Source organism: Diorhabda sublineata, chromosome 6 (assembly GCF_026230105.1).
Source record: "Diorhabda sublineata isolate icDioSubl1.1 chromosome 6, icDioSubl1.1, whole genome shotgun sequence".
Classification (NCBI taxonomy): Eukaryota; Metazoa; Arthropoda; class Insecta; order Coleoptera; family Chrysomelidae; genus Diorhabda; species Diorhabda sublineata.
Window position 1 is genome coordinate 335972 of NC_079479.1, and position 144179 is coordinate 480150.

A 144179-nucleotide genomic window follows, 5' to 3' on the forward strand; every position below is an offset into this window, starting at 1 on the left:
TCTAGATTTTGTACTATGGATAATTTTTCTTTTTTCATATTCTTATCACAATTACCAACATAAATTAATACAAAAAAAACATTAATTTGTAAAAAAAGGGTTTTCAAACAGTCATTTAGTGTCTAACATTATTTTATGACATCGAAAGTGATTCAATTTTATTCTTTTGCTAATATCTTCCAAACTATTAGTCCTAAAGCTTTTTTAGTCCCATTTATCGATTCAGGATAGATCATTTTATCAAATATGTCAGTTTTACATTCTCATTGTTAATATTTTACGAAATACAGGGCTTCAAAGTTGGTCATTTTTTATTTATTGTAGTTTTTCGAAACCTTCACTTTTTTCTATTGAATCGCCATAGTATCATCGTTTAGGGCCTTTATGATTTTTTTCCTCAAAGTTTGAACCTTTGTTGATATTCATTCGAAATTTTAGCTCGATTTATAAGTTATTTTTAAAGATATGATTTTTTACATCCAACTATGTTTTTCGAAAATTCTAACCACATTTTTTGATGACTCGATTCTTCTAGATTTTGTACTATGGATAATTTTTCTTTTTTCATATTCTTATCACAATTACCAACATAAATTAATAAAAAAAAAACATTAATTTGTAAAAAAAGGGTTTTCAAACAGTCATTTAGTGTCTAACATTATTTTATGACATCGAAAGTGATTCAATTTTATTCTTTTGCTAATATCTTCCAAACTATTAGTCCTAAAGCTTTTTTAGTCCCATTTATCGATTCAGGATAGATCATTTTATCAAATATGTCAGTTTTACATTCTCATTGTTAATATTTTACGAAATACAGGGCTTCAAAGTTGGTCATTTTTTATTTATTGTAGTTTTTCGAAACCTTCACTTTTTTCTATTGAATCGCCATAGTATCATCGTTTAGGGCCTTTATGATTTTTTTCCTCAAAGTTTGAACCTTTGTTGATATTCATTCGAAATTTTAGCTCGATTTATAAGTTATTTTTAAAGATATGATTTTTTACATCCAACTATGTTTTTCGAAAATTCTAACCACATTTTTTGATGACTCGATTCTTCTAGATTTTGTACTATGGATAATTTTTCTTTTTTCATATTCTTATCACAATTACCAACATAAATTAATAAAAAAAAAACATTAATTTGTAAAAAAAGGGTTTTCAAACAGTCATTTAGTGTCTAACATTATTTTATGACATCGAAAGTGATTCAATTTTATTCTTTTGCTAATATCTTCCAAACTATTAGTCCTAAAGCTTTTTTAGTCCCATTTATCGATTCAGGATAGATCATTTTATCAAATATGTCAGTTTTACATTCTCATTGTTAATATTTTACGAAATGCAGGGCTTCAAAGTTGGTCATTTTTTATTTATTGTAGTTTTTCGAAACCTTCACTTTTTTCAATTAAATCGCCATAGTATCATCGTTTAGAACTTTTATGATTTTTTTCCTCAAAGTTTGAACCTTTGTTGATATTCATTCGAAATTTTAGCTCGATTTATAAGTTATTTTTAAAGATATGATTTTTTACATCCAACTATGTTTTTCGAAAATTCTAACCACATTTTTTGATGACTCGATTCTTCTAGATTTTGTACTATGGATAATTTTTCTTTTTTCATATTCTTATCACAATTACCAACATAAATTAATACAAAAAAAACATTAATTTGTAAAAAAAGGGTTTTCAAACAGTCATTTAGTGTCTAACATTATTTTATGACATCGAAAGTGATTCAATTTTATTCTTTTGCTAATATCTTCCAAACTATTAGTCCTAAAGCTTTTTTAGTCCCATTTATCGATTCAGGATAGATCATTTTATCAAATATGTCAGTTTTACATTCTCATTGTTAATATTTTACGAAATACAGGGCTTCAAAGTTGGTCATTTTTTATTTATTGTAGTTTTTCGAAACCTTCACTTTTTTCTATTGAATCGCCATAGTATCATCGTTTAGGGCCTTTATGATTTTTTTCCTCAAAGTTTGAACCTTTGTTGATATTCATTCGAAATTTTAGCTCGATTTATAAGTTATTTTTAAAGATATGATTTTTTACATCCAACTATGTTTTTCGAAAATTCTAACCACATTTTTTGATGACTCGATTCTTCTAGATTTTGTACTATGGATAATTTTTCTTTTTTCATATTCTTATCACAATTACCAACATAAATTAATAAAAAAAAAACATTAATTTGTAAAAAAAGGGTTTTCAAACAGTCATTTAGTGTCTAACATTATTTTATGACATCGAAAGTGATTCAATTTTATTCTTTTGCTAATATCTTCCAAACTATTAGTCCTAAAGCTTTTTTAGTCCCATTTATCGATTCAGGATAGATCATTTTATCAAATATGTCAGTTTTACATTCTCATTGTTAATATTTTACGAAATACAGGGCTTCAAAGTTGGTCATTTTTTATTTATTGTAGTTTTTCGAAACCTTCACTTTTTTCTATTGAATCGCCATAGTATCATCGTTTAGGGCCTTTATGATTTTTTTCCTCAAAGTTTGAACCTTTGTTGATATTCATTCGAAATTTTAGCTCGATTTATAAGTTATTTTTAAAGATATGATTTTTTACATCCAACTATGTTTTTCGAAAATTCTAACCACATTTTTTGATGACTCGATTCTTCTAGATTTTGTACTATGGATAATTTTTCTTTTTTCATATTCTTATCACAATTACCAACATAAATTAATAAAAAAAAAACATTAATTTGTAAAAAAAGGGTTTTCAAACAGTCATTTAGTGTCTAACATTATTTTATGACATCGAAAGTGATTCAATTTTATTCTTTTGCTAATATCTTCCAAACTATTAGTCCTAAAGCTTTTTTAGTCCCATTTATCGATTCAGGATAGATCATTTTATCAAATATGTCAGTTTTACATTCTCATTGTTAATATTTTACGAAATACAGGGCTTCAAAGTTGGTCATTTTTTATTTATTGTAGTTTTTCGAAACCTTCACTTTTTTCAATTAAATCGCCATAGTATCATCGTTTAGAACTTTTATGATTTTTTTCCTCAAAGTTTGAACCTTTGTTGATATTCATTCGAAATTTTAGCTCGATTTATAAGTTATTTTTAAAGATATGATTTTTTACATCCAACTATGTTTTTCGAAAATTCTAACCACATTTTTTGATGACTCGATTCTTCTAGATTTTGTACTATGGATAATTTTTCTTTTTTCATATTCTTATCACAATTACCAACATAAATTAATACAAAAAAAACATTAATTTGTAAAAAAAGGGTTTTCAAACAGTCATTTAGTGTCTAACATTATTTTATGACATCGAAAGTGATTCAATTTTATTCTTTTGCTAATATCTTCCAAACTATTAGTCCTAAAGCTTTTTTAGTCCCATTTATCGATTCAGGATAGATCATTTTATCAAATATGTCAGTTTTACATTCTCATTGTTAATATTTTACGAAATACAGGGCTTCAAAGTTGGTCATTTTTTATTTATTGTAGTTTTTCGAAACCTTCACTTTTTTCTATTGAATCGCCATAGTATCATCGTTTAGGGCCTTTATGATTTTTTTCCTCAAAGTTTGAACCTTTGTTGATATTCATTCGAAATTTTAGCTCGATTTATAAGTTATTTTTAAAGATATGATTTTTTACATCCAACTATGTTTTTCGAAAATTCTAACCACATTTTTTGATGACTCGATTCTTCTAGATTTTGTACTATGGATAATTTTTCTTTTTTCATATTCTTATCACAATTACCAACATAAATTAATAAAAAAAAAACATTAATTTGTAAAAAAAGGGTTTTCAAACAGTCATTTAGTGTCTAACATTATTTTATGACATCGAAAGTGATTCAATTTTATTCTTTTGCTAATATCTTCCAAACTATTAGTCCTAAAGCTTTTTTAGTCCCATTTATCGATTCAGGATAGATCATTTTATCAAATATGTCAGTTTTACATTCTCATTGTTAATATTTTACGAAATACAGGGCTTCAAAGTTGGTCATTTTTTATTTATTGTAGTTTTTCGAAACCTTCACTTTTTTCTATTGAATCGCCATAGTATCATCGTTTAGGGCCTTTATGATTTTTTTCCTCAAAGTTTGAACCTTTGTTGATATTCATTCGAAATTTTAGCTCGATTTATAAGTTATTTTTAAAGATATGATTTTTTACATCCAACTATGTTTTTCGAAAATTCTAACCACATTTTTTGATGACTCGATTCTTCTAGATTTTGTACTATGGATAATTTTTCTTTTTTCATATTCTTATCACAATTACCAACATAAATTAATAAAAAAAAAACATTAATTTGTAAAAAAAGGGTTTTCAAACAGTCATTTAGTGTCTAACATTATTTTATGACATCGAAAGTGATTCAATTTTATTCTTTTGCTAATATCTTCCAAACTATTAGTCCTAAAGCTTTTTTAGTCCCATTTATCGATTCAGGATAGATCATTTTATTAAATATGTCAGTTTTACATTCTCATTGTTAATTTTTTAAGAAATACAAGGCTTCAAAGTTGGTCATTTTTTATTTATTGTACTTTTTCGAAACCTTCACTTTTTTCAATTGAATCGCCATAGTATCATCGTTTAGTATCTTTATGATTTTTTTCCTTAAAGTTTGATCCTTTGTCGATATTCATTCGAAATTTTAGCTCGATTTATACTCAATTTTCGAAGATATGATTTTTTAAGTAAAACAATGTTTTTCGAAAATTCCAATCTTTGATTCGATTTTTCGCACTCACAAGTCTCAATTTTTCATCTTGTGATCTTTTCCTACAGAAAATTTTCATCCTGAGCTGTAGTACGCAAAAACAACAGTTTTTTGAATTCATTAATCAGCGTACAAATCACATTAAAATATATTCAATGAAGTCATTATATGTAAAATTTTCTTTTTTAAGCTTCAATAAATTTCTAAATCTCAATTTTTTTAATCCCACCACCTTTAAACTAAAACTACTAAATTCTTTAATTCAATTTCACTTTATAACGAAATCACGATTATTTAATAACTTATTCGAAACAATCGCCCATCTCTAAATGACGTCACGTTGTGTATGCGCACTACACTCAGTCATAGAAGTATAGAGTTGGGAACTAAATATTTGGAACAGTAAATAAATGTGGTGATTCAACAATTTCGTTATTATTGATGTTTTTCTTTCCAAATTTATTGAAATTATATTAATTCATCATTTATTTAAGATACCAATGCAAATGGGATAATTCGAAAACGAAAATAAAATTACCGAATAATTTAAAAACATTTTTATTATAACAATATTATTTTATATCTAAATATTTTAATGAATGTATTATGAAAATTACACTAATATTCAATAAAAAATTGTAAAAACATCAAATCATTCACTAAACCTCGAATTGTGCAAAAAGTTTATTCAAAATCGATTTAATCGACAATTAAGAAAAAAATAGACGACGAAAATAATAATAAATTCGAATTATTTCTCAACAAACGTATCTCAAAATGATTTAGCTTCAACCAATATTAAATTATCAAAAACTGAGACTAAAAATCAATTTTCGAGGAAAATCTAGTGGATAAAAGCTTTACATAAACTATAACCGAATTAAAACTTGAAAAAATTCTTAAAATATTGCACCAAAAGAACGAAAGCGACCCCGCATGTAAATGTTAACAATCGCGACATAAACCTACCCCTAATATCCATCCCCGGCGTCAACATCAATTGCAAATATCTAAGTTTACCTTGCGTGTACGGTGGATATTTAGGAGAACCCAATAACTCACCAATCTGACTCAAATTCTTCTGCAAAACGCTCTTTTTATGAACGAACGTTTCGAAACTATATTTCCCGTGATATTTACCCATTCCGCTGTTACCCACACCCCCGAACGGTAACCCCAACGGTACGATATGCATTATCGTATCATTAATGCAAACACCACCCGAAGACGTATTCTTCAATATCTGATCGATATCTTTCTTATTATTCGAAAATATGTAAAGGGCGAGCGGTTTTTCTCTAGAATTGATAAATTCGATGGCTTCGTAAGCGTTTTGGACGTTAACGATCGGCAATATTGGACCGAATATTTCTTCTAGCATAACGGGATCCGTAGACTTCACCCCGGTTAATATAGTTGGCGATATAAACTTTTCACTGGGATCCACGTCCCCGCCGCAACCTACATTGGCACCTAAAAGAGAAACCAAACTTATAACCTAACAAAAATACAAACGTGTCTCAAAATAAAGTTCACACGAACGTACTGAAAGAATCGAAAAGTTTAAAGACACCAAATAAACACTGTATAGACCAAAAACCATGCGTCCAACATCTTCCAGAGCTTAAATAGAGTTACTGTTCGTAACGAGCCTGATTTTTCTATTGGAAATCATGCTGTTACTTCAAACGTGCTCAGATTATCATTATACACAAATATTTAGGGCTGCACCCTTATAAAATTCAAAGAATTAAAACCTTAAAATGCTGGTTTAGACACTTAACGACATGATTAAGTTGTTTCCAACGTTTACCGATATCTTGTTTTAAAAATGACAGTTACAGTGATTTCAAATCATTACTTGGAGATGTTGGACAAGTCTGAATTGCGAAACGTGGTTCCAGTAGGACGTAACAACTTCACACACGTCCAATAGTCCCGATTTAGTTTATTTTAGAGCTCGATTAAATAAACGCGGTTCACATTTGGACCAAGAAATTCGTTTCACTTTCACTTTTCACTTTTATTGAAATATTATTTCGATTTTATGTGAACTTTCTTTTGAGACGTCTCGTATTTTATTATTTACCTTTAATTAACGCTGCGAGTCGTTGGAAGTGTCTATCGTTTACTATTCGTCCATAAAACGGCGAATCTTTTGGATTTTCGCCGAAGAAATCTTTAATAACGTTTTTAGCAATGGGGATTATTTTTTCTTCTAATTCCTTTGAACATAATAGATAATCGGGGGCGACGCAAGTTTGACCTGAATTAGCACATTTCCCCCACAATATTCGCCTTATAGCGACGTCCAACTCAGCAGATTTGTCCAAATACACTGGACTTTTACCTAAACAAAAAGGAAACGATATTGAAAGTTGCACGAAATCAACAAACTTAACCTAAACATATTCAATATAAAACAGCGTTGCCAGATTTTTTTTATGAATATCCTTGAACGGAATTGATTAATAATATGAATAAAAACAAACGAAATATTCATTTATAACAATGCGTATTCTTCAATTCTTCATATAAAATAATTATATTTGTAATTTAGAAATTTGAGAAAAAAAATTTCAATTTTATATATTTCGTTGACGATCCTATATCTTAAAGTAAATCCTTCAATTCTGGCAACAGTGTTCTACAAGATATGTTTGGAATTGACGTATTATTTAATATCGATTCTTATAATCGAAATATCGGAAAATATTCGAAGTTTCGACATTTAATTTTTCTATTAGATATAATATTTTTGTGATTAGAAATGGAATTAAAACATTTTTAATATATAATAAAACATTTCTATCAACTACTAATTTTTATTTTCCTTTGTTTACTCATTCCATTACTAGATACAGAGACATTTTCTTTAAATGGTCATATATTATTATGTTATTTGACAGGTCGGCCATGTTGTTGTGCTTAACATTGATTTATGTAAAAAAAAATTATTTCGACAGCTATTATCCTTGAAACATATCTTTTGTTGAACAAATAAAAATAAAACACTAATAATAATAATAATTTTAATGTAAATAACATAATATTTATCCACAAGACAATATAGCGGATCGTTGAAACGTCATACCGAAATGACCTATATAGAAACGTTTGTTAGTAAGTCTAAGCAACGACGTTGCCAAATTTAATATCGATATTTTTCATTTCTTACAAAATATTTAATTTTTAATAGTTCATTTATTTTTATATAATAATAATTGACATTCTAGTGTATTATTTTTTCGACATTCCCTCGAATTCTTCCCCAACAAATGAATTTCAAAAACATTTAGCTGTAAATGACGTAAAAATCATAGAAATAACAAGTTTTACAAAAATTATTGTGCTATATAGAAACAAAATCAAATATCAAATTCAGTAGTGAAGTTTTTTAATTTTGTTGTAAATAATTAACCATTTTGTATGTTCACGAATAAAAAATAAATATTTCAAACCTCCGAGACAAAAGGTAACATTTGGCAACGTCGACGCTGCTTACAAATAGATGCTCCAGAATGATACGTTCCTAACCTAACTTTATTTATCGACAATGACTGATTAAATAATTCAAAATACGTTTTTTTTTTATATGAAAATAGTTATTTAATTTTTTTTTATTCAAAATTAAATCACTATTAAAAATGACTCAAAACAAGGTACAAGTTGTAAATAAATTTATAATAAATTAATTTCAAGTTAACCTTGAGGAACTCGTTTCAAATAGGTTTTGTTGTTATTTTGAGTGTTAATTATGTATTGAATAAATCAATTTCTAAAAACTATAAATATACCTGGTTTAATTTATAATTTCAAGTTTATAAATTGAAAAAACTAAACAAAACTAAACAAAAAGATATCGAATAAAACTTACCGCCCAATTCTAAAGTGACAGGAGTCAAAAACTCGCTAGCAGCTTTCAGAATTATTTTCCCAACTCCAGGTGAACCAGTGTAAAATATATAATCAAATCTTTGTTTTAACAATTCTGTAGTTTCTGGCACGCCTCCCTCGTACACTTTATAAGAATCACTATCTAAATATTTAGGTATATACTCTGCCAAAAATTTCGAAGTAGCCGAAGATACTTCAGAAGGTTTAAGTAGAACACAATTTCCAGCACAAATAGCTCCTGTAAAATGTAAGGGAATTATAAAATTCGAATAAAACCACTTTTATTTACCGGCGAACGGTGATACGGCAAGTTGTAAAGGATAATTCCAAGCTCCCAATACAAGTACAACACCATAAGGATCATTTAATATATATACAGAATCCAATACGTTAGCTAAACCTTTAGTGGGTTTTTCAGGTCTCGTCCAGTCGTGAATATGCATCAAATAATATTTAATTTCATTTTTCACAACGTCTATTTCCATTAGAATAGATTCGATTTTGTTTTTTCGTAAATCTTTTTCTAAAGCATCCGCAATTAAATCCGTATTTTCATCCAATAAATTTAAAAGTGCTTTTAATTGTTTTATCCTGTAATTAACAGATTTGGTTTTACCGCTATTGAATGTATTGCGAAGTTCGTTAACAACATGTTCGGGATTTTTTACAGACATGTTGATTTTTCTACAATGCACAAGTACACTAAACAAATGTTTTACTGTATCACTACGTTTTAAATATTTATTATCAATTACACACTCAAATCTCGAAATAAAATTTGAATACAATCACTTCTTATCGCATTTTTTTATAAACAAAGTGTAAGAATTTATTTTTAAACAGTATTAATTATGAATAACAACTCTACAACAATATGTACACAACAACTTTTACTAATCATGTCTGACGTTTAGATAGAAGTGACTACTGATCCTCCAGCCGGTCGTAAAAGTTTTGATTTTTCATGAAACTCAATTTCAAGGAGAGTAAATTATCTTAAAGATCTACCCTCAAACTTATTTAGAGTACGTAAAATAAAAAATAAAAAAGTTTAAATCCTACGATTGATTATTTTTTTTTCTGGAATTGATATATTTGTTTGAATAATCCAATAATACGATAACGCGTTATCTCATTGAGAAAGAATTCCTACGACAACTATTTGAGAAAATTATTGAATAACTACCTTTTTTTCTTGATAAATATGGCCTTTAATTAATTTTTTAAGTTATTATCTGCTCGCAGTTTTTTTTAACGGTTGAAATAGAAAATTTGCGTCGATAATTGAAAAGAGTATGCGTATAAAATATTGCTTTGAATAGAAAAATGAATCGTTCTTTATAACAAGTGATGTTTGTAAAAAATATAGCAACGCCCAATCGTTTTCATTGCTGATTAGCCACTTCCATTTCATAGATCTATTACATTCTGTGATTGTAATAATTGTCAAGGCAACTTAGCATACAGTGATGTATAAAGAGTTGCCTATAAGTACCAACAGTTTTTAATGTTTTAGATAAATCCAAAATATTTGTTATGTTTAATAAAAAGTGTTTCTATATTAAAAGGAATAAATATCTTATCTTTCGACATTAATTAGTTGAAACTTTCTATTAAACATTATTTAATAATATCGAATAATTTATCGTATTTTTTGTGCGTGGATTTATAATGACATCTATTAGATTTAATAAATACTATATCAATTATTATTTTTAATTAATATTACATTTATGTGGAAAATAATGTTTAATTAAATCGAATTTCATTAATTTTAGTTTTGTCGTTCACAATGTACAGCAGGAAGTAGTAATTTGATAAATGAATTAAATAGATAATTTTGTATCATTTGACGTCTATGTCGTATAAGAGGCGGTATTGTGTTTTGAGTGATGTTACAAATAAAACAAAATGACCTATAAAAAAAAGCATAACATTAAACGAAAGGCGTAAAGATAAGGTACTTTTATTTAAAAATTGAGAAAAAATATAGAAAAAATTAATATTTACAAGTTATTTAAAGTTTTCTTAACGTTTATATTTATTTTATGATAATTTAAGCAAAATTTATAGTATTTAGTACAAATTAATTGATTAATATCAATTATCAATAGGTTTCTAACGTATTTGAATCAGTACTATAATGTGGATTATATTCATAATCATATGTATTAAATTTGAGGTTATGTCATTAATCAAATATAAATGTCAAAATAATATTTATTTTCTACTATTTTTTTGTATTATTTACGCGAAAATAAAGATATAATTAAATCAAAACGACCAACAAGATGATGGGAAAGAAATAAATGTTTAAAAATATCGCAAGTACGTAATACATTTTGTATAGTTTCGATCATTCGCATTTTAGTAGATTCATTATATCTCGGAAATATGAAGAGATACGAGAAAAAGTTTCCAATGAAAAATGTAGGTATTAAAATTTGCCACAAAATTGTTATAATTCATTTTCGATGTACGCGCAACACAAATTGAGATATTCGCTATAAACTGTCCAGATTCTAACTCATTTCTGTGAAATATGTAAAATACAAATCTTTACCGCATTATAAATTTGATAACGAATAAGTTAGGGCATAAAATTTTTAATAGTCCGCTTCCTTTAACATTTAATTAACTTTAAAATAATAAATTGATTATAATTCGCGTCCAATTAAATTAAGGACGTTGATATTTGATAGAACCTACGCGCATGATCGTGGAAATCGATGTCAAAAGTTCGGATCCGGCTCGTATTGCAGAGACGGAATAGTCGTTAATATTTCATCTTCATCCTGTTACATACCTACGAACTTTGTATCTGTATAAGTCCCAAATGTAAACGAAACTGTAAAAACACCTCATAACCTCTCGAATTATTTCAAACTATGCCTATCTGCATCGTTTTTAGTTTATAAATTAGAATGTTATTCGGTATCAATAAATGTTTGGTGGTAAAAGGCTGATGCGTCTCTGATTCGAATCATCCCTCCTTCGATTCGGTTTCCGTCCCAATCCTCCAACAATAATAATAGTCGATTCCGAAGGTTAACCTAACCTAACATTCTCATTGAAGATGACTTCAATTATCGTGATTAAAAATCCGCGTTGTATTTTCGTAATAAATGATAATTATTTTAATTCTCATTTTTGAATGAGGAAATTTGATACGATGATGATATCTTCGATGTTCATTTGGTGAGTAATAAGTTGTTTAATAATTTCGTGACTTTCGCTACACTGAAAAAAATGTTTTGTACTCGGATTTAATGGAAACTTCGATTTTGCCTTTTGATCTTAAAGAGATCGATAATTGTTCAACTTGTGGGATATTTCAATTGTAAATGACGTAATAAAAAAGGTTTATGTAAATAATTTCGAAAAAGTAAACAATTTTCGGATTACGAAGACATTTTGTCGAATAGATTTTCTCTGAAGTTATACGTGATGGAAACCTTTGTAATCTTACAAGTTTTAACGATCGTTTTTATATAAAATGTAATGAAGGATACAAAAAATGATTATTGTCGAATAGATAGCAATTAAAAGTGCAATTCTTTGGTGTTTAGGTACGTATTTCTATATAAATAATGTCAATTATTGTAAAAAATGAATTTTTTATGAAAAATTCAGTATTTAGATGCGTTTTATTAAGAAAATTATTCGTTTATTAAATTTTTTGTATGTTTAAATGAAATTACAAACTTTTTGACACAATTTTCCCCCGGGTTTATCGATTTTGTCACTATTCTAGCGAAAATTGATACTATGCTGTATAGGAACTGCGGAACGTCGACAACAGAGCCCGTTTTTAATAATTTCGAGTTTACGTAATAGGCTGAATAAGTTGACCGGTTTCGATTTTGATGGATCTCTTCAGAATAAGTTTCTCTCTTTGCTATTTCGATCTATTTGACATATCGATAGTCTCGAAAAGGTTTATGGGCATCACGTTTTATATTTATACTAATTTAGTATGAAATTAAAACGATTTTCGTTTAATAGATTTTCCGAGAAGATGCAAGATAGGTCTCTGCCTCACAAGACTTTATGTTTGTCGGTTTTTGGCGTTTGTTGCCTTATTCTAACCATATTCTATTATGACAATACCATTATGAATTATGCAGTACCATACGAAACTGAAGAATTAACTTTTTATGAAGGTAAGTCGTTTAAATATTACGATATCGACTTTACTATTTTAATTGAGGTTAGAAATTGTTCTTTATTTAGTAGATCGATGGTTTAACGATCACAGAACTAAGTTATAGTTCTGTGATCTACAACTAGGGTTATTTATTGTATTCTTATAGATTTATTTGTTGTTTTTAGTTAAAAATTTTTCTTTTATCGACAACAGTACAGTTTCTGCCACAACAATAAGAAGTACTTCATTTTCGGTAACGAAATCCAGTAAAAGTAGTACCACTAATATTAATACTAAAGCTAATATAAGTAAAAACGTGTTACAAAGTACTACTAGATTTTCGTTACCTCACGAAGGTAAAATTTAAATGATTTTGACGCTTTTTTATCGATGCTTTTTCTCGCTTTTAAATGCTTTCACGCGTACGGTAAATAAGCCGTTAAAAACGAATATGGAACGTTAAAAATTATTTACAAGTTCCCACCTCTATAATAACATCGATTACGTAACACTTTTTTTTACGGTTTTTTGTTTTTCGTTTCAGATGTCGAATATTTAGTTTCGAGTTCGAAATGTAAAATACCGAATTATAAACCGTTTAATCCAGACGCTAAACGATATTATAAGAAAGAAAAATATAAACCGTGTCGTTCTAAAAGACTCCTTACTTTTGTAACGGTTACAGATAACGTAGCGACACTTTATATCGATACGAAAGCCGCGCCGTCCTATACCAATAACGGAGTCACGTGTTGCTACTCAAATATTACGAGAGTGAATTATTCCAAGGATCCGGACAGTAAAATAAAGTAAGTTTTTATGAACATATTGGCAACGCTGTAACTTATTCTACAGATAATGACACGTCATACTTTTATTAATTATAATCGACTAAATAATCGGTAATTTATCTGGATTAGTCGAATTGTGAAATATATAATGCAGTATTTCAAATTTCTTAATTAATTATTAAATATATAAAGTTTTATATATTTCTTAATAAAGAATAAAATAAACTGTATACATACTTTGAATCGATTCGAATGTCAATCACCTTAACCGAATGACATTGATTTCGCAATCGCATTAAAACTAGACAGAGAAAGTAGTTTTGATAACTTTTTTACAGATTTTAAATAAAATGATGTTATATCAGTATATATTATTTATTTATAATTAACCTTATAGAACACGAAACGTATATTAATTATTTATTATTAAATAACAGATTAAAGTAGGTGATTTGACTTTTCGTTAAATCATTCAATGGGAATTTTTTATTTATGTAAAATGCTATGATGCCAAATTTAATTTAACTTCAGGGAAGCTGGTGTAGTATTGTGAATTTTTTTAAATGGTGAGTATTTTTGATAATTTTGTTACAGATTATCGACTTGTATGTATTTCGAGAACGCCACTACTATATCCAAGGATCCAGTATACGTGAAATGTTTGGATATTAAATCCAGACGACAAATTTTCGAAAACGTCCACGTCGCCATATTAATAGACGAGAAAATTCGAAGGAAAATCGACAATACAACAAATCCGTTCAGCGTCCTTTTCATAGGCATCGACAGTATATCGAGATTAAATTTTATAAGAAGCTTACCGAAAACTCACAACTTTGTCGAATCAAACAATTGGATATCCTTGAAAGGATACAACAAAATTGACGATAATACCTTCCCGAATCTAATGGCGATTCTAACGGGATTAAACAATAGTCGTAGTTACGATATATGTAATCCGAAAATAGTCGGAAAATTGGATAAATGTCCGATGATTTGGTACGATTTTCGAAAGTTAGGTTATGTCACCGCTTACGCCGAAGATTCCGGTTCCATCAACACGTTCAATTACAGAAAAAAAGGTTTCGCCGCGCAACCCGTCGATTATTATTTCAGACCGTACGTATTAGGTACCGAACGACTGTCTAAAACATCGAAGGACGGTATCGTATATTGCACGGGACCGGAAACGGCAGGCGAAAGAATAATGAATTTAGCCAAAGATTTTTCTACAACATTCAAAAATTACACGAATTTCGGATTCTTCTGGATGAATTCGTTCAGTCACAACGACGTAAATACCCCTTCGCTTATGGACGATAAACTGGTCGAATTTTTAAAAATTCTAACCGAACGAGGCGTTACAAATAACAGCATAATTATTTTCCTCAGTGATCACGGTATGCGTTTCGGCGATATAAGATTAACAGACACCGGTTGGTTAGAAGAAAGATTACCTTTTATATACGTATCGTTTCCCGATTGGTTCAAAAATAATTTTAAAAAAGAATACGAAAATTTCATCGACAATACCGATAAATTAACAACGCCGTACGACCTTCACGTGACTTTAAAACATTTATTGTTATTGTACGATCGTAATTATAAAACTAAAAATTCGAGCGAAGCTTGTCCGAAATGTAAATCGTTATTCCGAGCGATAGATTCCGAAAGATCTTGTTCGGACGCCGGAATCGATCAGCACTGGTGCACGTGCGCCGGTTATAAAAAGAGAAACATCGGTGGGAGTGTCAGTACGAAGTTGGGGGCGTTCCTATTGAACGTTATACACGATATAATACGATCGAGAACGAGCGATCGCCGATGCGTCAAATATTCCGTCGAGAAAATTTTAGATACGAGAATATCGGAACGTTTCACTTGGAAAAACGATTCTTATATATTATTTCAGATTAGGACGAGACCTAAAGCGATTTTCGAAACTACTATTAGATATTTCGGTGATATAAATACTTCTAATTATTCGATTTCAGGTGATATTAGTAGATTAGATTCTTACAGCGAACATAGTAAATGTGTAAGTGACGCGTATCTTAAGAAGTATTGTTATTGTTCTTCCAACGGCGAGAAAGTGTAAGACGAGTGAGTGCCTTAAATTACGTTTTTTCCAAATTTCCAAATTTATAAAGGGCGATCATTTGTAAATTCCATTTAAATTTGACGTACTTAAAATTTAAAAGTTTATATTTTGTTCAATTTATTGGATATCGCGAAGAATTACCCCATATATATTATATACGAGGCGTGTTCATTAAATTGTATTAAGATATTATGAGATTTTATCAATTATTTTCTCTCAATGTCATATATACGTGTAAAACTACGACCCTTTAAGACATTTTTTATATTTGGAAACACGAAAAAGTCACTCGGAACCAAAAACTTCAAATTTTATAAAAAAAAAATTATTTTTTGAACGTACCTCGTATAGTTAGTGCCAATAATTATGAGATGAGAATTATATCAATAAAACAACGCCAACGTAAACGAAAGTGTCAAATTTTTGAATAGAATTTAAAATAAGTCAAAAAAGTATAAATATATTGTGTTGACCTTGAAGGTTAACCATATTAACTTTCTCACAAAAACCATATCATTTCATAATAAAAAAACGATTTATTTAATAAATATTACGTATTTATACATATATAAATAAAATCAAATAATTATTAGAACTTTATTTTTTCATTTCCTCTTGTAAAACACTCGATTTAATCAATACTTCTTTCTTTTCAACAACAAATATTCTACAATAGAGTATATACATAGAAGATAACACATATAACTAAAAGTACCAGGCTACGATATGGTAAAAAAGAAGAGGAGTGAATACTACGAACCCATTTAATTTCCAAACATATTTTTAAACGATAAGTTTAAGAAATATTTATTCAATTATAATAATATCAAACGTACAATTACATCGTGAATAGTGTTTATAGTGAAGTCAAAGCGCTACTGGAATAACTTTTCCTATATCTGAATCCGTTAGCGCCGGTCAAATAGTTTATATTTATTCTCGAGTTGAAAATCAATTCCGAATCAGAACGATATCTACCGAAATTCTCTTCAGAACAACTGACGGTTTTTCTGGAACTTTTCAAGAAATTAACGGATTTACAGTGCCGGAAACCTTTTTTGATTTCGTTCAAAAATTGAGTCGAAATTTTTGGTATGTTATCGAAATATTTAGCTCTGTTATCAGTGGATATCGAAGGAACGTTTTCTTCTAGTTGATATACGGTTGTCTCGGATAAAAAAGATCGATCTGAAATAAATGTAAGTACCTGTAATTAAATTTATTTACGTAAAATAGTTTGATCATACCTGCTGAGGATACGTCTTCGTCTATAACGTCTTCAATTACAACATTATCTATTTCGTCTTCGATGGTAAATGTTGTCAGTTGTTCGTAGGCCGGTGGGGGTGAGTTCGGAACGGGAATTGAAGGAGTTTGTGTAGTACTGGTGCTGGCGTGAGATTGAAGACTTTCTCCGGGTATTAAGTTTGTTATATCTCGCGATATCGAACCGCATTTGTTATATTCGTTGCAATTCGGGCATCTGGAAGAAAACGAAACGAATAACGATTGTTTTAACGAGAGTTTAATACGAAAATACCTTTTTTGAAGGTTTCGCAATGACTTGAAATTTTTAAATGATTTCAGTTTTACGAGATCGTTATACTCAGGTGGCGGTTCGTAATCTGGGGGTTCGTCGGGTACGATGATTTCTTCTTCGACTTCCCCTACTCCTTCTTCTAAAAAAAATATCGATTTTCTCCAAAATAGGATTTTTTTTCATAAATCACTTAAATCTTAGGACACAAAAAACACAACCTTTCTTCATTTACTAGTAATATTTTATAATTTCCGAATTACGAGGATTCGAAATAAAAATTTATTTTCCAGTTTTCAATAATAACACTGTCATCTATTTGCTCAGTACAGAGTTTATATCATAAATTAGTGTTCATTATTTATTAACATTAATTTTGGTCTTCTTTTTTGCTGACATCTCCCGAACTAAAGAGTATAATATTTTCTACATGTAATAAATCGATTTCAGAACCATCGCTCCATATGCTAGTGAAATTTCACGTAATAATAATTTTTGATTACTGAGATACAGGGTCTTGAAGTTGAAATGACATGGTCCTCTTTCTTTGTTCACATCTCCCGAACTAATAAATATAGAGCTGTCTATATAAAATAAATCGTTTTCGGAAATATTACTTCATATACTAGTGAAATTTTAGGTTTTGATTATCTCTGGTTACCGAGTTACAGGGTCTTGAAGTTGAAATTAATTTTTCAGTTCCAGACAAAGTCATGTTCATATTTCTTTGTTCATATCTCCCGGACTAATAAATATAGAGTATTTTTTATGAAATGAATCGTTTTCGGAATTATTTTTTGATATACTATTGTAATTTAACGTAATAATAATCTCTGCTTACTGAGATACAGGGTCTTGAAGTTGAAATGACATGGTCCTCTTTCTTTGTTCACATCTCCCGAAGTAATAAATATAGAGCTGTCTATATAAAATAAATCGTTTTCGGAAATATTACTTCATATACTAGTGAAATTTTAGGTTTTGATTATCTCTGGTTACCGAGTTACAGGGTCTTGAAGTTGAAATTAATTTTTCAGTTCCAGACAAAGTCATGTTCATATTTCTTTGTTCATATCTCCCGGACTAATAAATATAGAGTATTTTTTATGAAATGAATCGTTTTCGGAATTATTTTTTGATATACTATTGTAATTTAACGTAATAATAATCTCTGCTTACTGAGATACAGGGTCTTGAAGTTGAAATGACATGGTCCTCTTTCTTTGTTCATATCTCCCGAACTAATAAATATAGAGCTGTCTATATAAAATAAATCGTTTTAGGAAATATTACTTCATATACTAGTGAAATTTCAGGTTTTGATTATCTTAGGTTAACGAAATACAGGATCTTGAAGTTGAAATTTATTTTACGGTTATAGACAAAGACATGGTCATATTTCTTTGTTCATATCTCCCGGACTAATAAATATAGAGCATTTTTTATAAAATGAATCGTTTTCGGAACTATTTTTTGATATACTACGGTAATTTCACGTAATAATAATCTCTGATTGCTGAGATACAGGGTCTTGAAGTTGAAATGACATGGTCCTCTTTCTTTGTTCATATCTCCCGAACTAATAAATATAGAGCTGTCTATATAAAATAAATCGTTTTAGGAAATATTACTTCATATACTAGTGAAATTTCAGGTTTTGATTATCTTAGGTTAACGAAATACAGGATCTTGAAGTTGAAATTTATTTTACGGTTATAGACAAAGACATGGTCATATTTCTTTGTTCATATCTCCCGGACTAATAAATATAGAGCATTTTTTATGAAATGAATCGTTTTCGGAACTATTTTTTGATATACTAGTGTAATTTAACGTAATAATAATCTCTGCTTACTGAGATACAGGGTCTTGAAGTTGAAATGACATGGTCCTCTTTCTTTGTTCATATCTCCCGAACTAATAAATATAGAGCTGTCTATATAAAATAAATCGTTTTAGGAAATATTACTTCATATACTAGTGAAATTTCAGGTTTTGATTATCTTAGGTTAACGAAATACAGGATCTTGAAGTTGAAATTTATTTTACGGTTATAGACAAAGACATGGTCATATTTCTTTGTTCATATCTCCCGGACTAATAAATATAGAGCATTTTTTATAAAATGAATCGTTTTCGGAACTATTTTTTGATATACTACGGTAATTTCACGTAATAATAATCTCTGATTGCTGAGATACAGGGTCTTGAAATTAAAATGACATGGTCCTATTTCTTTGTTCACATCTCCCGAACTAATAAATATAGAGCATTTTTTATAAAATTATTTGTTTTCGGAACTATTGCTTCATAAACTAGTGAAATTTCACGTTTTGATTATCTCTGATTACTGAGATACAGGATCTCAAAGTTGAAATTTATTTTACGGTTATAGACAATGACATGGTCCCCTTTTTTTGTTCACATCTCCCGAAATAATAAATATAGAGCTTTCTATAAAAAATAAATCAATTTCGGAACTATTGTTTTATATTGTACTGAAATTTCATGTAATAATAATGTCTGGTTAACGAGATACAGGATCTCAAAGTTGAAATTCATTTTTCAGTTCCAGACAATGACATGGTCCTCTTTATTCTTTCATATCTCCCGAACTAATAGATATAGAGATTTCTACGTAGAATAAATCGATTTCGGAACTATCGTTTTATATTGTAGTGAAATTTCACGTAATAATAATCTTTGGTTATCGAGATACAGGATCTCAAAGTTGAAATTCATTTTTCAGTTCCAGACAATGACATGGTCCTCTTTATTCTTTCATATCTCCCGAACTAATAGATATAGAGATTTCTACGTAGAATAAATCGATTTCGGAACTATCGTTTTATATTGTAGTGAAATTTCACGTAATAATAATCTTTGGTTATCGAGATACAGGATCTTGAAGTTGAAATTTATTTTACGGTTATAGACAATGACATGGTCCCCTTTTTTTGTTCACATCTCCCGAAATAATAAATATAGAGCTTTCTATATAAAATAAATCGATTTCGGAACTATTTTTTGATATACCAGTGTAATTTCACGTAATAATAATCTCTGATTGCTGAGATACAGGGTCTCAAAGTTGAAATTCATTTTTCAGTTCCAGACAATGACATGGTCCTCTTTATTCTTTCATATCTCCCGAACAAATAGATATAGAGGTTTCTACGTAAAATAAATCGATTTCGGAACTATCGTTTTATATTGTAGTGAAATTTCACGTAATAATAATCTTTGGTTATCGAGATACAGGATCTCAAAGTTGAAATTTATTTTACGGTTATAGACAATGACATGGTCCCCTTTTTTTGTTCACATCTCCCGAAATAATAAATATAGAGCTTTCTATAAAAAATAAATCAATTTCGGAACTATTGTTTTATATTGTACTGAAATTTCATGTAATAATAATGTCTGGTTAACGAGATACAGGATCTCAAAGTTGAAATTTATTTTTCAGTTCCAGACAATGACATGGTCCTCTTTATTCTTTCATATCTCCCGAACTAATAGATATAGAGATTTCTACGTAGAATAAATCGATTTCGGAACTATCGTTTTATATTGTAGTGAAATTTCACGTAATAATAATCTTTGGTTATCGAGATACAGGATCTCAAAGTTGAAATTTATTTTACGGTTATAGACAATGACATGGTCCCTTTTTTTTGTTCACATCTCCCGAACTAATAAATATAGAGCTGTCTATATAAAATAAATCGTTTTCGGAATGATTTCTTCATATACTAGTGAAATTTCACGTTTTAATAATATCTCGTTACCGAGATACGGAGTCTTGAAGTTGCATGTTTTCAAATTACGTTGTTTCAAAGGTGCCAACAAGTTTTTCGAGGGAAAAATCAAATGTTTTAGATTAAATTTCATACAGTATTATAAAAAAAAGTAATAAGGACAAAAATACAAAAATTTTACCTAAAATTGCATGTATGGTCTCGATATGATCTTGAATTTGTCGCTGATGTTGAGCCTTCACGTTCACTCTATACAAAAGTAAAGCCATAGCTAAAATAATACCGATTAAACCTATAAAAAAAACGGATATAAAGCGCCCCCTATTATCACAAATTATCTTAATCGCAGCTTACCAAAACTACAAGTTAAAAATACGAAAGTCGCAGTAGTCATATCCGAATAAGGCTCAATTTTCGGAAATAAAAAATTCGGAATCCTCGAATACTCCCTGCGGTCCTTCGCATCTGAAATTTCCGTATACAGGGTAACCCGAAATGAACGTAAATTCGCAAAAACGTACCTCGAACACAATTCAATTCGTCGCTGTTATCCCCGCAATGATCGAATCCGTCGCAGTTCAACAACATCGATATACACCTCATGTTGCGACACAAAAACTCCGAATTTCCGAAACAATCTGAAATATTTGCCACGTCCCATTACACTAAAAATATCGATTTGGGGGGCGGTTAAATAAATTCCCGTCACATACCTTTGTAGTTGAAAGCGGCGTATGTAATTCCCAGAGTAGATTTCGGCGTAAACATCCCTCTTAACCTTATGTAAAAACCTTGGTTGATGGGTACGACGTGCTCGGTTTGTTTGGAAGTACCATAACGCGCCATGGGATTCCGTAAGATCTCCACCGATTGTTGATTGGAAGTTACGCCTTGTTTTATAGTCAGTTCCGTCGTACCGGCTAAATATCGATAAAAACAAATATGAAACAAATTTAAAACGATGTCGAATATGATTTACCGAAATCCGAAAACGTGTCGACTTTAACGTATAAATGCGTTTTTCGATGTCGAAAACTTTCTGGAGGTTTAACGATCCAAACGCAATCGAAATAAGTCGTGCCTTCTACCACCATGTCCATCATCGTAATACCGCCGCCTAGATTATTTACGTAACCTCCGCATCCTATAAAGTAACGTATTTAAATATGTATGGGGTAGTCCGGACCTGGTCTTTGGAAAATTTTATTATTTGTTGTAGGTTTTTTTCGAACAAAATTGAATATTGGATATTTCTCTTTCGTTGTCACATCTCCCGAACTAATTGATTAAGGGGTTTCTAAGTAAAATAAATCGATTTCGGAACTATCGTTTTATATTGTAGTGAAATTTCACGTAATAATAATATCTCGTTAACGAGATACAGGGCTTCGAAGTTGACAATGACATGGTCTTGTTTATTTGCTCAAATCCCCCGAACTAATAGATATGGAGGTTTCTACGTACAATAAATCGATTTCGGAACTATCGTTTCATATTGTAGTGAAATTTCACGTGATAGTAATTTCTGGTTACCGAGATACAGGGTTTCGAAGTTGAAATTTATTTTTCAGTTCCAAACGATGACATGGTCCTCTTGTTTCTTTCATATATCCCGAACTAATAGATATAGAGGTTTCTACGTACAATAAATCGATTTCGGAACTATCGTTTCATATTGTAGTGGAATTTCACGTAATAATAATCTCTGGTTACCGAGATACAGGGTCTTGAAGTTGAAATTTATTTTTCAGTTCCAAACGATGACATGGTCCTCTTGTTTCTTTCATATATCCCGAACTAATAGATATAGAGGTTTCTACGTACAATAAATCGATTTCGGAACTATCGTTTCATATTGTAGTGAAATTTCACGTAATAGTAATTTCTGGTTACCGAGATACAGGGTTTCGAAGTTGACAATGACATGGTCTTGTTTATTTGCTCAAATCTCCCGAACTAATAGAACTAGAGGTTTATACATAAAATAAATCAATTTCGGAACTATCGTTTTATATTGTAGTGAAATTTCATGTAATAATAATGTCTCGTTAACGAGATACAGGGTCTCAAAGTTAAAATTTATTTTTCAGTTCCAAACAATGACATGGTCCTCTTGTTTCTTTCATATCTTCCGAACTAATAGATATAGAGGTTTCTGCGTAAAATAAATCGATTTCGGAACTATCGTTTTATATTGTAGTGAAATTTCACGTAATAATAATGTCTGGTTGACGTGATACAGGGTCTTGAAGTTGAAATTTATTTTTCAGTTCCAAACAATGACATGGTCCTCTTGTTTCTTTCATATCTTCCGAACTAATAGATATAGAGGTTTCTACGTACAATAAATCGATTTCCTAACTATCGTTTTATATTGTAGTGAAATTTCACGTAATAATAATGTCTGGTTGACGAGATACAGGGTCTTGAAGTTGAAATTTATTTTTCAGTTCCAAACAATGACATGGTCCTCTTGTTTCTTTCATATCTCCCGAACTAACAGATATAAAGGTTTCTGCGTAAAATAAATCGATTTCGGAACTATCGTTTTATATTGTAGTGAAATTTCACGTAATAATAATGTCTGGTTGACGTGATACAGGGTCTTGAAGTTGAAATTTATTTTTCAGTTCCAAACAATGACATGGTCCTCTTTATTCTTTCATATCTTCCGAACTAACAGTTATAAAGGTTTCTACGTACAATAAATCGATTTCGGAACTATCGTTTTATATTGTAGTGAAATTTCACGTAATAATAATCTCTGGTTACCGAGATACAGGGTCTTGAAGTTGAAATTTATTTTTCAGTCTCAAACAATGACATGGTCTTGTTTCTTTGCTCAAATCTCCCGAACTAATAGAACTAGAGGTTTATACATAAAATAAATCAATTTCGGAACTATCGTTTTATATTGTACTGAAATTTCATGTAATAATAATGTCTAGTTACCGAGATACAGGGCTTCGAAGTTGACAATGACATGGACTTGTTTCTTTGCTCAAATCTCCCGAACTAATAGAACTAGAGGTTTATACATAAAATAAATCAATTTCGGAACTATCGTTTTATATTGTACTGAAATTTCATGTAATAATAATGTCTCGTTAACGAGATACAGGGCTTCAAAGTTGCCAATGACATGGACTTGTTTCTTTGCTCAAATCTCCCGAACTAATAGAACTAGAGGTTTATACATAAAATAAATCAATTTCGGAACTATCGTTTTATATTGTACTGAAATTTCATGTAATAATAATGTCTAGTTACCGAGATACAGGGCTTCGAAGTTGACAATGACATGGACTTGTTTCTTTGCTCAAATCTCCCGAACTAATAGAACTAGAGGTTTATACATAAAATAAATCAATTTCGGAACTATCGTTTTATATTGTACTGAAATTTCATGTAATAATAATGTCTAGTTACCGAGATACAGGGCTTCGAAGTTGACAATGACATGGACTTGTTTCTTTGCTCAAATCTCCCGAACTAATAGAACTAGAGGTTTATACATAAAATAAATCAATTTCGGAACTATCGTTTTATATTGTACTGAAATTTCATGTAATAATAATGTCTAGTTACCGAGATACAGGGCTTCGAAGTTGACAATGACATGGACTTGTTTCTTTGCTCAAATCTCCCGAACTAATAGAACTAGAGGTTTATACATAAAATAAATCAATTTCGGAACTATCGTTTTATATTGTACTGAAATTTAATGTAATAATAATGTCTAGTTACCGAGATACAGGGCTTCGAAGTTGACAATGACATGGACTTGTTTCTTTGCTCAAATCTCCCGAACTAATAGAACTAGAGGTTTATACATAAAATAAATCAATTTCGGAACTATCGTTTTATATTGTACTGAAATTTCATGTAATAATAATGTCTAGTTACCGAGATACAGGGCTTCGAAGTTGACAATGACATGGACTTGTTTCTTTGCTCAAATCTCCCGAACTAATAGAACTAGAGGTTTATACATAAAATAAATCAATTTCGGAACTATCGTTTTATATTGTACTGAAATTTCATGTAATAATAATGTCTAGTTACCGAGATACAGGGCTTCGAAGTTGACAATGACATGGACTTGTTTCTTTGCTCAAATCTCCCGAACTAATAGAACTAGAGGTTTATACATAAAATAAATCAATTTCGGAACTATCGTTTTATATTGTACTGAAATTTCATGTAATAATAATGTCTAGTTACCGAGATACAGGGCTTCGAAGTTGACAATGACATGGACTTGTTTCTTTGCTCAAATCTCCCGAACTAATAGAACTAGAGGTTTATACATAAAATAAATCAATTTCGGAACTATCGTTTTATATTGTACTGAAATTTCATGTAATAATAATGTCTCGTTAACGAGATACAGGGCTTCAAAGTTGCCAATGACATGGACTTGTTTCTTTGCTCAAATCTCCCGAACTAATAGAACTAGAGGTTTATACATAAAATAAATCAATTTCGGAACTATCGTTTTATATTGTACTGAAATTTCATGTAATAATAATGTCTAGTTACCGAGATACAGGGCTTCGAAGTTGACAATGACATGGACTTGTTTCTTTGCTCAAATCTCCCGAACTAATAGAACTAGAGGTTTCTACTTAAAATAAATCAATTTCGGAACTATCGTTTTATATTGTACTGAAATTTCATGTAATAATAATGTCTGGTTACCGAGATACAGGGTCTTAAAGTTAAAATTTATTTTACCGTTATAGACAATGACATCACATCTCCCGTACTAATAAATAAAGCTTTCTACGCCATCTAGTTCACAAATTGAAAACCAAATTTTCATTTTATTACAGAATACTTTCTGATATAGTCATAAATATTGTTATATATACATTGTTTATAAAAAGTCTCTGATGGCAGATTTCAAAAATACGGTTGTGCAATTGAAAATTTCATTCGTAAATAGAGTAATTAATTCCAATTCGATCATTTTAATAAAAATAAAAGCATTATACAATCAGATTAATTACCTATATGCGGTTTGAACGCAGAATCTTGTAAGTTTCCTAATATGAACGAATAAGTAGCTTTAAATCCGAGATTTGAACCGCCATTTGCATAAAATCTGACAACCAAAGACGGACCATCGCTTATTATAACCGGCGGTCTGAAAGTATTACCGGATATTACGTATATCCTTTGACCGGTCCAATCGAAGAACTAAAAAAAAAAATTAATAACAACGAAAACAATACATAAAGTATTTGTATTTAATTAATTATATTAATAGAGATGAGGTTTTTAACGTCAGATGGCGTTAAAAACGTTCACAAGTATATCTGTACTTAATTTTATATCGAACGACGTACGTCGAATATTTCATCTTGTTACGGTAGTATAAAAAAGAAGAAGAACGTATGACAGTTCGGCGGGAATTTTTCCATTTCGAAATAAAAATAATTATTTTGTTAACGTACCTCCATAATAGAAGATGCGTCGACTAAAAAATCGGTAAACAGTAGACTTATTCTACAGGGTTCGATTGATTTACATTTTACCACGTATTCCACGTTTAAATCGACGGGATATAAATGCGGAAAAAACGGTGAGGTTATGATTTGACTGGCGTTGTTCATGTGACCCAATTTCGGAGTACCTTCGAAAATATGTACGTTCTCTAAAATAAAAACATAGACAAAATTTTCGAAATAAATAATCGGACGTAATATTACTTTTAGCGAAATAATCCAAAGTGAATGCGTGTCCGTATTCGTTATTATAAATAAAAGTAAAAGCGACCGTTCTAGTTTGACTTGAATACGTCAAATTTGACGCGTTACTTTTAATATATCTCCCGCAGAATTGCTCCCCCGATGCATCGTCAATCGGAGGTTCGTAAATCCATATGTAATCACAACCGCAAGTATCGAAAACCGAAGCTTTCCCACAATTCCTCGAAATATTCAATAATCTAAAAAAAATATTAGGTAAAAATACCTAGAGCCGCACCTGGATTACATAATCGTACGTAATAATCGACAAACATATCTTATTACCCCCGTATATATATCGTATGTAACTTACCTGAATTGTATATCGATTATACAAGAAGGACAAGTAATAAATTCAACCGTACATTTATTATACAACGTATTATTATTATTATTATTATCATAGTTATGTAATAAAATATTATTTTTAAATTCTGCCACCAGAGTACCGCTTTCCCCGGGTTCCAAATAAAAACGTTTACCGTTGTTACCGCCGCATATGTCGTTCAATGTACTATTTACAATCGAAATTAAATATAAAAAAATTAATAACGGAATAATATCTAAATACATCTATGTGGATGTATCTGTCCGAATACGAAACGTTCATTCGGTGTTTGTGACAAAACTGATATATAATAATGATGGGAGAAGCCCCAAAGTAACTTTTTAATCTTATTACTTCAGTAGGTGGGTAGGTATTAAAAATACGACGTCTGGTTTTCATTAATTCTAAAATTGAGGCGTTAAATAAGTCGAATGAAACACGTGATGTTTTTTCTTACATACAAAACATTTGTAGAAAAGAATTAAATGGAATGAAATATTTCATAGAACAAAGATGAACGATTTTAATCGGTGATCTGATAATATCAACTGATTGCTGATACTAACAAAGAACGAGATTTGGAACCATAGACGAATGAAACAAAACGTTAGCTGATCGCGTTTACACAAAGGATCATAACAAATAACTACGCGCCGATTTTCGAACAACAATGATCATGATTTGGATTAGTTTCAATTCTGTCATCAAAAAAAGTCACAATTTGATGACATTTCTTCTATAATTATATGTTGATTGGTTAATGTGTCATACATGACAACGTTAAGAAAAAAAGAAGAAGAGGTTGACGTTTGGATAACAACGTTTGGAATTATTCGTATATAAAATGAAAATTAAATTGTTATTATATAAAATATTTGTTTAAGATAATGTTGTTATAAAATCATTTGTTTATACTATTTGGCATCCAGTAATAAATAATTATAGTATTAAAAGATGTGGAAAGTCGTTTCTTAGGTACGTTTTTGTTGAAGATTAAAATTGCAATTATATATATTTGTTTATTTTTTGATTAATCTACTTGATTTTAGGTCTCTTTTGATAGAAAATTGGTTTAAAGAAAATCGATCTTTATCTGTTTATTTTTTTAAAATCAATTTTTCTATCAAACGAGACTTAGAATCAAGACGATTTATCAGAAAAAAACTAGTGAAAATTTGAAGTAATTTATGTTTTATAGACAGTGATTGCTTAGATTATTTAAGACTTTTGAATATTATTTCAGTTTTCCATTGTATTCTTAATAAAGGTTGGAATTACGTCATTTTTGGGTATTTTTTGTTGTTTTAATCAAAATAAGTCACAATTTTCCAAAGACTGATGTTTTTTTCATTATTTTTTGCAAAAATTCATGTTTGTAGGTGTATAAATAAAACAACTTGATACATTTTTGTCATATTTATTAAAATGTTTTTTTATTTCACATATAGCTAATATTTTTGGTGAAGATAAATACATTATATAATGATTTATAAAAAAATTGTATACATTTATTTGGGATTAATTCACAATAAAAATAATCTCCTGTCTTTTATTTTTCTTCAATTTAAAAATACCTGCAAAGTTTTGAAATCGATAAATTTATTATCTATATCACAAATATTTTCCCCAAAAATGGAATCCGCTGCAATTTTGATATTTTTAATAAAGCATACTTTCGAGGTTTTTTTATTTCATAAATAGTTTAAGCCCAAAAAAATCATTTATTTTTTCAAATAGCTCATACTTAAACTATTGGGATGCTCCTCATATTTATCGATACATTTTCTAAACAGATCTTAATAGCAATAAAATCTCAGTCGATATTTTTTGAAATAAAAAAAAGTAATAGTTGGTTGAAACCTATTGGAAAATGATGAGAATACATAAAAATTAAAAACGAAAAATTTGATTTTTTGAATTTTTCATATAAATTTTGAGGTTATGTGAAAAAAGTGCGAATACAAAAGTTGTAGATCTTCTTATTACCTACAACCTTGCTATTTGACTTTTATCCATAGGACTCATAGTTTTGCCAGAAATCGAGATGAATCTTTTTACCCTTAAAAACCCACCCCATTCCTCAGATCGCCCTTATATTATTTTTTCTACATTTTCATAATATTTTCTCCCTTCTTGCAATAGGTCTAATATTACTGATATTATTTTTAAATATGTTCATATATATATATATATATATATATATATATATATATATATATATATATACGGTGCAATAAAAGTGGAAAAAAATTTATAATATAAACAATAAACTATGATTTTTATTTATATTTGTGTTTAATAATGCAGCATACTTTATGGCACGAATAAATGATAAATAAAACATGTATATAATCGGTAAATATAAAAAAGGAGGGAAATACTAGTGAAAAGATTTTTTTTGAGGTTTTTGTATATCAAAATCGTACTTATATTCATTCAAATTGTTCCTAACCTCGAAATTTAGCATTTTAATAATAAAAAATTGAGTAAATATTGATTTTATGCTACAAGAATAAAAGAATAACTTTTTTTCCAATTATTATCCATATATTGCTGCCAATAATAATCTCGGTCAATATAATTATTAAATAAGCTGCTTCCCATAACAAAAAAAAACGATATTTTGATGGTTTTTTTTTATAATTTGATATTTGATACACGTTAAAGTATATTTTCTGCGATTACTACAACTTACTTTTCTGTTAACCCTCGTATTATCAAAAACGATAAAAATTCAAAATAATTACGAGACGTGATCAAATATTATTGATTAGGAACAATTTTAATGTAAATACTTTTCATATAACCCTCGTATAATAAAAAACAATCAGATAAAATAAAAGTGGAGTATATATATATATATATATATATATATATATATATAGGGTGGTTATAAAAATATATCTACTAACATAAAACATTGAAGATACAAATATATTCTAATTGTCGATTACCAAGGGGATTTAATTAAACTGATGGTATAGAATGATCCATGATATCTTTAATCAAGGATCCAGACATCCTGAAATAAAAAAAAATCAATTTCTAACGTATAAATCCGATAGTGATTACCTAGGGTGTCATATAAAAATTGTTTATTAAATACTTACGATTTTATCATGTGGTCATACAAGAAACACGGTATCACAGTTACGGTTACAACCGGTCCTGCTTTTTGAATAATATTAGCGATTTCTTTATCCTTCAATCCTACAACGTTCTGTCCGTCTATTTCCAATAGTTGATGGTCGATGAGAACGCCATTTCTGGCAGCAGATGAATCCTTAACGATCGTAGTGATTTTCCCATGCTTAAATTGGAACCCTAAACATCCCACGCTGTCTTTGTGTAGAGTTAAGGTCCTTTCAAATGGTCTATCTCTCACAGTAACTTTGATCCCGTTTACAGGACTATTTTTAAACAACGAATGAACCTATAAATTAATTTTTCGTTATTTTAAATAGTTAATTTGTTATTGTAGACGATTTACTTTATCCATTGAATATCCTGCTACGTTTTCGTCGTTTATTTGTAAAATTTGATCGCCGAATCTGAGTCCTGCTAGCGCCGCTGGGGATTTATCCACGACGATGCTGACGAATATACCTTTGTTTATGGCTTTAACGCGTACACCAACTTTCCCGTCTTTATCTTTACAAAGTATTAGTTGGCGAACGCCGTGGGTTATTTGTGCCCTTTTAAGCCCTACGGATTGTCCCGAAATCGGAGCTATCAAACCGGTTGACGTTGTTTGAGGAACGTTCTAAACGAACAAAAACGATTTATACATTAACCAAACCTAAATTGAATGTACTAATTGAAATAACATACCTGTTGTTGTAATGCAACTTGTGTATATTCAGGCATATTCTCCGCAATAACCGCTTCGCTTAATTCCAGCCCCATGTATTCTCCTAAATGCGGATATAACTGCTGCCCAGATGAATCGGGAGCGGCAATAGCGGGAATAGGCATTGAATTAAAATTAGGGTAGTTATACGGTGGTGGAGCACTAGCTGGTGCAGCCGCGATATTTCTTTGGATTTGATTGTATTGGGCATTGGCCATTTGATCAACTTTCATATCTTCCAAACTCGGATACAGCGACATATTTTTTATAAATTGCATTAATTAACAACTGAAAATAGATAACTAACCTGATTCTATTTTTTAAGTGCGTAAAAACTAAATGAAATATCAATTGACAAAAGGACTGATAAAGAATGACTCACTCGATAATAATTAGTTGTAAAAAACTCGCGCGATAAAGATTTTAGTTGTTATTCTACAACTGTCACTTATCTGTCAAACGTATAAATATTTATACATACATACAATTTCCGTTTCCGATAAATTAAACAAAAGGTAAATATTTTTGTGCTTTTAATGAAATAGAAATTATTATTAACTATTAATTTCAATATTATTTTATTATAAACAAGTACAAAAATTAACTTTCATACAAATTTTTTTACGTTGGTGATACTGTTATTATGTTCATTTCAATCCATCAAAAAACCTTCCTTGATATGGTGGCGATGCTGCGCAATAGAGATTACGTGTTCCAACCGGGCAGTTATCGTTATACTATTTTGTGTTCTAATCCTTCGTGAATCGTTTCTAGGATCGTTTTTTCGATACTTTGTTGATAGCACGTACTGTTATTAGAACCGTGCATAGCTGGAAGTTGCGCAAAACATATCATTTAAACGCTTCAAAGAACGGTCTGGATTAATAGGTTGGAACAAATCTATCAACTGTCAACGTCATGTGTCAGTACTCATTGTCATTTATGGCTTCCAATTTTTCTATGCCATTTTTTAATAATACTATGAAGTAAAAGATGATGGGAGATCAGTTTCGAAAAGTTGAACAATATTCTCCAAAATCATCTCCGAGGGGGGCACGGTCCCCCGTTGTATCACGACAAGATTCTTCAGGAACATTAAAAACAACAATTTTGCTAGGAAAGAATCCCTCCATAGTCCCTAGCGGACCTTTTTATTTAATGAAAGAACCACCTCGTAAGTACATTATATTTATTTATATATTAATTATTATAGGTGTCGTTCCTTATAGCGGAATCAGAATTAACTGGGGCTACAAATTTAATGACCTATTATGGTCTAGAACATTCCTATAGCAAATTTAGTGGTAAAAAGTTGAAGGAACAGTTATCGTCGTTTCTACCAACTTTACCTGGTGTTATAGATTCTCCAGGTCAACAGGACAATAGTTCTTTAAGATCTGTTATTGAAAAACCTCCTGTTGTGGGGAAAGAACTTTTACCTTTATCCAATATTCAATTAGATGGTTTCCGACTTCATCCTGGTCCGGTAAGTAATTTTGCTTATGTTATACGGACTTTCAAATTTTAATTTTCTTTATTAGATTTTAATTTATTGATTGTTTCTATTACGAAAAATTTTTACATGAAACTTTAAAAAAAATAATAACAAATTTAGGTCATAATCGATAATTTTGATTCAAGTAACGTTTCTATGAGAATTAATAGTTGAAAGACTTATTTTTGTTCATTATAACATTAGTTTTTTCTTTGCTATTACTGATTTGCACAATTTCTGTGATTTTTTTTAAATAATTTGGTTTTTTTCTGATCCTGTGTCCATGTTGCAAGTTTTCTATTGTTTTGTCAATATAAAGTGGGTTAAAATTGACGTGGTAACGTTACTTTCAGTTACCTGAACAGTATCGTTACGCGAACGCGACCCCAATAAAGAAACACAAAAATAAACACAAAAAACACAAACACAAGGAAACTGGTTTGCCTAGTCAAGAGACGACTGTATCGGATACGAATAGCGAAACCCACGAAAAGAAGCATAAAAAGCAGAAGAGGCACGACGAAGAGAAGAGGAAGCGGAAAAAGGAGAAGAAGAGGAAAAAACAGAAGCACAGCCCCGAACATAGCACGGGATTAACGCCCAATCAACACTCTATTTAATTGGGGAGAGTTGAATTGGAAACGGTACGGTTTTCGTATCGAAAGGATTATTTTAATTTATGAAATATAAGTTTTAAGATATATTTATATGGTTTAATTAATTCTTTAAAATATATCAATTGTTATTTTTTATTAAATGATTGTTTTGTTTTTTACTTATTTCCAATGCCGGATTTACCCCCTTTTGCCGGATTTTTTTTGGAATCCACCCCATTTTTACCAACATTTGTCACAAAAATAACGTTTTTTATCCAAACAACTTAATTTTAACAATAAAAACCCAAAATTTGACGTTTTTTCTATCTTGAACAAATAATTTGACCTAATAGTTATATTGAAACGGCTCATAACAATGGAAACCCAAAATTCGTCCCAAAACTGACGTATTCTATTGAAAAAACCTAATTTTAACCAAAGAAACCCAAAATTGGTCCCAAAACTGACGTATTCTATTGAAAAAAACCAAAATTCGTCCCAAAACTGACGTATTCTATTGAAAAAACCTAATTTTAACCAAAGAAACCCAAAATTGGTCCCAAAACTGACGTATTCTATTGAAAAAACCTAATTTTAACCAAAGAAACCCAAAATTGGTCCCAAAACTGACGTATTCTATTGAAAAAACCTAATTTTAACCAAAGAAACCCAAAATTGGTCCCAAAACTGACGTATTCTATTGAAAAAACCTAATTTTAACAAAAGAAACCCAAAATTGGTCCCAAAACTGACGTATTCTATTGAAAAAACCTAATTTTAACCAAAGAAACCCAAAATTGGTCCCAAAACTGACGTATTCTATTGAAAAAACCTAATTTTAACAAAAGAAACCCAAAATTGGTCCCAAAACTGACGTATTCTATTGAAAAAACCTAATTTTAACCAAAGAAACCCAAAATTGGTCCCAAAACTGACGTATTCTATTGAAAAAACCTAATTTTAACAAAAGAAACCCAAAATTGGTCCCAAAACTGACGTATTCTATTGAAAAAACCTAATTTTAACAAAAGAAACCCAAAATTGGTCCCAAAACTGACGTATTCTATTGAAAAAAACCTAATTTTAACCAAAGAAACCCAAAATTGGTCCCAAAACTGACGTATTCTATTGAAAAAAACCAAAATTCGTCCCAAAACTGACGTATTCTATTGAAAAAACCTAATTTTAACCAAAGAAACCCAAAATTGGTCCCAAAACTGACGTATTCTATTGAAAAAACCTAATTTTAACCAAAGAAACCCAAAATTGGTCCCAAAACTGACGTATTCTATTGAAAAAACCTAATTTTAACCAAAGAAACCCAAAATTGGTCCCAAAACTGACGTATTCTATTGAAAAAACCTAATTTTAACAAAAGAAACCCAAAATTGGTCCCAAAACTGACGTATTCTATTGAAAAAACCTAATTTTAACCAAAGAAACCCAAAATTGGTCCCAAAACTGACGTATTCTATTGAAAAAACCTAATTTTAACAAAAGAAACCCAAAATTGGTCCCAAAACTGACGTATTCTATTGAAAAAACCTAATTTTAACAAAAGAAACCCAAAATTGGTCCCAAAACTGACGTATTCTATTGAAAAAACCTAATTTTAACAAAAGAAACCCAAAATTGGTCCCAAAACTGACGTATTCTATTGAAAAAACCTAATTTTAACCAAAGAAACCCAAAATTGGTCCCAAAACTGACGTATTCTATTGAAAAAACCTAATTTTAACAAAAGAAACCCAAAATTGGTCCCAAAACTGACGTATTCTATTGAAAAAACCTAATTTTAACAAAAGAAACCCAAAATTGGTCCCAAAACTGACGTATTCTATTGAAAAAAACCTAATTTTAACCAAAGAAACCCAAAATTGGTTCCAAAACTGACGTATTCTATTGAAAAAACCTAATTTTAACAAAAGAAACCCAAAATTGGTCCCAAAACTGACGTATTCTATTGAAAAAAACCTAATTTTAACAAAAGAAACCCAAAATTGGTCCCAAAACTGACGTATTCTATTGAAAAAACCTAATTTTAACAAAAGAAACCCAAAATTGGTCCCAAAACTGACGTATTCTATTGAAAAAACCTAATTTTAACCAAAGAAACCCAAAATTTCTCCCGAAACTGACGTATTCTATCGAAAAAACCTAATTTTAACCAAAGAAACCCAAAATTGGTCCCAAAACTGACGTATTCCATCGAAAAAACCTAATTTTAACCAAAGAAACCCAAAATTGGTCCCAAAACTGACGTATTCTATCGAAAAAACCTAATTTTAACCAAAGAAACCCAAAATTGGTCCCAAAACTGACGTATTCCATCGAAAAAACCTAATTTTAACCAAAGAAACCCAAAATTGCTCCCAAAACTGACGTATTCCATCGAAAAAAACCTAATTTTAACCAAAGAAACCCAAAATTGGTCCCAAAACTGACATATTCTATCGAAAAAACCTAATTTTAACCAAAGAAACCCAAAATTGCTCCCAAAACTGACGTATTCCATCGAAAAAACCTAATTTTAACCAAAGAAACCCAAAATTGCTCCCAAAACTGACGTATTCCATCGAAAAAACCTAATTTTAACCAAAGAAACCCAAAATTGGTCCCAAAACTGACATATTCTATCGAAAAAACCTAATTTTAACCAAAGAAACCCAAAATTTGTCCCGAAACTGACGTATTCTATCGAAAAAACCTAATTTTAACCAAAGAAACCCAAAATTTGTCCCGAAACTGACGTATTCTATCGAAAAAACCTAATTTTAACCAAAGAAACCCAAAATTGGTCCCAAAACTGACATATTCTATCGAAAAAACCTAATTTTAACCAAAGAAACCCAAAATTTGTCCCGAAACTGACGTATTCTATCGAAAAAACCTAATTTTAACCAAAGAAACCCAAAATTTGTCCCGAAACTGACGTATTCTATCGAAAAAACCTAATTTTAACCAAAGAAACCCAAAATTTGTCCCGAAACTGACGTATTCTATCGAAAAAACCTAATTTTAACCAAAGAAACCCAAAATTTGTCCCGAAACTGACGTATTCTATCGAAAAAACCTAATTTTAACCAAAGAAACCCAAAATTTGTCCCGAAACTGACGTATTCTATCGAAAAAACCTAATTTTAACCAAAGAAACCCAAAATTTGTCCCGAAACTGACGTATTCTATCGAAAAAACCTAATTTTAACCAAAGAAACCCAAAATTGGTCCCAAAACTGACATATTCTATCGAAAAAACCTAATTTTAACCAAAGAAACCCAAAATTTGTCCCGAAACTGACGTATTCTATCGAAAAAACCTAATTTTAACCAAAGAAACCCAAAATTTGTCCCGAAACTGACGTATTCTATCGAAAAAACCTAATTTTAACCAAAGAAACCCAAAATTTGTCCCGAAACTGACGTATTCTATCGAAAAAACCTAATTTTAACCAAAGAAACCCAAAATTGGTCCCAAAACTGACATATTCTATCGAAAAAACCTAATTTTAACCAAAGAAACCCAAAATTGGTCCCAAAACTGACATATTCTATCGAAAAAACCTAATTTTAACCAAAGAAACCCAAAATTTGTCCCGAAACTGACGTATTCTATCGAAAAAACCTAATTTTAACCAAAGAAACCCAAAATTTGTCCCGAAACTGACGTATTCTATCGAAAAAACCTAATTTTAACCAAAGAAACCCAAAATTTGTCCCGAAACTGACGTATTCTATCGAAAAAACCTAATTTTAACAAAAGAAACCCAAAATTGGTCCCAAAACTGACGTATTCTATCGAAAAAACCTAATTTTAACAAAAGAAACCCAAAATTCGGTCCAAATAAAACAACTAAATTTCAATATTTTTCTCATTCTTTTTTTATTTTATTTACACGAAACAAAAAAAATTTCTTACACGTAATAAATACAAATAAAAATACAGTAATTACAACGAAAATAACGAACGCTACAACGTCCAACAGAAGATACTGTATCAACGTTAGATCCATAGCAGCCACTCTCAAATGGGGCGCCCCCTTGTGTCTAATTACATATTCCGTCCAATAAATTGCCAAATCCATCGGTTTCACTGGACGGTCTCGCGAAATAACCGACTTTGCTTTTGCGTTCTCACGGTATCTAAACAAAAATTTCCGATTACGAACCTCATTATCGTAATTATTCAAAACATTACCTTCGATTCGTTATTAATTCGTCGATAGTCGCGGTTAGACGTTCTTCGCTAATTTCTAAAAACGGAATGATCAAACCGTAACCGGCCGTTTCGGCTTTGGCTGCGTTTGTCTTTTGGTCGGCGAAAACCGGTAAAGCCAGCACTGGAACACCATATTGTATCGTTTCCAAAGTGCTCAACAATCCTCCGTGAGTGATAAACAATATCGTATTCGGATGCGCTGAATAACAAAACAAACGTCAACAACGATATTTTTTCTCATTTCCGACAACTCTCCATGTCAACTGTCAACTCCATTAAACCGATTCGATTGATATAATCGATTAATTCACTCTACATCTGTCAATATAAAGCGGAGTTGCCGTTGTTAATAAAATAAATTCGAAAATACTATTTTATTGCAACATAAAAAGAAAAAAAAAATCATCGAACTTACCTAAAATATCGGATTGCGGAAACCATTTACCAACTTTAAAATTCGACGGTACATCTTCCAGAACGTCGTTATGTTTAAACAGCACCATCTGTTTAAGTTTTCCCAAAGCTTGTAAAATATCCTTTTCCGTTTGTTTGTTTATTAGTGTCATATTGAGGTTAGAACCCATACTAAAATAAACAACGCCCTCTGCAGCTGCATCCATAAACTCCTTCAGATCTCCAGGTAGTTCCTTCGGAGGTTTTATGTGAAATCCCCCGACGTTTATCATGTTGGGTACCAGGGGAACGGGCTGGTTGTAACTTTCGTGAGCCGGTAAAAATACCAACGAAACGTTTTTCAAAATGTCGTCGCGGTTAGTACAGTGCGGGAAATATTGACGCATCAAACGTTTTTGACCGGGAATAAAATCAATGTAATTATAAATGTAATTAACTAATATCAATCCGGTATTGATTAATCGTTCCCAGAAATTCATACGGCTGGAATACCCGACGAATATATCGGGAATATAAGACGGCGGGGACGGATTACCTACTAACGGATTTACCCAAAAATTCGCTTCGCTTATCGCGAGCGTTACGAGGGGAGCGTCGAAATGACATTGAAGGACGTTCAAAGCGTCCGTTCTGAAATTTTGTACGATTATCAAGTCGAATTTTTGATTGGAATCGTCGATGAAATTTTGAAAATTCCGATGGGCGAATACGTCCCTTACGATTTTTTCACCAATAGAATTCATCATATTTATAAATTTGTACGGAGATATTGTTTCCAAATCCCATAAACGCGCAGAATTTTCTAAAAACAAAACAAATAAACGCCATCGATAAAATTTAATGCTAATAACGACATCTGTTGATGAATAGAAAAACTTTTCGATACTCAATCGAACGCTTCTAAGATCGGATCGAAACAAACGTATAAAAGTTGGTACTTCATAAACGTCATACGTCACACAACTTATCGAGTGATGTCACAAGTAATATTTACAACGTTGTCGGATTTTTTTTTTTTTTGTTTATCTGGATACTCACTTTCTTTAGCTTCGAGTAAACCGGTTAGAACAATATCCGTGTAGTTTTGAAGCGGTTTTGGATCTCTGAAAGGACTTATCATCGTTATTTCGTGTCCAACTTCGACTAATCCCCTTCCTAACGTATTCGCAAGTATAAAATGGCTTCGTGCCGCCATTGGACAAACGATCAAAATCCGATACGCTTGCGCGACGGCCAACAATTTAAAACAAATAAAAAGTTTCCATAACATTGCTACGATAAAAACAAATTATTTTGATAAATTGCAACGTTACGTTAATGATTATTCGATTTTTGTAAAAGCATCTTCCGAAAAGAAGAAGATAATATAATCATTTTATTGTTAACCTAACATGTTTGTTTATTCAAAAAAAAAGAAGATAATATAATCAGTCGATTGTTCGTAATTCAAAACTGGTATGTTTTTGATAAATAAACGCTTAATATTTAAATCAACAGTAAACATCAAACATAATTATCAATATAAGAATGATTAGAAGACAATAAATAATACCGAATAACAAAAAACAAACAGATAAAGATTTAAATAATATCAATAGTATTAAAATTTAACTCGGTAGTTGTCATTATTGACATTTGACATTTGATATAATGAATGAACTAAATCCCCAAAGAAATCGATTCATACGAAATTAAGTATGGATCGAGTGTATTAAAATTAATAAAAAAACGATTAGTTTTTTATTCCCTCTTGTATAATAATCACTAAATGGAGAACTTGTGTATTGACATTGAAAGAAATGGATTGACCTTGAAACAGCTGTCAGACATCAATGCACTATAATATTTTTAATATAGAATAAAGTCATTGAACTTAACTTATAATCGTCGAATCCTTTTTTCGGAATTGAAATATCGACGTACGGTTAATTAAATGTGAAAGTTGTTAACGTCTACCTCAAAATAAAATAATCATACTCACTGTAAAAATAAGTAAATAAACTGAAACCAAATCGCTAATATCGTACAAATAAACAAATTTCGTCGACACTGAAACGAGATTGTCGAAGATGTATATTAAACACTTGGAATTTACGATGGAAATAAATATTCTGAACAATAAGTAATTGAGTGTATTAAAATTAATAAAAAAACGATTAGTTTTTTATTCCCTCTTGTATAATAATCACTAAATGGAGAACTTGTGTATTGACATTGAAAGAAATAGATTGACCTTGAAACAGCTGTCAGACATCAATGCACTATAATATTTTTAATACAGAATAAAGTCATTGAACTTAACTTATAATCGTCGAATCCTTTTTTCGGAATTGAAATATCGACGTACGGTTAATTAAATGTGAAAGTTGTTAACGTCTACCTCAAAATAAAATAATCATACTCACTGTAAAAATAAGTAAATAAACTGAAACCAAATCGCTAATATCGTACAAATAAACAAATTTCGTCGACACTGAAACGAGATTGTCGAAGAATTTACGATGGAAATAAATATTCTGATATACGAACAATAAGTAAAAACCAAGTTAAACGGAATCATACAGGTATATACGATGGTAGGTCGATATGTTTCAGAAATTTATCGTGAAAAAAAAAATTAAATCACTTTGAAACGTTTTTATTTTTTCAATTGTATTTACGAGGTGTCAAAACTTATTTATTTTGATTACGTTTACCTTATAAAACTTTTTTTATATTCGAATTCTCGGGGGAATTGAAAATCTGTAACTTTTACGAGGGTTGCTACATAAGTTATGTTATATACGTCAAATCTGACATTGAAATATGACAGTTTTAATAGTGAACGTACTCAGAGCGCGTTGAGTGTTATTTGAAATACTCAAAACATTAATTTTGGCATTAGTTTTGTTTCTTTTTCCTTCTGGGTCTCTCAAGACGAACCAAATTTCATTAAAGCAACGTAGAACAGTCAATGGTACACCAGTACACAATTTATGAAACATTCGGTATAAAAATGTTTCCAAATTCTCGGTTTATAAATGAAAATTTGTCACCTCGGTATATTTATTTGCGTTGTAGAATTCCGAGAATAATAATTTGTTGATAAAAGTTTATATGATACATCGTATTTTCCATAAAATGAATTAATAACACGATATTAAAGTCCAATTATATTTCACCACAATTATTTTATTCTTAATAACACGTATTTACCAAACCGCCATATTGTAAGTTATTTTTACATTGTCGTGAATGTTTTCTGCTGTAAATAGTCATATATACGTATAATACGCTATCTTTCGGGAAAATTGTATACTTATCCGATTAAATCTTAACATTTCGGCACTGACATCAACATTAAATTAAAAAAAATTCACCAAATACGTCGTCCATTATAATTAGATGTATAAATAGTGTATGGACTCCTATACCAACAATAATTCAACACTAGACGGCACCAGCTGCGATAAAGATGATGGAAAATAATAACATAAATTCCAATCTGTTTTCTATCAATTTATTTTAATCTTTTCTTTTTTTAAAAACATTTTCAATACAAATTTTATTGATACAATAATAACTACGCAAATACCAATTATAATTACAGCTGTTAAAGCTATGACATCTAGTAAAAAGTATTGGTACCATTCGAGATCTAATGCAGCTACCTTTAAATGTGACGTATCTTTATATTTAGCCACAAATTCGGTCCAGTAAATAGCCACGTCTAACGGTTTCATCGGTCTGTCATGGAATAACTTTGATCGTTTTTTCATATTTTCTCGATATCTAAAAATAAGTGCGATATTATATGAATCAAATAGAAATATCTTAAACGTAGGCAACACATTATACAATTCATGCTATTGTTGCGTGGAAACAACTGTCAACTTAATGATGATTTATGTAACAAAAGATTTAAAAATTAGTGAAAAAGAAGATTATCTCTGTCACGAACAAAATTTTAAATATATTTTCTTGATATTTTTTTTACATTGTAGTAAAATAGAAATATCAAAGTTCCTGATTGTGAACAATCACATTATTCATTTTAGATAATAGTCGCGTTCCGTTGATACAAATGTTATGTTCATTATTATCGTTAATGAAAGATGTTGAGGTGAAGGCCAAAAACTGAACGAAAAAGAAGAATATAAATTTTTACGAAGTTTAGTTACGTGTTTTATTATTATTGAAATGTTAATTTTCGTATTTAAATTAGGAAATTTAATCGATTAATGATTCATATTACTCACTTTGGCACAGTAAGTATCCTATTTATGCTTTCTGATAAATTATCTTCATTTAAATCATGGAATAAAACACTCAATCCAAATTCGTATTGTTCTAAAGTGGCACCATTCATTTTTTGATCCGCAAAAACGGGTAACGCTAATACTGGAACACCGTTATATACCGCCTCCATAATACTTAATAATCCCCCGTGGGAAATGAATAATTTTACTTTGGGATGAGCTGGAATAATCATATTTTATAAACCCATACTAAATATATGGAGTTTTTATTATGAAAATTTTGTAACAGTTGATGTTTAGAACAATATCAATGTTACGAGGGTACTTTGAAATTTATTTGGTATTTAATTAATAAAATGAATGAATGAGATGTTTTTATTTAAATACTAACCTAAAACATCTTGTTGAGGAAACCATTTTTTTGCTATAATATTACTTAAATGAAGATCCTCGTCGCAAGTTAATAAGATTATTTCTTTTCGTTTTTTGAATGAATTAATTATGGATTTTTTGATGTGATTATCGAGTTGTGAAAATAATAAATTAGATCCTAAACTGAAGTATATAACTCCTTCAGTTGCACCATCTAGATACTCTTGAAGGTCATTTGGTAATTTATTAGAAGGTTTGATATGAAGACCACCGACTGGTATCATATTTGGTACCAACGGTACCGGATAATTAACGCTTTCGTGATAATTAACTAAAGTAAGAGAACTTTTGTAATATAAATCATCGGTGTAACATTGCGGGAAATGCTTTTTCACGCACTGCAATTGTTTCGGAAGGAAAACATAATCCCTGTTAAAAAATCGGAATAAGGTATACCAAGTGTTCAAAGTTCGTTGCCAGAAAGTCATTTTAGTGGAAAAAGGTTGAAAAAAATCGGGTATATAAGATAAAGGCGTGGGGTTTCCGTTTTGGGAATTGGTCCAAAAATTCGGACCCAACGTACTAAATAATATAAGAGGAGCGTTAAAATGACAAGATAATACTTTGAACGCGTCGTTTAGAAATAATTCTAAAATGATCACGTCGAATTTTTCATCGGGGGACCGGAGGAATTTCCGAAAATTCGGATGATTTAAAGTGAAATTAACAATAGCGGTGCCCGGATTCAATACTATGCTGTCCTGCATAAAAGGATTCATTCTTCCGATTTCGACCCACGTAGGAACTTTTAGATCTGGAAATAAAACGAACAGTTTCGACGTTTTCTGTATAACATCTACTTACCCATCATCATATCTGCGATTCCTGTCAAAACGACGCTCTTATAAGTCCCGTTTTTTGATTTGTAGTTTTGTTCATAAGGACTTATCATTGTTATATCATGTCCCGCATCTACTAATCCTTTTGCCAATGCGTTTCCAAGAAAAAAGTGACTCGGGATCGGAGCGGGGAAAACGAATAAAATTTTATAACTTTCAACATCACATACAGTCTTTAGTAAAATAAATATCCAGATAATTACTTTCATGTTTACGATGATACTAAAATATACGTTTCGTAAAACTAGTGAGACTGCTAATACTCGAAATCGAAATACAATTAACACTTTTGAATGTTTGGAAACGATTTTATTACACTTTAGACTTGGAATAGTGAATACAGGGGGCTAAAAATACAGTTGAAATGAAGAAGCTGTTGCATCGATAAGCGTTTGAATGAATTTTGCCATAATTGTTGGTTTTTACTAAATTTTTCGCTTCCATAAGTAAAATTAAAACTATTCTCACAAAATTTAACAACAATTAAATTAAATATGACTAATGTTTACTAACCTTCTTTATGAACTTTTTTTATGTAAATCGGTTTCAATATAAAACAATAAAACTTCGATTTATTATGTGAGTCTTTTTAATTAGTTGTACTATGGTCGTGATATACTTCCAAGGTTTATTTATACAATTTTTTTCTTTAATTTTAACATTTTTTAGACTTAGAACTCGTTTGGATAACAGAGACGGCTCCTGATGTAAAAATTAAATCCGGACGATGATTTTTGGTAATCGAATTTATTAAAATTAACACTCACCAAAGCCGATTATACGTAAAAATGCTGTCACTAACAATAACTGAATATTTATAGTTAGAATAATGTCAACGGGCAAATTTTCCAACTAAATCTTTATTATATGTGATTAACCATATAATTATCATTAATAGGTATAACGAAATGTTTGTTATTATTTGTTTACGAAAACGTTTTTAATACCTAAACACTAAACACAATCAATTTACTTTTATTAATATACATTTACATAATTACCAAGTCACGCGATATCTACATATTGTAAATCTCAATTTAGTGATGTCTGAAATCCTATCAAGTGACCTTAAGATATGGAAATTTTTACTGATCAACATTTCAAGGTTAAGTTTCGATCGAAAAATCCGATTTCCTCACTTTAATTCAATGATATTCCATTCTATAGGAACACTATCTGCGTACACCTCGTATATATGTGTTTAGCGAAATTAATCCCCACCAGAATCGAGTACGAGTCATAATAATAGAATGAAATGCAAATTTAAACGAAAATTAACCTCAAATTCCATGCAAATATTGAAAATAATTTTGTTTTTGTTATACTTTTTGATCACACCTCGTATACATGTGTCTAGCGAAATTAATCCCCACCAGAATCGAGTACGAGTCATAATCATCGAATTAAATGCAAATTTAAACGAAACACAACCTCAAATTCCATGCAAATATTGAAAATAATTTTGTTTTTGTTATACTTTTTGATCACACCTCGTAGATATAGTTTACAGCAAAATTATTCGCCGACGTAATCGAATAAAATGCAAATATACACGAAAATTATTATTAAATTTTATTCCAATTGAAAGATTTTGTTTTTTTTTATCGACTATACCTCGTAGACACGGAATGAAAAGTAAATTTATATGATAATGAAATTTGAAATAATTTTGTTTTATACTTTATCATAACACCTCGTAATTATAATCTCTCTAGCGGAATGAGTCATCAGGATGAAGGTGAGGTTTATTTTTATTATTGATAAATTATTTTTTACATTTATATCATAGTATAATAATCAAATTACTTCCGAATCGCGCGTTAAATTTCTAAAACTACACGAACTGCGTTTAGTTTGGTCAAAATTTCAATAATAAATTCACGGGAAACCACACCTGTATCGACGATATTAGGGTAATCAAATACTTCAAGGTTGTCACGACAATGTAAAGTTTTTATAACATCGATGAACAAATACTAGTTGTTTAAATAAACAAATATATATATATATATATACATTTAATAATTTATTAAAACTAAAGTTCTATACAGAATATGTTTGATTTCGAACTCATTCAGAAGGTGATTAACAACTGAATCGTTTTGATCCGTGAACACGGAACAGTAACTATTTCAGAATTGAACGACTCGCGAAAAACAATTTTGAAAGGCGTATCTATCTGAACTGATTCGGGATCAGACAAGCGAACAAAGCACATTAGTGGAAAAGTAAACGTTACCAAACAAGTTGGTATAAAGATTTGTATTGGTAATACTGGTTTGCACCATAATACTAAATACAGTACCATAAACAACGCTAAAAGTAATGTACGTTTATTTTGTGTTTTTTTTCAACATTTTTTGATGTTATTAAGAGTAAAAATGTGTATTTTTGGAAAATAAAAGTTTATTACTGCATGTGAACGTGTAATGTAATTTAAACGATTGAGAAAATATGCATAGTGAGGTAAGTAGGTAAATATTCGTATTTATGTTATGATAAACGATATAGTTTGGAACAGGGGATGATATTGAAGGGTTTTTAAATGATAAAAACTATATTGATTAAATATATATATTTATTTTGATGTATAAAGTAACTACAAAGAATAATAAATTATTTGAATAAAATCTCTTATAATTTATGATATCACTAATTGTTTTCAACTTTAACTTTGTAATTTATTATTTGATCCAAGCCGATGTAACAATCGCTCATTATCATCACCGAGTAGTTGTAAATTCCTAAAAGTGAGCAAAAAATCTGGTTTGTGAGTAAAAAAAACATATTTTCAAAATTAATTGTGAAACAAAATGTAAATTTAAGTTGAGAATCGACATATTTTGGAATTTTTGAGAAAATTACTGCGTGATTTTAATAATTTAATAGTATATTAATGATAAATAGTTAATTTTTAAAATGGAAATTGGTTAAATTCGAAAAATGTCTAAAATTAATGTTCTATTAATAATTTTCAAAATTAATTTAGAATTGTTACTTTATTTATAAAATTATTAATTAGTAAAAACGATTAAGTTTTGAAGGTTTGAAAAATTGTTTAACTATTTGAATATTTCAAGATTTAAATTGAGTTGATTGAAAAATAATGTTGAAATAATTTTTATCGATTAATCTCAAGGAATATTTTGAATAATTGTTTAAATCAAAATAATTCCAGAAAATAAACGAAAAATTTATGATATAAGCGATAAATTTGAAATAAAAATCGAAAAATTTGAGACAAAAATTTAGAAACTTCAAAATAATTATTAAAAGTCAAATTATTTAGAAAAAAATCGACAAATTCGACACAAACATGGCTAAATTTGAAAATAATGACTAAAATTAAACTTAATTAGGAAAAAATACAGAAATTTAAAATAAAATCGGAAAAATCGAGAACAAAAATTGATAAACTCTAAAATAATTATTGGAATTAAAATAATTTCGAAAAAATAAGTAAAATCCAGACAAAAGTTTAGAAATTCCATATTATTTAGAAAAATATTAATACACGAACTGCTAAATTTCAATATGTTCCTCAAAATTTGAATTAATCAGGAAAAATTCAAGAAAAAAAAATGATAAAATTCAAAATAATTATTGAAATACAAATAATTTCGAAAAAAATTGATCAATTGAAAACAAAAATCGATAAATCTCAAAATATTTATTAAAATTCAAATGAATTAGAAAAAAGTCAAAAAATTTAAGACAAAAATCAGTGGATTTGAAAAAAAAATCTATAAATTCCAAATAAAATCGATGTATTTCAAAATATTTATTAAAATTGGAATTAATCACCAAAAATTCAAGATAAAAACCGATAAATTTCAGAAAAAAATCGATAAATCTTAAAATAATTTTCAAAATTTAGATTATTTAATCCAAATTTGAAAAATTTAATATGAAAATCATTGAATTTGAAAAAAGGACATAAAATTCAAAATAATTAAAAAAATTTCGAAAAACTTAACAGAAAAATCGCAAAATTTCAGAATCGTTATCAAAATTTAGACCAAATTTGAAAAATTTAACATCGAATCACCGAATTTTAATAATTTTTTTTTCAAAATTACCTATTTTTCGAATTTTTCCTAATTAATTTTTATTTTTATAAATATTTCAAAATTTAACGATTTTTCTTTCAGGTTTATCCATTTTTGACTTATTTTTTTCAATTTTATTCTCAATAATTCAAGGCGCAAATCGTAAAATTTGAAAGAAAAATCGATGTTTCAAAAAATTTATCGAATCTTAAAATCTATAAATTCATAAAAAATAAAATTAAATGGAAAAAATTCGAAAAATTAAACAAAAATCTCAAAATTTCAAATAGTTCATTTAAATTTGAATTAATTTGAAAGAAAAAAGATAAATTTCAAAAAATTTATTAAAATTTAAAATCGATAAATTCATAAAAAATAAAATTAAATGGAAAAAATTCGAAAAATTAAACAAAAATCGCCGGAATTTCAAATAGTTCATTTAAATTTGAATTAATTTGAAAGAAAAAAGATAAATTTCAAAAAATTTAATGAAATTTAAAATCGATAAATTCATAAAAAATAAAATTAAATGGAAAAAATTCGAAAAATTAAACAAAAATCGCCGGAATTTCAAATAGTTCATTTAAATTTGAATTAATTTGAAAGAAAAAAGATAAATTTCAAAAAATTTAATGAAATTTAAAATCGATAAATTCATAAAAAATAAAATTAAATGGAAAAAATTCGAAAAATTAAATAAAAATCGCCAAATTTCAAATAGTTCATTTAAATTTGAATTAATTTGAAAGAAAAAAGATAAATTTCAAAAAATTTATTAAAATTTAAAATCGATAAATTCATAAAAAATAAAATTAAATGGAAAAAATTCGAAAAATTAAACAAAAATCGCCGGAATTTCAAATAGTTCATTTAAATTTGAATTAATTTGAAAGAAAAAAGATAAATTTCAAAAAATTTAATGAAATTTAAAATCGATAAATTCATAAAAAATAAAATTAAATGGAAAAAATTCGAAAAATCAAAGAAAAATCGATGAAAATGAATTAATTTGAAAAAAAATCTATAAATCACAACAAACATTCGACAAAATCCAAAAAATTAGAAAAAAAAAATTTAAAAAATCGAATGACTCACCCCTCCGTTCCGGTACCTGTACCGGTATAGAAATTTTCTTGAAATTCTTGGTAAACGAAAACTTCCTAAACGTCAATTCATTCCCACCGTCGACGAATATCAAAAACCAAAATTCCTCCTTCTGTTTATTCAATTTTTTACTATAAACGTTCATCTTACTCGAGCCCTTCCTGCTTATATTCAACTCGAATATACACTGACGCTTCGCCCCGACCCCGACTTTATAACAGCCACCCTCCAAATCGCACTCGATATCCACCCCATCGGTGATATTACGAATACGCGTCCTCACCGTCAATAAAGGCATATCCTTCAATATTTTCATCATTTCGGTAGCCGAATCGCGTCCGAACATACCCGATAAAACATCGTTTAATCGAAAATTGAAATTTTCGTCGTTCGACATCGAACAACGTAAACCGGGTATCGTTAAATTTTCCGCATTCAATTTTGTTTTTAATTCGTGGAAATTGTCGCGATTCATGTAGGGTAGCAGAAGGACGTTGGGGGCGTCGATGGTGTAACCTTGGATTAACATTTGGCAAAAATATATCAATTTTTCGGTGCAGTTTAACCAATTTCTGTTCGCCGCCAAATTCATCATCGCCTGGAACCGCCGAATTGAAAATTTACTTCCTCCCCTCGTATATAAATTTTTTTTAATTATGATAGTTGATAATCGAGAATTTTTTCTTTTTTTTTTTTTTCTTTTTCGAAATGATCGTTTTAAATCGAAAAAAATTTGACAATTCAACGTTTTAGGTTATAACTTTACCGTGACCTTGACCTTGAAATATGTAAATAAGGTCAAGGTCATGGGAAAGTTGTACCCTAAATCGTTGAATTGTCAAAAAATCGATACATAAACGATAGATCTCAAATTTTCGAAATAATTTAGGTGAAGATCGATAAATACCAAAGAATTTTTGAAATAATTGTTCGAATAAAAAAATTATGAGCAAATTACTAAATTTGTAATCGATAAAATTCGATTTTTTTTCCAAAATGATCATTTAAATAAAAAATTGGTTAATTTAAAATGAAAAAATATTGAATTAAAGATAAAAATCGGTACATTTTCGAAATAATTGTTTGAATAAAAATATTTTAATCAAAAGACTTGTGATAAAAATCGATTAATTTAAGTCAAAAATCGTTAAATGTTAAAGCATTTGAAAAAATTAAATAAATTTAAATCAAAAATCGATAAATAATAAAGAATTTTGGAAAAATTGATTAATTCACGACAAAAATCGATAAATATCAAAAAGTTTTGAAAAATACTTGTTTAAAAATAAAAAAAATCGCTAAAATTGAAAGAATTTTGAAAAAATCGAATAAATTCGAGTCAAAAATCGATTAGTTAACGATAAAAATCTATAAACATCAAAAAGTTTTGAAAAAATTGCCAAATTAATGATGAAAGTCAATAGATATCAAACAAGAATACAAAAAAATCGATAAATTTGTAAGAATTTTGAAAAAATTAAACCAATTTAAGTCAAAAATCGACTAAATCACGACAAAAATCAATACATTTGGAAAAAAAATACAAAAAATATCGATAAATTTGTAACAATTTTGAAAAAATTAAATAAATTTAAGTCAAAAATCGATAAATATAAATCTATAAATATCTAAAATTTTCCAAAATACTTGTTTAAATATAATAAAAATCGATAAATTTGTAAAAATTTTGAAAAAATCGAATAAACTCGAGTCAAAAATCGATTAGTTAACGATAAAAATCTATAAATATCAAAAAGTTTTGAAAAAATTGCCAAATTAATAATGAAAATCAATAGATATCAAACAAAAATACAAAAATATCGATAAATTTGTGAAAATTTTGAAAAAATTGAATATATTTAAGTCAAAAATCGATAAATATAAAGGAATTTTGAAAAAAATCAATTAACAAGTTAAAAATCGACTAAATCACGACAAAAATCAATACATTTGGGGAAAAAGTATCGATAAATTTGTAAGAATTTTGAAAAAATTAAATAAATTTAAGTCAAAAATCGATAAAAATCAGAGAATTTTGAAAAAATTGATTAATTCACGACAAAAATCTATAAATATCTAAAATTTTCCAAAATACTTGTTTAAATATAATAAAAATCGATAAATTTGTAAAAATTTTGAAAAAATCGAATAAACTCGAGTCAAAAATCGATTAGTTAACGATAAAAATCTATAAATATCAAAAAGTTTTGAAAAAATTGCCAAATTAATAATGAAAATCAATAGACATCAAACAAAAATACAAAAATATCGATAAATTTGTGAAAATTTTGAAAAAATTGAATATATTAAAGTCAAAAATCGATAAATATAAAGGAATTTTGAAAAAAATCAATTAACAAGTTAAAAATCGACTAAATCACGACAAAAATCAATACATTTGGAAAAAAAATACAAAAAATATCGATAAATTTGTAAGAATTTTGAAAAAATTAAATAAATTTAAGTCAAAAATCGATAAAAATCAGAGAATTTTGAAAAAATTGATTAATTCACGACAAAAATCTATAAATATCTAAAATTTTCCAAAATACTTGTTTAAATATAATAAAAATCGATAAATTTGTAAAAATTTTGAAAAAATCGAATAAACTCGAGTCAAAAATCGATTAGTTAACGATAAAAATCTATAAATATCAAAAAGTTTTGAAAAAATTGCCAAATTAATAATGAAAATCAATAGATATCAAACAAAAATACAAAAATATCGATAAATTTGTGAAAATTTTGAAAAAATTGAATATATTTAAGTCAAAAATCGATAAATATAAAGGAATTTTGAAAAAAATCAATTAACAAGTTAAAAATCGACTAAATCACGACAAAAATCAATACATTTGGGGAAAAAGTATCGATAAATTTGTAAGAATTTTGAAAAAATTAAATAAATTTAAGTCAAAAATCGATAAAAATCAGAGAATTTTGAAAAAATTGATTAATTCACGACAAAAATCTATAAATATCTAAAATTTTCCAAAATACTTGTTTAAATATAATAAAAATCGATAAATTTGTAAAAATTTTGAAAAAATCGAATAAACTCGAGTCAAAAATCGATTAGTTAACGATAAAAATCTATAAATATCAAAAAGTTTTAAAAAAATTGCCAAATTAATAATGAAAATCAATAGACATCAAACAAAAATACAAAAATATCGATAAATTTGTGAAAATTTTGAAAAAATTGAATATATTAAAGTCAAAAATCGATAAATATAAAGGAATTTTGAAAAAAATCAATTAACAAGTTAAAAATCGACTAAATCACGACAAAAATCAATACATTTGGAAAAAAAATACAAAAAATATCGATAAATTTGTAAGAATTTTGAAAAAAATTAAATAAATTTAAGTCAAAAATCGATAAAAATCAGAGAATTTTGAAAAAATTGATTAATTCACGACAAAAATCTATAAATATCTAAAATTTTCCAAAATACTTGTTTAAATATAATAAAAATCGATAAATTTGTAAAAATTTTGAAAAAATCGAATAAACTCGAGTCAAAAATCGATTAGTTAACGATAAAAATCTATAAATATCAAAAAGTTTTGAAAAAATTGCCAAATTAATAATGAAAATCAATAGATATCAAACAAAAATACAAAAATATCGATAAATTTGTGAAAATTTTGAAAAAATTGAATATATTTAAGTCAAAAATCGATAAATATAAAGGAATTTTGAAAAAAATCAATTAACAAGTTAAAAATCGACTAAATCACGACAAAAATCAATACATTTGGGGAAAAAGTATCGATAAATTTGTAAGAATTTTGAAAAAATTAAATAAATTTAAGTCAAAAATCGATAAAAATCAGAGAATTTTGAAAAAATTGATTAATTCACGACAAAAATCTATAAATATCTAAAATTTTCCAAAATACTTGTTTAAATATAATAAAAATCGATAAATTTGTAAAAATTTTGAAAAAATCGAATAAACTCGAGTCAAAAATCGATTAGTTAACGATAAAAATCTATAAATATCAAAAAGTTTTAAAAAAATTGCCAAATTAATAATGAAAATCAATAGACATCAAACAAAAATACAAAAATATCGATAAATTTGTGAAAATTTTGAAAAAATTGAATATATTAAAGTCAAAAATCGATAAATATAAAGGAATTTTGAAAAAAATCAATTAACAAGTTAAAAATCGACTAAATCACGACAAAAATCAATACATTTGGGGAAAAAGTATCGATAAATTTGTAAGAATTTTGAAAAAATTAAATAAATTTAAGTCAAAAATCGATAAAAATCAGAGAATTTTGAAAAAATTGATTAATTCACGACAAAAATCTATAAATATCTAAAATTTTCCAAAATACTTGTTTAAATATAATAAAAATCGATAAATTTGTAAAAATTTTGAAAAAATCGAATAAACTCGAGTCAAAAATCGATTAGTTAACGATAAAAATCTATAAATATCAAAAAGTTTTAAAAAAATTGCCAAATTAATAATGAAAATCAATAGACATCAAACAAAAATACAAAAATATCGATAAATTTGTGAAAATTTTGAAAAAATTGAATATATTAAAGTCAAAAATCGATAAATATAAAGGAATTTTGAAAAAAATCAATTAACAAGTTAAAAATCGACTAAATCACGACAAAAATCAATACATTTGGGGAAAAAGTATCGATAAATTTGTAAGAATTTTGAAAAAATTAAATAAATTTAAGTCAAAAATCGATAAAAATCAGAGAATTTTGAAAAAATTGATTAATTCACGACAAAAATCTATAAATATCTAAAATTTTCCAAAATACTTGTTTAAATATAATAAAAATCGATAAATTTGTAAAAATTTTGAAAAAATCGAATAAACTCGAGTCAAAAATCGATTAGTTAACGATAAAAATCTATAAATATCAAAAAGTTTTAAAAAAATTGCCAAATTAATAATGAAAATCAATAGATATCAAACAAGAATACAAAAAAATCGATAAATTTGTAAAAATTTTGAAAAAATTAAACCAATTAAGTCAAAATTCGATTAATATAGAAGAATTTTGAAAAAATTAAATAAATTTAAGTCAAAAATCGATAAAAATCAGAGAATTTTGAAAAAAATCGATTCGTTAACGATGAATATCTATAAATATCAAAAAAGAAACTGAAAAAATTGATAATACTTGTTTTAATACAAAAAAATCGATAAAATTGTTAAAATTTTGAAAAAATTGAAAAAAACCCCATAAATTTAGAATAATCAACGATAAATCTCAAAGAATTTTCGAAACAATTGTGTAAATCGAAATAATTTATAAAAAACTCCATTGAAATCGAAATAAAAATCGATAAATTTACAACGGAAATCAATAGACGCCAAAAATTTTGTAAATTGATTGTTTAAATAAAAATAAACTACAAAAAAACGATAAATTAAAAATAAAAAGACTAAAATCGACGAATTTGTATGAATTTTGAAAACAGTTATTCAAATATAAAAAAATCAATAAATTTGAATTTAGAATCGAAAAATCTTTTATCAAATTAAAATAATGTAGAAAAAAATCGATAAACTACAAAAAAATGTCTAAATAATAGAAAAAATTTTAAAAAAAATCAATAAAATTCAGAGAATATTGAAAACAAGTATTGTAAAGAAAAATTAAATAAGTTTCCCCCGTATTTTTACTTACGTGTATTATTCTGATGATTTGATCGAGGACGTTTTTTAAATCCAAAACATATTCTTGATTCGGTAGATTTAAATCGAGTAAATAATATTTGATCATAAGTAAAACTTTCAAAGCCGGAGAATCGTAACCGAAACTAGTCCGCAATTGTATATTACGAACTAAATCTCTGAAAATTTTCCATTTTATTTCCATTAATCAGTCGAAAATATCAACTACGAATATTGTAATCGATTATTACGAATGTAATTTTGAAAAAATCTTAAGGTTTTCGAATTAGATTCCGCACAAATATAAATTACACACACACGTCCTAATTTTCAACTTTAGAACCTTGTAATTCACTCATTTTTCCATATTTATCATCACATATCCTAATTTCGGTCTCCGAAACCTCCAATCACCCTTCAAATCGAAATTTTCGTGCACCAAAGTCCACAGATTTGTAAATCGTCCTACCACGTCCTGATATTCAACTTTAGAACCTTGTAATTCACTCATTTTCCCCAATTTATCATCATATATCCTAATTTTCCACTTTAGAACCTTGTAATTCACTCATTTTCCGCAATTTATCATCATATATCCTAATTTCGGTCTCCGAAACCTCCAATCACCCTTCAAATCGAAATTTTCGTGCACCAAAGTCCACAGATTTGTAAATCGTCCTACCACGTCCTGATTTTCAACTTTAGAACCTTGTAATTCACTCATTTTTCCAAATTTATCGTCATATATCCTAATTTCGGTCTCCGAAACCTCCAATCACCCTTCAAATCGAAATTTTCGTGCACCAAAGTCCACAGATTTGTAAATCGTCCTACCACGTCCTGATTTTCAACTTTAGAACCTTATAATTCACTCAGTTTTCCAAATTTATCGTCATATATCCTAATTTCGGTCTCCGAAACCTCCAATCACCCTTCAAATCGAAATTTTCGTGCACCAAAGTCCACAGATTTGTAAATCGTCCTACCACGTCCTGATATTCAACTTTAGAACCTTGTAATTCACTCATTTTCCGCAATTTATCATCATATATCCTAATTTTGGTCTCCGAAACCTCCAATCACCCTTCAAATCGAAATTTTCGTGCACCAAAGTCCACAGATTTGTAAATCGTCCTACCACGTCCTGATTTTCAACTTTAGAACCTTGTAATTCACTCATTTTCCCCAATTTATCATCACATATCCTAATTTCGGTCTCCGAAACCTCCAATCACCCTTCAAATCGAAATTTTCGTGCACCAAAGTCCACAGATTTGTAAATCGTCCTACCACGTCCTGATATTCAACTTTAGAACCTTGTAATTCACTCATTTTCCGCAATTTATCATCATATATCCTAATTTTGGTCTCCGAAACCTCCAATCACCCTTCAAATCGAAATTTTCGTGCACCAAAGTCCACAGATTTGTAAATCGTCCTACCACGTCCTGATTTTCAACTTTAGAACCTTGTAATTCACTCATTTTCCCCAATTTATCATCACATATCCTAATTTCGGTCTCCGAAACCTCCAATCACCCTTCAAATCGAAATTTTCGTGCACCAAAGTCCACAGATTTGTAAATCGTCCTACCACGTCCTGATTTTCAACTTTAGAACCTTGTAATTCACTCATTTTCCCCAATTTATCATCACATATCCTAATTTTGGTCTCCGAAACCTCCAATCACCCTTCAAATCGAAATTTTCGTGCACCAAAGTCCACAGATTTGTAAATCGTCCTGCCACGTCCTGATTTTCAACTTTAGAACCTTGTAATTCACTCATTTTCCCCAATTTATCATCACATATCCTAATTTCGGTCTCCGAAACCTCCAATCACCCTTCAAATCGAAATTTTCGTGCACCAAAGTCCACAGATTTGTAAATCGTCCTACCACGTCCTGATATTCAACTTTAGAACCTTGTAATTCACTCATTTTCCGCAATTTATCATCATATATCCTAATTTTCCACTTTAGAACCTTGTAATTCACTCATTTTCCGCAATTTATCATCATATATCCTAATTTTGGTCTCCGAAACCTCCAATCACCCTTCAAATCGAAATTTTCGTGCACCAAAGTCCACAGATTTGTAAATCGTCCTACCACGTCCTGATTTTCAACTTTAGAACCTTGTAATTCACTCATTTTTCCAAATTTATCGTCATATATCCTAATTTTCCACTTTAGAACTTCCAATTACCCCCATTAGTTACAAAATGGGGGACATTTCATGCAAATTTTTTTCTCCGAAGGTTAAGACATAAAAAAAATTGTAAACAAACTAATTAAATTTTTGCAAAAGCGTGTCGCTAATTTAAAATCGAAAAACAAATTTTTATGAATCGTTGACGAAATTACTAGACAATTAAAAATGCAAATCGACACAACAAACAACAAACTTTGTTTTTTTCAACATTAAACGAGATAAACAACAATGATTAATACACCGGGGCGACTCAAAATATTCATACCTGTTAATATTATCTTCGTTATGTCTAACAGGTATCAATTTGTATTCTTCTACTTGACAAATTAATTCCAACATTTCCTCTATGGAACTATTCTCCGACATATTTTCGCTCAAAAAATAAATAGTTTTATACGAGAGATAATACTGCGCAGCCAGTACACCCAAAATAGTAGATTCGTAAAATAACCTCATTTCCTATAAACAAATTCGTTTTTCCAAAACATCGATAATTATAATCGACCCCGTATAATACTTACCCCTTCTTCTTGTACTATACATTCGTGTTGTTGTAACGTCCCAACGACAGATGTCGCCAATTCATCGATAAATTGATCGTGAGTTTGATTATTATCCATTTGATAATACGATGGATTAGCTAATAATCTTCTATAAAAAAATGTCGATTGTATGAATTCTATGAGCTGGGCTTTGTTCGTTATGTTACCGTTGTATATTTCGGCGTTCACGTGATCCGGTAAAAATTCGAGTAGGTTCGATTCGACGGGAAACGGTTCGAACAGAAATTTCCTATAGAAATTCTTTTTGTTTTCCTGTACCATCACGCACGCTATACCCATAGTATCGAATTGAGGTCGACCTGAGAAATCGATTTCATTTAATCGAAATTTACACATTCCGAATGTGTTAAATCGAGGGGGAGAAGTCATCGATCTCTAAACTGTTTTACTGGATGTTGATTTGATCTTGATATTGGTAAGTATACAGTCAACTACGACGATTTTTAATCATAATTTCGTAGAAATGTCAAGTAGAACGAATAAGATACAATGAACGTGTTTGGAATTCGTTATTTTTGTGTTCTATGAGATTCTACACTATAATTTATTAGCACCGCGAACGCACAATATCAAACTGCGTAGTAATTTGATGACGGAACACGTTCGGGATATTAACCACGAACAAAGTTGTAGTTATTTCGCGATAAAAAAGAAGAGCTGTCATAATATAGGTTAAGTATGATATAAGAAGCGTTGTGATTATTTTAATTTTTCATTAAATTATGAATATCTTTTAATAAGAAAAGAACAACATAGTTTAATTAAAAATAAATAAGTAAATAAAGGAGAAAAATATAGTGAAATTCTTAAAGATTTACGAAACATGAGGTTAGGGGTTTTAGAATTGGGAAACGAGTTTTGAAACCAATTAATAGTGGAGATAAAACAGGGAAAAACGAGTTGAAGACACAAATTATTGTAGAAAAAATTTATAACTATTTTACTATAGTCTGTTTGGAAAGAAGATAAGATAATAAATTGTTAATTTGTCACGACAACTGTTATGAAAACTCGATTTTAATAAAATTGCTTTAAAAGTTATTTTTTGATAAAATGGAAAATCTAATTTCAACATATTTGGTGGTAAATATCTTTTAAATAGATTATTTATTAATGTTATAAATTTTTGTCATTTTATGTCAAACAAAATTGCAGTTTTGTTATGGTCTGTTTGGAAAGTATATTGAATAATAAACCAAAGATCTACGTCTACCAAATATAAGATTTGAATAAATATTTATGGGTTTTTAGATTTTTTGTATCAGATAAAATGAATCAACAAGTTATTGAACTTCTAATTTTAAAATTATATATATAAAGGTTGCTAAATATATGGTTTAATAACTTTTACTCCCTAGAGTCTTATATGTTTTCCCCTATAACTATTGTTTCAATGAACTATGAAATAGTTTATTTATTCCATAAATTGAATTTTTATTTCATTCTAGCCTATTTAGAAAGAATATGGATTGAAACAACAACTGATTCATACGATTAGAATCATTTCTAATAAAAACGAGCAAAATATTGACGAGACTTTGATTTATTTTTCAGTTTTTATGTCTATTAGAGATCTTCAACTCCCTAGAGACTTGAACATTCATCCCCAATTGGATTCTCTTTTCATTATAGTCTGTTTTGAAAGGAAATTGATCAAAACAACTGATTCATCATTTCTAATAAAAATGAGTAAAATTTTGACAAAATTTTGATTTGTTTTCAGGTTTTATATCTTTTAAGAGCTTTCACTCCCTCTAAACTTTCTTCCCCATGACTTAGATTGAATTTTCATCTCATTATGGTCTGTTTGGAAAGAAAATTGATCGATACATCAACCGATTCTTTTGATTAGAATCATATCTGTTAAAAATAAAAAGTATCGTCATAGATAAAAAACAAAGAAACATGATTATCAATGGTGCTAACCATGGAAAAACGACACTCCATTCACTTATAGAACCAGAAGACGGTTGAAGACTAAAAAGAAAGTGGCAATCAGATCTACAAAAGGGGTAAAAAGGACTTGTTGCTGAAGAATACCTCACTACAACTGTTTTTTTTTTTGGATAAAAAGTTTGTTGTTATTCAAAATTTTTATATTATTGTCCATTGAAAGAAATTTTGATTTCACTATAGTAAGTTTGGGAAGTTAATTAAATAAAAAGTGTGGAATTACTTTTAGTTTTAAGTAAATTGAACTAAATTTTTTATTTTTTCACTAGGATTTGGACATTTCAACCCTAATAAGACTCCAATGTTTTTTTTTACTAATAAAATCGAAATTTTAATAAAAGACATCAAAGAATGTTGATATAAGAATCAATTTAACATACCTGCTCTTCCTACCATCTGTATAACATCCGTAATGGGCATGTCAACGTAACGTTTAGTAGCACCATCAAAATATTCAGTACCTTTAACAATAACCAATCTAGCTGGAAAATTAACACCCCAAGCTAAAGTAGCAGTAGCTACCAGCACTTGAATCTTCCTATTCACGTAAAAATGTTCAACAATATTTCTGTCGTTATCCGTTAAAGCCGCATGGTGTATACCTATGCCGAAAGATAACAATTGGGCCAAATCTTGATCCACCAACCTAAGAAGATGAAAAGTTTTCGTGTTAAACGATTCGAAAACGTTATACGAGGGTAGGAATTTATCTAACGAACCTGTATTTGGCTTCCTCTATTTCATCCGGGTGACACCTTAACCATTTCTGTTGGTTACCTTCGGATAACAAAAGTTTCATCAATTCGTAACCTGTTATCCTGGTTTGTTTACGGGAGGCGACGAAAATTAAAGCGGAACTGTCGTTTGCGTATTGACATATAGCTTGATAACACGGTTTGTTCATAGCTGCCATACGGGGGCAAAAATGTTTAACGTTGAATCCTTGTAAGTGGATTTCTAATGGTACTGGTCGAACTGCCGAACTGAAGTTGAAAATTCCTCTCTAACATTAAAGAAAAAATAACGTTTTATACAAAAGAAGAGCCGTCAAACTAGTTGAATGGATGCGAGGTGCAATTTTGGTGGGGGATGGCGGTAGGACTAAAGTCTATGTTCCCTTGGTTGTTACTGAAGATTCAAAAAGAGTCGAAACGCGTTTTTAGTGCTTATTTGGTAAGAAAATACTTTTTATAATGAATGAAAAATTTCGGGGGGTTGAAAATATAAGGAAAAATAATTTTTTTATACCCTGTATCAAACTATAAGTTTTTCTCTGTCGATTGGAAAAAACTGGTGTATTAAATTGTTAATATTCATAAAATTTTGTTATTTACACTATATTTGTGGCATATTTAAACAAAGTTTGAATTTTTTTATCAAATTTTCGAAAAATAGAGCCAAAAAATTTTTTTTTTCGAAAATCTAGTTTTATCACGTTATACTACATCAAATTTCCTACAATTTTGTCGGTTACAATTTTTTTGTGCGATCAAAAATAATAGAGATATCGAGGCAAATAATATATAAATCCCGGCTCGAAGGACCAAAAATTGTAATTGTTGATAAAATGGTGGTAAAAAATTACAAAAAAACATTGAATTAGTGGGTAATTTGATGTAAATACCTTTTTTTAGTTATTACTCACCTTATCCGCATTTAACCAATACGCCAAATCTCCAGGATTCGCCATGGCCGTCGACAATCCAACAATCCTGATCGACTTCTTCGTTTTCATATTGATATAATTCATTCTGGAAACTATAACCTCCAATACTGGACCTCTATCTTCGCCCAACAAATGTATTTCGTCTATCACCATAAGCCCTACGTCTTTAACAAAATCCTTTTCCGTCCAGTTTCTACTCATGGCGTCCCATTTTTCCGGCGTAGTTATTATTATGTTCGCCGATCTTATAAATTCCGATCGAGGCGTAATATCGCCGGTAACTTCTATAACTTTTTTGTTTATTTTCGAAAATTTCGTCGACCAATCGACTACTCTTTCTCTAACTAGAGCTTTTAGAGGCGCTATATAAACCACCTACGAAGAGATTCCGTTTACCGGAACAGTTTGAGGTTATGTTATCGGTTCAAAACGAACCATACTGTATATTTTACGTTGGTAGAATAGAAAATGTCAAAAAGTGGAAACAATAATAAAAGGATCAACTTTAAAGCACTGTATTTCGAAAATAATGGGTGTGAAATGTGGTAGCAATAATTTCAGAGATAAATTAACATTTTACAAATGGAAACCATAGAAAAAAACTATGGAAAATAAGTAAAATTATTAATAACGTTTATTTAGAACTTTTTCAAGATTATATTATGAAATAACCTATACAAAAAATGTTATAGTTCATAGAATAATTAATTCGAAATCAATATGAAATATGTGGCTGTAGAGGTGATGGTGTAGAAGATTTACATTTACATAGAAAGAAGTTTATGTCAATTTCAATATAATAAAATGAGGTTAGAGTTTCAATATTTATTTATTGTTGAAATAAAAATTAGTTGTAATTCAAAAACTACAAGGATTGTGAAAAATTGAGCGTCATTGAAGCGGTAATTTTTCAAAAAACGAATATTTAAAAAGGAAAATGCACCAAAAAAGAATTTTGAGTGTTTTGGTGGAGAAATATGTAGATTGATTTAAAAAATCGTAGAGTCGACAATAATGTATATATTGCGTTCAAACTTCGATGGATAATTCTCTAAGGATCAATTTTCAATTAGAAAAATGATGAGAGTCCTATCGGTTGATAATTTGGAAATTTAATGGGTCAAACTGAAAAGATCACAAATTAAAGACGATCAACTTTGAAGCCTTATATATAAAAAAATATGAATACCAGTAAGCTAAAAATTTCACAATTTATAAAATAGTTCATTATGAATTCAAAAATGGTATTATTGATGCTCTAAAACCAATAGTTTAGAAGATTTAACCAAAAGAATAGGCATATGTCATTGCTAATGAGGTTAGAACTCAAAAATTATAGTTTCAAAAAGAATTTCACATCTAAATTACAGTCTTTTGTAGTTGATTTAGATTGAAAACGCAAACAAAAATAAAAAATCAAAATTTTAAAACAACAAAAGTTTTCTATTTCAAAAATTCTACCCCAAATTAGGTAATATTCAACTTTAAAGCCCCATATTTCGAAAAATAGTACCATAACCGACATAAATCAATCAAAATAACATCAAACCATGATTATATCATATATATCTAAAATACGATATACGAGGTGCGTTAAAAAAATACAGTAAACTAATATTATTATATAGACACGTAAAATCGATAATCGAATAAAAAATTCGCTTACCTTCAATTGAGGTTCATTTTGAAATAACCTCAAAATGCACATTTCGGCGACAATGGTTTTCCCTGAACCCGTAGGAGCCCCCAATATGATCGGACTGTTAGTATAATAACAAGAATGGAACACTTGACTTTGTACAGCGTTAAAATGTGTGAACGGATACAAATCTTCGTAGGATTTATTTTTCAAAACAGTTTTCGGAAGAGGCTGCACGTCCAAAATTTTAGTTTGAAAGGATTCCGAAGTGAAAAGTTTCAAATCTTCCGATACAATCGTCTGAATCGATTCAGAATCTGCATAAAAATTATTAAAAATCCATTACAGATTCGTATTTAATTTCGACTCACGTAAAAACTGACTGTTGACAACCCTGATGAAATATTCCAACGAAAGGGGTTTCAATAAAGGAACGGTCAAAACCAGTTCGATAACCTCCTCGTTTGTACACATCCTTTTGGTCACTATGAAGGATTCCATGTGGTAAATGCTGTCGTTTTGTGGGTCTTCTACCCAAGCGTAATAATGTTGGACGGTACCATGGATGCCGTTGTCCCATTTGAACTTAGGTGTTATGAGGAGCTTAACCCTTATGACACCTTCTGTTATGGGTTTGACGATAAAATCAACCTCCACCTGGATTTGGTTATTTATAACAAAAATTCATCAAAAAATTCAAAATTTGACTCAAATGTAAGTATATATAGAAAAAAACTGGTGATTACAGATGAAAATTGAATTATTTTGTAAATTTTTATAGTCAGTTCACTAATAAAAGGAATTTTGAACGTTAATTTATTAAACGGACTATAACTAGCAAAAATATTAAAAAATCCAATTCAAATATATGTATATAAATAAAAAACTATTGATTTTAGATAAAAATGAAATAATTTCGAAAATTTCTAGTCTGTTTGCTAATAAAAATTTGGGAAACGGTTTATTCGATAAAATAAATCAAACTTACCTGTGGAAAAACCTGGCAACAATGTTTCACTTTGTTAGCTAGGTATTTATTACGAAACAACGCCTCCAATTCCCTTTCGGACATATGACAGAGTTCCCAAAAGGGCATATTGAGACAGTCCCTTGCGCGTTGCGAATTCAGATGAGGCGCCAATTCTTTGAATTGCATCAAGGGATGTAGATCGTCCCAAATTTGCAGTTCCAACATTTGGGCGAGTTGCAAAGTATTGCTAACTTGTAAAGCGTAATCTTTGTCTTTCGCTATTTCGAATAAGGCCCTAGCCAATCTGGTTACGGTCTAAATAGAAAATCAATTTCTAATGAAAATAGTTTAGATATGTATAAATAGGCCTAGAGAACAATAATTTATAAATAAAAAAGAAGACTGTAGATTTTTTGAAGAATATAAACAAAGCAGTAGTTCAAATGTACCTTTGGTCGACTTTCGAAGTAGAATATCCAAAAAAAAGCTGTAGACACACACCAGAGTAGTTCAAATGTACTTTTTTTTAAACAATATAATTAAAGTAAAATTAGCGATGGTGGGGGAATATCTAATATTCGATAAATGTCATAATTAACAAATAAAATTGACATATGACAGATTGCAAATGCCAAATAATGTATTTACACAAAAATGCACGAGATTGTGCGCTGTGAATTGAATATAAAAGAAGAAAATGACAGTTGGTTGGTAGATTGTCTATCCAAACCCGATAAAGTAGTTCAAATGCGCGTTCAATATATTGGAAATGTAAAAAAATTTGTAAACAATGATATAAATGACAATATAAAAGAAGAAAATGACAGTCGGTCGTCAAAATCTATAGGAAATGTCAAAAAAGTTGTAAACAATGATATAAATGACAATATAAAAGAAGAAAATGACAGTCGGTCGTCAAAATCTATAGGAAATGTCAAAAAATTTGTAAACAATGATATAAATGACAATATAAAAGAAGAAACTGACAGTCGGTAGTTAAAATCTATAGGAAATGTCAAAAAAGTTGTAAACAATGATATAAATGACAATATAAAAGAAGAAAATGACAGTCGGTCGTCAAAATCTATAGGAAATGTCAAAAAATTTGTAAACAATGATATAAATGACAATATAAAAGAAGAAAATGACAGTCGGTCGTCAAAATCTATAGGAAATGTCAAAAAAGTTATAAACAATGAAATAAATGACAATATAAAAGAAGAAACTGACAGTCGATTGTCAAAATCTATTGGAAATGTCAAAAAAGTTGTAAACAATGATATAAATGACAATATAAAAGAAGAAAATGACAGTCGGTCGTCAAAATCTATAGGAAATGTCAAAAAAGTTATAAACAATGAAATAAATGACAATATAAAAGAAGAAACTGACAGTCGATTGTCAAAATCTATTGGAAATGTCAAAAAAGTTGTAAACAATGATATAAATGACAATATAAAAGAAGAAACTGACAGTCGGTAGTCAAAATCTATAGGAAATGTCAAAAAATTTGTAAACAATGATATAAATGACAATATAAAAGAAGAAACTGACAGTCGGTAGTTAAAATCTATAGGAAATGTCAAAAAAGTTGTAAACAATGATATAAATGACAATATAAAAGAAGAAAATGACAGTCGGTCGTCAAAATCTATAGGAAATGTCAAAAAATTTGTAAACAATGATATAAATGACAATATAAAAGAAGAAAATGACAGTCGGTCGTCAAAATCTATAGGAAATGTCAAAAAAGTTATAAACAATGAAATAAATGACAATATAAAAGAAGAAACTGACAGTCGATTGTCAAAATCTATAGGAAATGTCAAAAAAGTTGTAAACAATGATATAAATGACAATATAAAAGAAGAAAATGACAGTCGGTCGTCAAAATCTATAGGAAATGTCAAAAAAGTTATAAACAATGAAATAAATGACAATATAAAAGAAGAAACTGACAGTCGATTGTCAAAATCTATTGGAAATGTCAAAAAAGTTGTAAACAATGATATAAATGACAATATAAAAGAAGAAACTGACAGTCGGTAGTCAAAATCTATAGGAAATGTCAAAAAATTTGTAAACAATGATATAAATGACAATATAAAAGAAGAAACTGACAGTCGGTAGTCAAAATCTATAGGAAATGTCAAAAAAGTTATAAACAATGATATAAATGACAATATAAAAGAAGAAACTGACAGTCGGTCGTCAAAATCTATAGGAAATGTCAAAAAATTTGTAAACAATGATATAAATGACAATATAAAAGAAGAAACTGACAGTCGGTAGTCAAAATCTATAGGAAATGTCAAAAAATTTGTAAACAATGATATAAATGACAATATAAAAGAAGAAAATGACAGTCGGTCGTCAAAATCTATAGGAAATGTCAAAAAATTTGTAAACAATGATATAAATGACAATATAAAAGAAGAAAATGACAGTCGGTCGTCAAAATCTATTGGAAATGTCAAAAAATGTGTAAACAATGATATAAATGACAATATAAAAGAAGAAAATGACATTTAGTTGTCGAAAACTAGAACGCGGTAAAGTAGTTCAAATGTACACATAGCGATCCAGTTTTCAACACAATTAAACGAAATTAGAGCGAAAGATATTAAAAAATGTCGTTTTACCTGCATAATAAATTGTGTATCCGATACCAAAGACGAAACCCTAATCGGTGCCCTACTTATATTCGCCTGTATCAAAATAATTACTTTATCAACATACGAGGAAAAGTCCAAATTAATATCGTACATATTATATTCACGCAATCTATCCAATTCGTGAATCTCGTCTAACCTAACCTAAAAAAAAATCAAATTTTCGACAAATTTCCGCCATTTTTTTTACAAAACTCACTTGAATTTGCGCGAATTCCGACGCTTCGCTGATTAGTTGCAATAGGGCCGATTCCGATATATGCCTATCGAATTTTTCGTAAAACATTTCCATAGTTCTATAAGAAATATAATAAAAACTGGCGATCCTACCGAAATTGGTCGGTCGCAGTTCGCCCAAAGTCTTGTCGAAACGAATCAATTGAGATTTTTCTAGAATATTAGCGGCCGCGTCCAATTGTCCTTGCAGGAATAAATTGAAATGTTTAACATCCTAAATAAAAAAAAAAAAAATTGAAAAAAATAATAATTCGACGGTGTAAATGAGAAGAAGATCCGTTACCCAAATCTCGTTATAGGTTAGACCGTAAACCAGGGGATTTTTTTTTATTCGTACAAACAAAAAAGTATTCGCCAACCATTCCATGGCTTCCTTTATATTCGATACCGTCCCCAAGACAATCTGAAAAAAAAAAAAATGTTTCTTCCAACTACCCTTATCCGGATAGAAACCTACCTCGGCATTCAAATTATCCGGAACGCAGTTTAGAAACTGACTCTCGATAGGAACCTGGGATAACATTAGCCCCATGTATTTGGACATGTTGGTCATGGAGGTGATGATTATACCATGACCGGATGTGTCGTATTGGGGTCTACCAGCTCTACCGAATATCTGTTGTACATCCAACATATCCATGTCGACGAAAGTCGATTTAGTGGCGTCGTAATGAAGAGTTCCCTGTATAATAAATATAAAATCTTATATTCCAAGTATATCTGATATTGTCAGTAGTTCAAATGATCCAACTTTTGATCCGAAAGTGCAATTTCAAGTATTATGCTTGAGGTATCCCTGATATTGTCAGTAGTTCGAATGTCCCAAGGACTACATTTTCGTTATTAGCGACTTTTATTTACTTTTGATAGATGATCGACTTCAAATTTCATAAATGACAGTCAACTTGGTAACTGGAGATGATTGTGAATGTCATTGAATATTGACAAATGACATTCTGTCATCACAATAGACAAATTAATAATAAATGTAAACAAGGGAATATATTTTCAATAGCTGTCAATTTTGAAGTATTAAATATTGACAAATGACATTGGCATGACAACTAATGTAAAATTTTGACTAATGACATTTCGCCTTGTATTTTTTGACGAATACTACTCGAGATTTTTTGACAAATGACATTTTTACTAAAAATTTTCTACTTTGCCTTTTATTGAGGCTCAAAATTCGAACATTTGACAAATGACAAATGACATTTGAACCTTATATTTGATCGTGACTGTCATTAAATATTGACAAATGACATTGGCATGACAACTAATGTAAAATTTTGACTAATGACATTTCGCCTTGTATTTTTTGACGAATACTACTCGAGATTTTTTGACAAATGACATTTTTACTAAAAATTTTCTACTTTGCCTTTTATTGAGGCTCAAAATTCGAACATTTGACAAATGACATTTGAACCTTGTATTTGATCGTGACTGTCATTAAATATTGACAAATGACATTGGCATGACAACTAATGTAAAATTTTGACTAATGACATTTCGCCTTGTATTTTTTGACGAATACTACTCGAGATTTTTTGACAAATGACATTTTTACTTAAAATTTTCTACTTTGCCTTTTATTGAGGCTCAAAATTCGAACATTTGACAAATGACATTTGAACCTTGTATTTGATCGTGACTGTCATTAAATATTGACAAATGACATTGGCATGACAACTAATGTAAAATTTTGACTAATGACATTTCGCCTTGTATTTTTTGACGAATACTACTCGAGATTTTTTGACAAATGACATTTTTACTTAAAATTTTCTACTTTGCCTTTTATTGAGGCTCAAAATTCGAACATTTGACAAATGACAAATGACATTTGAACCTTGTATTTGATCGTGACTGTCATTAAATATTGACAAATGACATTGGCATGACAACTAATGTAAAATTTTGACTAATGACATTTCGCCTTGTATTTTTTGACGAATACTACTCGAGATTTTTTGACAAATGACATTTTTACTAAAAATTTTCTACTTTGCCTTTTATTGAGGCTCAAAATTCGAACATTTGACAAATGACATTTGAACCTTGTATTTGATCGTGACTGTCATTAAATATTGACAAATGACATTGGCATGACAACTAATGTAAAATTTTGACTAATGACATTTCGCCTTGTATTTTTTGACGAATACTACTCGAGATTTTTTGACAAATGACATTTTTACTTAAAATTTTCTACTTTGCCTTTTATTGAGGCTCAAAATTCGAACATTTGACAAATGACAAATGACATTTGAACCTTGTATTTGATCGTGACTGTCATTAAATATTGACAAATGACATTGGCATGACAACTAATGTAAAATTTTGACTAATGACATTTCGCCTTGTATTTTTTGACGAATACTACTCGAGATTTTTTGACAAATGACATTTTTACTAAAACTTTGACGCATAAATTTTCTTTTATTGAGGCTCGGAACTCGAACATTTTTGACAAATGACATTTGAGCCTTATATTTGATAGTGACTGTCATTAATTATAGACAAATGACGTTTTCATTTCAAATATCATAAAATTTTGACAAATGACAATCGAACGTCGGGTTTTTGATGAAATTTTTGACAAAAAACATTTTTTCAACATCATCAATTCAACAAATAGATAAATTATGTCACAAAAATACCTCAGCTAAACCAAATAAGTGAAAACTGAAAATAACCGAGTAGTTCAAATGACCCAAACAATATATTTTTAATAAATACCATAAAATTTTGTCACATGATATTTCCAATATGCATTTTTTGAGATTTTTTGACAAATGACATTTGTAATTTGCTTTTGTTTATAAGTGTCATTAAATATTGACAAATGACAATTATTACAACATTTTGGTAAATGACATTCTTTCAGTACCTCAACTGAAGATTTGTTGACAAGTGACATTTACATTTAATTATTACTGTCATTAAACATTGACAAACGACATTTCTAAATCAATTCCAACGATAAAATAAACTACGGAAACAATATTTGTGTAGCATATATAACATAGTAGTTCAAATGTATCACGGGTGAGATAAAATTTGATGAAAATTCGTTAATATATAAAGAAAACTCACCCTTATAATAACCGCATGCGCCGGTAAATTAACACCCCAAGCTAATGTTGTAGTACAAATGATAACTTTTAAAAACCCATCTCGAAATAACCTTTCCACCTCTAACCGATCAGATCGAACCATACCTAACATCAAACATCATAAAAAATTAATAATTACACCATAATAGTTCACCTATACATCTACAGGGTGATGATATATTTCGTATAAATTATTCGAATTCCAACAAAAATGGATAAATAATTTATACAGTTTGTCCCTGACTGGGTAAATTGAAATATTATACCTGCGTGGTGGATTCCGAAGCCCTGAGGTATCAGATACGCCAAATCTCCACTTTTGTAAGCGTTTCTTAGACCCCTTACATTTTTTTCCGGTTCGAATAACGACAATGTATTTTTTTCTTGCGCTAATTCTATTAATTTTCTAGCTACTGACGCTGTGGCGTTTCTAGATGTTACAAATACCATCGCCTGTAAAATTTCCCATAATTTCACATCAAAATGTTTTTCATTTACTCCTATCAGGCTACTTGACAAATGACATTTGTACATTGTGGTAATAAATTTGTCTGTCATCAACTTTGACAAATGACATTGGGTTTTGTGACAGATAAATGACATTTGCTATGTAATTGTAATAATATTTTGACAGATGACATTTACAAATTTTTGTTTGTAGTCATGGCGTTTGCTAATTGCAATTCTTGTTACCTCCTACTGTCATTTTGACATTTAAGACTATTTTTTTTTTGTTTATGGAATTGTCATAATATTTCGATGTTTTTAACTGTCATAAAGTTTCGAAAAATTTGTTAATTGTTTTATTTTTGGACAATAGCAGATGACATATTTGGGTAGTTGCCTCTGTCATAAATTTGACAAGTGACGTTGCATTTTTTTATAGCTGCAATTGTCATTATAATTTGACAGATGACATTTACACATTTTAATTAAGTTTGCCAACGAATTTGAAACAACGACATATTTGCTAATAGCAATTTTTGTTTCGTTCCACTGTCATTTTGACATTTTTTATTTAATTCTAGCAGTTGTCACAATAATCTGCCACAATTTTTGATGTTTTTAACTGTCATGAAGTTTTGGAAAAAAATTCCATCATTTTGTTTGTCCCTGTCATGAACTAGACAAATGACATTTGACGTGACGTTTTTGGCAATTAGTCTGTGATTGTATTCGACAAATGGCTGCAAATTGTCATTTTTTGACGATTGCTATTGTAGTGAATTTGACAAATGTCATTTGAAGTAGCATTTTTTGGCGATTGCCATTAATAACTTGACAATTGACGTTTGACGTAGCATTTTTTGGCGATTTTGTCTGTCATTAATTCTACAAGCGACATTTTCCCGGCTATAATCTGTCGTTATACTTGACAGATGACATTACATTACTTCAAAATTGTGTCAATCACGAATTAGACAAATGACATTTGACATACGATGTTTTATTGATTGCGTCTGCAGGAATTTGAAAACTGACAGTTGAACCATCATTTTTTGCAGATTGTCACTGTCCTAAATGACATTTTTTGGTTATAACGACTGCTATTAACGACAAATGTCATTTGAAGTAGCATTTTTTGGCGATTGCCATTAATAACTTGACAATTGACGTTTGACGTAGCATTTTTTGGCAATATTGTCTGTCGTCAATTCTACAAGCGATATTTTCTCGGCTATAATCTGTCGTTACACTTGACAGATGACATTACATTACTTCATAATTGTGTCAATCACGAATTAGACAAATGACATTTGACATACAAGTTTTTATTGATTGCATATGCAGGAATTTGAAAACTGACAGTTGAACCATCATTTTTTGCAGATTGTCACTGTCCTAAATGACATTTTTTGGTTATAACGACTGCCATTAATGACAAATGTCATTTGAAGTAGCATTTTTTGGCGATTGCCATTAATAACTTGACAATTGACGTTTGACGTAGCATTTTTTGGCGATATTGTCTGTCGTCAATTCTACAAGCGACATTTTCCCGGCTATAATCTGTCGTTATACTTGACAGATGACATTACATTACTTCATAATTGTGTCAATCACGAATTAGACAAATGACATTTGACATACGATGTTTTATTGATGGCGTCTGCAGGAATTTGAAAACTGACAGTTGAAGCATCATTTTTTGCAGATTGTCACTGTCCTAAATGACATTTCTTGGTTATAACGACTGCCATTAATGACAAATGTCATTTGAAGTAGCATTTTTTGGCGATTGCCAATAATAACTTGACAATTGACGTTTGACGTAGCATATTTTTCCACTTTCCAATAATTTTAGATCATTAGATGGAAAATAACTTACCTGATGTCCTTCTCTGACGAAACTAACCACCTTTTCGTAACAAACCATATCCATAACCTCATTTTCGTTATTGTTCTTCTTCTTGCAACCGATAAATGAAGTGGTTAACGGTACGGAACGGAAACGGTTATCGAAGAAGAAAAGCCCCGAACGGGGATTAACTTTCAGGAAATTAGCCACGTCCATATAACCCGGCAACGTCGCCGATAACGCTACGATTCTAATCATACTCTGACTACTGACCACTTGTCTCAACGTCCTCGCCACTAGAGCTTCTATTACGGGTCCCCTGCTACCGTTCAACAAATGAACTTCATCGATTATAAGGAGTTTCACCAAACCGACTACTTCAGTATCGACCGCTCCTTTTCTAGTTATCACATCCCATTTTTCTGGGGTTGTAACCAACATTTGAGTTTCGGCTATTTCCTTTTTACTCAATTGCATATCGCCTGTACATTCTTTCACTGTTATTCCTATCGGGGCAAGCTTCTTGGAAAAGTTGACAACCATTTCGGTGGCCAAAGCTTTCATCGGACAAACATAGATGATCTGAAATAATCCGTTTGGACATATTATCATAGTAGTTCAAATGTTCCAACTGAATTTCAACGTATTTTCCATAGTTGAGAATTTTTTTGAAATGAATATCGTGAACAGTTTCCACAATTGTGACTATCACTGTATTTTTTTATTGTGATGACAATAATCAAACTTTTATTAACGATTTTTGTTTATCAAAATCAATTTAATGAAAAAAAATGTGAAATTAATATTTTTATAACATTTATAATGAAGTAGTTCAAATGTTCCCATTGAATTTCAACGTATTTTCCATAGTTGAGAATTTTTTTGAAATGAATATCGTGAACAGTTTCCACAATTGTGACTATCACTGTATTTTTTTATTGTAATGACAATAATTAAACTTTTATTGACGATTTTTGTTTATCAAAATCAATTTAATGAAAAAAAATGTGAAATTAATATTTTTATAACATTTCTAATAAAGTAGTTCAAATGTCCCTACTGAATTTCAACGTATTTTCCATAGTTGAGAATTTTTTTGAAATGAATATCGTGAACAGTTTTCACAATTGTGACTATCACTGTATTTTTTTAATATGATGACAATAATTGAACTTTTATTGACGATTTTTGTTTATCAAAATCAATTTAATGAAAAAAAAATGTGAAATTAATATTTTTATAACATTTCTAATAAAGTAGTTCAAATGTCCCTACTGAATTTCAACGTATTTTCCATAGTTGAGAATTTTTTTGAAATGAATATCGTGAACAGTTTTCACAATTGTGACTATCACTGTATTTTTTTAATATGATGACAATAATTGAACTTTTATTGACGATTTTTGTTTATCAAAATCAATTTAATGAAAAAAAAAATGTGAAATTAATATTTTTATAACATTTCTAATGAAGTAGTTCAAATGTCCCCATTGAATTTCAACGTATTTTCCATAATTGAGAATTTTTTTGAAATGAATATCGTTAACAGTTTTCACAATTGTGACTATCACTGTATTTTTTTATTGTGATGACAATAATCAAACTTTTATTGACGATTTTTGTTTATCAAAATCAATTTAATGAAAAAAAAAATAGTGAAATTAATATTTTTATAACATTTATAATAAAGTAGTTCAAATGTCCCAACTGAATTTCAACGTATTTTCCATAGTTGAGAATTTTTTGAAATGAATATCGTTAAAAGTTTTCACAATTTTGACTATCACTGTATTTTTTTTATTATGATACAATAATTAAACTTTTATTGACGATTTTTGTTTATCAAAATCAATTTAATGAAAAAAAATGTGAAATTAATATTTTTATAACATTTCTAATAAAGTAGTTCAAATGTCCCAACTGAATTTCAACGTATTTTCCATAGTTGAGAATTTTTTTGAAATGAATATCGTGAACAGTTTTCACAATTGTGACTATCACTGTATTTTTTTAATATGATGACAATAATTGAACTTTTATTGACGATTTTTGTTTATCAAAATCAATTTAATGAAAAAAAAATGTGAAATTAATATTTTTATAACATTTCTAATGAAGTAGTTCAAATGTCCCCATTGAATTTCAACGTATTTTCCATAATTGAGAATTTTTTTGAAATGAATATCGTTAACAGTTTTCACAATTGTGACTATCACTGTATTTTTTTATTGTGATGACAATAATCAAACTTTTATTGACGATTTTTGTTTATCAAAATCAATTTAATGAAAAAAAAAATAGTGAAATTAATATTTTTATAACATTTATAATAAAGTAGTTCAAATGTCCCAACTGAATTTCAACGTATTTTCCATAGTTGAGAATTTTTTGAAATGAATATCGTTAAAAGTTTTCACAATTTTGACTATCACTGTATTTTTTTTATTATGATACAATAATTAAACTTTTATTGACGATTTTTGTTTATCAAAATCAATTTAATGAAAAAAAAAATAGTGAAATTAATATTTTTATAACATTTCTAATAAAGTAGTTCAAATGTCCCAACTGAATTTCAACGTATTTTCCATAGTTGAGAATTTTTTTGAAATGAATATCGTGAACAGTTTCCACAATTGTGACTATCACTGTATTTTTTTATTGTGATGACAATAATCAAACTTTTATTGACGATTTTTGTTTATCAAAATCAATTTAATGAAAAAAAAAATAGTGAAATTAATATTTTTATAACATTTATAATAAAGTAGTTCAAATGTCCCAACTGAATTTCAACGTATTTTCCATAGTTGAGAATTTTTTGAAATGAATATCGTGAACAGTTTTCACAATTGTGACTATCACTGTATTTTTTTAATATGATGACAATAATTGAACTTTTATTGACGATTTTTGTTTATCAAAATCAATGTAATGAAAAAAAAATGTGAAATTAATATTTTTATAACATTTCTAATAAAGTAGTTCAAATGTCCCTACTGAATTTCAACGTATTTTCCATAGTTGAGAATTTTTTTGAAATGAATATCGTGAACAGTTTTCACAATTGTGACTATCACTGTATTTTTTTAATATGATGACAATAATTGAACTTTTATTGACGATTTTTGTTTATCAAAATCAATTTAATGAAAAAAAAAATGTGAAATTAATATTTTTATAACATTTCTAATGAAGTAGTTCAAATGTCCCCATTGAATTTCAACGTATTTTCCATAATTGAGAATTTTTTTGAAATGAATATCGTTAACAGTTTTCACAATTGTGACTATCACTGTATTTTTTTATTGTGATGACAATAATCAAACTTTTATTGACGATTTTTGTTTATCAAAATCAATTTAATGAAAAAAAAAATAGTGAAATTAATATTTTTATAACATTTATAATAAAGTAGTTCAAATGTCCCAACTGAATTTCAACGTATTTTCCATAGTTGAGAATTTTTTGAAATGAATATCGTTAAAAGTTTTCACAATTTTGACTATCACTGTATTTTTTTTATTATGATACAATAATTAAACTTTTATTGACGATTTTTGTTTATCAAAATCAATTTAATGAAAAAAAATGTGAAATTAATATTTTTATAACATTTCTAATAAAGTAGTTCAAATGTCCCAACTGAATTTCAACGTATTTTCCATAGTTGAGAATTTTTTTGAAATGAATATCGTGAACAGTTTTCACAATTGTGACTATCACTGTATTTTTTTAATATGATGACAATAATTGAACTTTTATTGACGATTTTTGTTTATCAAAATCAATTTAATGAAAAAAAAATGTGAAATTAATATTTTTATAACATTTCTAATGAAGTAGTTCAAATGTCCCCATTGAATTTCAACGTATTTTCCATAATTGAGAATTTTTTTGAAATGAATATCGTTAACAGTTTTCACAATTGTGACTATCACTGTATTTTTTTATTGTGATGACAATAATCAAACTTTTATTGACGATTTTTGTTTATCAAAATCAATTTAATGAAAAAAAAAATAGTGAAATTAATATTTTTATAACATTTATAATAAAGTAGTTCAAATGTCCCAACTGAATTTCAACGTATTTTCCATAGTTGAGAATTTTTTGAAATGAATATCGTTAAAAGTTTTCACAATTTTGACTATCACTGTATTTTTTTTATTATGATACAATAATTAAACTTTTATTGACGATTTTTGTTTATCAAAATCAATTTAATGAAAAAAAAAATAGTGAAATTAATATTTTTATAACATTTCTAATAAAGTAGTTCAAATGTCCCAACTGAATTTCAACGTATTTTCCATAGTTGAGAATTTTTTTGAAATGAATATCGTGAACAGTTTCCACAATTGTGACTATCACTGTATTTTTTTATTGTGATGACAATAATCAAACTTTTATTGACGATTTTTGTTTATCAAAATCAATTTAATGAAAAAAAAAATAGTGAAATTAATATTTTTATAACATTTATAATAAAGTAGTTCAAATGTCCCAACTGAATTTCAACGTATTTTCCATAGTTGAGAATTTTTTGAAATGAATATCGTGAACAGTTTTCACAATTGTGACTATCACTGTATTTTTTTAATATGATGACAATAATTGAACTTTTATTGACGATTTTTGTTTATCAAAATCAATTTAATGAAAAAAAAAATGTGAAATTAATATTTTTATAACATTTCTAATGAAGTAGTTCAAATGTCCCCATTGAATTTCAACGTATTTTCCATAATTGAGAATTTTTTTGAAATGAATATCGTTAACAGTTTTCACAATTGTGACTATCACTGTATTTTTTTATTGTGATGACAATAATCAAACTTTTATTGACGATTTTTGTTTATCAAAATCAATTTAATGAAAAAAAAAATAGTGAAATTAATATTTTTATAACATTTATAATAAAGTAGTTCAAATGTCCCAACTGAATTTCAACGTATTTTCCATAGTTGAGAATTTTTTGAAATGAATATCGTTAAAAGTTTTCACAATTTTGACTATCACTGTATTTTTTTTATTATGATACAATAATTAAACTTTTATTGACGATTTTTGTTTATCAAAATCAATTTAATGAAAAAAAATGTGAAATTAATATTTTTATAACATTTCTAATAAAGTAGTTCAAATGTCCCAACTGAATTTCAACGTATTTTCCATAGTTGAGAATTTTTTTGAAATGAATATCGTGAACAGTTTTCACAATTGTGACTATCACTGTATTTTTTTAATATGATGACAATAATTGAACTTTTATTGACGATTTTTGTTTATCAAAATCAATTTAATGAAAAAAAAATGTGAAATTAATATTTTTATAACATTTCTAATGAAGTAGTTCAAATGTCCCCATTGAATTTCAACGTATTTTCCATAATTGAGAATTTTTTTGAAATGAATATCGTTAACAGTTTTCACAATTGTGACTATCACTGTATTTTTTTATTGTGATGACAATAATCAAACTTTTATTGACGATTTTTGTTTATCAAAATCAATTTAATGAAAAAAAAAATAGTGAAATTAATATTTTTATAACATTTATAATAAAGTAGTTCAAATGTCCCAACTGAATTTCAACGTATTTTCCATAGTTGAGAATTTTTTGAAATGAATATCGTTAAAAGTTTTCACAATTTTGACTATCACTGTATTTTTTTTATTATGATACAATAATTAAACTTTTATTGACGATTTTTGTTTATCAAAATCAATTTAATGAAAAAAAAAATAGTGAAATTAATATTTTTATAACATTTCTAATAAAGTAGTTCAAATGTCCCAACTGAATTTCAACGTATTTTCCATAGTTGAGAATTTTTTTGAAATGAATATCGTGAACAGTTTCCACAATTGTGACTATCACTGTATTTTTTTATTGTGATGACAATAATCAAACTTTTATTGACGATTTTTGTTTATCAAAATCAATTTAATGAAAAAAAAAATAGTGAAATTAATATTTTTATAACATTTATAATAAAGTAGTTCAAATGTCCCAACTGAATTTCAACGTATTTTCCATAGTTGAGAATTTTTTGAAATGAATATCGTTAAAAGTTTTCACAATTTTGACTATCACTGTATTTTTTTTATTATGATACAATAATTAAACTTTTATTGACGATTTTTGTTTATCAAAATCAATTTAATGAAAAAAAAATAGTGAAATTAATATTTTTATAACATTTATAATAAAGTAGTTCAAATGTCCCAACTGAATTTCAACGTATTTTCCATAGTTGAGAATTTTTTGAAATGAATATCGTTAAAAGTTTTCACAATTTTGACTATCACTGTATTTTTTTTATTATGATACAATAATTAAACTTTTATTGACGATTTTTGTTTATCAAAATCAATTTAATGAAAAAAAAATAGTGAAATTAATATTTTTATAACATTTATAATAAAGTAGTTCAAATGTCCCAACTGAATTTCAACGTATTTTCCATAGTTGAGAATTTTTTGAAATGAATATCGTTAAAAGTTTTCACAATTTTGACTATCACTGTATTTTTTTTATTATGATACAATAATTAAACTTTTATTGACGATTTTTGTTTATCAAAATCAATTTAATGAAAAAAAATGTGAAATTAATATTTTTATAACATTTCTAATAAAGTAGTTCAAATGTCCCAACTGAATTTCAACGTATTTTCCATAGTTGAGAATTTTTTTGAAATGAATATCGTGAACAGTTTCCACAATTGTGACTATCACTGTATTTTTTTATTGTGATGACAATAATCAAACTTTTATTGACGATTTTTGTTTATCAAAATCAATTTAATGAAAAAAAAAATAGTGAAATTAATATTTTTATAACATTTATAATAAAGTAGTTCAAATGTCCCTACTGAATTTCAACGTATTTTCCATAGTTGAGAATTTTTTTGAAATGAATATCGTGAACAGTTTTCACAATTGTGACTATCACTGTATTTTTTTAATATGATGACAATAATTGAACTTTTATTGACGATTTTTGTTTATCAAAATCAATTTAATGAAAAAAAAAATGTGAAATTAATATTTTTATAACATTTCTAATGAAGTAGTTCAAATGTCCCCATTGAATTTCAACGTATTTTCCATAATTGAGAATTTTTTTGAAATGAATATCGTTAACAGTTTTCACAATTGTGACTATCACTGTATTTTTTTATTGTGATGACAATAATCAAACTTTTATTGACGATTTTTGTTTATCAAAATCAATTTAATGAAAAAAAATGTGAAATTAATATTTTTATAACATTTCTAATAAAGTAGTTCAAATGTCCCAACTGAATTTCAACGTATTTTCCATAGTTGAGAATTTTTTGAAATGAATATCGTTAAAAGTTTTCACAATTTTGACTATCACTGTATTTTTTTTATTATGATACAATAATTAAACTTTTATTGACGATTTTTGTTTATCAAAATCAATTTAATGAAAAAAAAATAGTGAAATTAATATTTTTATAACATTTATAATAAAGTAGTTCAAATGTCCCAACTGAATTTCAACGTATTTTCCATAGTTGAGAATTTTTTGAAATGAATATCGTTAAAAGTTTTCACAATTTTGACTATCACTGTATTTTTTTTATTATGATACAATAATTAAACTTTTATTGACGATTTTTGTTTATCAAAATCAATTTAATGAAAAAAAATGTGAAATTAATATTTTTATAACATTTCTAATAAAGTAGTTCAAATGTCCCAACTGAATTTCAACGTATTTTCCATAATTGAGAATTTTTTTGAAATGAATATCGTTAACAGTTTTCACAATTGTGACTATCACTGTATTTTTTTATTGTGATGACAATAATCAAACTTTTATTGACGATTTTTGTTTATCAAAATCAATTTAATGAAAAAAAATAGTGAAATTAATATTTTTATAACATTTATAATAAAGTAGTTCAAATGTCCCAACTGAATTTCAACGTATTTTCCATAGTTGAGAATTTTTTGAAATGAATATCGTTAAAAGTTTTCACAATTTTGACTATCACTGTATTTTTTTTATTATGATACAATAATTAAACTTTTATTGACGATTTTTGTTTATCAAAATCAATTTAATGAAAAAAAAATAGTGAAATTAATATTTTTATAACATTTATAATAAAGTAGTTCAAATGTCCCAACTGAATTTCAACGTATTTTCCATAGTTGAGAATTTTTTGAAATGAATATCGTTAAAAGTTTTCACAATTTTGACTATCACTGTATTTTTTTTATTATGATACAATAATTAAACTTTTATTGACGATTTTTGTTTATCAAAATCAATTTAATGAAAAAAAATGTGAAATTAATATTTTTATAACATTTCTAATAAAGTAGTTCAAATGTCCCAACTGAATTTCAACGTATTTTCCATAGTTGAGAATTTTTTTGAAATGAATATCGTGAACAGTTTCCACAATTGTGACTATCACTGTATTTTTTTATTGTGATGACAATATTTGAACTTTTATTAACGATTTTTGTTTACCAAAATCAATTTAATGAAAAAAAAATGTGAAATTAATATTTTTATAACATTTCTAATAAAGTAGTTCAAATGTCCCAACTGAATTTCAACGTATTTTCCATAGTTGAGAATTTTTTTGAAATGAATATCGTGAACAGTTTTCACAATTGTGACTATCACTGTATTTTTTTAATATGATGACAATAATTGAACTTTTATTGACGATTTTTGTTTATCAAAATCAATTTAATGAAAAAAAAATGTGAAATTAATATTTTTATAACATTTCTAATAAAGTAGTTCAAATGTCCCCATTGAATTTCAACGTATTTTCCATAATTGAGAATTTTTTTGAAATGAATATCGTTAACAGTTTTCACAATTGTGACTATCACTGTATTTTTTTATTGTGATGACAATAATCAAACTTTTATTGACGATTTTTGTTTATCAAAATCAATTTAATGAAAAAAAATGTGAAATTAATATTTTTATAACATTTCTAATAAAGTAGTTCAAATGTCCCAACTGAATTTCAACGTATTTTCCATAGTTGAGAATTTTTTGAAATGAATATCGTTAAAAGTTTTCACAATTTTGACTATCACTGTATTTTTTTTATTATGATACAATAATTAAACTTTTATTGACGATTTTTGTTTATCAAAATCAATTTAATGAAAAAAAAATAGTGAAATTAATATTTTTATAACATTTATAATAAAGTAGTTCAAATGTCCCAACTGAATTTCAACGTATTTTCCATAGTTGAGAATTTTTTGAAATGAATATCGTTAAAAGTTTTCACAATTTTGACTATCACTGTATTTTTTTTATTATGATACAATAATTAAACTTTTATTGACGATTTTTGTTTATCAAAATCAATTTAATGAAAAAAAATGTGAAATTAATATTTTTATAACATTTCTAATAAAGTAGTTCAAATGTCCCAACTGAATTTCAACGTATTTTCCATAATTGAGAATTTTTTTGAAATGAATATCGTTAACAGTTTTCACAATTGTGACTATCACTGTATTTTTTTATTGTGATGACAATAATCAAACTTTTATTGACGATTTTTGTTTATCAAAATCAATTTAATGAAAAAAAATAGTGAAATTAATATTTTTATAACATTTATAATAAAGTAGTTCAAATGTCCCAACTGAATTTCAACGTATTTTCCATAGTTGAGAATTTTTTGAAATGAATATCGTTAAAAGTTTTCACAATTTTGACTATCACTGTATTTTTTTTATTATGATACAATAATTAAACTTTTATTGACGATTTTTGTTTATCAAAATCAATTTAATGAAAAAAAAATAGTGAAATTAATATTTTTATAACATTTATAATAAAGTAGTTCAAATGTCCCAACTGAATTTCAACGTATTTTCCATAGTTGAGAATTTTTTGAAATGAATATCGTTAAAAGTTTTCACAATTTTGACTATCACTGTATTTTTTTTATTATGATACAATAATTAAACTTTTATTGACGATTTTTGTTTATCAAAATCAATTTAATGAAAAAAAATGTGAAATTAATATTTTTATAACATTTCTAATAAAGTAGTTCAAATGTCCCAACTGAATTTCAACGTATTTTCCATAGTTGAGAATTTTTTTGAAATGAATATCGTGAACAGTTTCCACAATTGTGATTATCACTGTATTTTTTTATTGTGATGACAATATTTGAACTTTTATTAACGATTTTTGTTTATCAAAATCAATTTAATGAAAAAAAAATAGTGAAATTAATATTTTTATAACATTTATAATAAAGTAGTTCAAATGTCCCAACTGAATTTCAACGTATTTTCCATAGTTGAGAATTTTTTGAAATGAATATCGTTAAAAGTTTTCACAATTTTGACTATCACTGTATTTTTTTTATTATGATACAATAATTAAACTTTTATTGACGATTTTTGTTTATCAAAATCAATTTAATGAAAAAAAATGTGAAATTAATATTTTTATAACATTTCTAATAAAGTAGTTCAAATGTCCCAACTGAATTTCAACGTATTTTCCATAGTTGAGAATTTTTTTGAAATGAATATCGTGAACAGTTTCCACAATTGTGACTATCACTGTATTTTTTTATTATGATGACAATAATTAAACTTTTATTAACGATTTTTGCTTATTGGAATCAATTTAATGGAAAAAAAAAATATAAAACTAACAATTTTACGTCATTTATATCATAGTAGTTCAAATGTACTCAATGTATTATGTTAAAACTCGCCTTAAAATCGTTTTTCCTTATCAGACTCCCTTCCATGTGGCATTTCACCTGGTGTACTATACTGAGAAGGGCTATATTGGTTTTACCGGCTCCTGTAGGTGCGCAAACCAACATATTCTCGTTAGAATGGTAAGCTACCGGAAATACTTCGGATTGTATCCTATTAAATTGATTAATATCTCGAAATACCAATTGTCCTATCGAATCCAACGAAGATATTTCGACTAGTTCCATATCTTTGACGTCACCTTTTTTTCCACCTGGTATAGTGAATTCCACGTAATCGGAAGTTATTTTTTTCTTGGCGTTATCTGGTTGAGCTATCGACATACCCTCGTATTTAGCTGCAACAGAATAAGTTATAATAAGAGTTAATTTATCGATTTCACCTCGTATATATTTACTTGTAATCATGTGGTTTCTTAATTGATCGTGTATGTGGGGGTATTCTTCTGAATCGAGTATTTGAAGGGATGATTTTTTGAAAATTGGGGTATTTTTTGCCACGTCATATTCAACTTCGGTCCTAAAAAACATTCAGGTGGCTAAATATTAATTTTTTTTTCAGGTTAAAACCATAAAAAGATTCTAATTTTCCAAAATTTGATACCCACTGTCTCAATTCTGTGGAAGAAAATTTTGTTTTGTCCTTTTTTTCAAGTTTCCTCAATTTTTTCGATAACAAACTTTCTTTTTCTGACTGTACAGTAACTTGACCTGCTATCATTTCAGTAGGATTCTTTTTATTACACCTCGTATTTTCACCTTCTGTAAATATAAAAAAATTAATTTTATACACGAAATATAAAAGATTTATTATTTAAAAAATAAAATTACCGTATAATTGAGAAGTATAATCGATTTTTTCGTATCGATGTTTAATAATTTCGGTTAAAAAATCGAACGATTCATAACCGAAGGTTTCCAAAAAATATTCCATCACCTCATCGTTGGTTTTATTAGAATTGAGCTCGGTGTGTACTATACCCTTAAAATCTCTGTAATCGTAACCCGTAATGGATTGTCCGTAACATTGGAACATAGTTTCTAATGGATAACCGTTATCATTGACAACATGTTGATTAGTTTCCTTCGGTTTTATATATAACAATGAGAAATTATCTTTTTGGGGCTTTTCTAAAAATCTATCGATTTCGGGAAAATCTTCTTTCAACGGAATGTAAAATAATGGATCTGTTTCTTGTAGGTTAGAATTTACGACTTGGTTTGTATCTAAATTTCTGGTGTTATTTGCCGTGTAAAAGTTATTTGGTAATCTGTCAATCAGGTTTTCCAGAGCCTAAAATAATTTTTTTATTAGAAACTATCCAAATATCAATTTTTTGTATATATTCTACTATTTGGTATGATATTTTTGTACCCTCCTCGTATTTTTTGCTATAGAGAATCAAAAAATGTTTCAATTTCAATGTATTTTCAATAAAAACTTTGTTTTTACACTTAAAACGGACGTTTAGAAAAAAAATCAATTTTTTTGTATACATTCTACTAATTGGTTTGGCAATTGTATACATCGTGCTTCCCTCGTTTTTCTTGTTGTAGACAATTATAAAATCTGGTCTGGAAATCGTATCCCCCTCGTATTTCTAGATCTAGAAAATCACAAACTCATCCGATTTCTATAAAATCTTCGTTTTTACACAAGAAAATTGATATTCTGAAAAAAAATCAATTTTTTCCATATATATTAGTAATTGCTTTTTGGTTAAAATCTTTCTTTTTAAACAAAAAAAATCGTCATTTTGCTTAAACTTAAGATTTTTGTGTATATTCTATTAAATGGTTTGGCAATCGTGCCCTCCTCGTATTATTGGGTCTATAAAATCATTTGATTTCCATGTACTTTCTATAAAATCTTGGTATTCACACAAAAAATGGGTAATTTAAAAAAAAATCAACTTTTTTGAATAAAATATGCCAGTAATTGGTGAAATCAAAATATCGCTTCCCCTCGTATTTTTGATTCTAGAAAGTCAAAAAATCATCCGATTTTAATGAATTTTTAAAAAAATCATAGAAAAACATTTTTAACAAGCGATAGTTTATCAAAAAAGGTAAATTATTAATCATAAATTAGTACAAACCTTTTCGATTTTTTGTATATGACTTTGCGGTAATCTTGAAAACACTTGCTTATTAACAACCCCATTTTCTTTGTAATATTTAACTAAGTCAATTAAAATATCATTAATAATATTTTCTAAAGGAATATCATCCTGTATTTTTGACGATACTTGCTGTTTAACTACATCATGTAAATATTTTAAATACATTAAACCTTGCGCTGTTTGGAAATTATCCGCATATTTAAAAAAGTTTTCTAATCGATCATATTCACAGCTGAAACAACAAAATTAAGATACAATATGTTGATACGTATTGTGAAGAATACTTACTCTGCTACCGTGTATTGATCAGGACAATATCTAAGTTGTTGAACGCCATGGTAATCAGCGAAAAATGAGGATGTTTGGATCATATTTTCATTTCCAGAATCTATGATTTATGCTATGAATTATTTATATTTATTACTAAAAATAACAGATCTACTTACAGGCAACCATTTCATCAGATTAAATTGTAAAATATTGCACAACGTGACTTCATACATCAACTTATTTTACTGCATATTATTAGTAATTTAAATATTAAAATTTATATTTTAGGTTAGTTTTCATTTGACATTTTTGACAAAAATGTCTATTTAAATCTTAAATACTTATTTCACGGTGAATTTTTAGTTGTGAAAACGATTTTAAAAAAATAAATATCCTTGATTTATTGTATATAAAGATAATTTTTTTTTTTTGGTTTTTATATAAGTTTTTCGCGATGATTTATTTGTCTTGATTTCAGGTCTCTTTTTTTATGAAAATCATTTTTTTAATATAACATGTGAAAATTAACGATCCCACCTACTTCGGTGTCTATCAAAATATTTCGATTTTTTACATATTATTTTAAACTAATTTTCATAGAAATTAGACTTAAAATCAAGACAAATCATCACAAAAATAATTTGAAGATTATATAATCATAAGTAAATTATCAACGCGAGAAATCGCCTCACATATTTCTAAAGTTGGTATAACTGTTAGTACATCTACTTCCTTTCTTTCCGGCATTTTATTTCTCCTTCGGCGTCACTAAAGTTTAGTTGTATTCTGTTAGTTGATACAGAAAAGTTATTATTGTAATAATTGTAGTAAACAATAGTTTTGAAAATGGGAGATAGTAAGTTCTTTTATTATTTCATCAATCGTTATTTAAAGTTTATTCGATTACATATATTTTAATATTAAATATATCGTATTTTAATTCTTTAACAATATTTTTTTTATTTGTCTTATTTTTTTTGTAATACTAACGTTTCGTTTATTAGATTACGGAGGTGGCGGCGGTGGTTATGGTGATTACACCCAACCTCCGCCATCGTCTGGTTATCCTAGTTACGGATCCCAATCGGGAGGTTACCAAGCCCAATCCGGCGGCGGCGGCGGTGGTTCTTGGGGACAAAATAGGGGTTCTCAAGGAGGTGGTTACGGCGGTGGCGGCGGCCAAGGTAAGTTTAATGACTAAAATCCAAATTTCTCTGATAGACGCCATTTTGATGGCGTGGCTTTTTGTATTGATATTTATTTCTAGTTCTTTAGAATTTTTAATTATAGTTTGATTTTTTTTTTATTATTTCTGACATAGGCATGGAAGTAATCATATTATTTGTTTATTTTCCTCCTTCTATGTCAGATATAATAACGGGGAATGATAGTCCTTTCGTTTTTTCGGTAATCGAAAGGGTAGAACTTCCACTGAACACGAAATTCGTAGTAAATTTTTTATTACCACCCAATACAATCGATAAACGTAAAAAACTGTATTACCTTGTATTAGGAGGTTACCAATCAGGTGGATACGGTGGCTCGGGAGGCGGCGGCGGATACGGCAACGGTAATAATTATGGTGGAGGTTCCGGAGGTGGATATGGAGGGGGTGGCGGCGGAAGTTATGGAGGTTAGTTTCACGTTCGAAAGATATTTTCACTTCGAAACAAATGACCAGATTTGGAAAATAGTTTGTGTTGAAATTGTTTTAGGCGGTAGAGATCGCGGAGGAGGAGGCGGCGGCGGTGGTCGAGAGTTAGAAAGACGAGATAACTTTGGGTAAGTTTCATTATTTGAAAATGTGCGAGTACGAATGAATAAATTGTTGGTTAATTGGATTTTTTGGTTGTTTTTTCGAGATATTTTTATGTTTTCAGCGGTATAAACGATAAAAGGTTTTAAAAAATTGTTCCAATTTGAAAAAATTGAATCTTCAGTTGGGTAATTGTCTTGAAATGGTAATTACGTAAAGATTTCGTGTTATTATAGGTAAACTCAAGAAAATAATGGTGGTTTTTACGTCGCGATATGCTTGTAATAAATAATTTTCTATTAATACCTTCAGGGTGAAAATACTGGTAAATTTGATGATAATTTAGTGGTTTTTCTTTCAGTTTTTGAAAAGAAGTAGTAAAACGGTTAACGGAATCACTTCTAATCATTTGGTATTAGAAAATTTACTATAAAAAAAAGTTTGTCATCAATTTTTTCATTTTTAATCATTAATAATTGAATAATTGTAACTTTTATTATATTTTATAGTAATTTCAAAACTAGTTTGAAATTTTGAAGAAAAAAAATTGTTCTTTTGATAATTTTGATTAAGTTTTTGGTTTTTCACACTTTTTTACATAGCTGATGACTCATTTTGTATTAAACTTAATTTTTTTTTAAATATTTCTCCGGTAGCGCATACGAGGGTTGGGGCAAAAGTTGTGGCAACTATTTTTTCATGAATATATAAGACCAGTTGGAAAATGTTCATGTATGTGTAAGAGAAAGTGTTAACTACATGCGAAGACATTAAATAGCATAAAAATTTATTATATAGGGTGAAAACATGAAATTGACGTCACAACCCCATTTTAAAGTTGACTTGATGTTGTGCTTGGTGCTGTTCACGATACGGGAGACTTTGAATACCACTAATTTCACTAAGTGCGAATCGAAAATTTATTATACAGGGTGATTGGAATTCGCACATAGAGTTGACACGTCACAAATTTGGATTTAAGGACACTTAAAATTCAAAACGGGTCATGTTACTGTGACAACACGATAAGGGATGCATTATATACCATCAATCTCGCCATGCGTGAATTAAAAAGTTATTATACAGGGTGATACGCCTGCAAGTGACATAATTGACTTATACCTCAACCCTCGTATTCGAATATTTTTTTGTACCAACTTTTTTTTCTTGTGTGTGTGCTTCCAGTCATTTTTGCAAGTATAGATAATTGGAAAATAAAATATCTTTTGATTGATACATTTTTTCAAAATTAATTGGTGCGCGAGTCGTTTATGTTGAATTTTAGAATTACTTTGGTAGTTTTATATGTAATTTTGCTAATCTAATAGTGTTGACTTTTCAGAGTTTTTCCTTTTCCGTTTTTTTCTTGACAAGACTAAAACTTCGTTTGGGTAAAAATTGAATAATAATAAAAAAAAGGACGACCGAGTATTTTTTCAGGGTAACTGCATCATTGATTTGTAAAAAAAAATAAAATTTGAGGTGATCTAACCTTTGAGGACATTAAAAGTATACAGGGAAGTTTAAAGTTATATAAGGTATTTTTGTCACCATATTTAGCGTATTATACAGGGTTTAAAAAAAGAAAAATTAAATATAATTTAATTTTATTGTGTGGGGTATTTAAAATTTATGAAACGTACAATATTTGGACCATAAACGATGGTCCAAATTGAATATCAACTCCAAACTACAGATTTTCGTTTTTTTGTTGTTTTATTTTTATTCGGATCCGGAAAATTAATTAATGAAACCGATGCTTTGGAATCGATCCCCCCTTCCAGCTAACTTCCTTGGAGTTTTTAACCGAAATTTCATCTCTACATCTTTAACCGTTGTTTCTTCGACGTTCTTATTTTCGGGAAAGAAAAATAAGTCTTAGGGTAATAAATCTGGTTCAACGTAGTCCCGTTTTAGTTTTTTTCCTAGCGATAGCCAAAATCTTAAAGTCTGGGAACAGATAATAATCCGAGAGGGCTAAATCTGATAAATGTGACCTTTTTTGCTTGATTTCTTCGTTTAAACGTTCCAATAATGAAAATTATCCCAAGTGCATTCCAAAAAACAACACCATGACCTATCTGAAGGATTTTAGAGCCTAATGACTCCAAAGGGTTCATGCCAAAGCACCTAATTGGCTACTCAGAGGACATCGGCTTTTGGTAGTGCCAAGTGGGTCTATGTGCTCAACGGCTTCTGTCCGTCCACAACTATGAATAGATTAGTAGGAATATTGTTTGTAGTTGGTATTCCGGATTTTTTTTTTAAGGTATTGAGCAGGTATCCTAAAGTTGAAATGGTGTCAATAAACCAAACCTGTTGAGTTTCCATACAGTATTTTGAACCGGGTTGAAATTGTAACAAAAATTAGTGTGTAGTAAATGAACATACGGTCCCGAATGATTATTTTGGTAAAGTTGTATAATTTTCAATTATGGGGATGTATGTACATTCCCATAAAGTTTTAATGGATTAATTCGAGCGTCCTCAAAAGGTTAATAACTTTTAACGTACCTAAAGGTTAATTTTGGTAATATAATGATAGCTGGTTGGTCTTAACCGAGGTATTTAATAATTTTGAGGTTATGAATAGTGTTACAACGTACGCAATAAGACGAAACTTACGTGGACTTGACTTGAAAATATATAGGTGGATCTCGTATGTATCTCCGTTCCGAAGAAGAAAAGTTATTAGTTACAATGTGACGTTTGCGTGTTGGTTAAGCAGAGCGTATTCTCTCATATTCCCCTGACTTATCGAACAGCTACTGATGATGAAATTTCTGTTTTAGAAGCGGCAACAGGGGTGGTGGTTATAACAAAGGTAAAAGCACCGAGTCGTGTCGATCTTGGTGTCTTTTTTATTTGTACAATATTTTTATTATTATGGTTTTTTTTTTTTTTAATATTTTCTCGCAAAAGAGCTAAAAATCGTTTCGATTCCCTGTGGGAAAATTCTAATTTGACGAAATTCGAATTTTCTTTTACAAAATTAAATAATATCGGAATCGTAGGAATATAGTGAATAAATAATCGTAAAATCTGTTGTTGTAAATTACAAGGTGCGATCGAAAAATACGATTTGAAAATTAGAAGCAATTTCATATTAACAAAATTCGATAACATCGAGAAAATATTAAACTACGTCGCGCGAGCTGAATCTCGGGAAACAGCGTAGCTTCGTTTAGACAGTAAATTTTTACTCGATTCCAAACGTTTCGCTTGGGTTCGTGTAAGGTAGAAGGTTACAATTATATTGGTTTTTCCTAAAAAAGTGTATCAGGTATACACACCATGGTATTATGTCGCTTTCTTCGCCATATTTGGTACAATGGGAAAAAAGAAATGTTTATATAACATTTCGGACATCGATAACGAAATTCTCCAAAAATATTTCCTTTCTTGGTTTTGAAAATTAATTTGATCACACCTTGTATGTTTTTCTCTCGCTTATTTACTATATTCCGAATTAAGTGTGTGTTTCACATAGAATTATGAATTTTTCCGAATCATTAAATGAAAAAAAAAACGTTTGGTGCCGCTGGTGAGCGAGATCTTCGACAACTTTTATTATTACACCCGTAAAAACTGTCGACATGGAGTTTGTGTTACAGCGACACAGCAATGCTGTCAAAATCACCTGATGTCAATTTAAAAATGGTCGCCGTGGGGTAAACAAATATTTTTGTGTACAATTTCGCGTTCCATTGCAAAATGGCTGCATTGAATAGTTGCTAGTCGGAAAAAAGTACGAAATTTCCTTTCGGAAACATGATTTTGAAAGAAAACAACAAATACATTACAGAAAATCAATTGTTTACCCCACGACCGTCATTTTGACGTAGATCTGTTATTAGAAAGTTTCTTTAGTTGATGACCAGATGTCGCTTTTAAAAACTAAAGTTCTTATATTGGAAAGTTTGGAGGCGAGATGTCGTTCACGTGATTGGTTAGATTAGAGTTGAAATATTAATGGCGTCTCTAATAAGAGAAGCGCGCGAAACAAATGGTCGAACAGAAATTTTTTGAAGACTCAAATCAAATGATTTTCGAAATCATTCACATTTGACAAATCTGTCTGTTTTGACATGACAGGTTAGATAGACGCTACGCGCAAGCGCGGGCGCCATTAATTTCTTGAAAGGAGAGAATAGTATAAAGGAAACAAAGTTCTCTGTCTCTCTCGTGTTTAAACTTTCTTATATAGGGATTTAAGTACCACGTGATTGCGTTTGTCGGTTCTAACCTAACCTAACCTAAAATTTGACGTGACAGTTCGAAGAGCTCCAATCCTCAGGTGCCAAATTTGAACGTAATAAAAATTCTAATGTGAAATATATATTTGAAAATATTGGAATCGGTAACGATTTAGATTTCTTATAACTGCTCTTTCATATACAGGGTTTATTAAATTTAAGTTGGTCAAACATAGATCGCTTCGTGCGTCAACAATAATTTCCAAAAATAAAAAATGACGGTTAAAGTGGGCGAAAAAAACATCTGGTTGCAAAAATCCACCATTACGTATAAAAACATACGGAAAAATAGTTTAGTTTTTGTTGTTAAAACCGTTTTATATCGAAAATTAATTTGAAAAAAAAAAACTGACGTTTCGATTCATTTACATCTTTATCAAAATATGAAGTGGAACAATACAGAAAGTGTTATTGCAACGTCCGTTCAGGACCGAATTTACGGTTCAGGTCGTGGACGAGTTTGACCTTTGGTTTTTTAGAAAAAAAAAATCGCGACCGGACCTGCTTCATGGCTCAGGTCGTGGACGAGTTCGTAACAGTATTAAATTTCAAATAAATTCTAGGTTAATAAAAATATGGTTATACGTAAAATGATAAATGGTAAACACGATTTGTTATCACAAATGTTTGACCTTTGGTTTTTTATGAAATATTCGGGACAGGACCGACTTCGCGGTCCGGGTCGTGGACGAGTTCGTAACAGTATTAAATTTAAAAAAATTGTAGGTTAATAAAAATATGGTTATACGTAAAATGATTAATGGTAAACACGATTTGTTATCACAAATGTTTGACCTTTGGTTTTTTTATTAAAAATTTGAGACAAGACCGACTTGGCGGTCTAGGTCGTAGAAGAGTATTATATTTTAAGGAAAATTATAAGTTAATAAGAATATGGTTAAAAGAATTAATGAAAAACGCGATTTGTTAAAACAAATGTTTGACCTTTGGTTTTTTATAAAATATTCGGGACAGGACCGACTTCGCGGTCCGGGTCGTGGACGAGTTCGTAACAGTATTAAATTTTGAAAAATTGTAGGTTAATAAAAATATGGTTATACGTAAAATAAAAGGGTTAATTCTGTCGATACGTCAGAATTATAACAATTTAAATACAGGGTGTACGCATTATAACGTTCAGGTTGTGTTTTTAAATATATTTATTTCGTACTGTATTGGTAATAAAGTTGAGGTTTGGTGAAACTATATAGAGTGTCTTTAAAAAAAAAAGGGAATGTATAATACAGTGTAAACAATATTATCGGCCCTACCAAATATATATTGTGATACGAGGGTCGAGTTTGGGTAAAATAGTTTCGTATTTTAAAAAAAATGGTTTTGGATATTTAAAAGAGATTATAAGGCGTAAAAAAAAATTGGAAAATGTGTTTTTTTATTAATAAGAAAATATATGTTTAAAAAAATGGTGGGTTTTAATGTTTGGCGTTTATCTTCCAGGAGGAGATAATTTAGTTATTCAAATCGACACGATTTTCGTGTCCGGTATGAACCCAACTTTAACCGAAGATGACATCGAACAACATTTCGGTTCTATCGGTATAATTAAGGTAAGTTAATTAAATTGACACTTTTGGAACATTCCGAACACACTATTTACACCAACACTTCAATTACACGAACGTTTCCCAACCAAAGTATCTATTATTTTCCATAGTACGAGGTCTGGTCGCTATTTGGGACACCGAATCGCGGTTCTCGGTTTTCCCCTGTCAATTTGGGGTAAATAGTGTGTTCATAATGTATAAAAATGAACGCGAAATGCACTCTGTACTCGGGTTACTTCTATATCCGAGGGCAATTTTGAATTTTCGCCATATTAACACAGAATCCTATTCCTTATAATTATTATTTTTTTTTTTTATTATGAGATTATTATTTCTGTTACAAATTATTTCCTGTATCAAAATTTCTACTATTCACCTCTCAATGGCTCGCAATTGTAAGGACTGACTAGTTTCGACGTTATCGCGTCTCATCGGGGTGGTATAACAAACTGTCGTTCGGGTTGGAGACCCGAACTGAAGACAAGGTCAAAAAGCGTCGCTATGTAGTTAAACATTTCCCAGCGAAGGTTAAGTGGCGCCATCCTCACTTTCAACTGCGAACCATTGGTCAGGTAGAAATTTATCTGGATGATAATGTTATGTGACAATTCGTTTCAGTTGGATAAAAAGACCCAAAAGCGAAAAATCTGGTTGTACAAAGACAAAATAACCGGCGAGAGTAAAGGGGAAGCGACGGTGACTTACGACGATCCGAACGCGGCCCAATCCGCCATTACGTGGTTCGACGGTAAAGATTTTCAAGGTTCCACCATAAAAGTGCAATTGGCGACTAAAAAAGATACTTGGAGCGGTGGCGCGGGCGGACGTGGTGGCGGCGGCGGCGGAGGTGGTGGCCGAGGAGGCGGACGCGGTGGTGGATTCGGCGGCGGAGGTGGATTTGGAGGACCGCGAGGTGGCCGCGACGGTGGTGGTGAGTCTATATTTTTTTGTCATTGTTATTTTTATGTATAAATATAATTAAGGATATTACACACGTAATGGATTGCGGCGAAAAAACCGCAAAAAATTTCTCCGTGTTTTTTTATCATTTTTGAATATTATGGTTAAGGAGGTTACACACGTTTCGTATTTAATGTATTTTACAGCCAAAGGCGAAATTAAATGAAAAAAATTTCATTTTAATAAATATCTGTTGCTGGATAAATTTTTTTTAAAAATTCGTTGCGTGTAAAACGGTCTTAATAAACCGCTTATTTGTCAACATATTTTGATCGAATAAATTTTCCAGATCTCTTACATTCTGTTTTTGAATTCATCATTATTAAGGTGGTTATACACTTTATTCCGGCAAAAAAACCGTTCTCTATAAAAACTATATTAGAAACACGTATGCTACACAAAAATCATTACAATTGTCCTTTGTCAAAAGTATTTGTTTCTTCTTCCCTTTTTATATATAATTATGAAGGTTACACACGTTTCGGACGAGATTTACTGTAAAAAAATTCGTGTCGTGTGAAACAGTATTTAGAAATCTCTATTCTGATTTTGAATTTATTATAATTAAGGTGGTTACACACTTTTTTCCGGTAAAAAAACGTTTCCTATAAAAATCTGTTTCGAATTATTTTTATTGAAATTTTTTTGCCGTAAAATCTGTCACGTGTATAACAATCTTTATTAACCCTCGTATGTATCAAAATAATTATTTTCAATTTCAAAGGATTTTCCATCCGTTCGTCGTATTGAAATTTGGATGAATTATTAAGGGGGTTGCACACGCTACGTTTGACAACCGGCAAAAAAACCGTTTTCTATAAAAACCCGTTACGAAAATCTTTTTGGACTTTTTTTTTTCATTTTAATATGAATTAGTGAATTTTTTCAATTATTTCGAAACAATTTTGATTGAAACTGTCTTTTTCTACCCTCCCATCCGCTCTCGGGGAAACTTTACCAAAATAGTTTCTTTTGATTTTAAGATGGGAGCATATTAAAAAAATCTCTATTAAAACACACTAATAGTATTTATTTAAAAACTGTTGAGTGTATCCTGTCTGGAGAAACAAATTTAACTCGAGATATCCTTAATTATCATTATTCCCAAACCGGATTTCCCTCGAATATATATTTTTTTTAATAATTAGGCCGTGGAGGAGGAGGCGGCGGCGGAGGTGGTAACCGCGACCGCGAAGGCCGCGACGGTGACTGGAGATGCCCGAATCCAGATTGTAACAATACAAACTTCGCATGGAGACAACAGTGTAATAGATGTAGCGAACCTAAACCAGAAGGTGCCAGTATGGGCGGTGGTAGCGGCGACGACAGACGTGGCGGCGGTGGAAGAGATCGCGGTGACGATAGAGATAGACGTGGCGGAGGCGGTTTCCGCGATAGAGGTAGTCGCGGAGGATTCGGTGGAGGAAGAGGAGGTGGTGGTCGAGGTGGTTTCGGCGGCGGACGAGGTGGAGGAAGGTAAGGTGATATGAAATATGTGTCGTAAATTTTTTCTCCCGTCCGCTCTCGGGGAAATTTCCATAGTTTCTTTTGATTTTATGATGGGAGTATAGTAGAATCTCTTTTAAAACACACCGATGGGTATTTGAATACCGTTGAGTGTAACCTGTCTAGAGATACACGCCTTTTGAGAAAAATGTTTAGTTGTAATATTTTTTTTATTTGTTATAGGGGCGGCGGCGGCGGTCGCGATAACCGTGACGGTGGCGGTCGAGACCGACCGAGGCCGTATTAAATTTAGTTCATCTACATTTCATTTTTTTTTTATAATCGACAACATGAAAAATTTGAAGGTTTCAATTATTTATTTTTTATTAAAAACAGAGTAAGTATATTGATGTAAAATATTTTTTTGTGCAGATGTAAATTTTGGTAAATTTGTATTTTCCATTGAAAGTACAGTTTGTTTAAAGAAATATCGATTGTTTAGAGGGAATTTTTCCTCTAAGCAATTTTTGTTTCTTTTATACTTTCGTATAAACAAAAAGAAACCGAGAGGCGAATCAATTTTTTTGTATTTTGACTTGTTTAGCATAATTTTTTAGTTAGTTTTTCAATTATCGAATTATTACTAGTGGTAAGTTAATAAAAATTATAATGAATCATTTTATTGTTTTTTTTTCCCGTTATAAATCCATCCTGTCACCTTTAATTCTACTCGTATAGTTTGTAACGGACGACGAAGACACATTGAATGTCTTTGGGTGACTTTTTCCCACACAAACCAATTTTTTCAAAATTTATCCCATAGACTGCGCCACATTGAAATCCTTAATATCAAGATTTTGTTTTCTTAATTCGACAGATGTGTTCCGTTCGTCTTTAAACAACAAAATGTCATTAGAAAAACGAAAAATTTTATTAAAATAAATTATAATAACATACACAACTTACATAATGATAATTAATACACACACGCCAACACAAACAAAATATTTTATTGGAACTCAAGCGATGATTATTTATTGACATAAATCATATTTTTATATCACAATTTAGTCCCCCCCTCATCCACATTTATCCCTCTATTGAATTTTTCGCTTTCGTTCAATCGTCCTCAGTCCTTGCGTTTCTTCCGCGATTCCTGTTCCTAAAACAACAAAATTTTATTCATCTCTAATTTATTTTCTGTCCCTCGTATCTACTAGCACTACTCGTTGTATCTTTTTAGGTTAAATAACACTCATATAGAAAAAGGCCAAGACATAATGGAAAGAAGTATAACCTAACCTACTACAATATATACGAGATGATTATATTTATATAACAGATCTTGATACTAACTCGCCCTCCTATATCATATTGATTCAATATTAATTTTCGATGAAAAATGTGATAAAACTATCTCTATCAATTTTTTTAATAATATGAAGAAAATACTTATGAAATAATATAAAATTGTTAGTAAATGATTAAAATATTTGAATAAAACGTCAAAACTGATAAGAATATTCAAAACTATTATTCAAAAATTCAAATTACGCTGAAAAAAAAAACACTTAAAAACAATGAATTCGCGATAATATTCTACAAACAGCGAAATTTCTTATCTCTAATTTCAAAGTATACAATTAAAGTATAATAATAAAAGTTTTTATTTGAAATTTTGATTAAACCTTGAAAATTTATTAGGAGAAAAAAAAAGGAAATCGGGTAACTGGAATGGGAAAAAAATATACCTTTCATAAATTACCTTCTGAGTTAAGATGATGACCAATCTTCTGAAGATCCCGATAAAGTCGACGAATAGGTCCAGCGAATGAGCGACGAAATCCCTGCTTCCCAATCTACGTTTTTCAATAATCATCTGGGTATCGAAGAGTACGAATCCGCACATGGCCAACAATCCCAAATATAATTGAGTCTGATAGATCCATTTAGCTCCAAAGAAAATATTAGCTAGCGAAAGTACCATGAGGGTAGTTAACATAGTCATCAAAGTACCGCCTAGGTACAACCACTTTCCCCTTTCGGACAACATGGCGCAGATGGAGAAACAAAGAAAAACTGCCGATGTAGCGACAAAAGCAGTTATTATAATGCTCGGATCTATTATTATGACGTGTTCTAAGAGAGGACCTAAACCTACGCCGGTAAGGAAAGTGAAACCAAGGAGATAACCGACTCTTGTAGGCATGGATTTGCCGTTATCGTCAGGGGTGCTCATTAAAAGGAAAAAGAACACTAGAGCTCCTATTGCTGATAAAAACCCTGCCTGTATGATATTCGTGAAAAGGTGGACTGCAGCGCCCAAAGCTGCAGCCATTGTTGACATTGCAAGACAGGCGTACACATTTTTAAGATGTTGCCTCACCGGTTGTTCCCTGGAAAACGAAATATTAACATTTCTCGACTTGTTTTTATATGCGAAATAATATTTAAAACATTTAAACTTCTACTAAATATGTTATATCTTAAAAAAATTTATATATTTACGAATATTTTCAATAAAATCCAAATAAAACTTAGTATCAAGTCAATTTTTGTAGAAAAAAACGTTTATGAAAACTTCTGAAACTCATGTGATTTCACCGAAATTATTTTAAAATATAACAAGAAGTAAATATTAATAAACAAACAGAATAAAAACAAAGGTTTTACTTTGTACGTCAATAGTATCAGCAGGTCAAAAATTTCACTACATTTGATGATAACTAAAGAAAAATTACAAAAATTATGAGCAAGGCGTTAAAAAATGTCTACATCATTGAATACGCTATTAAAATAAAAAATAAAAACAAAGTCGTATATAAAATTGAAATATTATTATTAACAGTAAATAATTACTAATAAATATATAAAATACCTTCAACAGTAGTGAAAGTTTAATTTTTATACGAAAATAATTCTCGTGAAACTTGTTTTGCATGGATTCCATTTGAATAAAATGTCAAACTGATTCTTAATTACATTCGTTCTTTGTGGTAAAAAAAAATTTCCTATTTTTACTTTACAGTGCTATTGATAACTATTTTTATCACCTTCGTAATCATGTTCGAGATCGCAAAGAGAAAATAAAAATTGCGCAATACTTACAATTTGGAGTTAAATGAATTTAGGAATGAATGGACAGACGCTGTCGCCATAATGAAAATGATATTTTTATCTCGATTCTCAACTTTTTCTTCTTATTGAAACACAATTCTAGTTTTTTTAACAATTATTATACACTTCACTTTACACAAGTTTATTTCACTTCGACTGAAATTTGGTAACTGCGTTGAAAATTATTAAATTAGTACCAAATAAACACCCAAAGATAAATCGACACGTCATTCACAAATTTTCTAGATTTCTCTAGTTGGAAGGTATCGTAGTTATTTGTTATTGGTAGAGAAAAGCACGTGATCAAGGTGCGTTTTTAAAGCTACATTAGCAATCCAATAGAAAAGTCACATTATAAATTATATTCAAAAACAAGTTAAAGAAGGTTAACGATAATTAACAAAGCTTTTTGTTTATTTAATCATATATAGAATCGTTATACAAACTTTTGTACAATAAAAATTGTTATTTTTAATAAAAGAATGCTTTAGAACGCACCTCAGTGTACACTTATAACTGTCATTGTAATACAACACGAAAATTTGATTTTTTGGATAGATTTACAAACTTAAGGTATTTTTTGCAAATTAAGGGTTTAAAAGGACGATTTTCTAGTAGTTATGGCGCTTTTAGGGGTTTTAAATTGAAGCTTTAAGGACAAATATTTTTGCGAGCTGGCAACACCGTCTATGCGTTGACAGGGTTAAAATAGTTTAACCTCAAAATTTGCACGTGTCAATTTAAATGAGGTAAATCAACAATGGGTCAAAAAAAGAAAATAGGAAAACAGCGTAAAGATAAGTTTTATCAGCTCGCCAAAGAAACTGGTATGTGTTAATTAATAAAGTATAATATATTGTTGATTTACTTTTAATATTCTAGGTTTTAGATCGAGAGCCGCCTTCAAATTAATTCAGTTGAATCGTAAATTTGAGTTTCTTCAAAAATCGCGAGTATGTATCGATTTGTGTGCAGCTCCGGGAGGTTGGATGCAAGTTGCCAAACAAAATATGCCTGTTTCAAGTATCGTTATAGGTATAGATTTATTTCCAATAAAACCTATACCAGGTTGTATAAGTTTGGTCGAGGATATAACTACGGAAAAATGTAAAACGGCGCTAACAAAAGAATTACAAACGTGGAAAGCCGACGTTGTTCTTCACGACGGTGCTCCAAACGTAGGAAAAAATTGGTTACACGACGCTTACCAACAAACTTGTCTAACTCTCAGTTCGTTAAAACTAGCTACCCAATTTTTGAGACGTGGAGGTTGGTTTATAACAAAAGTTTTTCGATCTAAAGATTACAACGCTTTAGTTTGGGTATTGAAACAACTATTTAAAAAAGTTCACGCTACTAAGCCTCAAGCGTCACGTTTAGAATCCGCCGAAATATTCATCGTTTGTCAAAATTACATAGCGCCGGATAAAATAGATCCCAAATTCACGGACCCCAAATACGTTTTTCAAGAATTAGAACTCGAACCCAAGAATAAATTGAACGTTTTCCATCCGGAAAAGAAGAAGAAGGATAAAGCTGAAGGTTATCCGGAAAATGATTACACTTTATATCATAAATTGAACGTATCCGATTTTGTAAAACATGAAAATGGAATTGACTTGTTACAAAATACTTCTGAGGTAAGTTAAAATTTTTCTTTTACTTTAACAAATTTATTTTATCCTATTTTAGATTATATTTGATGACCCGGCAATTTTAAACCACGAAAAAACTACCAATGAAATCAAACAATGTCTAAAAGACATAAAAGTGTTAGGAAGAAAAGATTTGAAGAACGTCCTAACTTGGAGAAAAATCCTACATGAAGAATACAAGAAAACTACCATAGGAGAAGAAGAAAAAACTGAAATAGACAAAGAATTACATGAAGAAGATACTGAATTGAAAGGAGATGATGAACTTGGAGATATTGATAAACAAATAATTAATCTACAAGAAGAAGAAGTTAGAGAACATAAACGTAAGAAGAAGAAAGTGCAAAAGGAACGAAAAAAATTAAATGAACGATTAAACTTGAAAATGATTTTGAAGAATGATGATGGACCGACTATGGAAGGTAATAGTAACATTTGTACCAACTTTAACGCTCACAATTACTTCATCTGGTCCTTCGAATCTCATATGACGGCTTGAAGGACCAGATAAAGTAGTATTGTCTATATTTTTAGCAAGTAACATGCAAATTACTGAATTTTTACAGGTGATGATTTGTTTTCCTTAAAACAAGTCCAAAGTGAGAGTAAAATGAAGAAGATAATCGATCAAACACCAGATACGGTGGTAAATTCAGACGATGAGTTTGGGGAGAAACAACCGGCGCCCAAATATACAAAGTACGAAAAAGGACAAGGACATCTGGATAGTTCAGGGACGTATTACAAAGATTCTGATTCGGAATTAGAAATGGAAAGCGAGGAAGAGGAAATTAAGGAAGGTTTAGGTGGAAATTTCATTAAGTTTTTGTTAGATTTGGGGTTAATTTAGTTTTTTTTATAGGATTCGAAGAGGAAAATGAAGAAGAACCACCGGAAAAGAAAAAATTAATAGAAAAAGAAGATCATCCTTTAATTACAGATCTAGATTATAGAGACAAAGTGAAAAAGAAGACTCACAAAGCGGAGTTGTGGTTCGAGAGGGACGTTTTTAGGAATTTATTGGACGAAAAGGACGAAGATGCCGATTTGGATAAGATGGTGAAGGATTATAAGAAAAAAGGAGTGAAAATCCTCGGAGAAGACGATGAAAATGGAGAAATTAACGAGAAGATGAGAAAAGAAATTACTGATAGTGATTATAGTTCGGACGAAGATACTGATGAAGATTATGATGTTGAAAAAGAGGTTACGGTTAATAATAAGAAGAAAGATGGTTTCGAGATTGTTAAAAACGCAACTGCAGGTAAAGTATGAAGTTTTTATGGAAATTAATCAGTGGAAAATTATTTTTTTTTTCACTAAATCTAACGTAGACTTGAGTATTTAGACCAAATTACACAAAAGATTCAATTTTCACACCAAACTTGACATAGGTTCCAATATTTTGACAAATTTCACTTACAAATCATATTTTTTGTTCAAATTGAACTGATTTTTCCCAAAATTATTCTCAGGATAATCAATTTTCACCTATTTGAAATTACAAAATTCAATTTTTGGCCAAATTAAACTTGGAAAATCCGGTTTTTAGACAAAATAAACTCTTAATGCACTTAGGAATCTTGGTCTTAGACCAAACTAGAGATATACTACAATTTTTTGACCAAAATAAACATTGATCCCGATTTTTGGTTAATTTGGACATAAAAACTTCTATATTAGGTCAAATTGACATAAAAATTCCATTTTGGGGTGAAATTAGGTATAAAAACTCCAATTTTGGGTCAAATTGGACATAAAAACTTTAATTTTGGGTCTAAGTAGACATAAAAACTCCATTTTGGGGTGAAATTAGACATAAAAACTCCAATTTTGGGTCAAATTGACAAAAACTCCATTTGGGGTCAAATTGACATAAAAATTCCATTTGGGGATATAATTAGACATTAAAACTCCATTTTGGGGTAAAATTAGACACAAACTCCAATTTTGGGTCAAATTGGACATAAAAACTCCAATTTTGGGTCAAAGTAGACATAAAAACTCCAATTTGGGGTCAAATGGATCTAAAAACTCCAATTTTGGGTCAAATTGGACATAAAAACTCCAACTTTGGACCAAAGTAGACATAAAAACTCCAATTTTGGGTCAAATTGACATAAAAACTCCATTTTGGGGTAAAATTAGACATAAATACTCCAATTTTGCTCAACTTAGACATCAAAATTCGAATGTGCGAACCAAATTAGACATAGACCCCACATTTTTTGTCCATATTACCCGTAGACCCAAATATTTAGTCCAAATTATGTATAGACCCCAATTTTCGTACAAATTAGATTTAAAAAATCACGTTTTGGCCACAATAATATCATAAAATTGACTATATCCTAAAAATTATCTTTGGAAAACATTTTTTTTCATTTAACGAGACATAAACACCCCACTTTTTAGCCCAAACCAAATATAAATCCCAATTTTGATACCAAATTAGTCGTTGACCCCAATTTCCACATCAAATTAGTCGTCGATCCCAATTTTTGGCCAAATGATGCTCCCCTTGCGGTTTCTACACCGAACCGAACAAAAATGCAAAAATTCATAACCCGCCCTGTATATAGGAAATAAAAGAAAAAAACACAAATTATCGTCGGAAGATCTAGCTATGGGAACGATGATGGTGAACAGTAAAAAAACAAAAAGAGATTTGATAGACGCCGCTTGGAACCGATACACGTTCAACGATGAAAATTTACCGGATTGGTTCGTACAGGACGAAGATAAACACATGAAAAGGGAAGTTCCGGTACCAAAAGTACGTTTCCACACATCGATTTACCATTTTTTCCTTTCCAACTGATTCAAACGAAATTTATAGGAATTGGTGCAAGAATACAATAAAAAATTGGAAGAAATCAACGTGCGTCCGATTAAGAAAGTTATCGAAGCTAAAGCGAGGAAGAAGAAGAGAGCCCTGAAGAAACTCGAAAGGGCCAAAAAGAAAATGGAGGCGCTAATCGACAATCCGGAGATATCCGAACAAGAAAAATCCAAACAAGTTAAACAGTGCGTATTATTAATATATTTTCGAATGTACCTCGTATATATTTTCTTCGTTTTTTCTTTTTAAATTAGATTGTATAAAAAGGCGAGACAGGAACCGAAACGGGAAGTGACGTACGTAGTGGCTAAAAAACACATGACCGGTAAAAGGATGAGCAGGCCGAAGGGTGTTAAAGGACGATATAAAGTGGTGGATCCTAGAATGAAGAAGGATGTTAGGGCGCAGAAGAATAAAATGAAAACCATGGGTAGGGCTAAAAAAGCCGCAAAAGGTGGTAGAAGTAAAGGGAATTTTAAAAATAAGAGTAAAAGTTCTTGAAATTTGTAAAAAAATTATTAAAATTGATTATAATTAATTTTTTTATCATTTTTCAATCGACCCTCGTAGCTTACAAATATTGAATAGGTAAGTGTTAACGTGACATTTTTGACGTAATGTGAAATATATTTCAATCAAATTGACGTTTTCTATTTATAATAATAAGTTAAAAGTCGAAAAAAAAAAGATAAATACCTAAATAAACATTAATTGAAACTTATTTCTGTTTTATTTCCCTTCTTAAAATAACACATTAAATACTTTTCATTCTGATCTGTAACTAATAAAAGTTAATTAGGTGACGTGTCTGACGTATTGAGTCAATTTTAAGCGAATGAACATCATAAAATGACAATGACGTTACTTCATTGAACGTTAAAAAATGATGTAAACATCCATAATGGCATTTCTTTTGTAAAAACAGTTTCAAAAAAGAAAAAATTAGATAAATATAAACATATTCTATTATTTATATCGTCTTATTTCACTATCTAATCACACCTTGTAACGCTATAAATAAGCAATTTCTTACGTCATGAATATCTATAATTTATCTATCCTCAAAAATAACATAACAATAAGGGTAAATTTATAAATAATATGTATATAAATAACAATTTTCCACATTATTAATTGACATACAAAATTCAATATGACGTAATTACGAATATATTTAAAGTGAGTTAACGCTAAAAATCCGCTCATATAACGAAGGAGCTGTTCCATGATTTTGACACATTTTACGTTTTACGGACGTGGAGTTTAAATTGTAGATACCTAACAACTACGCTATTAAGGCAACATTGAATTCAATATAAAATCTACGACCTTCTTATTAAAAACGATTAGAAGAAATTGAAATGACAGTTGAATTTATAATTTTAATAACCCGGAAAAACAGTAAATGGTATTCCAATAATTTAAATCCTGAAACCTTGACCGTTAGTTTTTCATTGAAATTATGTTAAAAAGTAAGAGGTCGGTAATATAATTAAAAAAAAAACTGCAATTAAAAACATTTTTATTGCGTTGTAAAAAGATGATTTAAAACTATTTTACGTAATGTGATGTATGTGCATGTGCAATATTCGAAAATAGATGTTTCAAGGACAAGGTCATACAATAAAATATTTTAAAGCTTTCTCGAATAGTACAATTTGTGTCGTATTTACGATAACGATTGAATATTTGCATAAATAAATTTTTATAACGTCTGTGTTTAAAATAACTTGAACAATACAGTTTATACAAAAAAAATATATATCGAGCTAATATTTAATTTATTGTAATATTAAAAATCTCTCGTACTTAATTATATAATTATTAAAATGACAATTTGTCTGCTAAAAAATTCAAGGTGACAATATTAGAAGCTACTAGGTAACCATGATTATGCACGACATTATTAAATTGATTCGTCGAATTAAAATTATACTCAAGCGAAGTTCAAGGACGAAGCGCAGATCTTTCTAAATATAAATACGTATCCTCGTAATCAGTTTTCATGGTCAAACTGATATATTAGGTAATTATTTAATAAAACTTAATATAATTCAATGTATTAAACACATTTACCGCTTAACAACGAAACTTATTTAAAATTAAAAGGACGTTGGAATTTGCGCATTTAGGTACGAGTGCACCATAGACAAATACGTATTTAAACGTAAATAAATGGCGTTTTACTGAGGTTATGTCTATGGTTAAATATGTTATTTGATAATATTTTACTGAAATATCAAAAAAACTATGTGCGTATTTGAAAAAATAAATGAATGTGTGTATAAAGAATATGATATGTTTACAGGGGCGGGTCACAAAATAATTAGATCCATATTTGAAGTAAATAAATGAATGTGTGTATATAGAATATAGTTTGTCATACAGGGGCGTCTCTTAAAATAATTAATTATGATCACATATTCTAAATAATCTAACTTTTTTATCAATTATGAAAAATTTAGTAAATTCGATCAGTTAAACGATGAACTATTATTTCGTTTTACGTTTTTGCATTATTCATCTATTATTGACCAACCGTAGCTAATTTTCGGCAATTTATTCATGTAATAATAAATCTTATTCAATACTTTTCAATCAGACCTCGTAATTAACACAAATTAAATAGTAAGTTTTATAGGTGACGTGGCAGACGTATTATGAGTCGATTTTAAGCGAGTGAACGTCGTAAAATGACAGAATTGACGTCACTTCATTAAAAATAAGTTATAAGAGCCGGAAAATATGAGTGTTAATACCAATTTGAACATCAATTTTTATTAATTATGAAAAATTTAGTAAAGTCGATCAGTTATATAATGTATTGACATTTCGTTTCACGTTTTAGCATTATTCATCTGGGATACACGAACGTGTTTTATTATTAACCTACTGCTGCTAATTTTCGTGTTTATTTTTCTCATTTCGGCGATTTATTCATGTAATAATAAAAGATATTCAATACTTTTCAATCAGACCTCGTAATTAACACAAATTAAATAGTAAGTTTTATAGGTGACGTGGCAGACGTATTATGAGTCGATTTTAAGCGAGTGAACGTCGTAAAATGACAGAATTGACGTCACTTCATTAAAAATAAGTTATAAGAGCCGGAAAATATGAGTGTTAATACCAATTTGAACATCAATTTTTATTAATTATGAAAAATTTAGTAAAGTCGATCAGTTATATAATGTATTGACATTTCGTTTCACGTTTTAGCATTATTCATCTGGGATACACGAACGTGTTTTATTATTAACCTACTGCTGCTAATTTTCGTGTTTATTTTTCTCATTTCGGCGATTTATTCATGTAATAATAAAAGATATTCAATACTTTTCAATCAGACCTCGTAATTAACACAAATTAAATAGTAAGTTTTATAGGTGACGTGGCAGACGTATTATGAGTCGATTTTAAGCGAGTGAACTTCGTAAAATGACAGAATTGACGTCACTTCATTAAAAATAAGTTATATTTCGGCGATTTATTCATGTAATAATAAATCATATAATTTCGATTGGTGAAAAAATATCATTTAAGCTGAAAAATCGATCGATCCTTCCAAGTAATCTACGTCAGAGAAACCGTATGCAGATTGTATTGTTGTGCAAAAAGTATTTTCGCACTTTGATACACAATAAGCGTCGTCGTTATCGACCTTGAACCTTCCTATCTCTAGACGCGGACAAAACAAGTTCATAAAAACATTTAAAATATTGAAAACACGCCGTAGATACGCCGTGGGTTAAAGGAACGTTTCGAAAAACAAACGAGACAGATATTAACCCACGTCCGACATAAATTCCAATAGTATCTCTATTCGAGAATTGTTCTGATTTTTTACCCTTAAAAAACACTCCATCATTGACGTGCACGACGGGTTTTAATTAAGTTGTTTGAAAATTTGGCGGATGATCGAAGACGTGCAGCCGCCATTTTTGAAATAAAATCATTCCTCATAAATTATGATCAAATTTAACGTAAAATTCACGAAGTAAATGGAAGAATTTATTCTATTTTCAGAAGGTTAAAGTAAAAGAGCTTTACTAATGTCAAATGAGGTACGAGGGGGCTATCAAAATATCTATCTTACCGTGAATTGTGTTTTATAGGTTAGAATGTTATAAATATTAAATTCCATTATGTAAAAGTGAATTATCGACGGACCCTATATAATTGTACAAATCATTATTATTATATATCCATACACGCCTTCACAATTTACGTTTCTTTCTCTTCTTGGCATTCAAAGTTATATTTCTTAATTGACGTAAAATCACAATAAATTCCGATTCGACCTTGAACGATACCACGTACGTAAACAGAAAAAATCTATTATCGTAACGGTCGTCAATCATTTATATTGATAGTTCGTTGTATACGAGGAGTATTCAATATTTTTTATTTAATTTCAAGGTCGTTATCAATAAAACTCTATTTGAATAACTTTTCAGGTATAAGACATGCTCGGGTAGAATCATTACGTGGATTTCTCCATCACGTGACTTCCTGTCATATTATTCGACTTTCTCCTGTCGTGTTTAGGGTGTAAAATCGTTTTTTACTTATAGAAAATCGAAAAATCATCCGATTTCGATGAATTTTTTTTTAAAATCTTCGTTTTTACGGCGAATTAACGAAAAAAATTACGGGAATAAAAAAAAATTAAATCTTATATTGTTTTTACGGCTTTAAATGTTTATGAAAATACACTCGATCACGTATAACTTTTTTCCAAATAATCAAATGAAGTTTTTATATTTTTTTTTTCATAATCTACACAAAAAAACGAACGAATTGAAAAAAAAATTATATAAAAATGTTGATTTATCGTGTTTTTACAATTAAATAATCTTTGATTCAATTTTTTTGTGTAATTTTTCAAAAAAATTCAACTTTTCAAAACAAAAATAAACAAAATATAACCTAGAGACTGTTTTTACGCATCATGGTACCACGCCCCGTTGTACAAAGGCCCTTAATAGACATCCTCTACTTTACTTAACTTTCAATCAACCCTCGTATATTGTTAATCGTTTTTTATGCTTCAATACTTGCCTAGTTATAAAGTATGATAGAGAATAATATATTGAACGCCCCTCGTATACCATCTAGGTTATTCTAGTGCACATAAATAATCAATAAAGATATTTTTTGACCTTGGCATTAACAGCTTTGTTTTTCCACGAGTTTAATCAAATATGAGGCAGAGTTTTGAAACGGTAAATAGAATGTACGATATTTAAATTGTACGTTGATCGATATAATTATTTAAAAAGTTTTTTATACGTAGAACCATCGACGTTTTGTTTATTTATTCGTTTTGTTAATAAATGAACTGGACTATAAGTCCGCCATTGTTTCATAGAATAATCAGCAGGGAGAAGGTCAAGAAAATAAACTCGAAAAATATCTAATGCTAATGCCAAGGTTTTTATTCTAGCCTTGTTACACTGTTATAGAGGGACGTGGTTTTGCCAAAAAGATTACGTCGTTTTTTACCAATTCAAACGAATTAATATATTAAACGTTGTATACGAGGATTGATCAAAAACTTTTCTGTACAAAGTACGAATTCTCCGAAGCGTCTAAAGATAAAAGTGAGGTTAATAATTAAATTAAACTTTATTGTAATCATATGTTAATAGTCTGGGGAAATAACAAAATGATTCAAATATGGTGGTATTGAATATGGATTAATCTAAAAGTACACGACAACAATTATTGTAAATGTTGGATATTTGGGTAGTTTCCATTCAAAAATGTACCTACGAATAAATTCTAATCGAGAAGGGTGACTCTGTTTCTGGAAAGGTAGCTCCGTTTCAAGAAGAATTATTTCTAATGAAAAAAAAGGTAACTCCGTTATAAAAATAGTGATTTTTAATCATAAAAGGTAGCTCCATTTCACGACAATTAATTTCTGATAAAAAAGGTAACTCTTTTTCTAAAAAGTTTATTTCAAAAAGATTATTACTAATGAGAAAAGGTAACTCCGTTTTAAGAATAGTAATTTCTAATGAAAAAAATTAACTACGCTTCAAAAAGACAATTAATAATCATAAAAGGTAACTCCATTTAAAGAAAAACGTTTCTTCTTTACAAGAAAATTAATTTCTAAACAAAAAAGGTAACTCTATTCCAAAGAAAAAGTTAACTACGATTCCAAAACACAATTACCAATCAGAAAAGTTAACTCTGATGTAAAGAAGGTAACTCCGTTTTCAAAAACGGATCTACGTTGCAAAAAAATTAATTTCTCATTGAAAAAGGTAACTCTTTATAAAAAAAAACAATTACCAATCAGAAAAGGTAACTCTGACTTGAAGAAGGTAACTCCATTTAAAAAAAAACGTCTCTACGCTGCAAGAAAATTAATTTCTGATTGAAAAAGGTAACTCTTTTTCAGAAAAAAAAACAATTACCAATCAGAAAAGGTAACTCCGATTTAAAGAAGGTAACTCCGTTTTAAGGAAAACTTATCTAGGCTATAAGAACATTAATTTCTATTGAAAAACGGTAAATCTTCAAAAAAAAGTGATTTCTAAACAAAAAAGGTAACTCTATTCCAAAAAAAGTTGAATACGCTGCCAAAAGACAATTACCAATTAGAAAAGGTAACTCTGACTTAAAGAAGGTAACTCCATTTAAAAAAACGTCTCTACGCTGCAAGAAAATTAATTTCTGATTGAAAAAGGTAACTCTTTTTCAAAAAAAAAAATAGTTTCTAATCAAAAAAGGTAACTATTCCAAAAAAAGTTAACTTCGCTTTCAAAAGACAATAACCAATCAGAAAAGGTAACTCCGATTTAAAGAAGGTAACTCCGTTTTAAGGAAAACTTATCTAGGCTATAAGAACATTAATTTCTATTGAAAAACGGTAAATCTTCAAAAAAAAGTGATTTCTAAACAAAAAAGGTAACTCTATTCCAAAACAAGTTGAATACGCTGCCAAAAGACAATTACCAATTAGAAAAGGTAACTCTGACTTAAAGAAGGTAACTCCATTTAAAAAAACGTCTCTACGCTGCAAGAAAATTAATTTCTGATTGAAAAAGGTAACTCTTTTTCAAAAAAAAAACAATTACCAACCAGAAAAGGTAACTCCGTTTCTAGGGTGAGTGATACAGTGATTTACTCCAAGTTTTTTGTTTAAATACCAAGAAAAACTTCGATTTTTGTTTAAATATTAATTAACAATAGTAAATTTTTAAATGCACCATGAAAAATACACCTATCATTGAAAATATTTGAAAAAGGTAACTCTTTTTCAAAAAAAAATAATTTCTAATCAAAAAAGGTAACTCTATCCCAAAGAAAAAGTCAACTACGCTTCCAAAAGACAATTACCAATCAGAAAAGGTAACTCCGATTTAAAGAAGGTAACTCCGTTTAAAAAAAATTAAATTCTATTTAAAATTTTTGTGATTAAACGTTTAGTGTAACAAATTAGTTTCCGTAATAAAACGTTTAATCTAAATCCATATTCTACTTGTAGTACCTTTGAATTGAATTTAGAAACATATTTAACATTTTTTATCTATTCAAAATGATCTAACTTGTCTCGAATGAGTATTTTATGTTGCGTTTGAGCCATGTTTGTGATTTGAATGAGTGAATAACCAGGTCATTGTTAGTGGAAAGGGTTAAGGGTCACCTCATTCGTGTGCAAATCGATGCAGCCAACTTTGTTGCTCTGAAAACCGTCACGCGGCGCGCCGAATCATTTCCTGTTGGTCGCTGCAAGGTCAAGGTCTATCAATTTATACAACTACAAACTCGAAGTTAAGTTCATTTCACCTATATTAAAAAAAACTTGACCCATTTCAAATATTTACCTTCAATAATCATTCACTTCCCTAACAACCCTCGTATAACTACAATTTTTTTTTAACTAATACAAATTGAGCAAAAACTGAACGTTTTAATGGAAAGTTTATGCAGTAGGAAACTAGATTCCATTGTTGAAGGTCGTAAGTTCAGAGAGCAGAATATTTAAAAGATTTTTCGAGAATGATTTACAATTTACATAACAACGTAAAGAAATATAATATCAGTAGGTTTGAAGGTTACCAAGTATACGCAAACTCATAGTTTATAAAACTCGTATTTGTAGATATACACATATCTACTTAAAAAAGAAGAAAAATAAAAAAGAAGAATATTTATATAATTATTTAACGCTTGTAAAAAGTTGCACTCAAATGTTTAGACATTGATAATCGATAGTACATTCCCAAAATAACATATTGCGTTATATATACAATTCCATTTTTTCCAATTCGAGCGAAATAGGACTGTACGCTAGCCAAGGTCAAGGTCATTGTCTTCCACTGAGCTCTGCTTCAACCCCGATCACCGCTGATGCCAGTTATAAAAATTAAATAACCATAGTCATAAATTCGAACACCATATTGTTAAAATATATGATATTCCAATTAAATCGTAATACTTTTTCGTACGGAATATAAGAATTGGCAAGTTATCTCGTTAATGGACGTTCGTATTTAGGCGCCAGTTACGGATCGATTCATTATTAGTTTTACCTATGCCAAATATTTAGCGTCTTACCTTCTCCATACACATTATTAATAATAGTCTGGATGTAACGTTTTTGCCGTTAAGAAGTATTTTACCTACCATTAATTCGAATTTTTTCAAGTGTTTTTAAAAAAATAATATTGGACACTAAACACAATTCGTTTTGAGTTATGAGATAGACAACGTCGCACGTACATTTATGACCGATAGTAAATAGATTACATCCGTTGTTTATCGACTTTTTGAATAGGGCGGAGGCCGAGGTCCCCGAGTCCTGACCGACATTCATATCGAGAACTTATTGACATTGCCAAGGCCCCGGCCAAGGATCACGACGGTCACGGGTAAGGTCGAATGGAAAAATTATTTCTAGGACGAATTTAATCACATATATACATATATTAGTTTTTTTTCTGTTAAAAACTGTTAATTCAATGTCACTTTACGTGATTAACGTATTTTTGATTAAGGAATTTCCAACTTTTTATAAATTATATGATTGAATAAAAATATTGTTGTCTGTACTTAACCTCAACCTTTTTACTGGTCTATATCTATACGTGATAAAAAATTGTTCAAACAAAAATAGGATTCTGCGTAGTTAATAATTTCGAAAACGACTTTTTTTAAGGACTAAAAGTCCGTATCCTAAAAAATTAATTTTCTATGATTTTATGGACCATTATAGAACACTTAAGTTTGACAAGTCGGCCATTTTGCCTTTTGTAATGTTGTATGACTTTTCTAAATGTTTTAAACAACTAATGTTTTAGTTTGTTTTCAAATCTCTAATCAAAACTTTCCGTATTCAAATACTCTCCTCAGCACATGATGAATAATTCACAAAATAACAATAATGAGCCTTTTATTAATAAATCGGCTTGAGATTAATGATATAAAAATTAAAAACTCGCTAATTTTCACAAATGCAACAAGTATTCAAATATTGTATGCCTTCTAAAAAAGATGGCCGAACTGTCAATGACGTCATTCTAAAATGTTCATATTTTATTATTTAATTAACTAGATAGTAGCAAAAATGATATTTACTGAATATGTAACGATAAATATTATAACGTTACAGACGTATTTCGATTCTCGTTTATATTATTTGAAATATTATATATACAGTTTGTTTACTACGAAATACGATATTTTATGACCTTATTTATATAGAAAGGAATATCATGTTCAACTAAAAATGAGTAAAAACGATATTTGCTGGGTGATTAAGTTTAAATATCGTCACGTTGTAGACGAATTATTAATCAAAATTTGTAATTTTCGCTTTAAATTGTTTAAAAAAATTATATTTAGTTTACTACGAAATATGACAATCATTCATAGAATAGACATTTTGTGACCTTAACTGTTAACTGGACAATTCAAATCAGTTATCACTTAAACTTAAACATGTACATAATTTAATTTACGAACAATGTATTTTATCGACGTAGATATAAAAATGAGGACTAGTTCTAAACATACATTGCCAAGGCCGGATTCGGTCATACTGAAGGTCGAATTCAAACAAATATACGACAGTTGATATTTACACGAGTACACAGAATAACAATATCGATAGATAAATACTTAATTGGACTTTTTTTTTTTTCGAGTAAGTTCATCAAAGTGAAGGTTATAAGAGAACGATTAAAACTGTTAGGTAACAGCTGTTAATTACATAATCTAATAAACCGGAATTTCATTAATATAAAAGTTTTTTTTCAAATATTTAAATGAACGGCATACATTGCCTTATCTACACGTATAGTATTCGCGAAGTGCATGGGCCAAAATAACACAAAGTTTTATTAGACAGGACCGGCTTCTAGGTATACATAAGTTGCGATTTCGTGAAATAAAATTAAAAAAATGTAATAATAGGATATATAATGATTAGAATATTTTATTATATACAGGAAGTATCGTAAAAAAAATGAACGGGTGTTGCGATTGTTTAATTTTTTTTCCTGGGTTAGGTTAGGGTACAGAAAAAAAATATATAGCATGGAAAATGTACGAGGTTTGATTAAAAAATATTTATTTTAGCGATTTGAAATTTCTAAGTTTCATAGAAAGTTCGTGATATGGCCTAATTCCAGTTTCGATAATCGCACATTTAGATCAAAACAATTTATAATACCAATTGTTTAAAAGTTTCTATTGTGGAAAAAAAGTCGACTATCAAGTTAACCACAAAACTGTGCGAGAGTAAAAGTGAAAGAAAGTAGTTCAAATGTCGCTGCACTATGAAGAAAGTGACAGTAAAATGAATGACCGACTTTTAGTTTTATTGTTGAATCGCCATAATAATAATTATTTTTTTTTCTACATGGAATTTATAGAAAAGCACCGCCGTGAAACAATCCATTAATTATCATAACCTACAAAAATTTCGAGATTAGAATGTTTATTTATATAGATTAAAGAGAAACTAAATATACGAATATTATATATATATATATATATATATATATACAAGGATTTCTACTTTGAGTGTTGAGATATGGCAACACTGTAGTGAATATGTCAAATTTGATAAAGCCATTTAATCGTAGATTGTAGATTTTTTGATTCTCTACAACTTTTATTCGAAATATTTTGTCTAATTTTGTCAGAATTCGTATTTATACGGCCAAAAACGCGATTTCTGCGATTTCATGATGAATTTTGAGGTTATGTCAGAATAATTATTTAAGTAAATTGTAGAGTTTTTAATTTTCTATCATTTTGGTTGGAAATATTTTTCGATAAACAGTTTCTGTTTATCATGAATCGTGTTTAAATACCTAAAAATGCAGTTTTTCCAATTTTCTGGTAAATTTTGAGGTTTTGTTACGATAATAATTGAAGTAAATTGTAGATTTTTTGTTTCTCTACAACTTTCACTCGAAATATTTTTCGATAAACTGTTTCTGTTTATCATGAATCGTGTTTAAACACCTAAAAACGCAGTTTTTCCAATATTCTGATAAATTTTGAGGTTATGTTACGATAATAATTAAAGTAAATTGTAGATTTTTTGTTTCTCTACAACTTTCACTCGAAATATTTTTCGATAAACTATTTCTGTTTGTCATGAATCGTGTTTAAACACCAAAAAACGCAGTTTTTCCAATATTCTGATAAATTTTGAGGTTATGTTACGATAATAATTGAAGTAAATTGTAGATTTTTTGTTTCTCTACAACTTTCACTCGGAATATTTTTCAATAAACTGTTTACTTTTGTCAGAATTCGTATTTAAACGGCGAAAAACACTATTTTTGCATTTTTATGATAAAATTTGAGGTTATGAAAGATTGATAATTGAAATAAATTGTTGATTTTTAAATTTTCTACAATTTTGACTGGACATATTTTTCGATAAACGGTTTCTGTTTGTCATGAATCGTGTTTAAACACCAAAAAACGCAGTTTTTCCAATATTCTGATAAATTTTGAGGTTATGTTACGATAATAATTGAAGTAAATTGTAGATTTTTTGTTTCTCTACAACTTTCACTCGGAATATTTTTCAATAAACTGTTTACTTTTGTCAGAATTCGTATTTAAACGGCCAAAAACACTATTTTTGCATTTTTATGATAAAATTTGAGGTTATGAAAGATTGATAATTGAAATAAATTGTTGATTTTTCAATTTTCTACAATTTTGACTGGACATATTTTTCGATAAACGGTTTCTGTTTGTCATGAATCGTGTTTAAACACCTAAAAACGCAGTTTTTCCAATATTCTGATAAATTTTGAGGTTATGTTACGATAATAATTGAAGTCAATTGTAGATTTTTTGTGTCTCTACAACTTTCACTCGAAATATTTTTCCATAAACTGTTTCTGTTTGTCATGAATCGTGTTTAAACACCTAAAAACGCAGTTTTTCCAATATTCTGATAAATTTTGAGGTTATGTTACGATAATAATTAAAGTAAATTGTAGATTTTTTGTTTCTCTACAACTTTCACTCGAAATATTTTTCAATAAACTGTTTACTTTTGTCAGAATTCGTATTTAAACGGCCAAAAACACTATTTTTCCATTTTTATGATAAAATTTGAGGTTATGAAAGATTGATAATTGAAATAAGTTGTTGATTTTCCAATTTTCTACAACTTTTACTGCAAATATTTTTCGATAAACGGTTTCTGTTTGTCATGAATAGTGTTTAAACACCCAAAAAGGCAGTTTTTCCAATTTTCTGATAAATTTTGAGGTTATGTTAGTATAATAATTGAAATAACTTATAAATTTATCGTTTCTCTACAACTTTTACTGCAAATATTTTTCGATAAACGGTTTCTATTTGTCATGAATCGTGTTTAAACACCTAAAAACGCAGTTTTTCCAATATTCTGGTAAATTTTGAGGTTATGTTACGATAATAATTGAAGTAAATTGTAGATTTTTCGTTTCTCTACAACTTTCACTCGAAATATTTTTCGATAAACTGTTTATTTTCATTAGAATTCGTAATTGAACACCCAAAACCGACGTTTCAAAGATTTCTAGTCATCTGCCAAACATATGCTGGCCGTAACAACTAATTCCAATACGTAATTCTGAAAAAATTTGAATGATTTCCTCAAGTTTTAATACGCGTGGCATTTCCTCGCACGCGTCCGTATTTTTTTCTATTCCGAGCTATTGAAACGAACCGAAAAAAAATCAGTCACCGAAAATAACTCGAATGAATAAACTTTTCAACATTTTTACTATTGTCCCTTCACCGATAAGTGAAAAAAATGAAGTTTCCCAACACAAAATAACTAAAACTCAACTTTTGTATCTAATTAGATGTTAGATTCCGGATGAACGGACGCTCTAAAATTAAAAAAAAAAAAAAAATACTGTCATCAATATAAATACACATGTAGGTGTATATTTCATTAAATCAGACAACCTTGATACGCCGTTCAATAATTTTTCGAATCCGTTTTAAAATCGAAATTCGTGTCACATTATACGTGGAAACGGCACTGGCGTTTTTTTTTTTTTTTAATACAACCTATGTCTTTGTCATTTGGCTTTAGGGACTTTTGTTTTTGAGAACAAACCGTTTATTATCTTTAAAGGGGGACTTTTTTTTCAAAAAAGGAGATATTTGGTTCTAGGTTCTGTTTTTTCCAAAATAAGTCGTCATTTGGCTCTAGGAATTGTCTATTTTGAAAATAAGTAGTCATTTGGCTCTAGGAACTGTCCTTTCCCAAAATAAGTCGTCATTTGGCTCTAGGAACTGTCCTTTCCCAAAATAAGTCGTCATTTGGCTCTAGGAATTGTCTATTTTGAAAATAAGTAGTCATTTGGCTCTAGGAACTGTCCTTTCCCAAAATAAGTCGTCATTTGGCTCTAGGAACTGTCCTTTCCCAAAATAAGTCGTCATTTGGCTCTAGGAATTGTCTATTTTGAAAATAAGTAGTCATTTGGCTCTAGGAACTGTCCTTTCCCAAAATAAGTCGTCATTTGGCTCTAGGAACTGTCCTTTCCCAAAATAAGTCGTCATTTGGCTCTAGGAATTGTCTATTTTGAAAATAAGTAGTCATTTGGCTCTAGGAACTGTCCTTTCCCAAAATAAGTCGTCATTTGGCTCTAGGAACTGTCCTTTCCCAAAATAAGTCGTCATTTGGCTCTAGGAATTGTCTATTTTGAAAATAAGTAGTCATTTGGCTCTAGGAACTGTCCTTTCCCAAAATAAGTCGTCATTTGGCTCTAGGAATTGTCTATTTTGAAAATAAGTAGTCATTTGGCTCTAGGAACTGTCCTTTCCCAAAATAAGTCGTCATTTGGCTCTAGGAATTGTCTATTTTGAAAATAAGTAGTCATTTGGCTCTAGGAACTGTCCTTTCCCAAAATAAGTCGTCATTTGGCTCTAGGAACTGTCCTTTCCCAAAATAAGTCGTCATTTGGCTCTAGGAATTGTCTATTTTGAAAATAAGTAGTCATTTGGCTCTAGGAACTGTCCTTTCCCAAAATAAGTAGTCATTTGGCTCTAGGAACTGTCCATTCCCAAAATAAGTCGTCATTTGGCTCTAGGAATTGTCTATTTTGAAAATAAGTAGTCATTTGGCTCTAGGAACTGTCCTTTCCCAAAATAAGTCGTCATTTGGCTCTAAGAACTGTCCTTTCCCAAAATAAGTCGTCATTTGGCTCTAGGAATTGTCTATTTTGAAAATAAGTAGTCATTTGGCTCTAGGAACTGTCCTTTCCCAAAATAAGTCGTCATTTGGCTCTAGGAATTGTCTATTTTGAAAATAAGTCGTCATTTGGCTCTAGGAACTGTCTATTTTGAAAATAAGACGTAATTCAGCTCTTAGAAATGTATTATTCAAAACCAAGCCGTCATTTGACGTTAGGAACTGTCTTCTTCGAAAACAAGTCGTGATTTGGCTCTAGGAAGTGTATTTATCCAAAAAAAAAAATCATTAATTGTCTGTAGGAACCGTCATTTGGTTCTAGAAATTGTCTTTCTCCAAAATAAGCCGTGATTTGGCTCTAGGAACATTGTTTTTCTAAAAAAAAAAACGGTCATTTGGCTCTAAGAAGTGTATTTTTCAAAACCAAGCCGTCATTTGGCTCTAAGAACTGTCTTTTTCCAAAATAAGCAGCCATTTGGCTCTGGGAAGTGTATTTTTCAAAATCCAGCAGTTATTTGGCTCTAGAAAGTGTATTTATCCAATATAAGTCGTCATTTGGCTCTAGGAATTGTCTATTTTGAAAATAAGTAGTCATTTGGCTCTAGGAACTGTCCTTTCCCAAAATAAGTCGTCATTTGGCTCTAGGAATTGTCTATTTTGAAAATAAGTAGTCATTTGGCTCTAGGAACTGTCCTTTCCCAAAATAAGTCGTCATTTGGGTCTAGGAATTGTCTATTTTGAAAATAAGTAGTCATTTGGCTCTAGGAACTGTCCTTTCCCAAAATAAGTCGTCATTTGGCTCTAGGAAGTGTAATTTTCAAAACCAGACCGTCATTTGGCTCTAGGAAGTGTATTTTTCAAAACCAGGCCGTCATTTGGCTCTAGGAACGGTCATTTGGGTCTAGAAAGTGTATTTATCCAATATAAGTCGTCATTTGGCTCTAGGAACTGTCTATTTTGAAACTAAGCCGTCATTTGGCTTTGGGAAAAATATATTTCCAAAATAAATGGTAATTTGGCTCTAGGAAGTGTAATTTTCAAAACCAGGCCGTCATTTGGCTCTAGGAACGGTCATTTGGCTCTAAGAAGTGTATTTTTCAAAACCAAACAGCCTTTTAAAAAAATAATCAGTCATTTGAGTCTAGGTATTATCCTTAAGACAACAAATCCTTATTTTCTGATATCACCATAGACCCAGAAATCATATACACGAAGCAGCATCAGTCTAATCACACTGAGCGACTAAAATACGATAAAGATAAAAATTCAAAGACACATAGTATCATCGAAATATTTCAAAATCTATCAGATCATTTTGAATATCAACGCAAAATTTGATATCAAATTAAAAGCAAATCAAAAAATGTCTTCGAGACTCGTACTCGATGATACCATACCTCGCCCTGTACGTTATCACCAGACAGCGAGCACTTCAAGTTTCGACATATCCATCGATGCAAATTATAAACGAACGCAGATTATAAATTCGTTGAACCAGTAGAGTTGATCCACGTCCGACGAACCTGAACGATGCTGATTAGAGTCGACCTTGACTGCTTTGAGTTCCGTTAGTTTGTGCAAGGTCTCATATTACTCACACACCGCCGCCTGTCGCATTGCCATGCCGTACAACGCCGCGTTCTGTTATTTGGTCCCCCCGGACTATTTAATTTCGAAGGCGGTTCATATATAGACGAGAATTTCGCGATGAAAAATTTTATTTACTACATCAGCATTGTTTTCGAATCGCAGTCCGCCGAATAAGTCGTCATTTGGCTCTAGGAACTGTCTTTTTCCAAAATAAGTCGTCATTTGGCTCTAGGAACTGTCTTTTACCAAAATAAGTCGTCATTTGGCTCTAGGAACCGTCTATTTTGAAAATATGTCGTCATTTGGCTCTAGGATACTGTCTATTTTGAAAATAAGACATCATTTGGCTGTAAGTAGTGTAATTTTCAAAATCAGGCCGCTATTTGGCTCTAGGAACTGTCTTTTTCCAAAATAAGTCGTCATTTGGCTCTAGGAACTGTCTTTTACCAAAATAAGTCGTCATTTGGCTCTAGGAACCGTCTATTTTGAAAATAAGTCGTCATTTGGCTCTAGGAACTGTCTATTTTGAAAATAAGTCGTCATTTGGCTCTAGGAACCGTCTATTTTGAAAATATGTCGTCATTTGGCTCTAGGAACTGTCTATTTTGAAAATAAGGCGTCATTTGGCTCTAGGAACCGTCTATTTTGAAAATATGTCGTCATTTGGCTCTAGGATACTGTCTATTTTGAAAATAAGACATCATTTGGCTGTAAGTAGTGTAATTTTCAAAATCAGGCCGCTATTTGGCTCTAGGAACTGTCTTTTTCCAAAATAAGTCGTCATTTGGCTCTAGGAACTGTCTTTTACCAAAATAAGTCGTCATTTGGCTCTAGGAACCGTCTATTTTGAAAATAAGTCGTCATTTGGCTCTAGGAACTGTCTATTTTGAAAATAAGTCGTCATTTGGCTCTAGGAACCGTCTATTTTGAAAATATGTCGTCATTTGGCTCTAGGAACTGTCTATTTTGAAAATAAGTCGTCATTTGGCTCTAGGAACTGTCTATTTTGAAAATAAGTCGTCATTTGGCTCTAGGAACTGTCTATTTTGAAAATAAGTCGTCATTTGGCTCTAGGAACCGTCTATTTTGAAAATAAGTTGTCATTTGGCTCTAGGAACTGTCTTTTACCAAAATAAGTCGTCATTTGGCTCTAGGAACTGTCTTTTACCAAAATAAGTCGTCATTTGGCTCTAGGAACCGTCTATTTTGAAAATATGTCGTCATTTGGCTCTAGGATACTGTCTATTTTGAAAATAAGACATCATTTGGCTGTAAGTAGTGTAATTTTCAAAATCAGGCCGCTATTTGGCTCTAGGAACTGTCTTTTTCCAAAACAAGTCGTCATTTGGCTCTAGGAACTGTCTTTTACCAAAATAAGTCGTCATTTGGCTCTAGGAACCGTCTATTTTGAAAATAAGTCGTCATTTGGCTCTAGGAACTGTCTATTTTGAAAATAAGTCGTCATTTGGCTCTAGGAACCGTCTATTTTGAAAATATGTCGTCATTTGGCTCTAGGAACTGTCTATTTTGAAAATAAGGCGTCATTTGGCTCTAGGAACCGTCTATTTTGAAAATATGTCGCCATTTGGCTCTAGGAAGTACCTTTTATTAAAGTAAGTTGTCATTTGGCTCTAGGATACTGTCTATTTTGAAAATAAGGCGTCATTTGGCTGTAAGTAGTGTAATTTTCAAAATCAGGCCGCCATTTGGCTCTAGAAACTGTCTATTTTGAAAATAAGGCGTCATTTGGCCTTAAGTAGTGTAATTTTGAAAAACAGGCCGTGATTTGGCTCTAGGAACTGTCTTTTTCCAAAATACGTCGTCATTTGACTGGAAAAATGTACAGGAGAATTCAGAATTCAGTATTTGTTGCTTAAAGATTGTTGAAACTGAATAAAAGGTTATTTCTAACCTGTATTGGCATAAGTGAAAAAAATCTTATGATCGTCTATGTAATATACAGGGTTTTTGGCCTGTCCAAACCCTACTAAAATGTCCGTACTAATTTTACTTTAGAAATTGTGTTCTATTGCATTTATCGCATATAAAAACGGAACCTGTAACTTGGTATTCGTTCGATAAACATATTCATACAAGGAAATGAAAAAGTAAAAGTTATGCATTGAAAGATATGGAGGTTATAGGTAATGGAAGGTTACCAGCGAGCGCTGGTAGCGTCAGGGTTAAATAATGAAGAAACAACAAGGAAATTATAGTTGAAATAAATATTTTACAAAGAGAACGTTTCAATCTATTAAAAACGGAATGTATAATAGATATATAGGTCATAATAATCATTTATACGAGAGTCGCAGCAAAATTTTTAGATAAATAAATAAAAACAAAATATTTATAACCATTAAAAATGTCAAAATTGTCAGATTTGACGTATGAAAGTCAGTGTTGCCATATCTGGAAAATAAACTAGCGACTAACGTGACTGAATTTGAGTTTGGGATGTTGTAGTACATTCAAAGTGTTTTCTTCTTCTATCCAGTTAAAAAAAAACGAATTTTGGAAACTAAAAGTTAATTTAGATACTTAGTTTTGTTTCTAATGATGAAATGATATTAAAAAACGTTTTTTCGTAGTTTTAAAAACACGTTCGTCTTTAAAAATGTCAAAATTGTCAGATTTGACGTATGAAAGTCAGTGTTGCCATATCTGGAAACTAAACTAGCGACTAACGTGACTGAATTTGAGTTTGGGATGTTGTAGCACATTCAAAGTTTTTTCTTCTTCTATCCAGTTAAAAAAAAACGAATTTTGAAAACTAAAAGTTAATTTAGATACTTAGTTTTGTTTCTAATGATGAAATGATATTAAAAAACGTTTTTTCGTAGTTTTAAAAACACGTTCGTCTTTAAAAATGTCAAAATTGTCAGATTTGACGTATGAAAGTCAGTGTTGCCATATCTGGAAACTAAACTAGCGACTAACGTGACTGAATTTGAGTTTGGGATGTTGTAGCACATTCAAAGTTTTTTCTTCTTCTATCCAGTTAAAAAAAAACGAATTTTGGAAACTAAAAGTTAATTTAGATACTTAGTTTTGTTTCTAATGATGAAATGATATTAAAAAACGTTTGTTCGTAGTTTTAAAAACACGTTCGTCATTAAAAATGTCAAAATTGTCAGATTTGACGTATGAAAGTCAGTGTTGCCATATCTGGAAACTAAACTAGCGATTAACGTGATTGAATTTGAGTTTGGGATGTTGTAGCACATTCAAAGTTTTTTCTTCTTCTTTCCAGTTGAAAAAAAACGAATTTTGGAAACTAAAAGTTAATTTAGATACTTAGTTTTGTTTCTAATGATGAAATGATATTAAAAAACGTTTGTTCGTAGTTTTAAAAACACGTTCGTCTTTAAAAATGTCAAAATTGTCAGATTTGACGTATGAAAGTCAGTGTTGCCATATCTGGAAACTAAACTAGCGATTAACGTGATTGAATTTGAGTTTGGGATGTTGTAGTACATTCAAAGTGTTTTCTTCTTCTATCCAGTTAAAAAAAAACGAATTTTGGAAACTAAAAGTTAATTTAGATACTTAGTTTTGTTTCTAATGATGAAATGATATTAAAAAACGTTTTTTCGTAGTTTTAAAAACACGTTCGTCTTTAAAAATGTCAAAATTGTCAGATTTGACGTATGAAAGTCAGTGTTGCCATATCTGGAAAATAAACTAGCGATTAACGTGATTGAATTTGAGTTTGGGATGTTGTAGTACATTCAAAGTGTTTTCTTCTTCTATCCAGTTAAAAAAAAACGAATTTTGGAAACTAAAAGTTAATTTAGATACTTAGTTTTGTTTCTAATGATGAAATGATATTAAAAAACGTTTTTTCGTAGTTTTAAAAACACGTTCGTCTTTAAAAATGTCAAAATTGTCAGATTTGACGTATGAAAGTCAGTGTTGCCATATCTGGAAAATAAACTAGCGATTAACGTGATTGAATTTGAGTTTGGGATGTTGTAGTACATTCAAAGTGTTTTCTTCTTCTTTCCAGTTAAAAAAAAACGAATTTTGGAAACTAAAAGTTAATTTAGATACTTAGTTTTGTTTCTAATGATGAAATGATATTAAAAAACGTTTTTTCGTAGTTGTAAAAACACGTTCGTCATTAAAAATGTCAAAATTGTCAGATTTGACGTATGAAAGTCAGTGTTGCCATATCTGGAAAATAAACTAGCGATTAACGTGATTGAATTTGAGTTTGGGATGTTGTAGTACATTCAAAGTGTTTTCTTCTTCTTTCCAGTTAAAAAAAAACGAATTTTGGAAACTAAAAGTTAATTTAGATACTTAGTTTTGTTTCTAATGAGAAAATGATATTAAAAAACGTTTTTTCGTAGTTTTAAAAACACGTTCGTCTTTAAAAATGTCAAAATTGTCAGATTTGACGTATGAAAGTCAGTGTTGCCATATCTGGAAACTAAACTAGCGATTAACGTGATTGAATTTGAGTTTGGGATGTTGTAGTACATTCAAAGTTTTTTCTTCTTCTTTCCAGTTGAAAAAAAACGAATTTTGAAAACTAAAAGTTAATTTAGATACTTAGTTTTGTTTCTAATGAGAAAATGATATTAAAAAACGTTTTTTCGTAGTTTTAAAAACACGTTCGTCTTTAAAAATGTCAAAATTGTCAGATTTGACGTATGAAAGTCAGTGTTGCCATATCTGGAAACTAAACTAGCGACTAACGTGACTGAATTTGAGTTTGGGATGTTGTAGTACATTCAAAGTGTTTTCTTCTTCTATCCAGTTAAAAAAAAACGAATTTTGGAAACTAAAAGTTAATTTAGATACTTAGTTTTGTTTCTAATGAGAAAATGATATTAAAAAACGTTTTTTCGTAGTTTTAAAAACACGTTCGTCTTTAAAAATGTCAAAATTGTCAGATTTGACGTATGAAAGTCAGTGTTGCCATATCTGGAAACTAAACTAGCGATTAACGTGATTGAATTTGAGTTTGGGATGTTGTAGTACATTCAAAGTTTTTTCTTCTTCTTTCCAGTTGAAAAAAAACGAATTTTGAAAACTAAAAGTTAATTTAGATACTTAGTTTTGTTTCTAATGAGAAAATGATATTAAAAAACGTTTTTTCGTAGTTTTAAAAACACGTTCGTCTTTAAAAATGTCAAAATTGTCAGATTTGACGTATGAAAGTCAGTGTTGCCATATCTGGAAACTAAACTAGCGACTAACGTGACTGAATTTGAGTTTGGGATGTTGTAGTACATTCAAAGTGTTTTCTTCTTCTATCCAGTTAAAAAAAAACGAATTTTGGAAACTAAAAGTTAATTTAGATACTTAGTTTTGTTTCTAATGATGAAATGATATTAAAAAACGTTTTTTCGTAATTTTAAAAACACGTTCGTCATTAAAAATGTCAAAATTGTCAGATTTGACGTATGAAAGTCAGTGTTGCCATATCTGGAAAATAAACTAGCGACTAACTTGATTGAATTTGAGTTTGGGATGTTGTAGTACATTCAAAGTGTTTTCTTCTTCTATCCAGTTAAAAAAAAACGAATTTTGGAAACTAAAAGTTAATTTAGATACTTAGTTTTGTTTCTAATGATGAAATGATATTAAAAAACGTTTTTTCGTAGTTTTAAAAACACGTTCGTCATTAAAAATGTCAAAATTGTCAGATTTGACGTATGAAAGTCAGTGTTGCCATATCTGGAAAATGAACTAGCGATTAACGTGATTGAATTTGAGTTTGGGATGTTGTAGTACATTCAAAGTGTTTTCTTCTTCTTTCCAGTTAAAAAAAAACGAATTTTGGTAACTAATAGTTAATTTATATACTTAGTTTTGTTTCTAATGAGAAAATGATATTAAAAAACGTTTTTTCGTAGTTTTAAAAACACGTTCGTCATTAAAAATGTCAAAATTGTCAGATTTGACGTATGAAAGTCAGTGTTGCCATATCTGGAAAATGAACTAGCGATTAACGTGATTGAATTTGAGTTTGGGATGTTGTAGTACATTCAAAGTGTTTTCTTCTTCTTTCCAGTTAAAAAAAAATGAATTTTGAAAACTAAAAGTTAATTTAGATACTTAGTTTTGTTTCTAATGATGAAATGATATTAAAAAACGTTTTTTCGTAGTTTTAAAAACACGTTCGTCATTAAAAATGTCAAAATTGTCAGATTTGACGTATGAAAGTCAGTGTTGCCATATCTGGAAAATAAACTAGCGATAACGTGATTGAATTTTAGTTTGGGATGTTGTAGTACATTCAAAGTGTTTTCTTCTTCTTTCCAGTTAAAAAAAAACGAATTTTGGAAACTAATAGTTGATTTATATACTTAGTTTTGTTTCTAATGAGAAAATGATATTAAAAAACGTTTTTTCGTAGTTGTAAAAACACGTTCGTCATTAAAAATGTCAAAATTGTCAGATTTGACATAATTAAAACAACGTTGCCATATCTGGAAACTAAACTAGCGACTAACTTGATTGAATTTGAGTTTGGGACGTTGTAGTACATTTAAAGTGTTTTCTTCTTCTTTCGATACTTCGATATGACTCAAAATTTTTCGAAAATACCAAAAAAACCACTAATTTTGACATATTACCATTCATACGATTCAAATCGAAATTTCACCAATGCGATTATTTAATGAAAAGTTTCTTGGTTTTACGCAAATCCTCACAGTTGAAAAACAAATTAAAATATACAGGGAAAAGCGTATTGAAACTCGACGAAAAGTCTATTCGAATAAACATATTCCAGGCCTGTATTCCACGTAAATACTGTCCTCAAGTGTCAAGTTTCAACAATAAACTAGATTGAATAAATAAAATAATTCCGTAAACAACAATTCTTCTACGAGGAAGAATACGTCGCGTCCTTGATGGCGTTCGGTTTACGAGGTGCAAGTGAAAGTAATCGCCGGACGAACACCGATTAAAACAAACTTTTTTTTCTTCACGTATCTTTTAATTCTCATTATTATTATTATTATTATTTATAATTAAATCGGTTAGAAGTTGATGTAGAGAGAACGGGCAACACCTACGTACCGTGATTGCGCAATTAGTTTTTCTTCAAATCGCCATGACCTTTTGCAGTATTTGCAGTGGAATTACACTTTTTAAAAAACGAAAAAAACGTGAAAATTAACCGGATATAATTCACGGACACTATAGAGTTTTATTTATAATCAAAAACAGTCCGAAAATATCAAATTTTTTAACGCAGATTTCGAATTTCGCAATTATCTCAAAATATATAAAATTTAACTTCCCCCTGTAGACAATTTTAATATTTTTTAATAATTTCCACATTGTAGGTTGATTCTATAAACAGTAAAACGTATTTTTTATAATAACTAAAGTTTTTCTATATTTTTTGGACTAAATTCTTTATTTGTCGGTGTTTAATCTTATTTTTGTTTTGTCTCACCCTATATGTTTGAAGGAATTAATATAAGACTATGTTTTATGATGTTGAACGTCCTGGTCGTTTAATCGAAGTTATTACTCGAGAAAACATCTAAAAAGTCCGGAAATTTGGAGGGTTTTAAGATATCAGAAGACTTTTGAGCTTGAGGTCGTAACTCGCTCAATTTTTATGCTAGACGGTTTTATAAAAACTCATTTTAAATGTCTTAAAAAGTACTTTGAAAATGTTTATTACGATTTTTTTTGAAAAATTGATCGTTTTTCAGTTATTCGAACTCAAACCTGTGCATAAATTCGAGTTGACTCATTTTCTCTATAACTCGCTCAATTTTTATGTTAGACGGTTTTATAAAAACTCATTTTAAATGTCTTAAAAAGTACTTTGAAAATGTTTATTACGATTTTTTTTGAAAAATTTAACGTTTTTCAGTTAATCGAGCTCAAACCTGTGCATAAATTCGAGTTGACTAATTTTCTCTATAACTCGCTCAATTTTTATGCTAGACGGTTTTATAAAAACTCATTTTAAATGTCTTAAAAAGTACTTTGAAAATGTTTATTACGATTTTTTTTGAAAAATTTAACGTTTTTCAGTTATTCGAACTCAAACCTCTGCATAAATTCGAGTTGACTCATTTTCTCTATAACTCGCTCAATTTTTATGCTAGACGGTTTTATAAAAACTCATTTTAAATGTCTTAAAAAGTACTTTGAAAATGTTTATTACGATTTTTTTTGAAAAATTTAACGTTTTTCAGTTATTCGAACTCAAACCTCTGCATAAATTCGAGTTGACTCATTTTCTCTATAACTCGCTCAATTTTTATGCTAGACGGTTTTATAAAAACTCATTTTAAATGTCTTAAAAAGTACTTTGAAAATGTTTATTACGATTTTTTTTGAAAAATTTAACGTTTTTCAGTTATTCGAACTCAAACCTCTGCATAAATTCGAGTTGACTCATTTTCTCTATAACTCGCTCAATTTTTATGCTAGACGGTTTTATAAAAACTCATTTTAAAGGTCTTAAAAAGTACTTTAAAAATGTTTATTGAGATTTTTTTTGAAAAATTGAACGTTTTTCAGTTATTCGAACTCAAACCTGTGCATAAATTCGAGTTGACTCATTTTCTCTATAACTCGCTCAATTTTTATGCTAGACGGTTTTATAAAAACTCATTTTAAATGTCTTAAAAAGTACTTTGAAAATAATTATTACGATTTTTTTTGAAAAATTGATCGTTTTTCAGTTATTCGAACTCAAACCTCTGCATAAATTCGAGTTGACTCATTTTCTCTATAACTCGCTCAATTTTTATGTTAGACGGTTTTATAAAAACTCATTTTAAATGTCTTAAAAAGTACTTTGAAAATGTTTATTACGATTTTTTTTGAAAAATTGATCGTTTTTCAGTTATTCGAACTCAAACCTCTGCATAAATTCGAGTTGACTCATTTTCTCTATAACTCGCTCAATTTTTATGTTAGACGGTTTTATAAAAACTCATTTTAAATGTCTTAAAAAGTACTTTGAAAAAGTTTATTACGATTTTTTTTGAAAAATTGATCGTTTTTCAGTTATTCCATCTCAAACCTATGCATAAATTCGAGTTAACTCATTTTCTCTATAACTCGCTCAATTTTTATGTTAGACGGTTTTATAAAAACTCATTTTAAATGTCTTAAAAAGTACTTTAAAAATGTTTATTACGATTTTTTTTGAAAAATTGATCGTTTTTCAGTTAATCGAGCTCAAACCTGTGCATAAATTCGAGTTGACTCATTTTCTCTATAACTCGCTCAATTTTTATGCTAGACGGTTTTATAAAAACTCATTTTAAATGTCTTAAAAAGTACTTTAAAAATGTTTATTACGATTTTTTTTGAAAAATTGAACGTTTTTCAGTTATTCGAACTCAAACCTCTGCATAAATTCGAGTTGAATCATTTTCTCTATAACTCGCTCAATTTTTATGCTAGACGGTTTTATAAAAACTCATTTTAAATGTCTTAAAAAGTACTTTAAAAATGTTTATTACGATTTTTTTTGAAAAATTGAACGTTTTTCAGTTATTCGAACTCAAACCTCTGCATAAATTCGAGTTGACTCATTTTCTCTATAACTCGCTCAATTTTTATGCTAGACGGTTTTATAAAAACTCATTTTAAATGTCTTAAAAAGTACTTTAAAAATGTTTATTACGATTTTTTTTGAAAAATTGAACGTTTTTCAGTTATTCGAACTCAAACCTCTGCATAAATTCGAGTTGACTCATTTTCTCTATAACTCGCTCAATTTTTATGCTAGACGGTTTTATAAAAACTCATTTTAAATGTCTTAAAAAGTACTTTAAAAATGTTTATTACGATTTTTTTTGAAAAATTGAACGTTTTTCAGTTATTCGAACTCAAACCTCTGCATAAATTCGAGTTGACTCATTTTCTCTATAACTCGCTCAATTTTTATGCTAGACGGTTTTATAAAAACTCATTTTAAATGTCTTAAAAAGTACTTTAAAAATGTTTATTACGATTTTTTTTGAAAAATTGAACGTTTTTCAGTTATTCGAACTCAAACCTGTGCATAAATTCGAGTTGACTCATTTTCTCTATAACTCGCTCAATTTTTATGCTAGACGGTTTTATAAAAACTCATTTTAAATGTCTTAAAAAGTACTTTAAAAATGTTTATTACGATTTTTTTTGAAAAATTGAACGTTTTTCAGTTATTCGAACTCAAACCTCTGCATAAATTCGAGTTGACTCATTTTCTCTATAACTCGCTCAATTTTTATGCTAGACGGTTTTATAAAAACTCATTTTAAATGTCTTAAAAAGTACTTTAAAAATGTTTATTACGATTTTTTTTGAAAAATTGAACGTTTTTCAGTTATTCGAACTCAAACCTCTGCATAAATTCGAGTTGACTCATTTTCTCTATAACTCGCTCAATTTTTATGCTAGACGGTTTTATAAAAACTCATTTTAAATGTCTTAAAAAGTACTTTAAAAATGTTTATTACGATTTTTTTTGAAAAATTGAACGTTTTTCAGTTATTCGAACTCAAACCTCTGCATAAATTCGAGTTGACTCATTTTCTCTATAACTCGCTCAATTTTTATGCTAGACGGTTTTATAAAAACTCATTTTAAATGTCTTAAAAAGTACTTTGAAAATGTTTATTACGATTTTTTTTGAAAAATTTAACGTTTTTCAGTTATTCGAACTCAAACCTGTGCATAAATTCGAGTTGACTCATTTTCTCTATAACTCGCTCAATTTTTATGCTAGACGGTTTTATAAAAACTCATTTTAAATGTCTTAAAAAGTACTTTGAAAATGTTTATTACGATTTTTTTTGAAAAATTGATCGTTTTTCAGTTATTCGAACTCAAACCTGTGCATAAATTCGAGTTGACTCATTTTCTCTATAACTCGCTCAATTTTTATGTTAGACGGTTTTATAAAAACTCATTTTAAATGTCTTAAAAAGTACTTTGAAAATGTTTATTACGATTTTTTTTGAAAAATTGAACGTTTTTCAGTTATTCGAACTCAAACCTCTGCATAAATTCGAGTTGACTCATTTTCTCTATAACTCGCTCAATTTTTATGCTAGACGGTTTTATAAAAACTCATTTTAAATGTCTTAAAAAGTACTTTAAAAATGTTTATTACGATTTTTTTTGAAAAATTGAACGTTTTTCAGTTATTCGAACTCAAACCTCTGCATAAATTCGAGTTGACTCATTTTCTCTATAACTCGCTCAATTTTTATGCTAGACGGTTTTATAAAAACTCATTTTAAATGTCTTAAAAAGTACTTTAAAAATGTTTATTACGATTTTTTTTGAAAAATTGAACGTTTTTCAGTTATTCGAACTCAAACCTCTGCATAAATTCGAGTTGACTCATTTTCTCTATAACTCGCTCAATTTTTATGCTAGACGGTTTTATAAAAACTCATTTTAAATGTCTTAAAAAGTACTTTAAAAATGTTTATTACGATTTTTTTTGAAAAATTGAACGTTTTTCAGTTATTCGAACTCAAACCTCTGCATAAATTCGAGTTGACTCATTTTCTCTATAACTCGCTCAATTTTTATGCTAGACGGTTTTATAAAAACTCATTTTAAATGTCTTAAAAAGTACTTTAAAAATGTTTATTACGATTTTTTTTGAAAAATTGAACGTTTTTCAGTTATTCGAACTCAAACCTCTGCATAAATTCGAGTTGACTCATTTTCTCTATAACTCGCTCAATTTTTATGCTAGACGGTTTTATAAAAACTCATTTTAAATGTCTTAAAAAGTACTTTAAAAATGTTTATTACGATTTTTTTTGAAAAATTTAACGTTTTTCAGTTATTCGAACTCAAACCTGTGCATAAATTCGAGTTGACTCATTTTCTCTATAACTCGCTCAATTTTTATGCTAGACGGTTTTATAAAAACTCATTTTAAATGTCTTAAAAAGTACTTTGAAAATGTTTATTACGATTTTTTTTGAAAAATTGATCGTTTTTCAGTTATTCGAACTCAAACCTGTGCATAAATTCGAGTTGACTCATTTTCTCTATAACTCGCTCAATTTTTATGTTAGACGGTTTTATAAAAACTCATTTTAAATGTCTTAAAAAGTACTTTGAAAATGTTTATTACGATTTTTTTTGAAAAATTTAACGTTTTTCAGTTATTCGAACTCAAACCTCTGCATAAATTCGAGTTGACTCATTTTCTCTATAACTCGCTCAATTTTTATGCTAGACGGTTTTATAAAAACTCATTTTAAATGTCTTAAAAAGTACTTTGAAAATGTTTATTACGATTTTTTTTGAAAAATTTAACGTTTTTCAGTTATTCGAACTCAAACCTGTGCATAAATTCGAGTTGACTCATTTTCTCTATAACTCGCTCAATTTTTATGCTAGACGGTTTTATAAAAACTCATTTTAAATGTCTTAAAAAGTACTTTGAAAATGTTTATTACGATTTTTTTTGAAAAATTGATCGTTTTTCAGTTATTCGAACTCAAACCTGTGCATAAATTCGAGTTGACTCATTTTCTCTATAACTCGCTCAATTTTTATGCTAGACGGTTTTATAAAAACTCATTTTAAATGTCTTAAAAAGTACTTTGAAAATGTTTATTACGATTTTTGTGAAAAATTTAACGTTTTTCAGTTAATCGAGCTCAAACCTGTGCATAAATTCGAGTTGACTCATTTTCTCTATAACTCGCTCAATTTTTATGCTAGACGGTTTTATAAAAACTCATTTTAAATGTCTTAAAAAGTACTTTGAAAATGTTTATTACGATTTTTTTTGAAAAATTTAACGTTTTTCAGTTAATCGAGCTCAAACCTGTGCATAAATTCGAGTTGACTAATTTTCTCTATAACTCGCTCAATTTTTATGCTAGACGGTTTTATAAAAACTCATTTTAAATGTCTTAAAAAGTACTTTGAAAATGTTTATTACGATTTTTTTTGAAAAATTTAACGTTTTTCAGTTATTCGAACTCAAACCTCTGCATAAATTCGAGTTGACTCATTTTCTCTATAACTCGCTCAATTTTTATGCTAGACGGTTTTATAAAAACTCATTTTAAATGTCTTAAAAAGTACTTTGAAAATGTTTATTACGATTTTTTTTGAAAAATTTAACGTTTTTCAGTTATTCGAACTCAAACCTGTGCATAAATTCGAGTTGACTCATTTTCTCTATAACTCGCTCAATTTTTATGCTAGACGGTTTTATAAAAACTCATTTTAAATGTCTTAAAAAGTACTTTGAAAATGTTTATTACGATTTTTTTTGAAAAATTGATCGTTTTTCAGTTATTCGAACTCAAACCTGTGCATAAATTCGAGTTGACTCATTTTCTCTATAACTCGCTCAATTTTTATGCTAGACGGTTTTATAAAAACTCATTTTAAATGTCTTAAAAAGTACTTTAAAAATGTTTATTACGATTTTTTTTGAAAAATTGAACGTTTTTCAGTTATTCGAACTCAAACCTCTGCATAAATTCGAGTTGACTCATTTTCTCTATAACTCGCTCAATTTTTATGCTAGACGGTTTTATAAAAACTCATTTTAAATGTCTTAAAAAGTACTTTGAAAATGTTTATTACGATTTTTTTTGAAAAATTTAACGTTTTTCAGTTATTCGAACTCAAACCTCTGCATAAATTCGAGTTGACTCATTTTCTCTATAACTCGCTCAATTTTTATGCTAGACGGTTTTATAAAAACTCATTTTAAATGTCTTAAAAAGTACTTTGAAAATGTTTATTACGATTTTTTTTGAAAAATTTAACGTTTTTCAGTTATTCGAACTCAAACCTCTGCATAAATTCGAGTTGACTCATTTTCTCTATAACTCGCTCAATTTTTATGCTAGACGGTTTTATAAAAACTCATTTTAAAGGTCTTAAAAAGTACTTTAAAAATGTTTATTGAGATTTTTTTTGAAAAATTGAACGTTTTTCAGTTATTCGAACTCAAACCTGTGCATAAATTCGAGTTGACTCATTTTCTCTATAACTCGCTCAATTTTTATGCTAGACGGTTTTATAAAAACTCATTTTAAATGTCTTAAAAAGTACTTTGAAAATGTTTATTACGATTTTTTTTGAAAAATTGATCGTTTTTCAGTTATTCGAACTCAAACCTCTGCATAAATTCGAGTTGACTCATTTTCTCTATAACTCGCTCAATTTTTATGTTAGACGGTTTTATAAAAACTCATTTTAAATGTCTTAAAAAGTACTTTGAAAATGTTTATTACGATTTTTTTTGAAAAATTGATCGTTTTTCAGTTATTCGAACTCAAACCTCTGCATAAATTCGAGTTGACTCATTTTCTCTATAACTCGCTCAATTTTTATGTTAGACGGTTTTATAAAAACTCATTTTAAATGTCTTAAAAAGTACTTTGAAAAAGTTTATTACGATTTTTTTTGAAAAATTGATCGTTTTTCAGTTATTCCATCTCAAACCTATGCATAAATTCGAGTTAACTCATTTTCTCTATAACTCGCTCAATTTTTATGTTAGACGGTTTTATAAAAACTCATTTTAAATGTCTTAAAAAGTACTTTAAAAATGTTTATTACGATTTTTTTTGAAAAATTGATCGTTTTTCAGTTAATCGAGCTCAAACCTGTGCATAAATTCGAGTTGACTCATTTTCTCTATAACTCGCTCAATTTTTATGCTAGACGGTTTTATAAAAACTCATTTTAAATGTCTTAAAAAGTACTTTAAAAATGTTTATTACGATTTTTTTTGAAAAATTGAACGTTTTTCAGTTATTCGAACTCAAACCTGTGCATAAATTCGAGTTGACTCATTTTCTCTATAACTCGCTCAATTTTTATGCTAGACGGTTTTATAAAAACTCATTTTAAATGTCTTAAAAAGTACTTTAAAAAAGTTCATTACGATTTTTTTGAAAAATTGATCGTTTTTCAGTTATTCGAGCTCAAACCTGTGCATAAATTCGAGTTAACTAATTTTCTCTATAACTCGCTCAATTTTTATGTTAGACGGTTTTATAAAAACTCATTTTAAATGTCTTAAAAAGTACTTTAAAAATGTTTATCACGATTTTTTTTGAAAAATTGATCGTTTTTCAGTTATTCGAGCTCAAACCTCTGCATAAATTTACGAAAAAGAAAAAAATTATTTAGAGTGACTAATAAATTGCTGAATATTATTAAAAAAATTTGATTTAAACTGACTACTTTCTTTTTTTATGAACTTCAATTTTGATAAGAATAATTTTTTCCAGAAAATGGGTAATTTTCGAGTTTTTCGTGAAAAAACGTTAAAAAAATTTTTTTTCAATATTCCATCGCGAATAACTCAGAAATTATCGAGTTAAATAAAAAACTTCATCCCACATTTTCTTCATAAAATTCAATTCTCTATCGATTCCTGTTGTTATTTTCAAAATTTTAAATTTCCACCCCTCGAGTAAGGGTGGTATTCACCCCTGGGGTAGAAGCATACATTGTTGAATGAAAAAACCAAGAAAAAAAGGCAGTTTCACTAAAAAAATCCACCGATTTACAAATATTTAGCAACGATGTTTAAATCCATTGAATTAAACTTCGAAATACCCCTCGTATAATCCGGATTTAGTCCCCAGTGATTACTAGTTATTCGTTAATTTTAAAAAAAATGTTCGCCGTTAAGAAATTCAGTTCTAGTTGGAGCCTATTTTGAGGCAAAAGGCGATTCCTTCCGCAAGCAAGGCGTCGAAAGGATTTTTGGCAAAAAATTTGGTTTTTTTCATCAACTTGTTGAATGTTACCAATTCCAAATGTTCAATATTATCCTTCAAGCACGTTCCGTCTTAACCTCAATAATAATAATTAATTAGAACGAATTATAAGTTGGTTGTTTTGTGTGCAAATTCAGATCTCGAACTTCCTACACTAAATCCTTGATAGGAATTAATAATTTTACCAGTTATTCCTTGGCGTAGGTGGGGAAAATAACAAATTGCGTACATAAAATTTTATTACCGCCATTGTACGTCTATGGACGTGAATTTGATTTGAATAATTTTTTTGAAAAACCGGCAAACGGATCGTCGCTGTCTTTTGAACAGATAAAATTAAAAGTTTTTTCTTCTGGTAGTGAATTCACGATCCGAACTTATTGCGATAACCCTTGGTAGTGAATCATCGCAATAAAATGTGATTCAGGATCACCCCGATGTTGTAGAATTTCGATTTTTCGTTTATCCTTTCGTCTAAACCGTCCCCACAAAAAATCAGTTGAAATTAATACTATAAATAAATAATGTTTCGTAATATTCGTATAAACACAATTAATTTTGCCGAAAAATTACTTTTCCATGATTAATTTTGTCGAAAAATCGGTTTTTCTTATTAAATTTTTCCTAAAATCACGTTCACGTATCAAATTTGTTCGAAGAAAAGCTTTTTCAAATATAATTTCGCCGAAAGGTGCTTTTCCAAGATTAATTTTGCCGAAAAATGACTTTTCCATGATTAATTTTGTCGAAAAATCGGTTTTTCTTATTAAATTTTTCCTAAAATCACGTTCACGTATCAAATTTGTTCGAAGAAAAGCTTTTCGAAATATAATTTTGCCGAAAGGTGCTTTTCTACTTTGAATTTTGCCGAAAAATTACTTTTCCATGATTAATTTTGTCGAAAAATCGGTTTTTCTTATTAAATTTTTGCTAAAATCACGTTCACGTATCAAATTTGTTCAAAGAAAAGCTTTGCCAAATGTAATTTCGCCGAAAGGTGCTTTTTCATGATTAATTTTGACGAAAAATTATTTTTCCATGATTAATTTTGTCAAAAAATCGGTTTTTCTTATTAAATTTTTCCTAAAATCACGTTCACGTATCAAATTTGTTCAAAGAAAAGCTTTGCCAAATGTAATTTCGCCGAAAGGTGCTTTTTCATGATTAATTTTGCCGAAAAATTATTTTTCCATGATTAATTTTGTCAAAAAATCGGTTTTTCTTATTAAATTTTTCCTAAAATCACGTTCACGTATCAAATTTGTTCAAAGAAAAGCTTTGCCAAATGTAATTTCGCCGAAAGGTGTTTTTCCATGATTAATTTTGTCGAAAAATTACTTTTCCATGATTAATTTTGTCAAAAAATCGGTTTTTCTTATTAAATTTTTCCTAAAATCACGTTCACGTATCAAATTTGTTCAAAGAAAAGCTTTGCCAAATGTAATTTCGCCGAAAGGTGCTTTTTCATGATTAATTTTGCCGAAAAATTATTTTTCCATGATTAATTTTGTCAAAAAATCGGTTTTTCTTATTAAATTTTTCCTAAAATCACGTTCACGTATCAAATTTGTTCAAAGAAAAGCTTTGCCAAATGTAATTTCGCCGAAAGGTGTTTTTCCATGATTAATTTTGTCGAAAAATTACTTTTCCATGATTAATTTTGTCAAAAAATCGGTTTTTCTTATTAAATTTTTCCTAAAATCACGTTCACGTATCAAATTTGTTCAAAGAAAAGCTTTGCCAAATGTAATTTCGCCGAAAGGTGTTTTTCCATGATTAATTTTGTCAAAAAATCGGTTTTTCTTATTAAATTTTTCCTAAAATCACGTTCACGTATCAAATTTGTTCAAAGAAAAGCTTTGCCAAATGTAATTTCGCCGAAAGGTGTTTTTCCATGATTAATTTTGTCAAAAAATCGGTTTTTCTTATTAAATTTTTCCTAAAATCACGTTCACGTATCAAATTTGTTCAAAGAAAAGCTTTGCCAAATGTAATTTCGCCGAAAGGTGTTTTTCCATGATTTATTTTGCCGAAAAATTACTTTTCCATATTCAAATTGAACAAAAGGGGTTTTCTCATATCAAGTTTGAGCCGAAAATCGTTTCCATGTTGGTTTTTCGCACAAAAAAAGGATTTTCCATATGAAATTTTCCCAAATATAAACGTAAACGTTTTTTTTGTTTGTTTTTATTTATATTTTGTACATTTTTTAATAAATAAATTGTTGAAACGTTTGCGTTTCCTCGCGCATCGTTTCGTTTTTCGATTTAGAAAAGGTTTAGAAGCGAACACAATAATTAAAAAGTGAAATTGTATGACCCGGTGACCGATCAATTTCGCGTGACTACCAACAAAAAAAAAAAAAAAACGATAATCGACCTCATTTATTTAAAGATTTAAATTTAAACAAATTCGAAACTTTCGATGCAAATTTCCGACAATGGATATTGCGCGTAACGCGATGATGCGATATTCGTACGACATTACTTTATATACGAGGTTCAATCCAAAAGTACGAGGCCCAATTAAGAAAACATCGAAAATTTAGGAAAAAATTGGATAACGACTTTATTGTTAAGAAATATTTGACCCACGGGCGATTTTTTTAAGTCTGGGAACGAAAAATAATACGAGGAGGCTAAATCTGGCGAATAGGATGTACGAAATGGTAATTCGAACTTTATATCGTTAATTTTGGTCATTGTATTAACTGATTTGTCACCTGGTGGATTGAATTGATGAAACAACACTTTTTTCTTAGCCGTTTTTCCCCCCCAAAAAAAACCGACGCCATGATTTGGCATATGGATGGAGCCGATTCTTCCTTTTCAATCCAATGTTTTGATTGTTATGTTGATTCGAGTTCAAAATGAGGCTCTATTTATGTCCAAACTTATGTCCTCGTCCAAATTGATATACAGGATCTCATTTTGTTCAAGTTTAAATGTGGAAAATTCCTTTTTTGGCAAAATTAAATGTGGATAAACACTGTTACGCGAAATTTTTTTGGAAAAGTCCTTTTTACTCAATTTAAATTTGGAAAAGTTATTTTTAGGCAAAATTAAATGTGGAAAAGTCTTTTTTCGGCAAAATTAAATGTGGAAAAGTCTTTTTTCGGCAAAATTATATTTGGAAAAAGGTTTTTTCGAATAGAAACGCGATCTTTGGAAAAATTGCATATGGAAAAACCTTTTTTTGTGTGAAAAAACAACATGGAAATGATTTTCGGTTCAAACTTAATTTGAGAAAACCCCCTTTTGTTGAATTTAAATATGGAAAAGTCATTTTTCGGCAAAATTCAAAGTAGAAAAGCACTTTTGAGCAAAATTATATTTGGAAAATCTTTTATTTCATCAAATTTGGTACGTGAACGTGATTTTAATAAGAAAAACCCCGTTTTAGGCAAAATTAATCATAGAAAAGCACTTTTAGGCAAAATTATATTTGGAAAATGTTCGAATTTGTTCGTTTAAATATGGAAAAGTCCTTTTTTGGCAAAATTAAATGTGGATAAACATTCTTATGCAAAATTTTTTTGGAAAAATCTTTTCTTGTTCAAATTTGATATTTCTGATTAATTCGTATATAGAAAATTCTTTTTTTGCCTAAAATAAATATGGGAAAGCATCTTTTAGCTAAATTATATTTGGAAAAACTGTTTTTTCGATTGGAAACCGATTTTTGGAAAAATTGCATATGGAAAAACCTTTTTTGTGCGAAAAAACAACATGGAAATGATTTTCGGTTCAAACTTAACATGAGAAAACCAACTTTTGTTCAATTTAAATATGGAAAAATCGTTTTTCGACAAAATTAATCATGGAAAAGTCATTTTTCGGCAAAATTATATTTGACAGAGCTTTTCTTTCAACAAATTTGATACGTTAATGTGATTTTAGAAAAAATTGAATAAGAAAAACCCCTTTTTTGACAAAATTAATCATGGAAAAGTCATTTTTCGGCAAAATTAATCATGGAAAAGCACTTTTAGGCAAAATTAATCATGGTAAAGCACCTTTCGAAAAAATTAATCATGGAAAAGTCATTTTTCGACAAAATTAATCATGGAAAAGCACCTTTCGACAAAATTAATCATGGAAAAGTCATTTTTCGGCAAAATTAATCATGGAAAAGCACTTATAGGCAAAATTAATCATGGTAAAGCACCTTTCGAAAAAATTAATCATGGAAAAGTCATTTTTCGGCAAAATTAATCATGGAAAAGCACCTTTCGACAAAATTAATCATGGAAAAGCACCTTTCGAAAAAATTAATCATGGAAAAGCACCTTTCGCAAAAATTAATCATGGAAAAGCACCTTTCGACAAAATTAATCATGGAAAAGTCATTTTTCGGCAAAACTAATCATGGAAAAGCACCTTTCGAAAAAATTAATCATGGAAAAGCACCTTTCGACAAAATTAATCATGGAAAAGTCATTTTTCGGCAAAATTAATCATGGAAAAGCACTTTTAGGCAAAATTAATCATGGTAAAGCACCTTTCGAAAAAATTAATCATGGAAAAGTCATTTTTCGGCAAAATTAATCATGGAAAAGCACCTTTCGACAAAATTAATCATGGAAAAGTCATTTTTCGGCAAAATTAATCATGGAAAAGCACCTTTCGACAAAATTAATCATGGAAAAGTCATTTTTCGGCAAAATTAATCATGGAAAAGCACTTTTAGGCAAAATTAATCATGGTAAAGCACCTTTCGAAAAAATTAATCATGGAAAAGTCATTTTTCGGCAAAATTAATCATGGAAAAGCACCTTTCAACAAAATTAATCATGGAAAAGCACTTTTAGGCAAAATTAATCATGGTAAAGCACCTTTCGAAAAAATTAATCATGGAAAAGTCATTTTTCGGCAAAATTAATCATGGAAAAGCACCTTTCGAAAAAATTAATCATGGAAAAGCACCTTTCGAAAAAATTAATCATGGAAAAGCACCTTTCGACAAAATTAATCATGGAAAAGTCATTTTTCGGCAAAATGAATCATGGAAAAGTAATTTTTCGGCAAAATTAATCATGGAAAAGCACCTTTCGACAAAATTAATCATGGAAAAGCACCTTTCGACAAAATTAATCATGGAAAAGTCATTTTTCGGCAAAATTAATCATGGAAAAGCACTTTTAGGCAAAATTAATCATGGTAAAGCACCTTTCGAAAAAATTAATCATGGAAAAGTCATTTTTCGGCAAAATTAATCATGGAAAAGCACCTTTCGAAAAAATTAATCATGGAAAAGCACCTTTCGAAAAAATTAATCATGGAAAAGCACCTTTCGACAAAATTAATCATGGAAAAGTCATTTTTCGGCAAAATTAATCATAGAAAAGCACTTTTAGGCAAAATTATATTTGGAAAATGTTCGAATTTGTTCGTTTAAATATGGAAAAGTCCTTTTTTGGCAAAATTAAATGTGGATAAACATTCTTATGCAAAATTTTTTTGGAAAAATCTTTTCTTGTTCAAATTTGATATTTCTGATTAATTCGTATATAGAAAATTCTTTTTTTGCCTAAAATAAATATGGGAAAGCATCTTTTAGCTAAATTATATTTGGAAAAACTGTTTTTTCGATTGGAAACCGATTTTTGGAAAAATTGCATATGGAAAAACCTTTTTTGTGCGAAAAAACAACATGGAAATGATTTTCGGTTCAAACTTAACATGAGAAAACCAACTTTTGTTCAATTTAAATATGGAAAAATCGTTTTTCGACAAAATTAATCATGGAAAAGTCATTTTTCGGCAAAATTATATTTGACAGAGCTTTTCTTTCAACAAATTTGATACGTTAATGTGATTTTAGAAAAAATTGAATAAGAAAAACCCCTTTTTTGACAAAATTAATCATGGAAAAGTCATTTTTCGGCAAAATTAATCATGGAAAAGCACTTTTAGGCAAAATTAATCATGGTAAAGCACCTTTCGAAAAAATTAATCATGGAAAAGTCATTTTTCGACAAAATTAATCATGGAAAAGCACCTTTCGACAAAATTAATCATGGAAAAGTCATTTTTCGGCAAAATTAATCATGGAAAAGCACTTATAGGCAAAATTAATCATGGTAAAGCACCTTTCGAAAAAATTAATCATGGAAAAGTCATTTTTCGGCAAAATTAATCATGGAAAAGCACCTTTCGACAAAATTAATCATGGAAAAGCACCTTTCGAAAAAATTAATCATGGAAAAGCACCTTTCGCAAAAATTAATCATGGAAAAGCACCTTTCGACAAAATTAATCATGGAAAAGTCATTTTTCGGCAAAACTAATCATGGAAAAGCACCTTTCGAAAAAATTAATCATGGAAAAGCACCTTTCGACAAAATTAATCATGGAAAAGTCATTTTTCGGCAAAATTAATCATGGAAAAGCACTTTTAGGCAAAATTAATCATGGTAAAGCACCTTTCGAAAAAATTAATCATGGAAAAGTCATTTTTCGGCAAAATTAATCATGGAAAAGCACCTTTCGACAAAATTAATCATGGAAAAGTCATTTTTCGGCAAAATTAATCATGGAAAAGCACCTTTCGACAAAATTAATCATGGAAAAGTCATTTTTCGGCAAAATTAATCATGGAAAAGCACTTTTAGGCAAAATTAATCATGGTAAAGCACCTTTCGAAAAAATTAATCATGGAAAAGTCATTTTTCGGCAAAATTAATCATGGAAAAGCACCTTTCAACAAAATTAATCATGGAAAAGCACTTTTAGGCAAAATTAATCATGGTAAAGCACCTTTCGAAAAAATTAATCATGGAAAAGTCATTTTTCGGCAAAATTAATCATGGAAAAGCACCTTTCGAAAAAATTAATCATGGAAAAGCACCTTTCGAAAAAATTAATCATGGAAAAGCACCTTTCGACAAAATTAATCATGGAAAAGTCATTTTTCGGCAAAATGAATCATGGAAAAGTAATTTTTCGGCAAAATTAATCATGGAAAAGCACCTTTCGACAAAATTAATCATGGAAAAGCACCTTTCGACAAAATTAATCATGGAAAAGTCATTTTTCGGCAAAATTAATCATGGAAAAGCACTTTTAGGCAAAATTAATCATGGTAAAGCACCTTTCGAAAAAATTAATCATGGAAAAGTCATTTTTCGGCAAAATTAATCATGGAAAAGCACCTTTCGAAAAAATTAATCATGGAAAAGCACCTTTCGAAAAAATTAATCATGGAAAAGCACCTTTCGACAAAATTAATCATGGAAAAGTCATTTTTCGGCAAAATTAATCATGGAAAAGTAATTTTTCGGCAAAATTAATCATGGAAAAGCACCTTTCGACAAAATTAATCATGGAAAAGTCATTTTTCGGCAAAATTAATCATGGAAAAGCACCTTTCGAAAAAATTAATCATGGAAAAGTCATTTTTCGGCAAAATTAATCATGGAAAAGCACCTTTCGAAAAAATTAATCATGGAAAAGCACCTTTCGAAAAAATTAATCATGGAAAAGTCTTTTTTCGGCAAAATTAATCATGGAAAATTAATTTTTGGACAAAATTAATCATGGAAAAGCACCTTTCGAAAAAATTAATCATGGAAAAGCACCTTTCGACAAAATTAATCATGGAAAAGTCATTTTTCGGCAAAATTAATAATGGAAAAGCACCTTTCGACAAAATTAATCATGGAAAAGTCATTTTTCGGCAAAATTAATCATGGAAAAGCACCTTTCGAAAAAATTAATCGTGGAAAAGTCTTTTTTCGGCAAAATTAATCATGGAAAGTTAATTTTTGGACAAAATTAATCATGGAAAAGCACCTTTCGAAAAAATTAATCGTGGAAAAGTCTTTTTTCGGCAAAATTATTCATGGAAAATTTAAATTTTGGACAAAATTAATCATGGAAAAGCACCTTTCGACAAAATTAATCATGGAAAAGTCATTTTTCGGCAAAATTAATCATGGAAAAGGACTTTTAGGCAAAATTATATTTGGAAAATGTTCGAATTTGATATTGAAAAGCCGTTAAGTGAAAAAAAATGGCCGAATATTTCGAATAATCTCGTATCCCTTTCTAACAAATGTCCAGTCCAGGCCTATGATGTGGAAAGCAAAACATTCGCTTTCACTTTTACTCAAAACACACACACACACACATACAGCCTGCGCTCGTCCGATGTATGTTACTAGGCCGATGCATTCTTTTTTACTTTCTCTTTCATAATATATCTGGTCTCACGAACGAAAATTATTCATAGTTCTATCTAGTGTCTAGGTCGTGAAAAGACGGCGATTAGATCGGATCAAGACTTTCTTTCTTTCTTCCGCACCGCCCGCCAGGGGAAAGAGGGTTTCCACTTCCACTTTAAATCGCTTAGATAAAAAGTCTATAAAGTCCGTTTTCTAAATTTTTTTCGTTGGACGAATTATTATTACCGAAAGGAATCGACGCGGAAAGAGGTTTCTGTCCGAATTTAATGAGGAAAAATCGCTCGGACTTTCTTTTATTAATTTTCGGCGAAAGTACATATACAAAAGCCCTTTTTGGCATAAATTAAACCCGATTTCGTCCAAATTGATATGCGGGATTTCCTTTTGTTCAATTTCGATATGGAAAAGTCATTTTTTTGATTAAATTGAATGTGGAAAATCCATTTTTCGGCAACAACAAACATAGAGAAGCCGATTGGGGAACGATTATATTTGGAAAAGCGCTTTTCTCATCAAATTCAATATAGAAAATTGGTTTTTGGGAAAATTTTATTGGGAAAAGTTTTTTTTATTCAATTTCAATTTGGAAAATCGGTTTTTTCCATAAAATTAGATAAAGAATGTCCTCTTTTGGCAAAATTAATTGTGGACAAGCATCTTTAGGCAAATTATTTTTTGGAAAAGCCCTTTTTTGTCATAATCTAATGTAAAAAACTCTTTTTGTTTAATTTCAATAGAGAACATTCCTTGTTTTCGTAAAATTGAATGTAGAAAAGCAATTTTCAGAAAAAACGAATATGGAAAAGCTTTTTCTCGTTCAAATTTAGTATGAGAAAGCCCCTTTTGTTCAATTTAAATATGGAAAAGTCTTTTTTCGGCAAAATTCAAAGTAGAAAAGCACTTTTGAGCAAAATTATATTCAGAAAAGCCCTTTCTTGTTCAAATTTGATGTTTCTGATTAATTCGTATATAGAAAATTCCTTTTTTGCCTAAAATAAATATAGAAAAGCATCTTTTAGCTAAATTATATTTACAAAAACTGATTTTTCGAATGGAAACGCGATTTTTGGAAAAATTTCATATGAAAAATCCTTTTTTTGTGTGAAAAAACAACATGGAAATGATTTTCGGTTCAAACTTAATATTAGAAAATTTAAATATGGAAAAGTCATTTTTCGGCAAAATTAATCATGGAAAAACTTTTCTTTGAACAAATTTGATACTTGAACGTGATTTTAGGAAAAATTTAATAAGAAAAACCGAATTTTTGACAAAATTAATCATGGAAAAGTCATTTTTCGGTAAAATTAATCATGGAAAACCACCTTTCGGCGAAATTATATTTGGCAAAGCTTTTCTTTGAACAAATTCGATACGTGAACGTGATTTTAGGAAAAATTGAATAAGAAAAACCGAATTTTTGACAAAATTAATCATGGAAAAGTCATTTTTTCGGTAAAATTAATCATGGAAAACCACCTTTCGGCGAAATTATATTTGGCAAAGCTTTTCTTTGAACAAATTTGGTACGTTAACGTGATTTTAGGAAAAATTGAATAAGAAAAACTGATTTTTTCGGCAAAATTAGTTATGGAAAAGTTATTTTTCGGCAAAATTAATTGTGTTTATACGAATATTACGAATTATTATTAATTTATAGTAATAATTTCAACCTTTTTTTATGTGAAAAACACGTTTATAATGTTCATAATTATTACTACGTGAAACGTTTTTTTTTTTTTCAACCTCCGATCGCTCCGTGCAGACGCTACATGGATAAAAAAAGCGCTGTATGCGACTGCGAAGCGTCAGTCGGCGTTGTGCTACAGCCGTTATTGATACTCCCGCCAAGTGTGAATCGTTTTCTACAGGGTGTAGGCCGTTGTGCTGCAGAAATCCATCGAAAAGTGAATCGTGTGTATGGGAAAAACTTGATTGATGGTGTCGAATTAACATGGACG

The 144179-nt window shown here is 29.2% G+C and overlaps 11 protein-coding genes and 2 long non-coding RNA genes across 23 annotated transcripts; 6 read left to right on the forward strand and 7 right to left on the reverse strand.

Moving 5' to 3' along the window:
* Nucleotides 1–4580: 4580 nt before the first annotated feature.
* Nucleotides 4581–9553, reverse strand: LOC130445548 (aldehyde dehydrogenase, dimeric NADP-preferring-like). Its single transcript, XM_056781246.1, has 4 exons — nt 8927–9553; nt 8618–8875; nt 6830–7090; nt 4581–6213 (listed from the first exon to the last, which is right to left on the reverse strand). Exons 1-4 carry the CDS (start codon nt 9309–9311, stop codon nt 5621–5623), a joined length of 1497 nt encoding a protein of 498 aa, XP_056637224.1. The 5' UTR covers nt 9312–9553; the 3' UTR covers nt 4581–5620.
* A 947-nt stretch (nt 9554–10500) lies between these two features.
* On the forward strand, nt 10501–16271 carry LOC130445543 (uncharacterized). Of its 6 annotated transcripts, none has more exons than XM_056781231.1 (5): nt 10501–10597; nt 12643–12800; nt 12970–13140; nt 13329–13593; nt 14170–16271. In XM_056781231.1, exons 2-5 carry the CDS (start codon nt 12656–12658, stop codon nt 15671–15673), a joined length of 2085 nt encoding a protein of 694 aa, XP_056637209.1. In that variant the 5' UTR covers nt 10501–10597; nt 12643–12655; the 3' UTR covers nt 15674–16271. The 6 variants fall into 6 exon arrangements, with proteins under 6 accessions (XP_056637209.1, XP_056637212.1, XP_056637210.1 ...); XM_056781232.1 differs by lacking the exon at nt 10501–10597 and adding an exon at nt 11671–11835; XM_056781233.1 differs by lacking the exon at nt 10501–10597 and adding an exon at nt 11696–11835 and having other exon boundaries at nt 13470–13593.
* Nucleotides 16272–16532: 261 nt separating this feature from the next.
* On the reverse strand, nt 16533–27364 carry LOC130445542 (uncharacterized). Its single transcript, XM_056781230.1, has 12 exons — nt 27041–27364; nt 26689–26927; nt 26434–26633; nt 25987–26176; nt 21954–22118; nt 21688–21894; nt 21496–21612; nt 21329–21439; nt 21156–21266; nt 17217–17355; nt 16924–17159; nt 16533–16864 (listed from the first exon to the last, which is right to left on the reverse strand). The coding sequence occupies exons 1-12, from the start codon at nt 27298–27300 to the stop codon at nt 16533–16535; spliced, it is 2307 nt and encodes a 768-aa protein (XP_056637208.1). The 5' UTR covers nt 27301–27364.
* A 2539-nt stretch (nt 27365–29903) lies between these two features.
* Nucleotides 29904–31425, reverse strand: LOC130445552 (syntenin-1-like). Of its 2 annotated transcripts, XM_056781252.1 has the most exons (5): nt 31288–31425; nt 30887–31193; nt 30546–30818; nt 30166–30488; nt 29904–30077 (listed from the first exon to the last, which is right to left on the reverse strand). In XM_056781252.1, exons 2-5 carry the CDS (start codon nt 31181–31183, stop codon nt 30023–30025), a joined length of 948 nt encoding a protein of 315 aa, XP_056637230.1. In that variant the 5' UTR covers nt 31184–31193; nt 31288–31425; the 3' UTR covers nt 29904–30022. The 2 variants fall into 2 exon arrangements, with proteins under 2 accessions (XP_056637230.1, XP_056637229.1); XM_056781251.1 differs by having other exon boundaries at nt 30887–31354.
* A 180-nt stretch (nt 31426–31605) lies between these two features.
* Nucleotides 31606–33157, forward strand: LOC130445554 (mediator of RNA polymerase II transcription subunit 19). Its single transcript, XM_056781254.1, has 3 exons — nt 31606–32079; nt 32135–32391; nt 32754–33157. Exons 1-3 carry the CDS (start codon nt 31899–31901, stop codon nt 33018–33020), a joined length of 705 nt encoding a protein of 234 aa, XP_056637232.1. The 5' UTR covers nt 31606–31898; the 3' UTR covers nt 33021–33157.
* A 3694-nt stretch (nt 33158–36851) lies between these two features.
* LOC130445547 (UDP-glycosyltransferase UGT5-like) lies at nt 36852–40167 on the reverse strand. 3 transcript variants are annotated; one of them, XM_056781245.1, is made up of 5 exons: nt 40032–40167; nt 38665–38898; nt 37628–38428; nt 37192–37411; nt 36852–37136 (listed from the first exon to the last, which is right to left on the reverse strand). In XM_056781245.1, exons 2-5 carry the CDS (start codon nt 38894–38896, stop codon nt 36866–36868), a joined length of 1524 nt encoding a protein of 507 aa, XP_056637223.1. In that variant the 5' UTR covers nt 38897–38898; nt 40032–40167; the 3' UTR covers nt 36852–36865. The 3 variants fall into 3 exon arrangements, with proteins under 3 accessions (XP_056637223.1, XP_056637221.1, XP_056637222.1); XM_056781243.1 differs by lacking the exon at nt 40032–40167 and adding an exon at nt 39608–39836; XM_056781244.1 differs by lacking the exon at nt 40032–40167 and adding an exon at nt 39505–39586.
* A 942-nt stretch (nt 40168–41109) lies between these two features.
* LOC130445546 (UDP-glycosyltransferase UGT5-like) lies at nt 41110–43968 on the reverse strand. Of its 2 annotated transcripts, XM_056781242.1 has the most exons (6): nt 43903–43967; nt 43649–43837; nt 43101–43357; nt 42256–43050; nt 41865–42084; nt 41110–41397 (listed from the first exon to the last, which is right to left on the reverse strand). In XM_056781242.1, exons 3-6 carry the CDS (start codon nt 43342–43344, stop codon nt 41121–41123), a joined length of 1536 nt encoding a protein of 511 aa, XP_056637220.1. In that variant the 5' UTR covers nt 43345–43357; nt 43649–43837; nt 43903–43967; the 3' UTR covers nt 41110–41120. The 2 variants fall into 2 exon arrangements, with proteins under 2 accessions (XP_056637220.1, XP_056637219.1); XM_056781241.1 differs by having other exon boundaries at nt 43649–43968.
* On the forward strand, nt 41455–44728 carry LOC130445558 (uncharacterized). The gene is made up of 2 exons (XR_008910064.1): nt 41455–41873; nt 43805–44728. It is a non-coding gene; the product is annotated as an uncharacterized LOC130445558 (long non-coding RNA).
* Nucleotides 44729–45665: 937 nt separating this feature from the next.
* On the reverse strand, nt 45666–84937 carry LOC130445539 (activating signal cointegrator 1 complex subunit 3-like). Of its 2 annotated transcripts, XM_056781223.1 has the most exons (25): nt 84627–84937; nt 84469–84568; nt 84157–84412; nt 82889–83351; nt 82666–82819; nt 82456–82577; nt 82052–82395; nt 71319–71870; nt 69256–69442; nt 68970–69094; nt 66325–66549; nt 66151–66270; nt 65830–66081; nt 65601–65774; nt 62977–63273; nt 62360–62645; nt 62016–62305; nt 60329–60724; nt 59403–59686; nt 59064–59329; nt 56689–57029; nt 56433–56626; nt 53967–54132; nt 48280–48886; nt 45666–45879 (listed from the first exon to the last, which is right to left on the reverse strand). In XM_056781223.1, the coding sequence occupies exons 1-25, from the start codon at nt 84634–84636 to the stop codon at nt 45788–45790; spliced, it is 6303 nt and encodes a 2100-aa protein (XP_056637201.1). In that variant the 5' UTR covers nt 84637–84937; the 3' UTR covers nt 45666–45787. The 2 variants fall into 2 exon arrangements, with proteins under 2 accessions (XP_056637201.1, XP_056637202.1); XM_056781224.1 differs by lacking the exons at nt 45666–45879; nt 48280–48886 and having other exon boundaries at nt 53992–54178.
* On the forward strand, nt 57040–59049 carry LOC130445557 (uncharacterized). The gene is made up of 2 exons (XR_008910063.1): nt 57040–57813; nt 58454–59049. It is a non-coding gene; the product is annotated as an uncharacterized LOC130445557 (long non-coding RNA).
* Nucleotides 84938–85160: 223 nt separating the features above from the next.
* Nucleotides 85161–95117, forward strand: LOC130445549 (RNA-binding protein cabeza). Its single transcript, XM_056781247.1, has 9 exons — nt 85161–85306; nt 85455–85634; nt 85964–86083; nt 86166–86232; nt 88999–89030; nt 91921–92030; nt 92646–92958; nt 94136–94463; nt 94677–95117. Exons 1-9 carry the CDS (start codon nt 85297–85299, stop codon nt 94738–94740), a joined length of 1224 nt encoding a protein of 407 aa, XP_056637225.1. The 5' UTR covers nt 85161–85296; the 3' UTR covers nt 94741–95117.
* Nucleotides 95118–95423: 306 nt separating this feature from the next.
* Nucleotides 95424–97829, reverse strand: LOC130445553 (bax inhibitor 1). The gene is made up of 3 exons (XM_056781253.1): nt 97542–97829; nt 96199–96829; nt 95424–95595 (listed from the first exon to the last, which is right to left on the reverse strand). Exons 1-3 carry the CDS (start codon nt 97589–97591, stop codon nt 95563–95565), a joined length of 714 nt encoding a protein of 237 aa, XP_056637231.1. The 5' UTR covers nt 97592–97829; the 3' UTR covers nt 95424–95562.
* A 354-nt stretch (nt 97830–98183) lies between these two features.
* On the forward strand, nt 98184–102585 carry LOC130445540 (pre-rRNA 2'-O-ribose RNA methyltransferase FTSJ3). The gene is made up of 8 exons (XM_056781225.1): nt 98184–98377; nt 98433–99190; nt 99243–99627; nt 99772–100011; nt 100068–100469; nt 101788–101981; nt 102045–102232; nt 102302–102585. Exons 1-8 carry the CDS (start codon nt 98311–98313, stop codon nt 102546–102548), a joined length of 2481 nt encoding a protein of 826 aa, XP_056637203.1. The 5' UTR covers nt 98184–98310; the 3' UTR covers nt 102549–102585.
* The last annotated feature ends 41594 nt before the right edge of the window (nt 102586–144179 follow it).

Bases quoted from the DNA above. Each gene is read 5' to 3' on its own strand.
- LOC130445553 (XM_056781253.1), bottom strand. From the start codon at position 97,591: ATGGCGACAGCGTCTGTCCATTCATTCCTAAATTCATTTAACTCCAAA. The intron at 96,830-97,541 runs GTAAGTATTGCG...TTCGTTTTCCAG, and splicing joins AATTCATTTAACTCCAAATT to GGAACAACCGGTGAGGCAAC. The intron at 95,596-96,198 runs GTAATTTATGAA...TTGTTGTTTTAG, and splicing joins TCATCATCTTAACTCAGAAG to GAACAGGAATCGCGGAAGAA.
- LOC130445549 (XM_056781247.1), top strand. The intron at 86,084-86,165 runs GTTAGTTTCACG...AAATTGTTTTAG, and splicing joins TGGCGGCGGAAGTTATGGAG to GCGGTAGAGATCGCGGAGGA. The intron at 92,031-92,645 runs GTAAGTTAATTA...AATTCGTTTCAG, and splicing joins GTTCTATCGGTATAATTAAG to TTGGATAAAAAGACCCAAAA.
- LOC130445542 (XM_056781230.1), bottom strand. From the start codon at position 27,300: ATGTATTTAGATATTATTCCGTTATTAATTTTTTTATATTTAATTTCG. The intron at 26,634-26,688 runs GTAATATTACGT...TTTTTATTTTAG, and splicing joins TTTGGATTATTTCGCTAAAA to AGAACGTACATATTTTCGAA. The intron at 21,613-21,687 runs GTATGTGACGGG...CAAATATTTCAG, and splicing joins CGCCGCTTTCAACTACAAAG to ATTGTTTCGGAAATTCGGAG.
- LOC130445548 (XM_056781246.1), bottom strand. From the start codon at position 9,311: ATGTCTGTAAAAAATCCCGAACATGTTGTTAACGAACTTCGCAATACA. The intron at 8,876-8,926 runs GTAAATAAAAGT...TACATTTTACAG, and splicing joins TGCCGTATCACCGTTCGCCG to GAGCTATTTGTGCTGGAAAT. The intron at 7,091-8,617 runs GTAAGTTTTATT...CTTTTTGTTTAG, and splicing joins TGTCACTTTAGAATTGGGCG to GTAAAAGTCCAGTGTATTTG.
- LOC130445546 (XM_056781241.1), bottom strand. From the start codon at position 43,344: ATGAAAGTAATTATCTGGATATTTATTTTACTAAAGACTGTATGTGAT. The intron at 43,051-43,100 runs GTAAGTAGATGT...TTTTATTTCCAG, and splicing joins AATCGCAGATATGATGATGG to ATCTAAAAGTTCCTACGTGG. The intron at 42,085-42,255 runs GTTAGTATTTAA...TGATTATTCCAG, and splicing joins TCCTCAACAAGATGTTTTAG to CTCATCCCAAAGTAAAATTA.
- LOC130445552 (XM_056781252.1), bottom strand. From the start codon at position 31,183: ATGCAATTTATAAAAAATATGTCGCTGTATCCGAGTTTGGAAGATATG. The intron at 30,819-30,886 runs GTATGTTATTTC...TTGTTCGTTTAG, and splicing joins AAGTTGCATTACAACAACAG to AACGTTCCTCAAACAACGTC. The intron at 30,078-30,165 runs GTAAGTATTTAA...TTTTTATTTCAG, and splicing joins TATGACCACATGATAAAATC to GATGTCTGGATCCTTGATTA.
- LOC130445540 (XM_056781225.1), top strand. From the start codon at position 98,311: ATGGGTCAAAAAAAGAAAATAGGAAAACAGCGTAAAGATAAGTTTTAT. The intron at 101,982-102,044 runs GTACGTTTCCAC...CGAAATTTATAG, and splicing joins GGGAAGTTCCGGTACCAAAA to GAATTGGTGCAAGAATACAA. The intron at 102,233-102,301 runs GTGCGTATTATT...TTTTTAAATTAG, and splicing joins AAATCCAAACAAGTTAAACA to ATTGTATAAAAAGGCGAGAC.
- LOC130445539 (XM_056781223.1), bottom strand. The intron at 82,820-82,888 runs GTAATTTTATTT...TTATATTTACAG, and splicing joins TTATACTTCTCAATTATACG to AAGGTGAAAATACGAGGTGT. The intron at 57,030-59,063 runs GTATGTTAAATT...TCGATTTCTCAG, and splicing joins ACAGATGGTAGGAAGAGCAG to GTCGACCTCAATTCGATACT.
- LOC130445547 (XM_056781245.1), bottom strand. From the start codon at position 38,896: ATGTTATGGAAACTTTTTATTTGTTTTAAATTGTTGGCCGTCGCGCAA. The intron at 38,429-38,664 runs GTGAGTATCCAG...TTTTGTTTTTAG, and splicing joins TTTACTCGAAGCTAAAGAAA to AAAATTCTGCGCGTTTATGG. The intron at 37,412-37,627 runs GTAAGTTCGATG...TTTGTTATTCAG, and splicing joins TCCGCAATCCGATATTTTAG to CGCATCCGAATACGATATTG.
- LOC130445543 (XM_056781231.1), top strand. From the start codon at position 12,656: ATGCAAGATAGGTCTCTGCCTCACAAGACTTTATGTTTGTCGGTTTTT. The intron at 12,801-12,969 runs GTAAGTCGTTTA...TGTTGTTTTTAG, and splicing joins AGAATTAACTTTTTATGAAG to TTAAAAATTTTTCTTTTATC. The intron at 13,594-14,169 runs GTAAGTTTTTAT...ATTTTGTTACAG, and splicing joins GATCCGGACAGTAAAATAAA to ATTATCGACTTGTATGTATT.
- LOC130445554 (XM_056781254.1), top strand. From the start codon at position 31,899: ATGATGGGAGATCAGTTTCGAAAAGTTGAACAATATTCTCCAAAATCA. The intron at 32,080-32,134 runs GTAAGTACATTA...CGTTCCTTATAG, and splicing joins TTTAATGAAAGAACCACCTC to CGGAATCAGAATTAACTGGG. The intron at 32,392-32,753 runs GTAAGTAATTTT...CGTTACTTTCAG, and splicing joins TCCGACTTCATCCTGGTCCG to TTACCTGAACAGTATCGTTA.